Genomic DNA, 125,332 nt, shown 5'->3' with positions numbered 1-125,332 from the left:
ACCGTTTTAGGGTCATCCAATATATCACACTGAAGCCAGAAGTGACCTGGAAATGTCACCAAAGAAAGCAGAAGGCGAAGGGTGTGTAAAGAAGTTCCATAAGTGTTCTTTTATGAGCAAAGGTGGCAGGTGGCACTGTGATCTAAACCGCTGAGCCTGCCGATCAGAAGGTCAGCGGTTCGAATCCCTGCTACGGAGTGAGCTCCCATTGCTCTGTCCCAGCTCCTGCCAACCTAGCAGTTCAAAAGCACGCCAGTGTAAGTAGATAAATAGGTACCACTCTAGCGGGAAGGTAAACGGCATTTCCGTGCGCTCTGGTTTCCGTCATGGTGTTCCGTTGCGCCAGAAGCGGTTTAGTCACACTGGCCAAATGACCCAGAAAGCTGAAAGTGAGATGAGCGCCGCAACTCCATAGTTGTCTTTGACTGGACTTAAACATCCAGGGGTCCTTTAAAGGTAAAGGTACCCCTGACCATTAGGTCCAGTCGCAGACGACTCTGGGGTTGTGCGCTCATCTCGGTCTATAGGCCGAGGGAGCCAGCGTTTGTCCACAGACAGCTTCCGGGTTATGTGGCCAGTATGACTAAGCCGCTTCTGGCGAACCAGAGCAGCAAACGGAAATGCTGTTTACCTTCCTGCTGGAGTGGTACCTATTTATCTACTTGCACTTTGGCGTGCTTTCAGACTGCTAGGTGGGCAGGAGCTGGCCCTAGGCTCTGTGGTTTAGACCACAATGCCACCCATGTCCCTTAGGGGTCCTTTACCTTTACCTTTATATGAGCCTATGTGGCACTGTGGGTTAAACGACAGAATGGATGTAGGGTCAGTGCATATTGATGCATGGGAAAGAAGGGTGAATTTGCAAAGCACTAAGATAAATGGGAAGGGACGCGGGTGGCGCTGTGGGTTAAACCACAGAGCATAGGACTTGCTGATCAGAAGGTTGGTGGTTGAAATCCCCGTGACGGGGTGAGCTCCCATTGCTTGTCCCTGTTCCTGCCAACCTAGCAGTTTGAAAGCACGTCAAAGTGCAAGTAGATAAATAGGTACTGCTCCGGTGGGAAGGTAAACGGCGTTTCTGTGCTCTGCTCTGGTTCGCCAGAAGCGGCTTAGTCATGCGGTCACATGACCCAGAAGCTGTACACCGGCTCCCTCGGCCAATAAAGCGAGATGAGCGCCGCAACCCCAGAGTCGGTCACGACTGGACCTAATGGTCAGGGGTCCCTTTACCTTTACCTTTATGAAGCCAGTACTTCCTACTGCCCATTCTGAGGGTGTGGCATGACCATTTTCTGATTCAGATGACTCCACTGTAGAAGACCCAGGAAGGTCTGGACTCCCCCATTCTGTCGCAGATAAGGGGTGGCACGGAGGGAGAAAGAAAACAGGGTGGCGGACAAAAAATGTAGCACCAAACACTTTTGGGCTCTAATTCTTTCCTACATCCTCTACGGTCCCCCAACTCACTTTCCCCAGAGGAAATGTGGCTTTAACCTAAAGGGCCCCTGCCCTTGTTCTGATTCTTGAGGGGAGTCCCCAAAATGTCTGAAATGTCGCAAAGCCAGGGACAATCTGGTAAGTGGTACAGAGTTTGGGCTGGACAATTTAACATCTGGATAAGACTTCAAGGCTCAGTGTAACTTTGGGTATGTGGGTGGGTGTGACCGTGAGGCTGTCTGAGTGCAGGTGTGTATGTGAGAGAGAAATAATCCACCCAAAACTCAGTAGAGTGGTACCTCGGGTTACATACACTTCAGGTTACACACACTTCAGTTACAGACTCCACTAACCCAGAAATAGTACCTCAGGTTAAGAACTTTGCTTCAGGATGAGAACAGAAATCGTGCTCCGGCGGCGCGGTGGCAGTGGGAGGCCCCACTAGCTAAAGTGGTGCTTCAGGTTAAGAACAGTTTCAGGTTAAGAACGGACCTCCGGAACAGATTAAGTACTTAACCCGAGGTACCACTGTACCCAGTTTTTAATTATTTTAAAAAAATAGTGCCTCCAAATGGTTTCTATAAATGACGGCAACCAAGTTTCCCCCTCCTTCTAAATCCGGAGCTGTGTTTAGTGTCCTGGGGCCTTTATCTTTTAATCCTAATATTTAACAAGGCTATTTTTGTCTCATGAGGTCTTTTAAAATAACAACAACAGCAAAATAAGGATCTGGCGAAGGGATGAAGCGAGCGAGGAAATGCGAAGCAACATGTTGAGGCCTTATTGAGAGGCACTGCCTGTTTTATACACAGAGAAAAGAGTCACAAGGATCAAAAATAGTAACATGAAACCTTAATGGGAAAGGAAGAGCTCTGTCTTTGCTCTGGAATGCTTATAAAGGGGGAAGCCCGAAATTATCCATTTCAAATCTTTAATCAAGCACTAAAACATTCACAGAATTCTGGATAAGTCTGTTATGGGTCTAGAGAGTTCTATTTCATACACACTCACCACGAATTATGATATTTTATAATGCCACCCAGAAAGATTTCCTTTTAACTGGAGTGCACCCGTCTATGTATAGCTCTGCCAGCCTGTAGATGCAAATGGGCACCTCTCTTGAATGCCAACATTCCTGGGGAGCCAGCCTAAATTTCCTGAATGTCTTGGAAGGAGAGAGTCTATGCTTTTGGAGAGGCTGCACAGAAAGGCACCTTGGCAGTTTGTTGGCTGGGAGACAATCTCTTGCTTCCCCGGGGGGAGGATCAAAACCTTCACCAGATACTTGGTCTGCAAAAGACAAGGAACTGAAAATGCAAGAGCTACTGATAGAGTGAGTGGCACCCAGGTTTAGAGACACGGGAGAAATTTGAATGCTTATATTAGGGGAAAGTGTGACAGGATGGCGTTCTGCACTACATGTGAGGGCAGCAGCAGGCTAACTGTGGGCACAGGGATTACCTGGCACAATGTCTGTTATGTACTGAAGTTCTCACCCTGGGCCAGCAGGGGGATACTGTAGATAGTTTTCACTCAGGTCCACATATGCAAATAAGGGATTGAAAGTGATGTTCAGTGATTGGATACAGTTGCGTTGTACTGGAGCTCTATATAAGCAGGCTAGCTGAACCCTTCAGTTCAGTTCTGTTCTGGCCTGTGAATAAACAAGAGCTGTTTGAAGAATCGCTGTGTCATCTGATACGTCCACCCACAACTTAACAATGTCTGTCCTCTGGCACGTTGTTGCCATAACCCTGCCTGCCAGTATCTGCCACCTGAGGCAGCTGTCTCGCTCTGCCTAACAGTAGTGCCGGCCCCGATGCTCCGAGGTCAGGCAGCCTGATTTATTTGTTACTAACCACTGAATATCACAAAAATACAAGCAGTGTAGAAGTACAGTGGTGCCTCTGGTTACGAACTTAATTCGTCCCGGAGGTCCATTCTTAACCTGAAATCATTCTTAACCTGAGGTACCACTTTAGCTAATGGGGCCTCCCGCTGCCACCATGCAATTTCTGTTCTCATCCTGAGGTAATATACACATATAAAAAAGTTTTGAAAAATACATTGAATTTGGCATAGCTCGCTATCACCATCTAGCGTCATATTTGTATATTGCACTTTACAACACATGTAAAACGTTTTATTTGCAGTCCATAGAAAACGTATATGCAGTGTATTTATCTCCATCCATCAACATGTTTTTCTCCCTCTGGGGAATTTCTTTAAGAAATCTATCCCTAGGAGAATTCTATAGGGAGAAATATGACTTATACGTCCAGGTTTTCCAGACATATCCAAGATACATCTGTCGGAAATAGTGTCCGGGTAGAATTTCTGGAAATCGTGAAAATGTCCAGGAATACCTGGACATATGACAACCAATTTGGAATGTTGGAAGTGTTGATTTTTTGGCGAATTTCCTTAAAAATAGCTCAAAAACTTCAAATTTTTGGAGATTTTTTTTTCAAAACCCCACACATAATGAACAATATTTTTCGCTCCTCCCTGGCCCCAGGTACACAAATGATTGTTTACATGCGTGGGTGTAGGAGAATTTCAATTCAGTTCACATTTAAAGATGAATCTGTCAGATTTGCATTCCCTGCAGGAATGTGAAGAACTGAATTTAAGATTGGAAAAATGAGAAATCGAGGGAAAGTAAACTGTCACGCCCTTCCATCCCTATGAAACAGGCTGTGAGCATAGTGTGAAATCGCAAAGCTGTAAATAGATTCCTCAGCACGTTAATTGGTGATTCAAATAAGTTATCTGGAAGACCATAATCTCAGTGCACAAAATTGATAAAAAGTGGTGCTTTTCTTAATGAAGAAGAGGGAGGCGGAGGCGGAGGCGGAGGCGGAGGCGGAGGCGAAGAAGAAGAAGAAGAAGAAGAAGAAGAAGAAGAAGAAGAAGAAGAAGAAGAATTTATTATTTATACCCCACCCATCTGGCTGGGTTTCCCCAGCCACTCTGGGTGGCTTCCACCAAATATTAAAAACAATACAGCATCAGACATTAAAAACTTCCCTAAACAGGGCCACCTGCAGTTGTCTTTTAAAAGTAAAATAGGTGTTTATTGCCTTGATATCTGCTGGGAGGGTATTCCACAGGGCAGGTGCCACTACCGAGAAGGCCCTACCAAGGAGGAGGAGGGGGGAGGAGGATGGCTTCTCGACTGTGGGCTCATGGCAGATAGGAAGCGCTGCTGGTCTCCTGTCACCCCTAAGGAGGAAATGGCAGGGACTGCCCTCTGGCAGGGGTGCCAACCTGAATAAAATATGGGGGGGGGGACCCAGGTAAGCCCTGTCCCACCTAATCAATCACAAGACATGGAGCTCACATGCCTTTGGAATGGCAATGCCCATCAACTTGGGGGTGCCCCCTCAAATATTTTATTGGGGGGCTGAAGGGACCTCGGCTCGTAGGAGTTGGCTCTTATGCCCTCTGGTGTCTCTTGGGCTCTGCACCCACCCAGTATAATTCAGAGTGGTCCCTTTCCCTCTGCGATGGCCTTTGATTTCCACTGCAACTGACATGTTAGGTTGATTTGACTCCCCGCTTCTTGTTCCCGATGTAGATCTTCACTCAACTCTTTCTTCCCTGGTGGGGAGCTGCCATTTTGTGGTTCACCTCAGGTGCCCAAATGTATTGGGCTGGCCTTGTTCCTCCTATGTTAAGGGCTTGAAAAATACACTGAATGTGTGATGTTTGGGGGCAACTGAGTGGCTTGTAAACCGAGCACGTGTGTTATGCAGTTGTGCTTCAAATTAACCTAATGCAAAGATTTTAAAGTGGTTTACCCAGTTTGCCCTCCATAATGCAAGCGACAAACAATTATCTTGGGATTTCCTCTGCAACAGTTAAAAAAAGCAAAACCCTGATGCATCTTCTTTTCTCCAAAAGCTCTGCCGGAACAGCCAGAATGTTCGATAATAAAATTGAAAAATTATTATGATTGTTTAAAATAATCCTAATATGTTTCTTTATTAGAATGGGCATGGTCAAAGATGGGGGGCAGTGAGTAAAGGAAGGTACTTCAAAATATAAAGCCAGCTATACATGTAGTGGATTTTATATTCCTGCTCAGAGCAGCAGTTGGATGTCTATATTGTCTTGCGAAATTTTCCTTTGCAGGTGTGGTGAAATTCTTGGAAGTGGCTCCGATGATATATGGGTTCAGTATGTAGTGTTACATTGCACTGATAGACTGATTTGTTTTGATGTTGTCATAGATGTTGGTCTCCATGGATGGGGCTAAAAATTGTGCCTCCAGGCGCCGAAGCAAGTCTGTATGTTCTCCTCAGGCCAAGGAAACATTTTTAAAGGGCTGTCAGCTGTGAAGAGAGCAGGCCCCATCCCACCCCCACCCCAACATCACTAGCGTGTGAAGCTGGAATTCATAGAAATTTCTCTCAGGTAACTCACCTGGGACGAAAGGCCAGGAAAGGCAACGGGTGGATGTCTCTGAAGGGGTAAAAGCCAAGTATGGGGGATGGACACGACAGAGGTGTATAAAATGATGCATAGCGATGTACTAAACGATGGGTAGGCAAACTAAGGACCGGGGGCTGGATCCGGCCCAATCGCCTTCTGAATTATACGCATTTTAAAAGGGCATAGGATGATGGGAGTCGTATTGCAGCAATATCTGCAAGGGGACATTTTTTCCATCTTTCTCCTCCGCTGAAAATGCTCACACTCTGAATTCCATTTCCTCCTTCCTCTCACACTGCTACAACACCACTATATTATAAAATATAAAATTTAAAACCACCACATATATATACACACACACACACACAATTTATAGACTGCTTGATTGTAAGAAGTAGAAAACAACCCTCCAAGCAGTTTACAAAAACAATTGACAATAAAGCTGGCAGCAGAAGAGTTAAAAACAGCTATTGAAAGCATTCAAAAAATAATTAAAATCAGTGATAAGTTAAAAACAGATTAAAAACACATGTCGATATTCTACATATCTGGGCAGGCTTGCCTAAACAAAAATGTTTTAAGCAGGTGCTGGGGAAAAAGTACAGCAAAGCATTATGTTCCACAGATTGAAGCTGTCGAGTTGGACACGTGTGAAGTAAGGTGGTCTCGTAAGTAAAGTAGTTCAGGGCTAGCAGCCATTGATAGCTTTACCCTCCCCGAATTTGCCTAACCCCTTCTAAAGCCGTCCATATTGGTGGCCATTGTGACATCTTGCGGGAGCAGATTCCACCATTTAACAGCACGCTGAGTGAAGTATACTCTGAGTCGAATGTGAATTTCATGCTCTTTATTCAGCTCATAGTAGCAATAAATGAAACGTTCCCCAAAACGTCTAGCTATATATACATTAATTACACAATGGGCCCCGCGTGATTGGCTAACTCCGGGCTGCTTCTGTAGGCCAATCAGGTTGCAGATTCAATTCCTCCAGAAGCCTGATTGGCTGCTCCTGCAGGCCAATCAGGTCACTGATTCACTTCATCCAGGAGCCGGATTGGCTGCTCCTGCAGGCCAATCAGGTAGCTGATTCACTTCCACCTGGAGCTGGATTGGGTGGCTCCTGCAGACCAATCAGACTGCTGCATTCTGGATCCTATTGTTCTAGGATTCAGCTCAGTACATAACACTGCGATAAAAGCACCCTTCCTTTTGCCTGCCCTGAATCTTCCATCATCCAATTTTGTTGCGGACGACCGCAGTGTCGTGAGGAAGAGATGAAAACTTATCTCTATTCATTAGAACCACACTATGCTTCATTTAGTACAGGGGTCAGCAAACGTTTTCAGCAGGGGGCCGATCCACTGTCCCTCAGACCTTGTAGGGGGCCGGACTATATTGGGGGGTGAACGAATTCCTATGCCCCACAAATAACCCAGAGACGCATTTTAAATAAAAGGACACATTCTACTCATGTAAAAACACGCTGATTCCCGGACCTCCAACACCTTTGCAGCAAAATCTGGCACACAATCTTCCGGGATGCCTTCTTCCCATTTTTTCTCACATGAGAACAGCGGCCATTTTCAAAACCGTGATTTCATGCCATGATTCCCCCCACCCCGCCAAAAAAGTGCTTTTTGGGGCACGGTGCCCAGAAACACGTGTTTGGGGGCCCCGCGTGATATCACAGCCCTCCAAAAAGTGCTTTTGGGGGAAGGGATAACAGCGCAAAATCACACGATATTGCATCCAAAATGGCCACCGTTCTCTCACAAGAAAAAATGGGATGTTCTGGTTTTTCCACAGTGTCTGTTGACCTTCATGCCAAGGAAACTGGGCGCTAGGTTAAGTCTTTTGTTACTGGAGATGGGCTTGCACACAGCACTAGTCTTGTTAGCTTTTAAAGTGCCACAAGGGTTCATTAATGTTGTTTGCTACCACAGGCTAATGTAGCTGCCCCTCTGGAATTTGATATGCATTGAATTTCAGCATGAAGCAGCTCTTAACATTTAATTTCTGGCTTTCTGAATGTCCACTTTTAAGGCAGCAAGGTTTAAATGGAAAGCTGAGCAGTAAGTAGTTTCTCTCTCTCTCTCCGAGTTGCTTAATGATGGCAATTCAAAGAACAAGCAACGTATCTCCTATTACACCCTAGGTTGCCATATGAGTGTTTTTACCATATGTACATATTACATCATGTGAATGTACAACAGGCTCCTCTGTTTGAGCTGATGGAAAAATCAGGAGGTCATTTTATATCACACAATACCCAAAGGCTGGGTGGTCTTCCAAAGCCGGAGGATTTGTCGCTATCAAAAGTATTTGTGGGGAGCTTTACAGTTTGTAAATCTGAGCTGCTACCCTACAAATGCTTTAGTAGTGTGTGTGTTTTCCTGTTGTGGGAATACAAGGGGGCTATTCAAGGTTGCTAAATTAAGCAGATCCGAAAATCTGTACAACCGCCTTTAGGCTGAGCTTCTCAGATGTTCTCCTGCAAGTATATCAGTTCAAATGCTTTTCTAAATATAAAATAAACAGTAACTCCATAAAATGAATAGGAACATACAAAGCTCCCTTGTAACAAATAAGTTTATGGGAATAGGTTTCTGGGGGAGAAACCTGATTTCTAGTATTTCTAAACTTCTCTCTCAAATTTTCTCTGGACCATGCATTACCATATTTTTCGCTCTGTAGGACGCACCGGACCATAGGAAGCACTGGACCATAGGAGGGGGAGAACAGGGGGAAAAAATTTCTTGTTCTGCCCCTCTAAAACAAGGTGCGCTCAAGGTGCATTCAAGAGCAGGTCGGGGAACAGCGCAAAGGCTGTGCGCTGCCTTGCCGCTGCCCCCCGAGCTTGTGGGGCTGGCGGTGGGGGGAAGCGCTGCTTTCCCCCACCGCCAGCCTCAAAGATCCTTGAAGCCTTTGGAGCGCAGCTGCACTCCAAAGGCTTGAGGCTTCGGGGACATCCTTTGTAGCCTCCGCAGGGCAGCGGGGTGAAGGCACCCCGCTGCCCTGCGGAGGCTTTGCGCAGCCATCCCGAAGCTAGAACAGCGAGACGGAGAGCTGCGCAGCGCCCAGTCTCCCTGTTTTGGCTTCGGGGACAGCCTTTCAAGCCTCCGCAGGGCAGTGGGGTGAAGGCTTTGTGCAGCCATCCCGAAGCTAGAACAGCTTTGGGCTGCAGGCTGCTATCCGCAAGCCTTCGGAACCCGGCGGGCACTCCCGCCGCGCTCCAAAGGCTTGCGGATAGCTTCCTGAAGCCTTGAGAGTGAGAAGGGTCGGTGCGCACCAACCCCTCTCGCTCTCCAGGCTTCAACAAAAGCCTGCATTCGCTCCATAGGACGCACACACATTTCCCCTTCATTTTTGGAGGGGGAAAAGCGTGTCCTATAGAGCAGTGTTTCCCAACCTTTTTTGGGCAAAGGCACACTTGTTTCATGAAAAAAATCTCGAGGCACACCACCATTAGAAAATGTTTAAAAAATTAACTCTGTGCCTATATTGACTATATATAAAGTAACTCTCTTTAATAGGAATCAAATAAACACAAATAAAGTATTTTATAATTACTTTATTATGAAATAGTAAGTAAACAGAAATATGAAAAATTATAAAATACTTTATTCAGTGAACCTGTGAGGGCCCGCCCTTTGCGGCAGCCGATTGGCTGCCGCCGTGGGCAGTGAATATTAATGATGTATCATTTTTGTGCTTCATGCTGTGGCCACAGACATGTGATCTGATGGTGAATTTGGGGTGACCCAATGCAAAGATCCTGAGGATCCATGTGGATCCATGCTTTTAAACCACATTTTAAGTGGGGAGGGAAGGAAAAACACAGAACGGACAAGGAGCACGAGAGGGGTGTGCAGAGAAGCAGCTGGCTAAGAATGCAGGAGAGGGGTATAACGGGGAGGGAGGAAAGGAAGGCAAAAGTTTTCCCTCACCTACTCACCCAAGCCAGCCAGCTCGCACGCTCTCTCTCTCTCTCTCTCTCTCTCTCTCTCTCTCCCTCCCCCTCCTGCCTGCTTGCCTGGAGGGGAGGGGCTTTCCCTGCTCTTTGTTCCGTTTGAGCAAGCACAGCAAGGAAACAGAGGCGGGTGGGCAGTAAGACCCTGAGGCAAGTGCGGCTTGTGCTTGCTCAGCAGCTTCTTCACGGTGCTCCGCGGAACGGTGTTCTTCATCCCGGCGGCGGCGGCTCCCTCTCTTTCCTCTCAAGCAGAGCGGCCTTCCTGCTCCAGCCGCGCCTGCGCCTGAGGAGTTTCGAATCTGCCGCCGCGCGCAGGGTGACGTCACGGCCGCCGCCGGGCCAATCCGCCTGCTCGGCCCCGCCTCCCTTCTTCTCGCCTCCCTCACGAGAGGAAGCGCCTCCCTCGCGCACGGTGGATGCAGCCTGAGCAGAGTCCCCTCTCGCTTAGAGCAGTGTTTCCCAAGCGGCACACGAGGCCGCGGAACACCGGTTGGGAAACACTGCTATAGAGCAAAAACACGGTATTTGATAAATATCTAACCTGCCCCAACCCCACAGTCCTGTACCTTATTCTGGTGTCCATACCATCAGTGTTTAGCTCTTTCTCACGTGCGTGCTATAGCTCAGTGGAAGAGCATCTTTCTTGCATACAGAAGATCCTGAGCTGACATTTCCAGGTAAGACTGTGAATGTCCCTGCCTAAAACCCTGGAGAGTTACTACCAGTCCATGTAGAAAATACTGAGCTAGATGATCTGACTCAGGGTGGATCTACACACAGCAAAAATAACGCTATAAATGAGTCAGAAATTAAATCATTATAACAAAAAAACCCGCTATGTAAAAATCACGTAGAAATTGTTTTGCTCTCTGGCACCATCTGGTGTTGCATGTTTTCAACACATTCAAAACCTTTTTTGACTAATGTAGCTGAGTCCTCAGTATAAGGCAGCATGAGAAGCATATTAGCTCATTTTGTCTGACAGTTTATTGATCCAATAATCTCCCATCCACTTTCAAACAGATCATCAGACCTTCATCCAGGGCGCTCACCCTGTGGAACGCCCTCCCATCAGATATCAAATAGATAAACAACTACTTGACTTTCAGAAGACTATTGTTATTACAGTCAAACCTCTTCTTACGTCCGCCTCTGCTCACGTCCATTTTACTCAATGTCCGCAGCAAACCCGGAAGTAACTGGCGGGCTTGCCGCTGTTCGCACATGCGCAGGAGCGGCGATCGCCATTCGCACATGCGCGGAAGCGGGCAATCGCCACCTGCACCTGCACACAACAGCGCCTCTCCCAGCAACCCGTTTCAACTTCCGGATGGGCCTCTGGAACCGATTGTGGCCATGAGTAGAGGTTCCACTATATTATTATTAGTGCGGAATCAGCCCTAAAAGGTGTGGGTTTTTTCTTTTTGTTCCTTGCTTGCTGATTTTCAGTGGTTGCTGTTGCCATGCTTCATATTTAAATATCAAAAAAGAAAACATTTTCTTATCCTGACTCAATAATCCCACCCAGCAGAGTGAAGTCACATGCATTTTTGCATGGCAGGTAGAATTTATGAACTCTCAAGCAGGTCTTCTGAATGGCATTTGCGTTTGGCAAGTTACTTGAGTGGCGGCTCCGGCTCGGTTTATCCTGGAACTGAAAAGCTAAAACCCTTTCCCATGCCTCTATTCCAAGTCTGATGAAAAAAAAAGTTATGGGAACAATCCTGATGTTTTCATTTGGTTTTTCGTCCTACGCTGTTGGACTTACTAACAGGATTAGACTTACCACCGGAAGAGTTCAGTGTTCTGCTACCCCAAAGCCTTAAGTTCTGCACTTAGCAGGAATAATAATAATAATAATAATAATAATAATAATAATAATAAATTTTATTTATACCCCGCCCTCCCCAGCCAAGGCGAGGCTCAGGGAGGCTAACAAGCAATAATAAAAACAAGCTGAATGAATACAACTTAAAAACAAGATTAAAACACAACATTAAAATATTGAAACATTAAAATATTAAAATGTAGCCTCATCGCAGGAGGAGAAAGGAAAAGAAAAAAGAAAGAGGGGGAGGGAATCAAACTGGCTCCAAGCCAAAGGCCAGGTGGAACAACTCTGTCTTACAGGCCCTGCAGAAAGAAATCAGATCCTGCAGGGCCCTGGTCTCATGAGGCAGAGCGTTCCACCAGACCGCAGCCAGAGTTGAAAAGGCCCTGGCCCTGATTGAGGCTAATCTAACTTCCTTAGGGCCTGGGACCACTAGGGTGTTGCTATTTATGGATCTTAAGGTCCTCCGCGGGGCATACCGGGAGAGGCGGTCCCGTAGGTACGAGGTCCTAGGCCGTGAAGGGCTTTAAAAGTCAAATGCAGCACCTTAAATCTGATCCTGTACTCCATCGGGAGCCAGTGCAGCTGGAAAAGCACTGGGTGAATATGCTCCCATGGCAGGGACCCCGTGAGGAGCCTCGCTGCAGCATTCTGTACCTGCTGGAGTTTCTGGGACAGCTTCAAGGGCAGCCCCGCGTAGAGCAAATTACAGTAGTCAAGCCTGGAGGTGACCGTCGCATGGATCACTGATACAGATGGGCCTACTCAAAGTGTTGATTCTTGTTCTGCTTGACTTACCGTATTCCCCAGTTCTTAGCAACCCTGCCTGTGAGAAAAGTGGAGAATGTGGGATGTAACATCACAAAAGCAGTCAAATACTACATTTCCTGTTTGCCTAGAGTGGACACACAGGTGAATGTTGCTCCAGCCAGGAGGACTTCCTGTCACACCTGGTCTGAAGCATCCTCCCCCTGCGTCTGACCAGGTAGATGGGCATGACCCTGAGAGACTCCATAAAAGGACTTGTCACACAGCCATCTTCCCTTCTCCTTCGCTTTATTCCATCTTGATGCTTTTGCTGTCTGCTGGCCCTTAGCCAGTAGCACATGGGCTCAATCCCCATACAGGACGAACCCACACTCTCTTCTGTAACTACAAGCTAAAGCCTGCCTTCAGGATCATACTGTGAACTGAATGTAAGTAAACTTCTTATTACTTTCAAGAAAAGACTATTGTGTCTTTCTTCTTTTTAAAGGGGGAACAAAGGGAATTTACCAGGATCAATCCAATCTGGACAATCCAGACTGGATAGCTTAACTCAAGAGATTCTAACAAATCTACCAACTTCCTGCAATATACAAGGGAATGCTACCAGCTCACTGGTGCTGTGAGGAAGGATACTATTTAATCAATATATCCTCTCCTACTATCCACAACATTCCCACAGAGAAGGTGTTGCTGCAGAAGATCATAAGGTGGGGAAAGGTGCACCCCTATGCGCCATTGGGAATGAGGAAGAAATTCAGTTTGGTTTGCTTTTTAAAGACCCTCCAAGTGTCCCAGTCCTGGAATTATAGAAGTCATCCTTGCTTCTGATTAGATCCTGGAATATCCCTATTTTTTATACCCCATTCATAATTTTGTAATTGAACCCAGCAGTCACGTGACAGCAGTCACGAAATTAAGAGATGCCTGCTTCTTGGGAGAAAAGCAATGACAAACCTAGACAGCCTCTTAAAAAGCAGAGACATCACCTTGCCAACAAAGGTCCATATAGTTAAAGATATGGTTTTCCCAGTAGTGATGTATGGAAGTGAGAGCTGGACCATAAAGAAGACTGATCGCCAAAGAATTGATGTTTTGAATTATGGTGCTGGAGGAGACTCTTGAGAATCCCATGGACTGCAAGAAGATCAAACCGGTCCATTCTGAAGGAAATCAGCCCTGAGTGCTCACTGGAAGGACAGATCCTGAAGCTGAGGGTCCAGTACTTTGGCCACCTCGTGAGAAGAGAAGACTCCCTGGAAAAGACCCTGATGTTGGGAAAGATGGAGGGCACAAGGAGAAGGGGACGACAGAGGACGAGATGGTTGGACAGTGTTCTCAAAGCTACCAGCATGAGTTTGACAAAACTGCAGGAGGCAGTTGAAGACAGGAGTGCCTGGCTGCTCTGGTCCATGGGGTCACGAAGAGTCGGACACGACTAAACGACTAAACAACAACAACAACAATTGAACCCAGTTCATTTACTCCTGTTTTTTCATCTTTATTTTGACTTTATCATTGAAAGCTCCTTGTGTTGTACTTCTTATTTGGTTGTTGATATCTGGCTTGTTTGTTTGTTTTCTTTTCTTGTGTATTGTCTGTTTTTGTTTGTTAAGAAAAATTTAAAAATTAAACAGTAATATATAAGCTGTCTTTGGAAGGAAGTTATCTTTTTTCTTTTTTTTCTTTTTTTGAGCCCTGTTAAAATCATGATCTGCCAAGCCTAGTCATAGAACAGCTATGTGGCAAAAGAATTTGAATTCTCCTTCTGCATCTGAAAGCTTTATGCAAGATGACATCTCTGGATTGTTGAAACTCTTCCTCGGTTCAAAATCCTTCTAAACTAACCTTCCCACCCCTCCCCAATTAAAAACTTCTGGGTGGTTTGCATTTTCCAGCTGCTGCTATCTGTGGCAACATATAAATCAGAGAGAAAAGGGAAACCCTTCAGCTCTCTTTCCTAATTCTCTTTCCTTGGAAGTTTGGTTTACACAGGATGAAAAGAAATATTCTTGGCAATGTGGGTGGGGCTGAACAGTTCCAGGAAGAAAATGGGCCACCCAATTGATCTGGGGTTGGCAACAGTTCGGGTGAGCAGTATCTCCTGCGTAAAGGCGTCAGGTGTTGTGGCTAAAATTTAGCGGGAAATCATTTACTCAGTCCAGATCTCCCCCTAACCTCAGATGGCTGGAACGTGGCTCTTGTTAACCAAAAGAGGGAGGGTGTTATGTACTGAAGTTCTCACCCTGGTCCAGCAGGGGGATACTGTAGATAGTTATGCAAATAAGGGATTGAAAGTGATGTTCAGTGATTGGATAGTTTTAGAAAGTTGCTACAGTTACGTTGTACAGGAACTCTATATAAGCAGGCTGGCTGAACCCTTCAGTTCAGTTCTGGCCTGTGAATAAACAAGAGCTGTTTGAAGAATCACTGTGTCATCTGATATGTTCACCCACAACTTAACAGAGGACAAAAGCTTAAGTCATCTGGGGTGGTATCAAACTAACTCATACTGTCTGCGCAAGAAAAACCACTTGCACTGTTAAGTTGTGGGTGAACGTATCAGACAACACAGCGATTCTTCAAACAGCTCTTGTTTATTCACAGGCCAGAACAGAACTGAACTGAAGGGTTCAGCCAGCCTGCTTATATAGAGCTCCACTACAACGCAACAGTAACAACTTTCTGTAACTATCCAATCACTGAACGTCACTTTCCATTCCTTATTTGCATATGTGGACCTGAGTGAAAACTATCTACAGTATCCCCCTGCTGGCCCAGGGTGAGAACTTCCGTACATAACATGCACAACAGGACTCAACGCTTTCTCTCCCACACCTTTGCCAAACTTGCCCCAGAGGGATGTGGGAGCCCCCAGAATGACTTTAGGGGGAACGCAGAGGAGGAGAGGAGGGAAAGTCCCATTGCACAAGTAGAAATCAATGTGCTGACACAATGTGTTAGTTTGGCTTTAGATTTAGAGAGTAAGATTAATTCATGGAGGAGAGGACTATTCATGGCTTCTGGCCACAATGGCTATGTGCTGCCTCTGCTGTTATAGGTATCCATGCTTCTGAATACCAGTTGCCACAGGAGGGTACAGTGTTGCTCTTGTGCTCAAATCCTGCTTTCGGGCTTCCCAAAGGTATCTGAGTGGCCGCTGACAGCACAGGATGGAGTAGATGAGCCATTGGCCTGATCCAGGAAGTTCTTCTAATGTGAATGTGGGAATCCTTGTTCCAGAAGTGCACTTGCAGCTAAATTTGTTCAGGGTGGGGGGCAAGCTTTAAAATATATATATACAGTGGAACCTCGAGTTGCGGAAGTAAGAAATTTAATAAATAATAAATTTTATTTATACCCTGCCCTCCCCGGCCAGAGCCAGGCTCAGGGCAGTTAACAACAATAAAATCATAGTAAAAATATAATGGGGGGGGGGACAAAAACAAAACAAACAAAACAAAACCAATTTAAAATACAGTGGTACCTTGGGTTACATATGCTTCAGGTTACATTCGTCTCAGGTTACAGACTCCACTAACCCAGAAATAGTACCTCAGCTTAAGAACTTTGCTTCAGGATGAGAACAGAAATCGTGCTCTGGCAGCACGGTGGCAGCTGGAGGCCCCATTAGCGAAAGTGGTGCTTCAGGTTAAGAACAGTTTCAGGTTAAGAACGGACTTCCAGTTCTTAACCCGAGGTACCACTTTACAGGTTAAAATGCAATTTAAAATGAAGCCTCATTTTAAAAGTAGCCAATAAATCAAGAAGAGGGAAACATAAGGGTCAGTCTGAGTCCAAACCAAAGGCCAGGCAGAACAGCTCTGTCTTGCAGGCCCTGCAGAAAGATGTCAAGTCCCGCAGGACCCTAGTCGCTTGTGACAGAGCCTTCCACCAAGTTGGGGCCAGTACTGAAAAGGCCCTGGCCCTAGTTGAGACCAATCTAACCACCTTGCGACCTGGGACCTCCAAAATGTTGTCACTTGTGGACCTTAAGGTCCTCCGTGGGGCATACCAGGACTAACTGGTATCCCGGAGGCATGTCTGCAACTTGAAGCGTTCGCCTCCAGAAGCATCGTGTCTGCGCAAGCGTGCGGCGCGATTTAGTGCTTCTGTGCATGCACGAGTGGTGAAACCCGGAAGTAACCGTTCTGGTAATTCCGAGTTGCCACGGGATGCAACTTCAAAAGACGTAACCTGAAGCGGATGCAACATGAGGTATGACTGTGTATATGCTGTAATAACTTTTGATGTAATGATATAACAAGGTTTTGCCCATTGTCCCTGCACCTCCATAAAAGAACGTGGAGGACCGGAAAAGTTTAATAAAAGTTGAGTATGCGGTTAACCAGCTAATTGGTGCCACCTAATGGTAGAGAAAGGGTATCTGTCGAGAAAGAGAGCAGGTTTGCCCAATTTGAAAGCCTTTTGTTTTCAGTACTTCTTGCTTTTGAAGTCAGAGATTATCAGGGCCCCATCAGGTGTCCCCAGGAGGCAGTCACCAACTTAAATGGCTTTAAAAGATTAGACAAATTCGTGAGGGACAAAACTAGCAATGGCTGCTAGCCACTATGGCAAATGAAGAAAGTGGGATGACGTAAAGGTAAAGGGACCCCTGGCCATGAGGTCCAGTCGTGGCCGATTCTGGGGTTGCAGCGCTCATCTCGCTTTACTGGCCGAGGGAGCTGGCATACAGCTTCCAGGTCATGTGGCCAGCATGACTAAGCCGCTTCTGGGGAACCAGAGCAGTGCACGGAAACTTTCCCGCCGGAGCGGTGCCTATTTATCTACTTGCACTTGACGTGCTTTCGAACTGCTAGGTTGGCAGGAGCAGGGACCGAGCAGCGGGAGCTCACCTTGTCATGGGGACTCGAACCACCGACCTTCTGATCAGCAGGCTCTGTGGTTTAATCCACAGCGCCACCCGCTCTGACTACAATGACTACAAAATTTACGTAATCACTTATGTAAATTATGTAATTAAGTAATAAATTAAGTAGTTTATTTAAGTAATTAAGTAAATTAAGGAATTTTCGCCACAGTAGGTGGTGAGACGAATAACATAGGTTTTTTGCAGAATACAACCTGCAGTGGAATGGAAATAGGGCTGCATGTGACAAATACAGGGTGAATCAGGAGACATTGCTTTCTCACATACTTACTACTATCATTAACTCATTGTTTTCTGGCTTCTGTTCATCCAGCCCTTCTGCATTCAGTCCTTGTACTCAGACACTTGGTACTCCCAGACTAAATCGCACCCAAATAATAGCGACAAGGACATAACAGCAAATTCAGGTTGTGCTGTTAAAGCTCTTGCACAACAAACCCGCTTTCCTTACACACACACCAAAACAAAATAGGGCTTTTGGCAATAAGGAAAGTGACTAAGAAACGCACTGGAAAGTGTGGGATAATGGTTGCTTAATACACTATCACATAATTTCTCCCAGAAACAAATCAGAATGTAATGTGCAGTAAATAGCAAACATTGTCTAACCTCCCCATAAACTTTGCACAGGCAAATCAGAATGAATGCCCAAGAAACAGATTGTCTGGGAGCAGTCATTGTTTTTATACAGTGTTTTTGAGATCTCAATTAGTGCACAAGACGGCTGAATGAAGTTAATAAACAGAGAGGCCACCTATGTGCAGAGATAATTTTTTCCCTCCCCAGGCTAGTTCTAATTAAACCAAAAAACACAGCAGATGAGACTGACATGACCTCTTCGATCTTCCATAAACCAGAGAGCAATTAAAGCAGATTCCCTATCAATAGAAAGTGAATTATTGATCATCAAATGTCACTCACCCAGTGCATGGTAGATGCTCACCAGCTTGGACTCAAAATTACCTTCCACAATATGATCTCAGAATGTGATGCCTTCATCCTGTTGCCCTGATGCAGAGCAGACTTGGAACGGTCCTTTAGCCCAGAATGCATCAGCCAGGTTAATAGCTGGCATTTGCCCATTTTCACTACCATGGATGGTTACGCTCTCTTCCAGGGATGAGGGACCCGTGTCCCTCCAGGTGTTGTTAGACTCCAACTCCCATCAACCCCAGCCACCCTGCAAAGAGGTCAGGGACGGTGGGAATTGTAGTCCAGTAACTTGTGGAAGACTACAGGTTGTCCATTACTGTTCGATACGTCAGCTTTGCATTTATTCCCTCTCTTCTCTGTTCTCTCTGTGTATGAACCAACTACCGTAATGATGGCACTTCACCCATCTTATCAAATGGACACTAGTTCACAAAAACTTGTGCTGCAATAGATCTGTTAATATTCGGCGGGGAGCACAACACACTTTTTCATATTTTCATATTTCATATTTACACACACACACACACATATATATATATACACACACACACATACATACCGAATCTGACTTCCGTGACGCTCCAAAAATGACACCACTGCTCTGTCGATTGCTTGCGAAATATATGTAAGCCGCAAGCAATAATGAAAATGAAAATGAAATAGCTTCCAGCTATTTTTGCATTGTTATAGAAATAGTTATTTCAGACTAGCTCCAGATAGGAAGTGAAGTTAATTTTGTAAGTTGGAGGTGGGGGGTCAGTCTGAAAGACACTGCAGATTCCTTCTAAACCTATTCCTTCCACCCCCATCGTTCTGCCCAGACACTGAGGTCCAGTGCCGAAGGCTTTCTGGTGGTTCCCTTGCTGTGAGAAGCCAAGTTACAGTGAACCAGGCAGAGGGCCTTCTCGGTAGTGGTGCCCGCCCTGTGGAACACCCTCCCATCAGATGTCAAAGAGAACAACAACCAGACTCTTAGAAGACATCTGAAGGCAGCCCTGTTTAGGGAAACTTTTAACGTTTGATGGATTACTGTATTTTAATATTCTGTTGGAAGCCGCCCAGAGTGGCTGTGGAAACCCAGCCAGATGAGTGGGGTATAAATAATTAATAATAATAAAAATAATAATTGGAGCACACGGAAACGCCGTTTACCTTCCTGCGAGAGCGGTACCTATTTATCTACTTGTACTTTGAGGTGCTTTCGAACTGTTAGGTTGGCAGGAGCAGGGACCGAGCAATGGGAGCTCACCCCGTCACAGGGATTCGAATCGCCAACCTTCTGATCGGCAAGCCCTAGTCTCTGTGGTTTAACCCACAGCGCCACCCGCGTCCCATTGCTCAGGCTGTATATATGTGTAAATAAAGCCACATATCCTCAAAGATACCACAGCCACTTACCTTCATTTTAAAGTTACAGATAGGTAGCCGTGTTGGTCTGCCATAGTCAAAACAAAATACATTTTTTTTCCTTCCAGTAGCACCTTAAAGACCAACTAAGTTAGTTCTTGGTATGAGCTTTCGTGTGCATGCACACTTCTGTGTGCATGCACACGAAAGCTCATACCAAGAACTAACTTAGTTGGTCTTTAAGGTGCTACTGGAAGGGGGGGGGAATTATTTTGTCTTCATTTTAAAGTAACCACACCTCAGTAAGCTAGTCACCCATTGAGTCTATCGCTGTTTCGAGACTGAAGTTGCGGGCAACTGTATAATGCACATCAGCTAGTACTGTACTAATTTAATCATGTGTGAAGTCCAATACTGGCACAATTGTTGCTTTGAGCTCACATTATTCTGCTGTCTGAGCATGAATGAACAATCATCTCTGCTCTCCAACAAGAGAGCTATATAACTTTATACTTCATGGAATACTTAATATCCTTTTAAAAAATAATAATAAGACTTGCCCATAATGTATCATACCTTAAACACACACAAGCATAATTAAAAACATTTTTGCTTTCCATAGTACACCATAAAGTTGGTATATAATACTCAGAGCTATTAAGTCTGTCTCTTCTTTTAGGGTTGCCAGTTTTTCAGCCGATTACTGTAGCTCTGTAGCTTCAATTGAAGTCGGACATTTAGTGTCACCAATCCCATGCTGAGGAATACGCTTCTAGCAAAGGTTCAACAGACATCCTTGATTTTAAGTTTCATGTGCCCCTTTCATGTTGACAGGTCTCTTCAGTTGTTGCTGTTTTTTCCCCAAGATGCACCAGTCATTATTATTTTTGTTGTTTTTAAGGTATATGATTTTTTTTGTACAGTCGTACCTTGGGTCTTGAATGCCTTGGCTCCCAAACAAATCGGCTCCTGAACGATTGAAACCCAGAAGTGAGTGTTCTGGTTTTTGAAAGATTTTCGGGAGCCGAATGTCCTGCAGCCAATCAGAAGCCACGCTTTGGTTTCTGAATGTTTTGGAAGTTGAATGGACTTCCAGAATGGATTCCATTCAACTCCCAAGGTACGACCGTACATGCAAATTTTATATAGAAAATAATAAATTATATTTTAAATTTCCAGAGTTTACTTTATATAAAGGAGCTTGATAACTTTCAACAGCTTAACATGAGCTTATGATAATAAATTTCACTCAGTTTTGTACTAATTACCCTTCTTTTAGCTATTCTATTTATGTTATATTACATTATTTGTACATTTGCTCTTGAACAATATTTCCCCTTGAAATGACTTGAACAAACAAAGTTCTTCCCTGTCCTTTTTTGCCTTAGTGGTGTTACCTCAGTACTTTGGTTGGTTTTACTAATCTCTAAAAATCAACACTGGGTAGTTCTCAGTGGCCTGTTTCCTGAATTGCTTGCAGAGAGATTCGATGATGTTGGCTATTTAATAAGCATTAATTCTGATTTGTTTGCAGGGATGTTAGATGACGTGTCAAAGCAAGTGCTTATCCCACACATTCCGGTACACATTCCTAACCACGAAAGTGTGATATTTGCGGGGGGGGGGGGATGGGTTTGTTGAACAAGACCTCCTTATCAACTCCCCTGTTCAATGGGCAGGAGTTTCAACAATGTGCTTCTCCGCAAGCCATAGGGCTGTGCCAACAAGACACAGAGTCGAATTATATTTGGAACAACACAAAGTGTCTTTGCCACACCTAAATAGCAACAGTTGCAGGTGTTGTTTTGCATCTTCAAAGAAGAGAGAATGACTCTGCTTATATGCAGATACCGGTTTATTAAGTCTGAACAAGTACAGTGGTACCTCGGGTTAAGAACTTAAGGTAATTCATTCTGGACATCTGTTCTTAACCTGAAACTGTTCTTAACCTGAAGCACCACTTTAGCTAATGGGGCCTGCCGCTGCCACCGCACGATTTCTGTTCTCATCCTGAAGCAAAGTTCTTAACCCGAGGTAATATTTCTGGGTTAACGGAGTCTGTAACCTGAAATGTATGTAACCTGAGGTACCACTGTAGTTGGAAGGCTTCATCTAGAAAGCCAAATGAAACCTTAGTCACGCAGGCATGTCCAAAGTCTGTTTCGGGGGCCTAATCCGGTCCACCAGTCGGTTTAATCTGGCCTCTGTGCAGTTTATTTCCTGGGGTAAAAATCTTTTAAAAACCTCAACAACTTCAACCCTAAAAAAAGCTCAACAACTTCAACCTTTTAAAAAGCACAACAACTTTGGTCTGGGGTAAAATCCTTAAAAAAGGTCATCAACTTTGGTCGGCCCTCACGGCCCTTCACTTCATCAAATCTGGCCCTCTTTGAAAAAAGTTTGGACACCACTTAGTGGCACAAACTCCATTGAGATATCTGTGCTGCCTGGATGTCACTACATCCCTTCTCTGCTCCACAAACTTTTGTGCCTGTGTCTGTGTCCAGCCTTGGGAGGCAAGATCCGCAGAGGCAGCAGATCCCAATGTAAATCTTTATCCTCTCTTTGTTCCTGATGTAGATCTTTACTCACCAGTGGCGTAGTGTGGGGGGTGCAGGGGGGGCCGGCCGCACCGGGCGCAACATCTGGGGGTTAGGGTTAGGGTTAGGGGCGCAAATCCACGGGTTAGGGGGCGCAAATTACTTGCCTTGCCCCGGGTGCTGACAACCCACGCTACGCCACTGTTACTCACCCCTTCCCTGGCAGGGAGGGAGGGAGAGGCGCCATCTTGTGTTTTCCCCCAGGCACCAAAATATATTGGCCTGGCCCTAATTGTTTGTATATTTAGCAGGCTACAGAGTTATCAGGAGGCCCAAAGCTCCAATGCTGTTTAAGCCTTTCTTCCCATATGGAGCAGTCTAAATCCAGGGAAATCCTTCATTGCTTATGCAGACATCCTCAGAGCCTGGAGATATGCAGTCGTGTGGCCATAGAATTGACCATAGGAGAAATGACCGCTAGGAGGACTGCAGAGATAATAATAATAATAATAATAATAATAATAATAATAATTTATTATTTGTACCCTGCCCATCTGGCTGGGTTTCCCAGCCACTCCAACGAAGACCAAAAATACACTAAAATGTCACGCATTAAAAACTTCCCTGAACAGGGCTGCCTTCAGATGTCTTCTGAATGTCAGGTAGTTGTTTATCTCTTTGACATCTGATGGGAGGGTGTTCCACAGGGTGGGCGCCACTACCAAGAAGGCCCTCTCCCTGGTTCCCTGTAGCTTTGCTTCTCGCAATGAGGGAACCGCCAGAAGGCCCTTGGCGCTGAACCTCAGCGTCCAGGCAGAACGATGGGGGTGGAGACGCTCCTTCAGGTATACTGAAGAAACTCCTTGGTTTATCTACAGCAGCACAACTGGGCACCTTCATATATCCCAGCTGCAAAAGAATATATATTTTTTATATTCTGCTGGAAGCCACCCAGAGTAGCTGGGGAAACCTAGCCAGTTGGGCAGGGTATAAATAATAATTACTATTCTTAGTATTAAAACGTGTCTCTCCCACATTGGTCTCTACAGCCACAGCAGGCGCTGCAACTGTCCAGTAGCTTGACCTCACCCCAAAGGCACCAGCCTCCATTGTCTCCCAACACAGATGGATACCAGCACAGTTTAGAGATGCAGAACTAGATAATTCCAACATTTCCCAAACTTAGGTGCCCAGCTGTTTCTGGACTACAACTATCAGGAATAGTGATCGGGGTGATGGGAATTGTAGTCCAAAAAGCAGCCAGAAACCCAACTGATTTACACACACACAAAAAGTTTCAATAAAGTTTGTAATTCAAAACCAAAAAAGAACTACAGCACCCACAATTCTTTGCGGGAAAGAACGCGCATCGAACCTCTGCTCCGCCGCGCCCCTTGCCAGGAACAAGAGAGCGAGAAAACGCCGCCGGCGCTCTAAGTCTCCTCTTATTGGCCCAGCCGCGGCATCGGGCCGGCCACTGAGAGGCGAGCTCCGGCGCGTGCGCAGTGTCGCCGGCTTCTCCCTGGCTTTCGGGGGAATCGAAATCGAACCTCAACACAGCTCCGTTCTCATTGGTCCGCCCCTTTGCTCCGCCCCTTTGCCCGCCGTTTTTGTCGCGGGGAGCCAATCGGCTTGCGCTTTAGTGCGAAGTGAGTGCGGGGTCGGAGGTCGCGCTTTGCCGGGCGACTGTGGTGTCATGGCGGCCGCCAGCGCAGTCTGCCTTTCGTGGCTGAGGCGGAGGGCGAGCGCTTGCCGGGGTAGCGGCGCCATGGGGCCCTGGCTGAGGGGTCCGGGCTGCCTCCGCCTGGCGCGGCTGGCTCGGGCTCGAGGCCTGTGGAGCTCTGCTGGAGGCCCCAAAGCGGTGTCTGTGGACGTGGGGGGCAGGTAAGGGGTAGGGAGGCAACGGTGACTGGTTCCCCTGCACATAAAAAGCGGTGTGTGATCCTCTTCCTTTCCTCCAGGGCTTGAAACCTACCAGGTTTCAGCCTTGGAATCCGTTCCCAAAGCCGCGCCTGACTCCTGGGGGTGTTTGATGTTGCCTCTGGCCACGTGCAGAGTGCCTTTGCCCTCACCGCCTTGCATAGTGAAGAATCACAGAATGGCAGGGTTAGAAGAGGCTAGGATAGGTTGTAACAGTCTGCCTGCAGTTGGGAATTTATTTATTTTTGTAATCGTTTTTATTAATTTTCCATTTTTCCAGTATTGTATCATAACAAATAATTCACTACTTCAAGAGTTTCCCTTCCTCCCTCGGACTTCCCTCAACCTCCTTCTCTGGTTTATTTTAACATAGTATTATTTCCTGCATATTTTCATTCCATTTGTTTTTAGCATTTGCTCTTATGTTGCTGTTTAGTCGTTTAGTTGTGTCTGACTCTTCGTGACCCCATGGACCAGAGCACGCCAGGCACTCCTGTCCTCCACTGCCTCCCGCAGTTTGGTCAAACTCATGTTGGTAGCTTCAAGAACACTATCCCACCATCTCGTCCTCTGTCGTCCCCTTCTCCTTGTGCCCTCAATCTTTCCCAGCATCAGGGTATTTTCCAGGGAGTCTTCTCTTCTCATGAGGTGGCCAAAGCACTGGAGCCTCAGCTTCAGGATCTGTCCTTCCAGGGAGCACTCAGGGCTGATTTCCCTAAGAATGGAGAGGTTTGATCTTCTTGCAGTCCATGGGACTCTCAAGAGTCTCCTCCAGCACCATAATTCAAAAGCATCCATTCTTTGGCGATCAGCCTTCTTCATGGTCCAGCTCTCACTTCCATACATCACTACTGGGAAAACCATGGCTTTAACTATACGGACCTTTGTTGGCAAGAGGGTGACTTAGTCCAAACGAATCTCAACGTGCAGTCAGTCCCCCCCCCCCCATCCAATTTGAAACCATACCGGACACCGCTTAGCTTTGCAAACGTGCTTGTGGTTTTGTTACTGCTGCACCACACCACTATACTTTTCCATTTCTTTTCCAGAGAAGGAGCAGCCTTGAGTTTGATGCAGTTTAATGTTTGTCCGCATAGCTCTTTTGCCACGTTTCATGTTATCCGCTCCCAGTGATCACTTTGCGATGTGGGGAGGGGAAAGATGAAATTTTTAAAAAAGCAAGGTGGAAGCAGGAACATGTTCCCACGTTGCTGTCACTTCTGAGCAGGTGCGGTAAAAATCATCAGTCCTGACTTAAAACGTATAAATTGGCATCCAAACAAGGTTGATGATAAGACATGTGTTCAAAGGTCGAAAGCGCTTTTCTTAATTGTTAACGTGAGCTGGTAATGTTTATTTCAGTTTTGCTGTTATATCTTCAAGATATATATGTATATAAATATGAGGAAAACTTGTGCAGACTCTTCCCTCACAGCTGACCAGCTTCAGTTTTATAGTAAAATGAAAGTTTCTCTAAACATGTGTGGGGTACCTTTTTCCATACCTGCTAACTATAGCATTGTGAAATGCCTACGGGCATTTGCAGGATCTGTTTGCCTGTCAGCTGAGTAATGCAGCCCCTTGCCACACAGATTTAAGAGAAATATAAATTTTCACATAATGAAGCTTTTCTTTAATTTCCTTTCTTCAGAAAATTAGAAATCTCTTCTGGAAAATTAGCCCGATTCGCTGACGGATGTGCTGTAGTACAGGTAGAAAATTATTCAGTAACCATATACCATTGAAATATGTTTCAGTTGTTTGATACATTTTGCCCATCTTTCCAGAAATATAACAAATATAAAAAGAGATTGATATCTCATTGCTCTGTACTGAAGAAATGTGCCTAATATCTTTCTCCCCCTCTTTAAAAAAAAATTAAGCTAGGTGATACATCAGTGATGGTGACAGCGGTCAGTAAAACGAAGCCTTCTCCATCTCAGTTCATGCCTTTGGTGGTGAGTAGCACTGAAGTATTTAACATAATGCATAAAGTTATACTAGTTTGTTATAATGCAAATATCTTGCAAAGAACCAAGTTAAAACATTTCTAGACAAAAGCCTATAAAGTTATTTCATTGTTCTGGGTGAATCAGATAAACTGGATTGGTATCTTGTGATTTTCTAAAGTGTCCTGTGCTTAATAAAATAAAAGGGAACAATAATATTGTCTCTTCTGTAAGGTTGACTATCGACAAAAAGCTGCTGCAGCAGGAAGAATTCCTACCAATTATCTGAGAAGAGAACTGAGCTCTACCGATAAAGAAATTCTTACAAGCAGAGTAATAGGTATGCACTATAAGTCTGAGCTGTGTTCTATTATAACTATTCCAGTAATTTCTTGGAAATTTGAAAAGGGGGACTTTGTTTTTAAAGGCTTTCCCCATGATGCAGTAGTTCCTTAATATATTTAGGGGAAATTGTGCCTTAAGTGCTACTTACCTTGGGATGACATAAACCTGATCCTAAACATTCTAACCTGGATGCAAATCTCATTGATTTCAGTGGACTGGCTTCCAAGGTAATTGAGCCTTGCATGCATTTCTTCCATGGAAACCAATGATACTGATTTCTTGCCTGGATACGATCTTCATGTTTGCCTGGATCCCAGGAGATGGTCTTTGGAAGGCAGTCCTGCTTTGCATCAGGGGATTGTCTTAACTGGTTTTATGTCCCTATCTGCTGCAATATGAATAGCTTGTGAAAACAATTAGAGAGAGAGAGAGGACCTTAAATATTTAATACTGTTTTACAGATCGGTCCATTAGACCACTCTTTCCAGCAGGCTACTATTATGATACACAGGTAAGTTACTTTGATCACTTCTTACTTCTAGCCTAGTTCCTAGTGTGGTGTTAGTGCGATACCACTATTAAATAGCTGCTTTGTACAGTGGTGCCTCGCAAGACGAAAAGAATCCGTTCCGCGAGTCTCTTCATCTTGCGGTTTTTTCGTCTTGCGAAGCAACCCTATTAGCGGATTAGCGCTATTAGCGGCTATTAGCGGCTTACCGGCTTAGAAAACGAGGGGGGGAGCGAAAAAAATCGCAAGACTCGCAAGACATTTTCGTCTTGCGAAGCAAGCCCATAGGGAAATTCGTCTTGCGAAGCGCCTCGAAAAACGGAAAACCCTTTCGTCTAGCGGGTTTTTCGTCTTGCGAGGCATTCTTCTTGCGGGGCACCACTGTATGTTGCTACTAAAGAAATGTGGGAAATATCACTCTGGGTTGGACCGAGCGTTCTTTTGAGTGGAACTTCATTCATGAGATCCTCCTGCTGGAGGAAGAGAGGAAGGCAATCTTTGCCAGTTCCTCTGGCCCCGTGGAAAACTCCGTAACTCTCAAGCAGTGGGGGAAGGGTGTTAGGGGCTGCATGAGGTAGGAAATGTCACTCGCCTTACCTTGCTTCCTCCAACAGAAGACTTTGCTGGGTCTCAGTGTTTTCCATGAATGGAAGGAGCCCTTCTGTACATGGAAGGGATGCTGTGGATCCAGTTAGCCTCCCTGTGAGAGGCGGCAGTGTTGAAATAGTCAGTTGTGTTCTCTTTCTACAGTATATTAGAAAATAATTAATGAGAAACATAGGGGACCCAAAAGGTATTTATTAAATGAAATATCTTAAAACTTTGGCTCTGGAAAAACCCCTCTCCTAAATTTTTTAACAAGGCAAAAATGAATAACATCACTATTGGACAACATAACGTTAACAATCCAAAAAGCAAGCAGCAATAATAATAAATAATCAGTAGGGCATTAAGGGAAATCAACCCCACAGTACGTTGGGTAAACCTGACAGATAAGAACCTCTGTTTGTTTTTTAAATGAACAGTTTTTCATGGGGGAATTAAAAGAACATAAAAATGGTCTTCCTGACACATCTTTGTTGGGAGGGCAAATCCAAAACAGGAACCCCAATGTCATTCAGAGTGTGTGTGGAAGCACACATGTAAGGCGATAGTCCTTACCTAAATGTTACTGATGGTCTTTATATTTGTAGAGAAATTCATTTATTCAACTTCCATAGGTGCACAGTCTATAACGGGTAATACCCAGCTAGGTTGTACTCTATGAGTAGACCACATTTAAGTATTTCAACTCCATTGATTTAATTTGTTCTGCTCTGAATATGACTAACTTTGATTGTCACCCAACACCTTGAATAATATTAGCCTTCTTTGCATGCTGCTTCGGTATGGGGTGTTACCATGTCTGTTTGGAGTGTGACTGAGCTTCCCTGCCCCTGAGGATTTGTCTCCTTCCTTAAGCAGCTGTACTTTGCCTTGAGCTTTCTGAAAAGAAATCTAAACGTGCAACTTCTGGGCAACCGCGTGCCCAGTTGCGGGTAGAAGCTTACCTGTTGGACTTTGTTGTTGTTTAGTCGTGTCTGACTCTTCGTGACCCCATGGACCAGAGCACGCCAGGCACTTCTGTCTTCCACTGCCTCCCGTAGTTTGGTGAAACTCATGCTGGTAGCTTCGAGGACACTGTCCAACCATCTCGTCCTCTGTCGTCCCCTTTTCCTTGTGCCCTCCATCTTTCCCAACATCAGGGTCTTTTCCAGGGAGTCTTCTTTTCTCACGAGGTGGCCAAAATATTGGAGCCTCAGCTTCAGGATCTGTCCTTCCAGTGAGCACTCAGGGTTGATTTCCTTAAGAATGGATAGGTTTGATCTTCTTGCAGTCCACGGGACTCTCAAGAGTCTCCTCCAGCACCAGAATTCAAAAGCATCAATTCTTCGGCGATCAGCCTTCTTTGTGGTCCAGCTCTCACTTCCATACATCACTACTGGGAAAACCATAGCTTTAACTATACGGACCTTTGTTGGACTTTAGATAACCACAAAGAATCCATCGTTGGGAAATGCCTCATTGGGGACTGAGCTAAAGACATAGCCGCACTTCAGAGTAATCCTGGTGCCTCCATATACATGAACAGGGCTTCTACATGAAATCATGCATTAACTTTTCTTTTGATTTCCCCAGATCCTTTGTAATCTTTTGGCTGTGGATGGTGTCAATGATCCTGCGGTGCTGGCCATCAATGGAGGTAAATGTTGTTTTTTGTAAACAAGAATAGTTAGTCTTAGCAAAACGGTATAAGGAGTTTTCAAGTAATGCATCTCAATTACTTTTAGCTTCCGCAGCCCTTGCTTTGTCGGATATTCCATGGAACGGTCCCATTGGTGAGTAAAGATACATTAACTTAAATTTAGCATCTGTTTGAAAACGCATGGCACAAGTTTATGAGAAATGAAAGCAAACCTCACCAGTTTGAAGCTGTAAAGTTTTTTTTTTTAAAAAAAGCTTTAAAAATCCAGGCATCATGAAGGCTAGAAATCTTTAGAGGCTAGATTACATTGTGTCCCCCGTCCCCCCTCCTAGGATAGATATTAAGTAGTCATTGATACATTGATACATTTGAATACATCACGGTCACAACCCGAGCGTCCACTGTATAGAAGAATGGGGAAATAAAACTTGTAATGAATCATAAGAGCCAGTTCCTAGGGGCCAAGGTCCCTTCACACACAGACACACTCAGTAAAATATTTGAGGGGGCCAGCCGCCCCGCCCCCCCCCGGTTGATGAGCATTGCCATTCAAATGGTGTGCTTGTATGTGTCTTGTGATCGATTATGTGGGGTAGGCTTACCTCCCCCCCCCCCATATTATCAAAGTTTGCACCCGGTAATGAATATTTGAAACTTCTGTTGCGTTTGCAAAGTAAAGGAAGGATTGGACCCTGATTAAAAATAAGACACGAGGCTTTGACCAGCAAGGCTCTCGGAGAAAAGTGCGTAAACCACACCCATCACCAGGCCATTTTATTAGCAAAAGAATCTTTTACACAGTGCTCGTAAGAACCAATCATATTTCCTCTGAGCATTTCATCAAACCCCACGTGGGGAAAAAGTTACACTACAACACTAATTAGCATGCATATATTTTGGGGTAAATATGTTGAGAACTACAAAGGGGTAGTAAATAAGTTGAGAACTACAAAGGGGTAGTAAATAAGTTGAGGACTACAAAGGGGTGCATCTGGCGACCCCAAGGTAATAAGCAATACATATAATAAGAAGGATGGCCAGGAGGACAACAAACACTATCACCTTCATGTGAGAGCTGTTTCCTGGCCCTAAGATTAACATCTTAAGATTATATATAAGAAAACTACATCAAAGTTACTTGCCCACTATCTTTATGGCACAGGATGCCTGCCTGGCGAAGCAACTGCTGTGTACTGCTGTGTACGTGACGTGAGGAGAGAGAAATGGGCAGTAGAGTCAAAAGGGCCAGAGATGCAGAGGTGTAGATTGATCAAAAATCATATCAAAATAGTTTAAACTCAGTCAATGCAATGCTTTCATTGCTGACACAGATGGCTTACTCTATATCTGTTATAATTCCTCATAGCAATCCCACCTGATCACTACATCTCTGGATATTTGCACTCTTACAACTTCTCAAGAGATGTTCTTCCTCTGAGCTGGTTTATTAACGTTATATCTAGATTAGTCTTGCTTCGGTCTTGTAAGAGCATCCTTGTAGCTGCAAGATTGGCCAGTTCCAAAGTAGTCAGTCTTTATTGTTGCATAGCTATTGGCAATTATAGCTTCATTTAAAAACAAGTAACAGACAGACATTAGCTACAAATAATATAAACCTGATTCACTTGTACAGCAAAACGTCCATTCATATAAATAGACAGATCACATATGAGCAGGGTCCCTTAAGGACTTGAATAGGACTTGAATACCTCCCATAATCCTGTCTTCCCTTTTTTCTCCAGTCACTCTGGACTCAGATCCAGTTCAGTACTTTCTAAGGAGCAAGTGTGGTGTAGTGAGAGCCAGTGTGGTGTAGTGGTTAAGAGCGGTAGTCTCGTAATCTGGGGAACCAGGTTCGCATCTCCGCTCCTCCACATGCAGCTGCTGGGTGACCTTGGGCCAGTCACACTTCTCTGAAGTCTCTCAGCCCCACTCACCTCACAGAGTGTTTGTTGTGGGGGAGGAAGGGAAAGGAGAATGTTAGCCGCTTTGAGACTCCTTAGGGTAGTGATAAAGCGGGATATCAAATCCAAACTCTTCTTCTTCTTCTATAATAAAGTATTATTGTGGCCAGATTTTTCAGGGCCCACTTCATTCTGTCTTGCACACCTCTCATGGCTATCTGGTTGGTTCCTTTGGGCTCTTTCTTGTCCTTTTGGGGTTTTTTGGCAGATCTGTGCCAGCAGTGAATTAACATTCAGTCTGTGCAACCTGTGCAGTGATTTGCTCCTGTCCTTCAGCACAGTGGAGTTCTGCTTCTTCTTTTTTAATATAATTTTTTATTAGTTTTTTTTAACATTTCATTTTCAACAGTAATTAAACATACTTTTACATCTTATTCAAATTTTTGACTTCCATCAATCCTGTCTGAAAATTTTCCAATCTAATCTCTCAGTATGCATTTCTTATCTTCCCTATTACATTTCAAACTCATAACCAATATCTCTATCTTTTTCTACTTTGTAACACTTCGTATATTTCTCCTTACAAAACTTCTTGTAGTCCTACTTGCGTAACTTGTTGATTACAGTTGCTCTTCAATTAATTCATATACTTCTTCCAATCTTCTGTAAATCTCTGGTCCCGCAGGTTTCGAATCCTTCCTGTCATTTTGTCCAATTCTGCATAGTCCATTAATTTCGTCTGCCCCGTGGAGTTCTGCTTCGTCTTTACTTGAACAGCTGTCCAACCTCTCCTTGCTCTATCAAAAATTGCTTTAGGAACTCGTTGCAGTTTGCTGTGCAGCAAGGGAGGTTGCCCCCTGGGAAATAGTTCCTCAGTTCACCATGAGCTATGTACTACGCAGAGCAGAGTTTGCCTGCTGTCAAAGCACAGACAGACCAAGTTGTATTGTACTTGTTTGAACAGGGCTAAATCCTCATCAGTTGTGTCCAGTACAGGCAAACTAAGGGTAGGCAGCTCTCTTAGCAGTGCAGCTGCTGAACCCACCCGGGAAAAATGGCAGACGAAGGTGATGGGCTATATGGAACTAGCTGAGATGACTGGCAGAATCCGAGACCAAGGAGAAGAGTCGGTGGAAGAAGATTGGAAAAAAATTTAAAGTTTATCTTCAGAAATATTGTAAAATTAAGGAATGTTAGAAAGATGCTGGAATAGAATTATCTGGTTTTAGCAGAAAAGATATAAAGGATTAAGTAAAAATAATTTGGTGAAAGGAGAGAATGTAAAATCACAATATATTAAGATAAATTATTAAGATAAAAACAAAGCTGGAAAGGATTTGCTGAAATATCTAACTGAATTAGAATACAAAAATGGGAGGTGTGAGGAGGTCAAGGAAGTAATGAATGAAAGCAAGTGATGTAAAGGTTGGATCTGTTTTTTTTTCTTTTTTCAATTGTTTGTATTTTTTCTGTACTTTCTTTTTTTCTTTTTATCTTTTCTCTTTGTAATTTTTAAAATGTGAATAAATACCATTTTTTTAAAAAAAGCAGTGCAGCTGCTGAAATACTTGTGTGTCACAGCAAAATCTCTTGAATTAATCAATTGTCAAGCCCTAAGCAGTTCTCCCAAACCGCATTAGCTTTTCCGTGTTAAAAGCACATCTGAAAAGTAACCTCACAAGCTAGTGTTGCCTTAGTTGCAAAAAGCTAACTGACGGAATATCTTAATTTATGGAGTATCTTCTCAGGTGCTGTGAGGGTAGGACTGATTGACGGCGAAGTTGTTGTGAATCCCACACGGAAAGAAATGTCTTCCAGCACCTTGGATTTAGTGGTCTCTGGAGCCCCTCGTAGCCAAATTGGTAAGTGATTCAAATGGATTATTTACTAGTAAAATGGCCAGAGTATAGTATGAAGCCATTTTATGCTATTTTAAAGCCAAGCAGGTGTCAGCCTTGTGATTATTGTTATTACTGGTATCCCATTTATTTATATTCCACCTTTTTCCCTAAAAGGGACTTAAGGCAGCTTACAGCTAAAAAAATTAAGGACTGGTTTTTTTCCAGCTGTACTTAGATGTTAGTAAGAACAGGGAAAAAATCAGTACAGTGGTACCTCGAGTTACAAATGCCTCAGGTTACAAACTCCGCTAGCCTGGAAGAGTTACCTCGAGTTGAGAACTTTGCCCCAGGATGAGAACGGAAATTGTGTGCTGTCGGTGCAGCGGCAGCAAGAGGCCCCATTAGCGAAAGCACGCCTCTAGTTAAGAACAGTTTCAGGTTAAGAATGGACCTCCGGAATGAGTTAATTTCATAACTAGAGGTACCACTGTACTTAAAAATAACAAAACATTAATAGAATATCACAGCACCAGCCCTTTCCTTAAAAACAGTCGGTTCCCAAGAGGCTGCTGGAATGAGAAAGTCTTCACCTGCCATCATTATGACAACAAGGAGGGAGCCAGCCTAACCTCTCTAGGAAGGGAGGTCCAAAGCCTGGGAGCAGCCATCGAGAAGCCCCTCTCCTGCATCCTTGCCAAACCTGCTTGTGAGAGTGGCAGCACCGAGAGAAGGCTTAGATGGAAGGCTCATTTGAAAACCAGTGTGCGCCACTCTCCAAGGGCTGGTTCACATACGCATATTCATCACTCGATGACTAGCATGTGTGTGTGAGTCAGCAACCACAGATCAAAACACTGCAGTTAGACTTCATGTATCCCTTTAGATAACTTCAGGTGCAATAATTCCTGGTTCTTGCATTGAACATTGAGGGGCTGAGAGATGTGTTGAAGGACTTTGATGTGTATGAACCAGTTCTAAACTTAAGTGGTTTCCTGATTCCTCGGTTTTGAGGTCATTCACTCAATTTATTAATGGGGCTGAAACTTTGTAGGTAGGGTGTCTTTCTTTGAATCAATGGTGCAACCACACTTGGAAAACCGTGCGCATTTCTGATTGCCTCACCTCAAAAAGGACATTGTAGAGTTGGAAAAAGGTAACCAAAATGATCAACGGAATGGAGTAACTCCCCTATGACGAAAGGTTACAAGATTTGAGGCTTCTTAGTTCAGAAAAAGGATGAGTAAGAGGAAGCATGATAGAAGTATAAATTTACACATGGTATGGAGAAAATGAATAGAGAAATGTTTTTCTCCCTCACAGAGCTAGAACTTGGCAACACCTAATGAAGCTGGGTGTTGGAAGATTCAGGATAGACAAAAGAAAATACTACTTCACACAGCACATGGTTAAATTATAACATTTGCTCCTGGGAGAAGCAGTGTTTAGGGCTTGACAATATCTGGTTTTCAACATCGTGATATATCACCAGCAAAGCATCGTGATATACTGATATATCATGATGGTTGAAATAAGGATGGAACTATGTAGAGGCTTCACGTTTTTCCCTGCATCGTGATTTTTGCCAGTGATTCGCTGCCCTCTGCAGGAGTCGGGAGAGCTGAGCTGGCAGAATTAACAGGGAATGCTGGAATCGAGAGAAGCATTGCCTGGCTTCAAAGTTTCCCCCACATTGTGGGTTTTTTGCACAGCACATACACACACGATTCAAGATGCATTGCCAGATCAAGAATTATGAAACCGGATTTGGTATCACAATATGGACGTCAAACCGGTTTTGGACAATATATTAATATATTGCCCAGCCCTAGCAGTGACTGCCACCAACCTGGATGACATTATTATTATTATTATTATTTATGCCCCGCCCTCCCCAGCCAGAGCCTGGCTCAGGGCAGCTAACACCAATAAACCACAGCAAAAACATAATAGGGGAAAAAGAAAAAGAAAAAAACCCAATTTAAAATACAGGCTAAAATTTAAAATACAGCCTCATTTTAAAAGTAGCCGATAAATCAAGACCATAAGGGGAGGGAAACATAAGGGTCAGTGAGTCCAAACCAAAGGCCAGGCGGAACAGCTCTGTCTTGCAGGCCCTGCAGAAAGATGTCAAGTCCCACAGGGCCCTAGTCTCTTGGGACAGAGCGTTCCACCAAGTCGGGGCTAGTACTGAAAAGGCCCTGGCCCTAGTTGAGACCAATCTAACTACCTTGCGACCTGGGACCTCCAAAATGTTGTCATTTGTGGACCTTAAGGTCCTCCGCAGGGCATACCAGGATTAGACATGGAAGATAAGGTTACAATGGCTATGATCTGTCTCCACTGTGGTTGCCAGTTGCTGGAAAGCTCAGGAGGGGAGACTGCTGTTGGGCTGAGTTCCTGCTTTCAGGCTTTCCACAGGCATCTGGTTGGCCCCTGTGAGAACAGGACGCTGGACTAGATGGGCCACTGGTCTGATCCAACAGGCTGTTGCATTCAAACGACTGTATGTGATGTCTCATGGCTTACTGTTTCTACTTCATCAGGATCAATGTCATAATGAAATTACCTGCGTTGCGAGAATGCAGGTTAAGTTGTTAGCTTCTGTTTTCAAAATCCACACTGGCCATTTGGGTTTCTCTGTGATATTGGTTGATAGTATCAGTCAAAGAAGACAGCTGTGACTGACTTTCCCATCTCTGAATTTGAATAAATAGTGATGTTGGAAGCTGCTGCCGAGAACATATTGCAGCAGGACTTTTGCCATGCTATCAAAGTGGGCGTGAAGCACACCCAGCAAATAATTCAAGGCATACAGCAGCTGGCAAAGGAACAGGGCGTTGCCAAGAGAACCGTGCAAAAGCTATTCACTGCTCCTGAGCAGATCGTGGAATGTGCAAAGCAGTAAGTACACAAAAGGTTTTCTGGGCTACGTGGGCTGCAACTGCAGATCTAGTAGCTGAATTTAGGGTTTCCTTATTTTAAAAATCTAAACTACACCTACGTAAATTTTCATCCACCCTCAAAACACAACAAAAGCTGCTATGATGTGGAAAGAAAAGGATAGATTATAACTGTTCCGCGCATATGCTAAATAAAAGCCCAGCTCTTGATCACTTTCTCTTCCGTTTGGTACCCTTTACTAATTATATTTGTGTTAGTAATTGCCTTTCTTTACTGATCCTCATTTGTGTGTAGGAGCCTAAATAGTGCTGGTAAAAATAGGCTTGCTTAATCCTTGGTGAATGTGAAATTCCCTGAAATTCTGAAGCTGTGGAAGAAGAAACAGTTTGGTGGGGGATATGGAGGGATATGCAATATTTCATTTTTAGGACTGCCCCCTCCTCTGCAAGGACCCAGGGATGGACAACCTGTGACCCTCTGGGTGATGCTTTTTTCCAACCCCATCATTCCTGACCACTGGGCTTGCAGGCTATCCGTCTCTGCTTTTGGGAACGTAACAGACAGAGCAGAGCAAGGGATCTGAACAGAACGTTAAAACCTTTTCACTGTGTGCTTCCCACCATCCTTGTCCTTAGCTAGCACTGCTGATGAAACAGTGTCTCACAAAATACTGCTCAGCAATGACAGTGGTGCTTTTCATCTTGGGAAATTTTCAGTTTTGTAGCTGGCAGAATCTTTTGACCCATTTGCCCCTGTCCGGCCAGCGGCTGATGTTGCCTTCTGTCTCTGGAGAAGAAAACGCAACAGAGCTGGCCACCAGGATAACAAAGCACACAAATTTCCTTTTTTTTAAAAAAAGTGTTCTCCCAGCTACCCCCCAACTGCCACTGGGGCTTAAAGTGGGTTGTATTAAAAAATATCAGCATTAAGGGAAAGCAGCTTCTTAGTTCACCGTCTCTGTAAAGGCAGTTGGACTGTCTTTTATGAATTATGAATAATTCTTAACCCATGGTTTAGTTTAATTAAAGAAGAAGCCCTTTTTTTCTTTTTAAGGGAAAAAATCATTTGCGTCAAGCTGCGTACAGTCATACTTCGGGTTGAGTGTTTTTGGGTTTCGCTCTGCGGCGACCCAGAAGTAACGGAACGCATTACTTCCGGGTTTTGCCGCTCGCGCATGTGCAGACGCTCAAAATGACATCATGCGCAGATGCGGCAAATCGCGGCACATGCAAACGCAGATTGCGTTCGCTTCAGGATGCGAACAGGGTTCCGGAACGGATCCCGTTCGCAAGCTAAGGTACCACTGTATTTTACTTGGCACATGTGGTCCAATAACTGAAGAGAGCAAGAGGGGTGTTTTCATATGCATGCAGTCTGGAGCAGTGAGGTTCTCCCTGTGAATTGTAGGAAACCTGCTACTGAATCAGCTTGAACTTCCACCCTCTTCTTCACAACCACCCTGAGCAATATTTTGGGAATCTGCCTTGAACAGAGAGGCTGCGAAGTGCTGGAGTCTGTCCAACATCTTTGCATTAAAGTGAGGATTGAAGATAAATTGAGTAATGAATCCGAACACCCAAATACATGGCAGGGGTTGAAAAGGCATAAGGAGTAGAAACAAAAATCTGACCTACACTGAGTGAGGCTTTTTCTTCTTTAAAGCAATTGTACTTTTTAGACATATAAAGTGAAACATAGTCTCAGCCATGAGACACCTTATAGCCTGGCTTCCTCAACCTTGGCCCTCCAGATGTTTTGAGACTACAGTTCCCATCATCCCTGACCCCTGGTCCTGCTAGCTAGGGGTCATGGGAGTTGTAGGCCAAAAACATCTGGAGAGCTGAGGTTGAGGAAGCCTGCCTTATAACAGTCTTATCTTATGTTTTCTGGCGGGGTGTTCTTTCTTCTGTTGCTTCATGACAAATAGGCTTTATTTCATACCTGTCTGCAACAGCATTCAATCGTTCTTTCCACTGCAGATTGGAAAGCTAGTGCCCCAGTAAAAAGAATAAGCTGGAAATTCTCCTTGTAAATTTCACCTGTGCTGTAGAAAACCAGGTGCTGGCTTTAGACAAGTAATTCCCTCTCAGCCTCAACCTTCCCATCTTCAGTATGGGCACAACAGCTTTTGCCGAAATAATTACAGCACTGTTGCAATTTGGCTGCAGTTCCATTGTGTTCCGAGTGCCTAAGGCGACATGTTGGTAGCCTTCAGGGTCGCATCGCATGCTGACTTTGTGTATTGCATTAGGACTGTGTATTGTTCTAGATCTAACTGCCGCCCAGTCCTTGTGAGTGTTGTTGCTTATGCAGCCAAAACAGCAACAGCCATGTGTGAGAGGGGGAGGTATTATTGGACTGAGGTTTGCAGAAGTACAATAAAATATTTAGGGTGGAAAGAGACACACACACCCAAAACAGCCTAATAACAGCTAAACACCTTCATTGAGTGATTGACTGTTGGAATGGGGAGGGGATTTTACTGCCGCTTCTACCCCCACCCCCAACATTAACCTAAGATTGGGGGTTGCTCTGAAGAGGTGCCAGCCTTTGACTTACATTGTTCTATAAAATACCTTATGCCCTGACAGCATTACAGTGGTACCTCAGGTTACATACGCTTCAAGTTACAGACTCTGCTAACCTAGAAATAGTGCTTCAGGTTAAGAACTTTGCTTCAGGATAAGAACAGAAATCGTGCTCCGGCGGCGCAGCAGCAGCAGGAGGCCCCATTAGCTAAAGTGGTGCTTCAGGTTAAGAACAGTTTCAGGTTAAGAACGGACCTCTGGAACGAATTAAGTACCTAACCTGAGGTACCACTGTATTTAAATAAAACAAGAGCAGCGGTGTTGCAGTGGTCTGGTGCCCACAGTTCTGCTCTAGTTTTCTCTGTAGTGGTTCATAAGATGAAGCAGAAAGGGTAAACCTCCTCACTATTTAACTGATGGCAATTCTTCTTTTTGTTTGAGAGACCCCTAACATGTGGGACTCAGGTGGGCAAAATGTGTTGCAGTTACGCTTCTTTTCATCTTCTTGGCACAGCTGTTTGATTTTTGCGGTCTGCTTCAAGGCAGATTGGGATCCTTCTGGAGACAGAATAAATGAGGTACCAGAGAAGAACTGTCACTCGGGCCTTGGCCTGTCTGGCTAGGATTTATGTGTAGCACCTGTTATTTTCTCTGCTTGTCCTGTGTTGCTGCTTTAAATGTCATGGGGATCAACCAGGTTGGCATTCAGATACAGTGGTACCTCAGATTAAGCTCTTACTTAGTTCTGGAGGTCCGTTCTTAACATGAAACTGTACTTAACCTGGGGTACCACTTTAGCTAATGGGGCCTCCCGCTGCTGCCGTGCAATTTCTGTTCTCATCCTGAAGCAAAGTTCTTAACCCGAGGTACTATTTCTGGGTTAGCAGAGTCTGTAACCTGAAGCGTATGTAATCTGAAGCGCCTGTAACCCGAGGTACCACTGTATGATTTGGCTATAATTTTTCGTCTTTCTCTTTTCTCCCCCACCTTCCCATGCTTGAAGCCTTGCATCTGGAAAGATCACTGCTGTGTTTTCTGACTTCACGCATGATAAAGTGAGTACTTAAATGCATTTTGGTAAATTGCGCCTGAACCACTTCTCGGGTTTTTGTTGTTTGGCTTCAGCCGGTTTAAAGAGATGCACACACAACTCCTGTCTAGGTATTCTGCTCTGAATTTGTTCCTCTTGTTAGATGAAATGTAAACGACAATGCAAAGCACCCTTCTGCCCACTCACTTACTGTAGCCTCAATTGGCCTGCTCCCTTCTGCACCACAACGCCCTCCCATCCCGATCTAAAGAACAAGAAATGTATCTCCAGAAGCCTTCTGCTGCTTTATTCCTTTCTAAGTTTGAGGGCCAGCATAAAATGGTAACCGCCTGCATACGGTGGGAATTAAAAGTGTCCCCCATCGGTGGTGCCAGCATGGAGAAATTGCACGCATTGGGAGAATGCACTGGGTAAAAGCTTTTTCAGGTTCCCAGCTAGATCATATATAAGCAGAGTTTGGATGGTCATGTATGATTGAGTTGAGGTTCCTGCATTACCTGGTGTTGGGCCAGGTAACCCTCAGGGTCCCTTCCAGTGTTACAATTCTATGATTACATCTACTGAGTGGCGTGACTCTCTAGGGAAGTGTGTTTCTATGGCCTCTGTGTGCTGATGTACGTTAGCTCCCAAGCGTAGGATGTGCAAGAGATTCTATAGCTCATCTTAATGTGTCAATGGATATCTTGCATCCTAGATCTCAAGAGATGAAGCCATTAACAAAATCAGACTTGAAACAGAAGAGCAGCTGAAAGGTCAGACACACTCATAATTGACTATACTATGTTCTAAAATGTATTACTTTGCCAGGGTTTGTCTTACAGTTCTGCCTTCGGCAGTCAAACATTTTTTAATAGACTTGGGGATGCAGATATTGGCAGCAACCTGCTTCTTACTCCGATGGTGAAGCTGCGTCAGGACTGTGCCACTTCTGATTTGGCGGGGGGTGTCACATGACCAAATGCTTCTTAACATTCTCTGCAAATAGAAAACCAGCACATAATAATAATATAATTATATTATTATATTATGTAATCCAAACCCCCTTTGTGCCACTGTAATCCAAACCCCCTTTGTGCCAGTGTGTGTGTGTGTGTGTGTGTGTGTGTGTGTGTGTGTGTGTTATGCGGACGTGTCCCTGCCCATGGGCTCATGCCAGCTTCACTCCACAGGTGCAGAGCTCACCATTCTGCCCACCAAACATGCAGGTGGACAGTGGTGTCACCAGCAGGATCCCTGTAGGTGAGGGGCGGCATTTCAGGAAAGGGGCTGAGCCCCACTACTGCCTCATGACAGCACTGAGGATAATCCGTGTGTCGGCTCCAGACTGGTGCAGCTCTTTGTCTTCATCTTATGGCCCAGCCATTCTCTTAGTTGCTTTGAGCATCAAACCTGCCAATGCCAGTGTGGTGTAGTGGTTAAGAGTGGTAGACTCGTAATCTGGTGAACCATGTTCGATTCCCCATTACTCCACATGCAGCTGCTGGGTGACCTTGGGCTAGTCACACTTCTCTGAAGTCTCGGCCTCATTCACCTCACAGAGTGTTTGTTGTGGGGGAGGAGGGGAAAGGAGATTGTGAGCCGCTTTGAGACTCCTTAGGGTAGTGATAAAGCGGGATATAAAATCCAAAATCTTCTTCTTAACTGAAAATTTAAAGCAAGCTGTGACACCTACTGTCACAAATTCCTTTTACTTCCGTTCTAGTCATATAGTTGGGGAAAATAAGCATTGTGTTTTAGGTTTCGTTTCAATTTTCTTCTTTCTCTCTAGAAAAGTTCCCGGAAGCGGAGTGTTACGAAATCATGGAATCTTTTAACGTTGTCTTGAAGGAAGTTTTCAGAAATCTTGTTCTGAATGAATACAGGAGGTAAGCATGGTGTTTTCCGCATCGCTGTGTTTAAAACAGGTTCTTCCGCCGAATAAGGACACTGAAAGGCCAAAAGCAGCAGCATCTTTGCACCAGTTTGCAGTGGACTAGCGCACCTAGCAGCTTCCACCTTGTTCCTTTAAGGAATGGATGCTCACACACATAGAACTATCAGTATGCTCCTACTTTGTGGTACACAGCCTTGTTTTCTGCAATTCTGGTTCTAAACGCAGCATAAGGGGTCTCTATAGTACAGTGGTACCTCGGAAGACGAAAAACTCGCAAAACGAAAGGGTTTTTCGTTTTTTGAGTTGCTTCGCAAGACGGATTTCCCTATGGGGTTGCTTCGCAAGACGAAAACGTCTTGCAAGTTTGTTTCCTTTTTCTTAAAACCGTGCATTCACTTCGAGGAGCAACTCATAGCACACGGTGTGGTAGCCTTTTTTGAGGTTTTTGAAGACTTTGGTGATTTTTGAAGCTTTTCCAAAGTCCGTGCTTTGCAAGACGAAAAAATCGCAAAACGAAAAAACTCGCGGAACGAATTAATTTCGTCTTGCGAGGCACCACTGTATAGTGTATTTTAAAATGGGGTTTCAGAGTTTTTAGGGGTTTTGAATGTTTTATGTAGTTTTGTAGTAGTTTTATGTAGTTTTGTAGTAGTTTTATGTAGTTTTGTAGTAGTTTTACGTAGTTTTTCAATTTCATTGTTCTCCATGGGACAATGACAATAAAGATATTGTATATCATCGCTTTAAGCCCATAGTTAAGCTTAACTATGGTTTAAAGGTGAGCACACAACATGCTGGGAGCACAAGGCTAAAAATTGCAGGTCTAGGTAGGCAATTCCAGGAGCTAAGGCTCAGTGCTAAGCCCCCATACTTGCCCACTGAATTTAATATATCTGACTTCTGAGTAGGCCTAGTTAAGAATGTGCTGTAAACGAACCAAAAGTAACAGTAAGCCAGGAACAAAGCTTAGTTACAGCTTGTGGTTTGTTTGGAGGGAGACAAGCTACAAGCCCAAGTTTGGATGTAACGCTAGGCCTTGTCACGGTTTCACTCCCAGCAATGCAGCAGGAACAGGAGAGGAACAAATCGCCTGTGGTTTTAGTGCTGTGCACCAGTCTGCTTTACATTGTGGTTTAAATCGAAAGGCCTCAAATCATGGTTTTGTTTGAGTATGTTTAAAAGCAGTGTGTGACCGATGCCCAAACCTGCTCTCTTTGGGGCCTTATTTGACTGTGGCTTCAAATGTGTGCACACCAGGTTGGACTAGAGCCACAATCATCCTTTTCCCCCAGTTATATCCATAATAACACTTGCACTGGACTCCAAATATTCATGAATGTAGGCCAAATCTAGAGCCGAGGTGGGAGGAACCCGTGGAAACTGTCTGCTTTATTCCCGTAGATGTGATGGTCGAGACTTGACTTCACTTAGAAACATCACTTGCGAGGTGGACATGTTCAAAACCCTTCATGGATCAGCATTATTTCAGAGAGGCCAAACCCAGGTATTCACGGATCTCCCTTTACCCCCCCCCTTTTTCCATTTTTTATTTTACTCAAAAATAAAAATACTGTGGTTCAGCAACTAAAATGAAATTTACAAAATGGACTTAGATGGTGGTGTGGATAAGCTCCTCAAGACCATCCTGAAATAAACTTGATTCTTTATTTGAATAAGTGCAAAATCATTCCTAACTTTCTCCGAGCGTACTTATAAAATTAGAGCACACGTATGTTCTGCATTACTATTAAAAACCGCACTGTGTGGGGGATGTGTGAGTCAGTGAATGAAAAGGTTCCCCGTGGGCAAATTGCTTAAAATAACAGCATCTATGAATCAGACCTGCTGCTCTGCTTAAATTGAAGGGTGATAAATTCATATATATATATATATATATATATATATATATATATATATATATATATATATGTGAGAGAGAGAGAGAATCTAAGTTCGGCCTCATTGAAGGGCAGTATTTCAATATGAGTAGGAAAATGAGAGCACCCCTAATCAGTTTTTTAGAAAAAAGCGCTGCACGCATGCATATACACACACACACACACACACACTGCCCCTCAATGAGACCAGACTTAGATTCACAAAATGTTTAGGGCTATGCGTCCCCCAAGAAAACAGCACTGTATATGTGAGAGGTGTGTAGTGTGTGGGGGGGTAGTCCTCCTCCCCCCCCCCCCGCGTGTCAAAAAGAAAATCTGTTCATAAGAACTGTGTGTATATTTTACTGCAAGTTCTTCTAACAAATATCAGTTTAAAAGTTGTCGCACCTGTGAACTGCATTAGTGACTCGCCCAGCTGTAATCAGTATCTGGTGGGAGGGCTAGAGTAGCAAATGTGCCCTCTAGATTGGTTCATAATTAGCAGAACTTGTAACCAAGAAGGCTGAAACTTGAAGTTGTTCTCTGTAAATCCAAAACAGCGCAGTGCAGACCGTGCATGTCAATTATTCCCCTTCTGATATCATTGTGAGTTTGTGCCCAGAGCAATACTTACCGTATTTTTTGCTCTATAAGACTCGCTTTTTCCCTCCTAAAAAGTAAGGGGAAATGTGTGTGCGTCTTATGGAGCGAATGCAGGCTGCACAGCTATCCCAGAAGCCAGAACAGCAAGAGGGATTGCTGCTTTCACTGCATAGCAATCCCTCTTGCTGTTCTGGCCTCCGAGATTCAGAATATTTTTTTTTCTTGCTTTCCTCCTCCAAAAACTAGGTGCGTCTTGTGGTCTGGTGTGTCTTATAGAGCGAAAAATACGGTACCTTATCTGGGTTTTTATGTGTCTTGCTTTTGAATCATTGCACTTCCTTATTTGTTGAGAACTTAATTCCTCTGCCGTAAACCACAGTATTTTCAGTAGACCTTTGTTTTCTAGGTCCTCTGCACAGTTACATTTGACTCACTGGAATCGAGTGTAAAATCTGACGTTATCACAACAGCTTTAAGGTACATATACCACCATCCCTTCTCCTTTCAAACCCCAACTTGACTTTGGCATGTTAATTGCACCATGTGACTCTTTAGGACCTTGTGTTCATAATCTTCAAGTAAATCAGAAGGGGCCATAGCTCAGTGGTTAGAGCTCCATGCTTTGCATGAAGAAGATCCCTGGTTCAATCCTGGCATCTCCATTTAAAAAGGATCAGGTGGCAGACAGTGGTGAAGACCTCTCCCTACCTGAGAGCTTGGGGCAGACTGCTGCCAGAGTCGATAAACTGGACTGTACAGTGGTGCCTCGCAAGACGAAATTAATTCGTTCCGCGAGTCTCTTCGTCTTGCGGTTTTTTCGTCTTGCAAAGCACGCCTATTAGCGGATTAGCGCTATTAGCGGCTAAGCGGCTATTAGCGGCTTAGAAAAAGGGGGGAGGGAAAAAACTCGCAAGACGTTTTCGTCTTGCGAAGCAAGCCCATAGGGAAATTTGTCTTGCGAAGCGCCTCGAAAAACGGAAAACCCTTTCGTCCAGCGAGTTTTTCGTCTTGCGAGGCGTTCGTCTTGCGGGGCACCACTGTATGGGCAAATCTGATGGGAGGTAATGCAGCTTCCGCCATTCATATGAAATCACCTTTTCTTTGAAGGCAATCTCTCTAAGCGTTATTGAAAATGGGTATATACAGCCCCTTCAGCGAAATCAGGACTGGCCACATGCAAAAAAGAATATCAAAATAACGTAGCTAAGTTGTTGAAAGTAATCCTGAGACAGTACAGTGCAAAAGTAGTTATTAAAAGCTTTCCTAAGAAGAAAGTTGCTGTGTTTTTGCTTTTTGTTTTGTTTTGTTTTGTTTTGTTTTGTTTTGTTTTGTTTTGTTTTGTTTTGTTTTGTTTTGTTTTGTTTTGTTTTGTTTCTGTGGGGACAAAAATTTTATTGGATCAGGCAACTCGAATGTGAGTTGGTTATTTCATAGGGGATAGTTCTAACTGGTTAAGGACAAATCCTAATCAGTGGAGCAGATGTACTGAGAAATGGCAGAATATATTAAAACACGGACTTTGCTTTAACAATAAGCAGGAATCTAACAAAGGCTGCCTCATCTGTTATTTACAGTAGTACCTCGGGTTAAGTACTTAATTTGTTCCGGAGGTCCGTTCTTAACCTGAAACTGTTCTTAACCTGAAGCACCACTTTAGCTAATGGGGCCTCCTTCTGCCGCCGCACTGCTGGAGCACGGTTTCTGTTCTCATCCTGAAGCAAAGTTCTTAACCTGAATCGCTATTTCTGGGTTAGCGGAGTCTGTAACCTGAAGCGTATGTAACCCGAGGTACCACTGTATTCAGTATCAGAAAAACACTTCTAGCATGGTTTTGCTCATATAGGCGGCAACCATCTTAGCCGTGTCCAACTGACATGTGATCAAAGACAGAACAGGTTTGGAACACCCGCGAGAAATGGTCGCTGCCTGTATGCAAATGATTACTCAGATAAAAATTATTTAAACTGTTGTTGGTCTGCTGCTCACCCAACTTTGCATTGAAGCATAAGCTGGGCTCAGATGCACTTTGTTTTAACGATAGAGTAGCTTACTGTACTCTGATATTGTTCTCTGAGCTCTGGTAGAGGCAGGCACGGCCTTCCTGGGAAAATAACTTCCCCTAGTATTTAAGGTATTACAGAAACCTACCCCTCGTTTGTACCCATCCCCTTCCGGAGAGGGACAAATTACTTGCAGCTCATTTCGTTCTTTGTAACACTTGTTTCTGTTTTTAGTGGAATAAAGGAGAAGAACTTCATGCTCCACTACGAGGTATGAGAACTCACTTCAGCTTCATAAAAAGCCTTGCGAGTTGAACGTTTTGGCTCCTGAACGCTGCAAACCCGGAAGTGAGTGTTCCGGTTTGTGAATGTTCCTTGGAACCTGAACATCTGACGTGGCTTCCGATTGGCTGCAGGAGCTTCCTGCAGACAATTGGAAGCTGTACCTTGGTTTCTGAATGTTTTGGAAGCCAAATGGACTCCAGGAACGGATTCCGTTCAACTTCTGAGGTAACAATATAATAACAGTAGCAGTGGGATCAGTCTGATCCAGGAATACAGAACCAGATAGGTGATTGCTGAAAATGCTCTGCATCCATAGCTGCTTGCACAAAGGAACCTGGTCCATTGGAATTTTCGATTTCCCACCCTCTCTTATTAAGAGGACAATTTGTAAATCATCCCTTAGGTTATCCAAATTATATTGACAGCGAAACTTTTGAGTACTGAAGCTACAGAGATTATTGTGAAAGATGGCTGAACTTAAGCATTAAGACCTTTCTGCAGTTTTAAGACATGTTGGAGAGTTTCAATTAGGTTTTGAAAGAAACCTCTTTCATACTTTGAAACAGAAGATCCTGAAAAGTGTCTAAACCTTAAAGTTAGGTACTAATTCAAACTTCCATTTGTACAGTTGTATAGCAACTGTAAGTAAAACTACTTTAACTGATAAAATGTCTGGAGGTATCACTTCAAATTATAGTGCAAGTATTCACTCTGATCTACTTAAGATTGTTGCTTTCATTAAAAGGTAAAGGTACCCCTGCCCGTACAGGCCAGTCGTGTCCGACTCTAGGGTTGTGCGCTCATCTCACTGAAGAGGCTGAGGGCCAGCGCTGTCCGGAGACACTTCCAGGTCACGTGGCCAGCGTGATGAAGCTGCTCTGGCAAGCCAGCACCAGCGCAGCACATGGAAACACCGTTTACCTTCCCGCTATAAAGCAGTACCTATTTATCTACTTGCACTTAGGGGTGCTTTCGAACTGCTAGGTGAGCAGGAGCTGGGACCAAAAGACAGGAGCTCACCCCGCCGCGGGGATTCGAACCGCCGACCATACGATCGGCAAGTCCTAGGCACTGAGGTTTTACCCACAGCGCCACCCACGTCCCTGTTGCTTTCATTAGGAGTGCCTAACTCCGCATAGGATAAGCCAGATAGTTTATTTTTTAAAGGTGATAATGTTTTCGTGACGACTGTGAAAGTGTACAACTTAAAATATGCGGCTGAAGATTATTCCAAAGGGCAGCATATTAATAACTCTGCAAATGACTCATTGCATGAGCATATTTTTATCCTTTTGGGTGAATTCCATGGATGTTTGCCTTGAAATGAATGCTGACAATCAGAAAAGCATTATACTGACTTTCTCCCCCTCTTGATATATTAAAATTTTGCAGTTTCCTCCATACGCAACTAACGAGATTGGCAAAATTACTGGCATGAATAGAAGAGAGCTTGGCCATGGTGAGTAAGAACAGAAGAAGCTGAATATTTAGACTGAAACTGAATTACTCCTTGTAATTCACAACATAATTTTTTACTTATAGGTGCACTTGCAGAGAAGGCTTTGAAGCCTGTGATTCCCAGTGAATTCCCTTTCACAATAAGGGTTACTTCAGAAGTACTGGAGTCAAATGGTATTTGATCTTTATTATTTAACTATTGCTCAGAATGTGTGGGTGGAATTCAACTTAGCGCTAAGCAGATCGTTCCATCGCGCAAGCAGAAATGCTTGCACTGATAAAACTATCTCCACTCACCCCACACCTATGATTTGAAATCTGGCAGGGCCCTTATCACAAGGCTAATGGGAAGGGCAAAGGATGAGGTCCACCCCGGTTACTTTTTGAGATTTCCCCCCTTTTTAGAAGGTGCAAGGGGTCATGAATTGGCTAATGGGCTTTGGCCTAATATTTGTGGATTACATTAGGGAAACCGCTACTCTTTCCCCCAAGGACGCGGGTGGCGCTGTGGGTTAAACCACAGAGCCTAGGACTTGCCGATCAGAAGGTCAGCGGTTCGAATCCCCGCGATGGGGTGAGCTCCCATTGCTCAGTCCCTGCTCCTGCCAACCTAGCATTTCGAAAACACATCAAAGTGCAAGTAGATAAATAGGGACCGCTCCGGCGGGAAAGTAAACGGCATTTCCGTGCGCTGCTCTGGTTTGCCAGAAGCGGCTTAGTCATGCTGGCCACATGACCCGGAAGCTGTACGTCGGCTCCCTTGGCCAATAAAGCGAGATGAGTGCCGCAACCCCAGAGTCAGTCATGACTGGACCTAATGGTCAGGGGTGCCTTTACCTTTACCTTACTCTTTCCCCCATAATTTGAGCACATGTCTTTAGACTATTTACTGTTGCAGATGTTAGCTGAAATTTCTGAACCGCAACAAAACAGTGCAAAAACCGAGTGCTTCTTGTATCTGGAAAGAAAACCCCCTAACCCAGGGAGAAATATAAATCATATGGTGGCAAACGGTTCTCCATTTCTTTTGTGTTGCTAAGAAACTTATTTATATGCAGATCATTTATTTTAGTGGCTACTCAAAAATGGTTGATAGCATAACCTTGTGGTTTCTGTTTCCAGGATCATCGTCAATGGCTTCTGCTTGTGGGGGGAGTTTGGCACTGATGGATGCAGGTATTCCACAAAGAAGAATTCATATTTTGGGACATGTTTATGCATAGGTTAATGGAAGTGGCACCAAAACTCTGAAATGCTATATTCTCTTTTGTTGTTAGGAGTCCCAATATCATCTCCTGTCGCAGGTGTTGCTGTTGGTTTGGTTTCCAGGGCTAATTCTGAAAAAAATGGAGACATTGAGGATTATCGCTTGCTAACAGACATTCTGGTAAGAGTTCTTAATTGAGTCTGTTTCTCAGTATTCAAAAGATCTGGACTCTAGCTTAAAACTCAGATCTATAACATGTGTAAATTATAGGTAATTGTGCACAAATTGGCAATAACACGTGGCTTGGAGGCTTGGCTATGAATCTGGAAGTCCTCATTTTGAACCTCTCCTCTGTTATGAATTCAGACAAACTACCATCTCTTCTCCTTAATCCCTTCCATCTGCAATATGAGATAATAATACAGGATTGCTTTACAGGATTACAGGGTTCCCTATATCAGGCATCAGCAATCTCAACCTTCCAGATGTTTTGGGACTACAATTCCCATCATCCCTGACCACTGGTCCTGTTAGCTAGGAATGATGGGAGTTGTAGTCCCAAAACATCTGGAGGGCCGAGTTTGGGGGTGCCTGCTTTGGATAGTACAAAATGATTATAAAAGTTCCCTTTGTTTACTATTAGTTCACGTTGGAGAATGCATAGCGTTTACATGCACAACAGCCACCTTAACACTTCATTAGTAGCCACAATGCTAAAATGGGGAATAATAATTTGATGGCCTATTGTAACCACAGTACCTGATTTGACATTAATGTTTTTATTGTGAGGGTCTGTGTATGGGAAAGCATTGTTGGCTATTGTCCCCAGATGCAGGACAAGAGGGGGTGTGGAGTTTGGAACTGACAGGGTTAAAACTCCGTGGTGTCCTGTATCTGGGAGGAGCTTGACGCAGAGAAGTGACCGCTGCTGCTACTCTGCTCTCCTGCCAGGTCAGAGCTTCTAAGCTTCGGAGACACAGAGGCTGCGCAGGGAAGCCTGGCTGGACGCAGGATTTATATTCACCCGAATATTTATCACATTGACTGCCAGATGTTCAAAATCTGCTGTCCGTGCAAAAAATCTTCCACATCTGCAACAGAACTCACCTTCATCACAGCATCGCATTAGATCAGTAGTTTTCAACCAGTGTGCCGTGGCACCCTGGGGTGCCTTGAATTATGGTCAGGGGTGCCGTGGGCAACACTGGCCTCTGTCCTTCCCTCCCTCCCTCCTCTGATGCCCTCTCATGTCTCTGCCCCCAAAAGGCTTGCACAGCTGTTTGTTGCAGCAGGCCTGGATACAAGCTCCCCAGGCGAATGGTGCCTCTGTGGCTGGACAGGGGTGCTGGTTGCCGGGAGCTGAGGCAGCTCAGAGGCCAGTGGTGGATGCAGTGTCTGCCCAGAGGACTCCCAAGGAGAGGGCAGAGGAGAGGAGGCTGAGTGAACACTCCACAAGGGAGGGTGTTTGGAAAAGGGTGAGAGGCTGCCAGCTCAGCAGGCAAGGGGTGACATAACTGGGCTCCTGAGCCCCACAGAGGTGCAGCAGAATGAATGTAGTTGGTCAAGGGACCCATGGACCCAAAAAGGTTGAAGACCTCTGCATTAGACGTATGCATGAATTGGTATACAGTAATTGTGTCTGCTTACCTGAAATCTGAGAGAAAAGCGATGACAAACCTAGACAGCATCCTAAAAAGCAGAGACATCACATTGCCAACAAAGGTCCGTATACTTAAAGCCATGGTTTTCCCAATAATGATGTATGGAAGTGAGAGCTGGACCATAAAGAAGGCTGATCACCGAAGAATTGATGCTTTTGAATTCTGGTGCTGGAGGAGACTCTTGAGAGTCCCATGGACTGCAAGAAGATCAAACCTATCCATTGTTAAGGAAATCAGCCCTGAGTGCTCACTGGAAGGACAGATCGTGAAGCTGAGGCTCTAATACTTTGGCCACCTCATGAGAAGAGAAGACTCCCTGGAAAAGACCCTGATGTTGGGAAAGATAGAGGGCAGAAAGAGAAGGAGACGACAGAGGACGAGATGGTTGGACAGTGTTCTCGAAGCTACCAGCATGAGTCTGACCAAACTGCGGGAGGCAGTGGAAGACAGGAGTGCCTGGCGTGTTCTGATCCATGGGGTCACGAAGAGTCGGACACGACTAAACAACAACACCTGAAATCTTGGAAATCATAGTTCTTTTGATGGAGCTAGTGTTCTCTTATAGAATTCTTACCACTTTCATTGGCTTAAAATAAGCTTAAGCTTGTAGTGCAGTTGTATTCAAACGCTTATACAAAATACCCCTACTTTGTTATCTGATTTTTTCCAAGGAAACCATGAAACTATAATTAGGGGACTTCTGCTAAAGGTTCCTCAGACAAGGACCGACTGTGAAAATATGTTGCAAGTATAGGTTTTGTGGTTGCAGCCAAAATGTAAGAATTGTTTTAACCTATTGTGGTAGAATTTGCATCCCTCTATTATGTTCAGGGCTGGGGTATTCGTTTTTTGGGTCTGTGAGTAGAACCTCTGTGGTCTTGGAAAGACATTTGGAATGTATTTATTTTCTGCAGGGAATAGAGGATTATCATGGTGATATGGACTTCAAAATGACTGGAACGAATAAAGGAATTACTGCCTTACAGGTATCCTCCTCCAATCCTCTTAATTTGAAATAAACCTCTATTCCAGAAAAAAACGATGCTGTTGATAGTGATTTTAACTTTTTCACTTGTGTATCATTAGGCTGATATCAAGCTGCCAGGGATACCCCTAAAAATTGTGATGGAAGCGATTCAGCAAGCCACAGGTGAGTGTAGAGCCCATGGCGTTTGATTTTCACTACCGTTTTGATAATTTTCCATGAAATGGACAATCAGCCCTGTTAGAACAGGATAGGCTATACAGTACAGTGGTACCTCAGGTTACGAACTTTATTCGTTCCAGAGGTCCATTCTTAACTCGAAACCGTTCTTAACCTGAGGCGTACTTTTGTTAATGGGGCCTCCCGCTGCTGCCGCGCTGCAGGCAGCGCACGATTTCCATTCTCATCCTGGGGCAGAGTTCACAACCCGGAGCAGCTACTTCCAGGTTAGCGAAGTTCGCAACCCGAAGCGTTTGTAACCCGAGGTACCATTGTAAATCCTTATCAGTGCCCACCTTAATATCTCTGACTCAGCTATTATATTTAGGTGGTGGTCTTTGAGGTTAAGCCTTCTAAATACAGTGGTACCTCGGGTTACAGACGCTTCAGCTTACAGACTCCGCTAACCCAGAAATAGTACTTCGGGTTAAGAACTTTGCTTCAGGATGAGAACAGAAATCGTGCGATGGCGGCGTGGCGGCAGCAGGAGACCCCATTAGCTAAAGTGGTGCTTCAGGTTAAGAACAGTTTCAGGTTAAGAACGGACCTCCGGAACGAATTAAGTACTTAACCCAAGGGACTACTGTAAAAACCTATTGAAAGCTTCTGTAACAGCATGCATTCTGTCCCTACATACCAGGGGCAGAATCTCAGGTCCACAAACATGCTTTTGCCTGATTTGAAAGTCAGGTGCATCTTGCTTGCCTGGGTGAAGGATAAGCACATGCCTACTGCACAGAGGTAACAGTCACATTCGTTGCTCTGTCTGCTTTTGCCTCTGGCCCTGGCATGCGGTCTAAGGGGCTGCCCATGATGCCATGGGGGCGGTTGCCCACCTTTGCTGTGTCGCTATGTAGTATCCCATGAACAGTCCTTTTTTTGTGTGTTCCCTACAATTGGTAGCCTTACTGGTAGTGCTGTCATCCTCTGTGTTGCCATAGTGTTTCTCAAACCTTGAGCACCCAGCTATTGTTGGACTACAACTCCCATCGTCCCTAGCTAGCAGGGATGATGGGAGTTGTAGTCCAGCAACAGCTGGGGAGCCAAGGGTGAGAAGCACTGCATAGCATGTGAGAAGGGCTTCTGTGATGGCCCTTCTCCTCCGAGGTGACCTCCCCTCTGAGTGTACCTTGAACCATTTACTGTAATGCAGACTTCCTCAAACTCGGCCCTCCAGATGTTTTGAGACTACAATACCCATCATCCCTGACAACTGGTCTTGCTAGGTAGGGATCATGGGAGTTGTAGGCCAAAAACATCCAGAGGGTTGAGTTTGAGTGAGCCTGTTGTAATGCTTTTCAGCAATTCATCAAGATGGGCCTCTTCACCTAGGTCTATGGTTGTGTGGACGTATTGCCACCTTTGCTTTGATACTGGTCATTTTTGTGTTTTTCTTCAGCGATTTTCATATTTTTGCAACCTGCCCTAGGCCCATTTGGTGAAGTACACATTGCACTATGAGCACAAATAATAAATGAACAAATCGCTACAGTGGTGCCTCGCAAGACGAAATTAATCCGTTCCGCGAGTCTCTTCGTCCAGCGGTTTTTTCATCTTGCGAAGCAAGCCCATTGACGGCTTAGCAGATTAGTGCTATTAGCGGCTTTTAGCGGCTTAGAAAAAGGGGGGGAAGGGAAAAAAACCCGCAGGAACTCGCAAGACATTTTCATCTTGCGAAGCAAGCCCATAGGGAAATTCGTTTTGCGAAGCATCTCCAAAACGGAAAACCCTTTCGTCTAACGGGTTTTCCGTCTTGCGAGGCATTCGTCTTGCGGGGCACCACTGTATTCTGGTTTTGGCCCTGATTTCGCCTTTTGAGGATGCCTGGTTAAAATTGTTGGTGTAACAAGCAATCATTGTTAGACATAGCAAGTTCAGTGGTGTGATAAGAATAATTCTGATGTGTGAATTTTTTTAAAAAAATCATTTCATTGGTAAAATGTATGGCTTCTTATGTGCCAGGTAAATTGGTTGTCTCTTTTTCCATTGTTTAAAAGTTAGAAGTCTGGTTCATGATATGAGGGAAAAAATATTTCATATTAAAGGGACAGCGTATTTGAGAGGTTATTAACCTAATATGCATTATTCAGAATGCTTCTATATGAAATAAAATGTGGCATTAATGGTTATTGAACCAAAGACTTGAAGACGAAAGATATGCACTGGGCATATATTTGTTTGGAGCCAAGGTACTCCTTGGACACAATCTAAAAAATAAAAATATGATAATACTGAGATCCTCATCCTTCATGTTAAGTTTTGTAAAAGAGCTTTTAACTTATGGGTCACTTCATTTTAAACTGGGGTGGGGAATCTGTGGCCCTCCAGATGGTTCTGGACTTTGTCCGTTGTCCCTCACCATGCCCATGCTGTCTGGGGCTGATGAGAGCTAGAGTCCAAGAATATGTGGAGGGCCACATGTTAACTATCCCTGTTCTAAGCAAAATGACTGATTAGTTTTTTAATGTGCACGCTGCGAGACCTCAGTTTGGTGTCCTAATGAAGAGTTAGGTAAAGGGTCCCCTGACCATTAGGTCCAGTCGTGGCTGACTCTGGGGTTGCGGCGCTCATCTCGCTTTATTGGCCCAGGGAGCCGGCGTACAGCTTCCAGGTCATGTGGCCAGCATGTCTAAGCAGCTTCTGGCGAACCAGAGCAGCGCACGGAAGCGCCGTTTACCTTCCCGCTGGAGCGCTGCCTATTTATCTACTTGCACTTTGACGTGCTTTCGGACTGCTAGGTTGACAGGAGAATGAAGAGTTATCTTGCATCTAATAAACAAAACCTACCATTGACTGTTAGACAGCGAGCCCAGCTTTAATATTTTCCTTTTCATGTTATCGTTCTCATTTCTTAAAGGAATGCATCTGAAGGCAGCCCTGTTTAGGGAAGTTTTTAATGTCTGATGTTTTATTGTATTTTTAATATTCTGTTGGAAGGCACCCAGAGTGGCTGAGGAAACCCAGCCAGATGGGTGGGGTATAAATAATATTATTATTATGCAGAATAGCCTCAAAAAAACCAAGAATGTCTTTAAGTTGCAGCCACCATGACTAATTAGCATATAAAGGAGACTTTCTAAACTTTGGGTTCTGAGATGTTGAACTACAACTCCCATCTTCCATAGTCAGCAGGGGCAGCAATCAGGACTGATGGGAGTGGTAGACCAACAACATCTGGGAATCCAAATTTGAGAAAGGCTGGCGTAAAGGTTTAGATAGTTGATTTACCAATTAGAAATAATTAAACGTTGCAAACTTAACTCCATATGGGGCAGCTTTCACTAGCCTGTTGCCTCCAGAGGTTCTGGATTGCTTTGATACCCTTTGGCTTACAGCTTAGCCATATTTCTTCCCAGTCAAACTGTTGTTTATAGGCTGTGAACTCTGCCCACCCAGTGTGATTTCTGTTTCTGAAGAAGAAAGCTGGCTTGCTCTCATTTTTCTCAGGAAAGCAATTTTGATTTCTTTGCATCTGCTAACTTGCTTGCAGAAAAGCCGTGTGTTAGAGAAAGCGTTCCATGTGACATAAACAAATGTGACCAATTCCAAGCAAGGCGTTCATTGAAATAAATTTGAGGGTGGGGGGGCGGTTTCTACCTAAGTAACATATGGTGGCCCATTATTTAGATGAACTTGTGATTGCACTGGGTGATGTGTTTTTGTATTCCAAGAATCCGCTTCAGAAGTCACACACGCACGGTCAACACGATACAGTGGTACCTCGGGTTAAGTACTTAATTTGTTCCGGAGGTCCATTCTTAACCTGAAACTGTTCTTAACCTGAAGCACCGCTTTAGCTAATGGGGCCTCCAGCTGCCACTGCGCCACCGGAGCACGATTTCTGTTCTCATCCTGAAGCAAAGTTCTTAACCCGAGGTACTATTTCTGGGTTAGCGGAGTCTGTAACCTGAAGCGTATGTAACCCGAGGTACCACTGTACCAGCAAAAGCTTACACCAATGGAATAAGGATTCATTATTGCACAGTGATTTAAGTGCTCTGTAGTGTAATGTGCTTCACCTGGGGGAGGGAGATGTAGGGTTTTTTAAAACGCGCTGGAAATAATGCACAGAGATAGACAGAAGATCTGCTGCCCTAAGTGCCTTTATGAAGCATAAAACTGGAAACAATTCTGCTCTTTTATTGAACAATGCATCTCCCCAAAAGTGCCTCAAACCCTCGCTGTGCTGCTGCGTGCAAAAGTTTTGCTTGATTAGTCATGTTAGAAGCATTAGGGAAGAAAGGAAGGTTTCCTTGCAACAAAATAGAGGTCTTTTTAAAATGAAAGCATTTAACATGTGTGTTCTATATTTAAACTAGAAGGGGTTTTTGTGTGTGTTTTTCTCCCTTAGTGGCAAAGAGAGAAATATTGCAAATTATGAACAAAACGATTGCAAAACCTAGAGCAAGCAGAAAAGAGAACGGACCACTTGTAGGTAATAGCATTTGTAATTAACTGTACATGTTCTGAGAGGTGGGTTGGGGAGTGCAGTTGGACGACCAAAGTTCTCGCAGGTGTGCAAACCATGCTTTATAAGAACAGTGGTTGGTGGTCAAGGATACAGCCCATAGTTGTCAGCCTATGCAGGCATTACTTTTTAGATTAGAACCTTTCTTTCAAGTTAATTCCTAATTCAGTATAGGCTTAAAGGTAAAGGGGACCCCTGACCATTAGGTCCAGTCACGGACGACTCTGGGGTTGTGGCGCTCACCTCGCTTTATTGGCTGAGGGAGCTGGCGTACAGCTTCCGGGTCATATGGCCAGCATGACTAAGCCGCTTCTGACGAACCAGAGCAGCGCACGGAAACACCGTTTACCTTCCCGCCGGAGCGATACCTATTTATCTACTTGCACTTTGACGTGCTTTCGAACTGCTCGGTTGGCAGGAGCAGGGACCGAGCAACGGGAGCTCACCCCATTATGGGGATTCGAACCGCCAACCTTCTGATCGGCAAGTCCTAGGCTCTGTGGTTTAACCCACAGCGCCACCCGCGTCCCGCTCAGTGTAGGCTTGGGTTTCTTAAATGTCTATTTCACTTCCCACTACAAAAGTCCTGAAAGGAGCTACAATGAAAGGAGAAATTCCATAACAAAAGTCACATAAGCATGTTAAAAATATGTTCAGGATACAGTACTATTAAAGGCTTCATTCCTATCATAACCACACCAAAAACTGGACAAAACTTCCAATTATGTAATTCTATTTGAAACAACTTTTGCTGGGATTAAATTTCATTGTTTTTTTTGGGGGGGGGAATCTGCCTTGATTTTTTATAGTTGATAAGTATGGCACTTCTTCCTTGTGTGTTTTGTTATGCCACATCTAAAATAGGCTAAATAATACTGGTTTGTAAACATCAACTTGGCTGGTTATATCTGGCAAGTAAGAATCAGCTCCAGGTGATCAGACAGGGAGTCAACATTTGTAAATTTGGGGGAAATTTTGTTTATGCTTCATTTCAGACTGCTCGTATGGCAAAGCCCCCACCCCTCCCATTTTTTGTGAACTAATGAATTTTAACTTACAAGGCTACCATAAAGCGATGGCATCTTTTGAGCTGAAAAGTTATGTCTTTAAGATAATTAGATCCTGAATTCCCTCCTATTCATGCAAGGGCTTTTGATCTAACAGAGGATCCTGCTGGCAGAAAGAAAAAAGGTAGCTTTTCCTGATTCCTCCTGCATTCTCATATACACTCCAAATTTTTTGTGGGGCAGAAGGGAGTTGCATGGGAAATCAGAGGAGGTCAGCTCCCCTCATCTACTGGTAGGATTGTCCCATGGATGGAAGTTTTATTCCCATTGGAGAAAATGAGTTCCAGAATGATGCCACAATATTTTAAGTCTCTAAAAATATTAACGTTTACGTACAGCCAGGAAAAAAAGGTAGTGTGGGTGTGGAAAGCCCTTGATCCTAGTATTGCAACAAATTTCTCACTTAAACTCTTTGCATTTCAGAAAATGTTCAGGTGCCATTATCAAAAAGGGCAAGATTTGTTGGCCCTGGAGGTTATAATTTAAAAAAACTTCAAGCTGAAACTGGTGAGTCTTCGTTGCTTTTTGATGTGTACTTCTGCCAGTTTATTAAATTATCCTGTCCTCCTTCCCCAAAGACTAAAAGCAGGGATACAAATAAAGTTTTTCATTTTCTGGTGGCCGTGTGCTTTCTCTTAGTGCAAATGGAATGTAGATGAGAATCATAGAATTGTAGAGTTGGAAGGGACCACGAGGGTCTTCTAATCCAACCCCCTGTGATGGCAGGAATCTCAGCTAAAGCATCCCTGACAGATGACCATCCAGCCTTTGCTTAAATCCCCCAAGGAAGGAGAGTCCACAACCTCTCAAGGGAGTCCATTCTGCTGTCAAAAAGCTCTTGTTGTTGAGTCGTTTAGTCGTGTCCGACTCTTCGTGACCCCATGGACTAGAGCACGCCAGGCACTCCTGTCTTCCGCTGCCTCCCGCAGTTTGGTCAGACTCATGTAGCTTCGAGTACACTGTCCAACCATCTCGTCCTCTGTCGTCCCCTTCTCCTTGTGCCCTCCATCTTTCCCAACATCAGGGTCTTTTCCAGGGAGTCTTCTCTTCTCATGAGGTGGCCAAAGTATTGGAGCCTCAGCTTCACTATCTGTCCTTCCAGTGAGCACTCAGGGCTGATTTTCTTCAGAATGGAGAGGTTTGATCTTCTTGCAGTCCATGGGACTCTCAAGAGTCTCCTCCAGCACCAGAATTCAAAAGCATCAATTCTTCAGCGATCAGCCTTCTTTATGGTCCAACTCTCACTTCCATACATCACTACTGGGGAAACCATGGCTTTAACTATACGGAACTTTGTTGGCAAGGTGATGTCTCTGCTTTTCAAGATGCTGTCTAGGTTTGCCATCGCCTTTCTCCCAAGGAGCAGGCGTCTTTTAATTTCGTGACTGCTCTTACCAATATTAAAATTTGTATTACTGCTTAGCTAGGATCACCTTTCTTGAAACTTGAAGCCATTGGTTTAGGTCCTACCCTCCGGTGCAGGAGAAAACAAGCTTGCTCCATCTTCAACGTGACAGCCCTTTAGGTATTTGAAGGTGGCTATCGTATCTCCTCTCAGTCTCCTCTTTCCAGGGTAAACATACCTGTAGACCAGGGGTCAGCAAACTTTTTCAGCAGGGGGCCGGTCCACTGTCCCTCAGACCTTGGGGCGGGGGCAGACTATATTTTGAAAAAGAAAAAAAAGAACAAATTCCTATGCCCCACAAATAACCCAGAGATGCATTTTGAATAAAAGGACACATTCTGCTCATGTAAAAACATGCTGATTCCTGGACCGTCCGCGGGCCAGATTTAGAAGGCAATTGGGCCGGATCCGGCCCCGGGCCTTAGTTTGCCTACCCATGCTGTAGACTCTTTCCCTGTCTCATGAAAACTTTCCTTACTTTGCACTTCCTGCCGTTAACCTTAACAACAGCCAATACCTTCCAGAGTTTCCTTCAGCTAGTTGGCTTCAGTTTCTTGCGGGAGATCCGGATGGCATTGGCATCCTTCATTATAGTGAACAACGTGGAGAAGAATTCATTCATGGCAGAGATGAGCAAGAAGGTGCGTTGGGACCTACTGGCAAATCTCTTTGCAGTAGATTAGCACGGAGATTTCTGACACCCAGCAGCAGCAAGATTACTTTCCCACTGACATGTAGGCAGCAAGCAAGAGTGGAAATTTCTGTCCATAAGGATTGTGAGTTCAGCTCCGTTGTGGAACGGAAAACAAATTCCTAGGCTCAGAATCTGCTCACTTGTCTCAGGAATCTGCAGAGTAGATCCAGCAAGTCTGAAATCTGCCTTCTCCTTCCTCTTGATCCTACGTTGACGATTTGGGTGTTACATTTTCGCCCCTTGATTCCTACACATCTATAGCACCTGTGTGTTGAGTCACTTAACAATTCCTGTACAAAACCACCCAATCTTTTTTCTTTGTTTTACAGCAGTGTTGATTTTATGCACATTTTTATCCTGCAGGGGTAACCGTTAGCCAAATAGACGAAGAGACCTTTTCTGTATTTGCTCCAACGCCGTCTGCTATGCATGAAGCACGAGAATTTATTACCGAAATCTGCAAAGATGATGTAAGTGCATATTTTAAGGACTTTGATATATTGTTCATGTATCAAGATCCGTCTCTTAATATAGGTACGGCTGCTTTTCTTGTTGCCTTAAGCCAATTAGATAGGGTGTGCTAAAACATATATCTAAGATATGATGGCCATGATGCATAGTTATTAGAAATGGCTTGTTGGTGCCCAGTACGAACTTTGCATTTTTCATCGAGCAGCAGGTCCTGTGCTGAATCACACACACATCCTTTTAATTCCAGATTCCTTGGTTTTGCCGAACTAGTTATTCATCTCTTTCTGGTTTGTTTCTTGTAGCAGGACTATCAGTTGGAATTCGGAGCTATTTATACAGCCACAATAACAGAACTGAGGTAAGAGAAACTAATCAGGTTATAATATTAGGCTAGTCATTGCCTCTTAGTCCAGCCTACCTCACAGGGTTGTTTTGAGGATTAAACATGGAGGAAGGAGAACAATGTACATTACCTTGAGCTTGTGTTTTTTATATAAGCAACTATTCAGTTGCTTAGCTTGAGTATATTTTATACATGCCTACAAACATCAAGAACACAAATCTGGTGGTGAATACTAATATTTTTCTTCATTTGAAGGATTACCATATTTTCTTGTGTATAAGACACCTCCTATTTTGGGGGACTCCAAATTAAGAAAACACCCCTCAGCACTACCCATGTATAAGACGAGACCCAATTTTAAACCTAATTTTTGGGTAAAACACCTAGTCTTATACGCGGAAAAATACGGTATGTTTTAAAATAGGACAGTATAAAGTTAAATACAAGTGCAGTGATTTGTAAACGTCTCGATGCAGCTTCTGTTTAGTTTGATACCTCCCTCGTCTCATAACTGACCTGATTCTGCACCCTATCCAGCCGTTTAATTATATTTTTATAATTAAATATAATTCCAGTGAATCTGGAATTGCACAACGACTGTTACCCATATATAAAAGCAGCTGTGTGCAACAGACATGAGGGAGTGCATTGTTCCACAACTCCCTCCCAGACCCTTAAATCAGTATACAGATGACACCCAGCTCCACCTCTCATTTAAATCAGAACCAGTGAAGGTGGTGAATGTCCTGTGTGAGTGCCTGGAGGTGGCTGGAGGATGGATAGCAGCTAACAGATTGAGGTTGAATCCTGACAAGACAGAAGTACTGTTTTGGGGGGACAGGGGGCAGGCAGGTGTGGGGGACTCCCTGGTCCTGAATGGGGTAACTGAAGGACCAGGTGCACAGTCTGGGAGTCATTTTGGACTCACAGCTGTCCATGGAAGCACAGGTTAAGTCTTTGTCCAGGGCAGCTGTCTACCAGCTCCATCTGGTATGCAGGCTGACACCCTACCTGCCCGCAGACTGTCTTGCCAGAGTGGTGCATGCTCTGGTTATCTCCTGCTTGGACTATTGCAATGCGCTCTATGTGGGGCTACCTTTGAAGGTGACCCGGAAACTGCAATTAATCCAGAATGCGGCAGCTAGACTGGTGACTGGGAGTGGCCGCCGGGACCATATAACACCAGTCTTGAGAGATCTGCATTGGCTCCCAGTGTGTTTCCAAGCACAATTCAAAGTGTTGGTGCTGACCTTTAATACCCCTAAACAGCCTCGGTCCTGTATACCTGAAGGAGCGTCTCCACCCCCATCGGTCTGCCCGGACACTTGTGATCCAACGCCAAGGGCCTTCTGGTGGTTCCCTCAATGAGAGAAGCCAAGTTACAGGGAACCAGACAAAGGGCCTTCTCGGTAGTGGCACCCGCCCTGTGGAACGCCCTCCCATCAGATGCGAAGGAAATAAGCAGCTATCTTATCTTTAAAAGACATCTGAAGGCAGCGCTGTTTAGGGAAGTTTTTAATATTTAATGCTGTATTGTTTTAATACTTCATTGGGAGCCGCCCAGAGTGGCTGGGGAAACAGCCATATGCGGAGTATAAATAATTATTATTATTATTATTAAATGTGATTTAATGCTGACCCCCTACCCACGTTCTCACCAGCCTTATTGCATAAGAATGGAGATTAAAATGTCCACAAAACTATTGAGATAAGGACTGCAAAGCATTTTTTTGTACACTTCAGAAAAGGTTAGAGAATAAGTAAAGAAAACAAGCCTGCAAAAAATAAGGCGGTTCTCTTATCCTGCCAATAATAGAGGAATGTGTGGAACAGGCTTAGCTTCATCTAAGTAAGGATATATTGTGCAACACAAGCCCTCCCATCACATTCTGTTGATGTAAAGCAAGTTCTAATCTTTTTTTAATGCAGAGATATTGGGGTGATGGTAAAATTGTACCCAAACATGACTCCCGTTCTACTTCACAACTCTCAGCTGGATCAAAGAAAGGTATTTATTTTTTCCTTCAGTAGTGGCTGAGTTGTGCTTTGGTGCTTTTGCTATTTCCTGTGCCATTACTGTGGAGATGTGGTGCTCAAGAAGCTATGCTAGTAGGTCAAGAAGTCTGCCTTTTGGCCATATTTATGAGAAGAGTCATTTGAGGCAGGAGCAACCTAACTAGTAAGTGTACAGCCAATATCTAGCCATGACCACCTGCTGATGCAGTGGAACTTTTCAGTTCTTTTCTTTCCACCACCATCCCAGACCACCCCCACCCCCCGCCCCAAATCTGCTCCAAATGGTCCTCTAGAGTGCGTGGGGGACTGCAGAGGGGAGGAGATGATGGAGAAGCCCAATTGTGTGAATGGACACCTCCATGTGCTATCTTCCATCTCACCCATTATCTTTAAGGTTTGGCCCCATTGATCTGTGCTATTACTGTCACATGAATGGGTCGTTCTGACCATGGTGGCCACTTAGAGAATTTTGCAGTTACAGTGGTACCTCGGGTTACAGACGCTTCAGGTTACAGACGCTTCAGGTTACAGACTCCGCCATCCCAGAAATAGTACCTCGGGTTAAGAACTTTACTTCAGGGTGAGAACAAAAATCATTCTCTGGCGGCGCAGCAGCAGCCAGATGCCCCATTAGCTAAAGTGGTGCTTCAGGTTAAGAACGGACCTCCAGAACTAATTAAGTACATAACCAGAGGTACCACTGTACATGTTAACATCAAGCAAATGGAAGATGGAAAGGTAAAAAAATAATAATTCATGCCCCAGGAGAGTAGGATTTTCTGGCAAATAATTGGATAAAAATAATGATATTGACTCTCTGTTCTAGATTAAACACCCTAGTGCTCTTGGATTAGAAGTTGGCCAAGAAATCCAGGTAAACTTTAAACCAATATATGAACATCCTCTAGGTGTTTTTCAATTGTCTAAGAAGGTTAATGTGTATGTAAACTCAATGGACACCATCCGTAAACGGTTCCTTTTGCGCAACTAGCATTTCATTAGGTTGTACTTAATAGATCGCTGCTATGCTATATGATTTCTGCTGTAAATATACTGTCCTTATAATGCACGTGTGGGGGCAAAGTGGGGTTGTTTGGGATGAGAATGCGTGCCTGTTCAGGTGTCCACCAATCCTCTTGCCAGGGGTAAATTCTCCTGGCTCTCTGGCATGTAAAGCACAGAAGCACAGATTCCCCTCCCCAGAGCTCCCATTCGCACTCTGCTTCAGACAAGGTGAGAAAACAGCAGGGATCTCTTCCCAGAAGTGGGACAAATGTTCTTGTTCTCCATACATCAGTGCAAATTAGAGAAGACCCCTCCCTTCCTTTCTCCTAACTCTTCTGTGCTTGCCAGAGGAGGGAAGTGGGTCACTGGTGACTATAAATAGTAGCTGGCTAGTAAACTGACTCAATATTGGGGGGGAATCCTGCGGCGAGTTTTCTCTTTTCATTTTTCATACCCCTCTGGCTTGTCAGTAGGTCTGTCCTTCTGCATTTCCACTTGGGACAGGGTCTGCCTGAGTGGAAGGCCTGTTTCTGAGATGCACCATTTCCAACTGGGAGAGGGCCTTGTTCTTATTAAATGATCCTCCGCACATAGAAAACTGGTCTGTTGGGGGAGAATCAAAGAATTCTAGAGTTGGAAGGGCACCATGAGGATCATCTGGTTCAACCCCCTAAGCTAGAACTGTTGTCTGTGCACAGTGTGTTTGTATGTAGGAACATCCTGTTAGGTGAAGCCCCACTTGAAAGCAGGACTATGGGAGAAGGGGGGTTGATAGGTATATATTCTTGTCTCATACAATCCCACAGGTCCATGTACATACTGTATGTACAAGACAACTTTTTATCCCTGGAAAATCACCCCAAAAGTCAGAGGTCGTCTTATACGCCGGGTATACGTGTTGGGAAGGGACGCGGGTGGCGCTGTGGGTTAAACCACAAAGCCTAGGACTTCCCAATCAGAAGGTCGGCGGTTCGAATCCCTGCGATGGGGTGAGCTCCCGTTGCTCGGTCCCTGCTCCTGCCAACCTAGCAGTTCGAAAGCACCCCTAAGTGCAAGTAGATAAATAGGTACCGCTCTGGCAGAGAGGTAAACGGCGTTTCTGTGCGCTGTTCTGGTTCGCCAGAAGCGGCTTAGTCATGCTGGCCACATGACGCGGAAGCTGTACGCTGGCTCCCTCGGCCAATAAAGCGAGATGAGCGCCGCAACCCCAGAGTCGGTCACAACTGGACCTAACGGTCAGGCGTCCCTTTACCTTTTTACAGTCTGAGCATAGGATGGAGGACTCACAGTATTAACACTCCCAACAGACCTCACTTCCCCAGAGTCGGCCACAACTGGACCTAATGGTCAGGGGTCCCTTTACCTTTACCTTATACACGTTGGGAAGGAGGAGAGGGAGCCAGTGAGCAGAGGCGCCCCTTCTGCTGTCGCTCCTCCTCCCTCCCACAGAAGGGGACACCGAAAGTCCTTCCGAGCACGACACTTACTCACCAGCCCTCCAAACACATCGCCTCGGGCTGCTGCTGCTGCGACGGCAGAGGCAGCGGAGGGGTGTGCGCTCTGCTCCTGGCAGCGCTCACACTCTATAACTCTGAAACTCTAAAATTGAGCAGCAAAAGTTGGGGGTTGTCTTATACGCCCAGTCACCTAATACACCGGAATCTACGGTACTTCGCAAAGGCTCGGTTTGGACATCATGCTAAACCAAAGTGTGGCATAGTGTGAATGGGCAAAGGTGTAGGTTCTTGGATTGGAGATTCTAGCTTCTTAGCTCCTCCTGGTTGTTTTTCTTCAAGCCATGGTTTGGCTTAATGTGTTGTCTGAACCCAGGCTGTTTCCACACAAACCAAAGGTTGTAACCAAGGTTCGTAATGTGGTTCAAAGCTCAGGGTGAACGAGGCCAAAGTCAACACTCTCCATGGTCCAAAACAGAAATTTTAAAAAATGGGACCATTTATTCACTTTATTCACTTGTGATGGTACACCCACTTGTGATGGTACACCCACAAAAGTCTTCCTGCACAAGTTATTCCCTGTTTTCTGAAATTGCTTAGTGCGGTAGTAGGGAATCCTCAAATGTTATTAGTAGAAAAGAAAGGGAAGCTTTTTCACTATTGAGGGTCCCATTTCTAAAAATCACTTGAGTACCTCTTATGGGTTATTATTAATACTGTCTGCCTATATTGTAAAAGCAAATAGTTAAAAAGAGGGTTTAAAAAAAACAATTAAGGTGTTTTAACTTTTATACTGAAGTGTCAAATCCCCTTACAGACTATCAATCCCATTTCTTCCCCATGAACAGGTGAAATATTTTGGGCGTGACCCTACTGACGGCAGAATGAGGCTTTCGAGGAAAGTGCTTCAGTCTCCAGCTACAACAGTGGTTAAAACACTCGGTGACAAGAGCAATATAGTCGTGGGAGGTGCCATTCCAGAGCCTGCTAGTTCAACATCGTAGCAACTTTTATTCAGAAGTGTAGAAATCTTTCTGGACTTATCAATGCTGTGACCCTCTGACAAGAGACTAAATTGTTGTGAAATGACAGGTTCTTATCATGCAGGTTTGTATACCACACAGAGAAATATTTTAAATTTTGTATAAAGATCAGTGGATATCAGTTCATTTTCTGTCGTTTGATTCTTTTTCTTTTCCCCTCGTAGACTTTTTTCCTTTTGAAAAACATGCCCATAGCAACACCTCTATAAATTATGTAAAACTTGAAACAACACTTCCAAGTAGCTGGACTGTTTCCAGACAATAAGAAAAGAAAACTGCCTATTACTTAACACCTTTTGTTGCTCAAGAGGTGTGTTGAAGATACATATGTATGTGCACACACTCAGCTGTCTTCTGTACTGTATATTGTTCGGCTTGCAAGAATGTCTTTAAAAAATCCAAACAGCTCATTCTCTTGCATAACAGAAAATGACCTCTGTGATCTATTTAACTCTGCGGTAGGCTTTGCTTTGAAACCCTTTCAGTACAATTTTATGTGCATCTTTCCCATTAGAAACTAGTGACGATGGGACTGACTGCTATAAAATGGAGCAAACTGCGTAAAACAACTTTGCAGGCGAACATTTTAACAAATGCGTATTTATAACTGAACAAGAGCAGTCTGGCAAATTTAGTGCGACTTTGAAAAATGGCAGGCTGATCCCATTATGAACATTTTTTAAAAGACATTTTCAGGAGAGCTCATCAAAGACAGTGTGGCTTTTTTGTCTTTTGGTCATGCTGAATGTGTAACATTCATATATTTCACACTGGAATCAGGTCCTCAAGCTACCAGTTGAAAGATACAGGTGGTTAGGCAGGAACAACCTTTGGGATGTGTAAAGACTAGTGGAGAGAGGGTGGCCTGTGGGCTGCCAACGTCTGTTCAGGAAAAACAAGAGGAAAACTGAAATGGATGCTTAAAATGCAAATCTGATACATTTATTGAAGCTCTGGAAGCATTGCTGCAAATCTCTTGTGGTATTATATTAGAAATAGTGAGCCTGCCGTTGTGTACAATAGCACAAGGGGAAAAGTAGGCAGAACATCCTTCTCCTCTTGGCCTCAGAATAAAAAAGACACACTAATTGTATGTACAGGGATGCACATTGTTAAATGTGACAGTCTACCTTCCTGGGAGGAGATGTAAGTGTGAAGAACAACATAGGATGAGCAAAACAAAACTTCTTTAACCAGAAAGAAACCTTGCAATATGTATGGATTTACCATGCTCTTTTCATAAAATGCTAAGCTCCCAAGTGTGTTGTACTTTGAAATTATTGTTGCATATTGGGAGCTGCACTTCCCAGTAGAAGCGATAACCTAAATGTCAAAATGAACCAACAGCTAGAAGGAATATTGGGTGCTCTCCAGTGTTAAAACCATACTGAGAGTGCAGCTGTTGGCATCCGTCTGTCTTGAGAGACAATGGAGTGTGCCTCTGGGGGGTGAAATAAAGCTATTGCATTAACAGCAGTGCTGTGACCTCCCTGGGGCACAAGGCTGCCCAGATGACAAGACCCCCTCTCAGCCTCATGGATAATAGTCCAAAGGAAAGGAGAGCAATCAATTTGGCACCAGCTTGGCTGCAGGAGCTGCTGGAAGGAGGTGTACAAGGCGCCTTCCAACTGTTTCAGATCTCCACTCCGGATTTGTGTAGGGTTTGGTCCTCAGCCTTTTTTTCTCCTGAGGATATCCTGCAAGGCAGCGGAGGTTTAGGATCTGAGTTTTCCTTCTCCTAGGTGGGCTGCCTTCCCAGGTTGATGAGCCCCATCTGCCCCTCACTCCCCACTACGGCAAGCGTGCGGAAACTGCCTTCTTGACCACTGGACCCACTCTTGGTCTCATCCACTCAATCCACAAGAGCATGTCTTCACATGCTGCTGTTGTTGTTTAGTCGTTTAGTCATGTCCGACTCTTCGTGACCCCATGGACCAGAGCACGCCAGGCAATCCTGTCTTCCACTGCCTCCCGCAGTTTGGTCAAACTCATGCTGGTAGCTTTGAGAACACTGTCCAACCATCTCGTCCTCTGTCGTCCCCTTCTCCTTGTGCCCTCCATCTTTCCCAACATCAGGGTCTTTTCCAGGGAGTCTTCTCTTCTCATGAGGTGGCCAAAGTATTGGAGCCTCCAGTGAGCACTCAGGGCTGATTTCCTTCAGAATGAAGAGGTTTGATCAATACTGGGAAAACCATGGCTTTAACTATACAGACCTTTGTTGGCAAGGTGATGTCTCTGCTTTTTAAGATGCTGTCTAGGTGAGCCCCTATCTCACTGAGGTTTTGAGACACATCAACTACTCTCCCCTGGTTTAGCCGGCTAGTCAAAGCCATTCCCAGGGTGTGGCCTCTGTCACATGCTGACTGCTTCTAGGAGCCACAAGTGAGAGCTGAATGCAGAGTGGGGACCAAAGGTAGACGTTTTTCCTATCAAATACATCCAGGCACAGACTAAGAACAAATTCTAGAGGGAATCACTGTGAAGCATCTTTTGTTTGCTGCTGCCAGAGAAGTCTGTTTAGCCTCTTCAACAGCCCAGTGTTGACTGTTAAGAAGAGCCTGGCTTGATCAGACCAAAGCCTCATCAAATCCTGTACTCAGGAGCCATGGGGAAGCCTGCAAGCAGCAGCAGTGGGGCCCAGAGCAAAGGTGTGTGATGGGAGGGTGTCCCAAAGAGTAGGTGCCATCAAACTAAATGGTGCCATTCCTGCGTCACATGGAACGGGCCTCCTGATGAGATTTGTAATGGTATTGTGACCAAACCTGAGCTCTTGCGATAGAGAAGGGACTAAAAATATGTTTAATGATGAATAAAACAAATATGGATGGAATATTGCTTCTCTGCTTTTTGATCAAGGCTGTTATCCCCCCCCCTCTGTGTTTGTGTGTACACTAGGAAGTAAATCCCACTGTGTTCTGTGGGACTTACTCGGAGTGCAGCCTGTACGAGTTTATTGTGCCATCAAGACTATGATTCCCTAGCGCTATAAACCCTTGACTGCCCTGAGAAGCACCTCTTGGTTGTTGCGTCTGTGCATTACGTTTAGCTGGCAAGGTCATGCAGAGGGTATTCTCAGCAGCCAGAGGCTTGCCTCAATGAGTGTGTCTTTCATAAGTGTTGTAGGACAACTCTCCCTGTTGCAGCTTGTTCTTGAAGCCTAAGGTTAAGGTGATCTCACATTTTATTTGCATAAGTAGATATGCAAATATGTGTCACAACAAGCCCCGAGTCTAAACAACAGTGACTGGTTTGTTGGTCTCTGCATAACCATTAGCTGCTCCAGTTTTAACCATTGAGACACGTCCTTCGTCCTGGAACTTAGTTGTAAGCACCTTGGGGAACAATAAAGGTGCTGAGGTGGAATTAACTTCTGAATTGTTTAGTATATAATTAGTCTAACACCCGGCATAGTATGAAGAGTTATGGACTATCCTTTAATGAAGGTGACATCATTTTGTGCATTTATCGTTCCAGGGGAAAAGGAAAAGAACTCCAATACTGCTATCCAAGTAGTGTTTTCTTATCTACAGTGTTCTTAGTGGTCTGTAACTTCACAGTTTTAGGCTTTTGTAAAATAGATATTGTGAGGACTGGGTTAGAGTTCCCACAACTCTTAATGTTTTGTTTGAAGTTCAGTAGTAATTGTAGTTTCAATGAGAGAAAGTGGGACTGACTTTTGTGAAATTATTCTCAATTGATTTGGAAATATTGTTATAACTCTGAGTCTCTAGCCAACTCAGTAATTTTAACTTAGAGTTTTTTGGGGGGAATAAGTGTTCTGTTACGGTCAAGACTGCTCCAATCACAGAAGCAAACTAGGCCACTGCTTGGTGTGCAAAACATATTGGAGAGTCTTCAGCTTATATACTCTTTGGAAAAGGCACACAGGAGCTCAGCAGTTCTTACACAGATTATCATTTATTGAGCTTCATTTTCAGCCCAGGGTTTAGACCCAGTTTTAAAGGGAAATAAGCAACTAGCATGGATTCAAAAATAGTATCCTAATCGATTATACTGCTTAGCATATCATAAAACACAACTGTATACAGCAGATCAGAATAGCTTTATAAATAAAAGCGAGAAAAGGAAGGTTCCATAAGTGTTACAAGGTGATGGATTGTACAGTTAGATAATGTCTTTTCCAAATGTTTAATTCATCCAAAAAATAAAAATAAAAAAGAGGTCCCAGGGCAGGTATTAGCCACTGCCAGGGGGCTGGAGTTTGTAGGTGCCAGCCATGTAAAGCCTGAATAACTAGAACTCATGTCCTCACAGGGACACAATAGATATTGACAACAGCCAGATGTTTGTTATTTTAAAGAGATTGTTCGTGTTTTTGTGAATGTTGTATCAGAACAGAGGTATCGTGAGCTTCATGGCTGAGTGGAGGGGGGAGGATTTGAACCCTTGGACTCCCAGGTTGTAGCCTGACACTCTAACCCAAGGATCTTCAATCTTTTCAGACCCAGTTTTAACCCAAACATGCATTTGGGGAATCTACTTCCCCATCATTTATCGTACGTTTGCATGGTGGTAGTGCTCCTGTTGCAGCCCATCTTGGATCAGGCTGTGACCCACCCATCAAAGGCCATGCTCTAACCACTACACCGTATTAGCCAGACCCTTTTCCTGCCACACCCCCCCCCCAATACTGGAGCCCCTTGGTATGTCCAACTCCCCATGCAAACTCCTCACCCTCACTATGTAACCAGCACCACAAATGTCAAGTGGATAAACACCTTTATGGCTTTGCAGTTCCAGTCTACGCACTATGTCGTAGTTGTTGATGTTGATGTTGTTGTATGTGTGTCCCCACTATACCATAGTTCTCTGGAACTAGGGCTAGTGCCCTAGGCAAGGCTAGCGACTTACAACCCCCAAACCTGACCGCTAACTTCGAATTTCAAAAGCGGGTGTCTTGTAGGAAAACGAAAAGCGAAAAACTTGAAACCGCTGAATTTAACTTAAATTGCAATAAGTAGTAATGCAGCAACCCTTGATTACCTTCCTCAAATGCAAAATAAAATGTTTTGGCGCACAACCTTGCGAATTGTGATGTTAAAATTTAAGTCTCGCTTTGTGTGCCTTTTCCTTTGCAAATTTTGTCACCAGTTCCTTCAGGTCAAAAGCGCTGGTACTTGGGCATGTTCAATTGATATAGTTGAAAAGCCAGCTACTCTCTTTTGCAACGTTGTTGAGTTTAAGGAGGTTTTTTTTTATAATCTTGAGCTTTGAGAAAACGGCACATGAAGTGAGTGTTTGCCCATGTGGAGGCAATAGACCTGAAGCCTTTCGCACTACTTACTGGTTTACGCAATTTAGGAAGATTTAACAGCAGCCGCGTTCAAAGATTTAAACATTCCAGTTGATAGATTGATTGAGCATCTGATTTAACTTTTTATTAGGGGACAGCGTCCCCCACACCTCTGGAAAAAGTGGCCTGTTTTGGCCTTTGGAGCAGCAATTTTAAGGAGAAAAGTTTGTGGGGTTTAAAGTTAAATTATTCAGGGGAGCAAACTCATCTGACAGAATGCCTGGTTTTGATTTAAAATTATTATTTTTTACCTTGTGGTGTATTTTATTGTTTAATGTATTTGCTGTTGTTATCGGCTTTGGCTACAAAAATAAATGATATTCATATATCCGTGATAACTGAGGGAAGTGCTTTCACCTCGGAGGCGATACCCGCCCATGCCTGCATCCCTTCTTTAATACATTTCAAATAACATTTAAATGGGGAAATGGTACGAAAAAGGTACAAAAAAGAAGGAAGGCGCAAAAACCTTCAAAGCTTTTAGAAAACGCAGCCCACTTTCGTCTCATTTGCAACAAAGAACATGCATGAACCTGTGGCATGACTGCTTTTCAAACCAGCAGCTATGAAATCAATGTATTATTTTGTTATTATTTATCTTTGTTAAATTTGTATGCCACCCTTCGTCCGCACATCTCAGGGTGGCTCATAAAAACACAAGATAAGAAACACCTGGACATAGTTGGAATGGTGGTTGTGTGTGGGGAACCTTAACTGATTGTTTCAGGTAGGTAGCCTTGTTAGTCTGACACAGTAGAAATTAAAAAAATTAAAAATTGTCCAGTAGCGCCATAGAGACCAACTAAGTTTGTTCTGGGTATAAGCTTTCCTGTGCATGCACACTTCTTCAGATTGTTTGTTCCTGTATTCAAATACTGGTGCATGTGTTACTTATTTAATTATAATTAAATTTAATTTAAATTTAATTTAAATTCCTGGGAAGGGCTGTGGACGTGTTTTTGTTTTTTTTTAATCTGCGCGGGCCTCAGACTCTCGCCACATGCGTCTCTCTGCACGTTTTTTTTCCACGAGTCTATGTGCCGTCAACTGCCAGAGAGGTCGAGAGAGGCGAAGGAACGCCGCCTTCCCGCGCTCAGCAGGAGCAGGCGCAACCGCGCAGGCGCAACCTCCTCCCCTCCCCATCACATCAACTCCTCCTCCTCCTCCTCCTCCTCAGCCCTTCCCTTCCAAACTACGCGAGCTCGAAGGCGTGCGCCCGCTCGCGTTCGCTTTCCTTCGCTTCTCGGCCGCCGTAGCCCCTGCTAGTGGAGCCCGTGCAGGCCTTCCGCCCCGCTCCTCCCCCCTCCCTCCCCGGCTCTGAGAGGAAGAGAAAGGCAGGGACGGGACAGGAGTCGGATTACAAGATGGCGGCCGCGCCGCGGTGGTAGTCGCTGCTGCTGCTGCTGCTGCTCGCCTGGTGACGCTGAGGGGGGGGGGGGGACTCGGAGGCGGAGGCAGAGGCGGCAGGCCCGGGCGCCATGAGAAGCGGCGAGTTAAAGGGCTCCTGAGCGGCGGCGCCCTCTTCTCCTTCCCCTCCCTTCCCTCTGCCGCCCCTTCCTCAGCCCCTCACAGTCCGGCCGGGCCGGGCCGCGCACCATGTCGGACACCCGGCGGCGGGTGAAGGTCTACACGCTCAACGAAGAGCGGCAATGGGACGACAGGGGCACCGGGCACGTCTCGTCCACCTACGTGGAGCGGCTCAAGGGGATGTCGCTGCTGGTGCGGGCCGAGTCGGACGGTGAGGAGGGGCAGGGATAATGGGGCGAGGCGGAGGCTGGGCTGCCTGGGACAATGGAGAGCGGCAGGAGGGGGGAGGCGGCGAGCTGGTCCTCAGGCCCCGAGAGGGCCCCCCCTCCTGGTTTCCCATCGGGACCCTGAGGAGCTCCCCCCCCCCACTTCGTCCTAAGGCTGATAGCTTAGGGGGCAGATGGCTCCCTGAAAGGGTGCTTCGGACGGAGCACCTCTTGTCTCTCACAACACAATCCTCCTTCCCTCTCACTTGAAGTCTCGGGAGCAAGTTATTCGTGTTTTTGTTCTCTCTTCCCCACCCCACAAAATATTAAGGGGGGGGGGAATAAAGGCTGACAGGCGTTGCTGATTACCTGCCTGCAACAATATCAATAGTTGCAATAATTGCAGGCGGGTTGGGCTAGATGACCCTTGGGGTCCCTTTGCCAACTCCACAGATCTGTGATTCTAGCCACTCTCTTCCCTCAGTTCTTGTCTCTTGCAGCCTGCCCTCCTTTACAGATCACAGTTCTCTTCTTTTCTCTCCCCCCTCTCTTTAGTACCCTCCCCATAAGGTTGAAGAAGTCATTAGTAATCCCATCCCCCCCCCATAGGTTAAACATTAGTTGTTTTCTGTCATAAGAAGAAAGGGGCTGAAAGGTTAAGGGGGGGGGGGAGGTGAGGCAGCTTCCCTACTTAGTCACCTTCGTTCGGGTGATTCTTACTAGTAGATGACCAGGCCATGGCTGTTTACAGGCCTGCAGTGGTATCAGAGTTACTCTTCCAAATACCACTAGTCTTTCCACTTCCATCTTCCTGTCCAGATGTGAAATTCCTTGCAGTTCTAGAAAGCTTGGCTCAAAAGCTTATCCCAATGAGATGACCCATTCAAAGGCACTTCATACTTGATAACGAAATTTATTACGTTGAACAGTCTTCTTCAGGTCCTTGTTCATCTGACAGTTTTACAGGGGGAAAAACCTAAACACTTCCTTAGGTGAAACTAGTGCCTACGATGGGGAAGGAGACCCCTCTTTTTTCTCTCGATTCCTGCCTCTTTTAAGGCTACCGGGCCCATTACTCTGACAGATGCCTAAATAATATGGAACATAGTTTCAAAAGGTTTTTTGTGTGCTAATACTTCAACTTTTAGAATAGCTCAGTTACTAGTTAGTAGCTATGAATTCGACATGTTTATTTCAAAGTGTATTGAGAACTGGGTTATAAGTATCCAAAGCACTACCTTAACATTGCCCCTTAGGATGGAATCTTTATAAGCCTCCCATTGAGATATATATATATATATATATATATATATATATGTATGTATGTATGTATGTTTTGGTGTGAAGGCCTCTTTTAAAAAAGTTTCCTTGTTGCAATATATTTGTTGCAAAGATTTAAACTCTTGTTGTAATAGGTTCTTTTTCTTTAAAGATCAGGAAAGCTGTTTTTAGAAAATGTATTGGCAACGTTGCTAACGAACAGGTGTTAATGTGCTAAATAAACCTTGTGAGGGCTGGAAAAGATTACTCGAGCGGTTGCCACGATACGTGACTGCTTAGACACACACATAATACAAAGTTTAGGGTTAAAGAGTTTAGTGTTATGAATATACCGCAACAGAATATCTTCTTCTTCTTTGGCGATCACTCCTAGTCGAGTAAGATTGAACAGAATATATGTCAGCCACCTCAAGAAGATAAGAATACATTATTTCATGAGTAAGAAAAATTATATGGTGTAGTTGTATTTGCTTTTAGTTGCCTCTCAAGGTATTAGAATGGACTTGCAGATGTGTATTTTGATTTTGTGTTTATCTCTGCTGTCTTTCATCATTGCTTGTATGAAACTGTTAGACTGGAGGGTGGTGCTCTGAAACATAGATTACTGATTTCTATAAAACTCATTTTACTTCACATAGGTTCCTAACTGTAATTCTTCTTTTTTCAGGTTCACTTTTGTTGGAATCGAAGATAAATCCAAACACTGCATATCAAAAACAGCAGGCATGTACTAGCTTTTTCCTATAAGTATCTACCGTGTTGCCATTGTACAGAAATCTCTTGTTTGCACAGAGTTGGCACACTACTTAATTGCTAGTGCATTCTATGACAGAAAGGAAGGAACCTGGGGGGACGGGACTTTAATAGCTAGATTACATGTTTCTTTGACCATTCTAGTGTTGGAATGATTAAGGAGTACTTAGTCTGTTATAAGATTATTGAAATGGCCGTGGCGTTCGGCCCGAGAGACCCTGACCCAACCCCCATTTCCCCCATATTGCAAATTAAGTTTATTATACTAATTTGGGGGGCAAGAGGGCATATCCCAGATACGTTTACTCTTTTGAGTTTAATTCCTTGCAAAGGCTTACTGATTAAAGTTACAGCCATAGAACAGTTTTGGATAATCTTCCCCATCTTCATAAAACTATGATTGCATCCTGTCTTATTATTTTGGTTAGCTACCTGACTTTACACAAGAGTTTTCCAACTGAGATGTATTAGGAACTTCAAGTTTAATGCAAAGCAAGAATGAAGCATTGAAGCCATCACATGAGATGAAGGCAAAGTGCTCAGTTTTGATACTTGTCCCCAGCTTCACAGCCCATGTTTCATGACGCCAAGAAATATTGTCTGAACTCAGCCATAAAACTGATTCCTAATTCTATTATTATTATTATTATTATTAATAATATTATTTACTATGTATGTGTGTATATATATATAGAGAGAGTGTGTGTGTGTGTGTGTGTAAAATCCCATAGTAGACTTCCCTTTGGTTTACAGAGTAACCTACACATGGTGAGTAAGAGCCTTATTCCATCAGTAACTTTCTAGAGAACATGGATAAAAAGTGTATTTTGAATTAGTATGATGTTAAAACAAAAAAACCCTTTCACAATGACTCGTCTGTAAGAATGTCACAAGGAATATGAGTGATAAATATTTTTGAGAATGTGGCCTGACATGATAGGCAGATGTTCCAAATCTCATTTAGGGCACTGCTACCATGGCTGGATCTGTCCCTCAATAAATAAGGTTAGGGGAAAGGTTCAAACTGGCTGGTGCAGAATTTCAGAAAATGTAACACTTTCTTTGGATCTTCAGGAAGCTACAAGAGGTTCAGCACTCAGTGTTGAGATATGAAATATGAGGATTTTGGAAAGGAACTGTGTAGGAAAAATTTTATACGCCCAGCAGTGAGGCTTGTGTCACTGAAGACAATTGTAGGTTTCAGATTTATAGTTGGATCCACAGAAGGTGACCTGACTTCTGTCCCTTTGGAAAATTTCACTTGACTTCATTAGAACTCTGCTGGCACAGGAACCGTTTTGCATGGAATAGAATGAAGGCTCAGGGCTGAAATAAGTAAATCTTGTCTATAAATAGGTTTAGCAAGGCTTGAACACAAATTCAAAAATACACAGGTTGCAGCCACTTGTTATCCTTTTCAATCATTCTACGTATATATAGAAACTCTTGCGTACATTTTAGTTCCAAGAACAAGAAGAATTTAGTAGTAAACATATAGTTTATTTTTACTCTAGTAAAGAGCCTCTCCTTTTTTACTCTGTCCTAGCTCTAATGCCAGCATATATGAAGCTGTTTTATGCAATGCAGTTGCAATATTAGTGTTGTATCCAAGTTGCCTCCGAAGATTTTTAACTAGTAGAAACAGGTCTGATGCAAGAGCCAGGAAGCAAATTTAATACCCACCCCACCAAAAGAAGCATTTGGGAAATATTGGTGGTATTTTGTTGTTCTATGTATTTTGGGAAAGGGTCCAAAATCCCAAATATGAGATTTGATGCATCATCATAGATGATTATATAAACGTCTTCATAGAAGCATAGCTGGGTTGCCAGTTCAAGCATTAACAGAAATTACTTTAATATTGGCTGTGGGTTTGCATTTCAAAAATGCCTGAAATAATAAAAGCCACAATATTGTTAACTAAGTTTCATTTGTCTTTTGTTTTGATTAAATTACATTGGTTGAGGGACCCTCCACAACAGATTTTGGGGGCCTCTAGGGGGCTGGAGGAGAGAATTAAAACAAGAAGTCCCGTTGCACAAATGATTTTTATTTGTACAAGTGGGCAGACTTCATTCTCAAAAATGTGGTTCAAAGTTGGTACTTGTTTCTTTAAGGTTGTTTAATAGCAGTCTTTTAATGTATGCTAGGCGTACTTTTGTACACTTTAAAAGTTATAAAAATTAAACGACAACAACAATCTATTACGGTCCAGAGACCCAACAAATCATTACAAAGCAATACACAATTCATATAGCCTACCTCCAGGTTAAACAAGCCTACCTCCAGTTTAACATTTTCCACTAATTTTAAAATGTTTTTTAGGAAAGGGGGTTTTCTTCATAGCTTTCCTGACCTATCCTGATCCTGTGAACAAAAGATGACAAGATAATAATTAACTTGCAAATCTCTCCGTAAAAATAGAAATCTATCTTTTTATGACTTTGAATTAATGCTGCTTCAGTGAGAGGGTGGTTTTAAGATTCTGTCCCTTTACAGTATGGCTTTCTGATCCTAAATACATCAGCTGTATGTGTTGAAAATAAGAGTTGTGTCTCAGGAATTAGTTAAGTGGTATATCATGCAAGCTTTTCAACTCCTGTTGTATCCTCATGAACATGATAAACAATGGTCTCTGCCTGCTTGAGAACTTGTATCTCTGAGAGAGCAAAATCAAGAGAGGTGAGGTGACTTCCCATTTTCTCTGATCAACTAGATATTCATTGCTAGTGTTGTGTGTCATGTCTTAATGCTGAAGGCTTCACAGTATAATATAATTTTCTATAAACAAAGAAATGCAAAATTCTATCAGGATCATCACGAATACTCATAATGTCAGAGAATCCCCCCCCCCGCCCCAATTTCAGGACATTGCAGTTCCCTACCTCTTGCTGTTCTCTTTCTAAAAGAATAAGAATATATTATTGTGACAATTAAGATAAATCATTATACTTCCTGGGTGAATTTTATTAGGTTCTGTGCATGCCTTTGATAGGAACATGGGAAGCTGCCTTATACTGAGTCAGGCCATTGGTCTGTCTGGCTTGGTATTGTCTACAATGATTGGCAGTGGCTTTCCGGGGTTTCAGGCAGGGAGTGTCTCAGCTGTATCTGGTGATGCTAGGGATTGAATCATAGATGTTCTTAAATACATAGCTAGCCTCTTGGCCTTTTATGCAGACACGCGTAACCAAAGAGCATTCAACTGCATTCACTGTAGATCACTGGTGATTTATATGGTAAATTATATTGTAAAAATAATGTCTGTATAATATATGATCAGTTGTAAATATTACTGTTTCTTTAAACTGGAGGGTTAATATTTCTAATTAAAAGCTGGGATGGGAAATTGTGAAAGGGCATATGAAGAGCAGTTCTAAAAAGGTAGCATTTTTTAAATAAAAAACCCCAGTATCCTGTTTCACCAAGTTGTTTTGTTGGATATATCAACCTAATTGTATGCCACTGTTGTACTTGTATGGAATCAAATAATCAGTATAGTCTTTCGTTTTGAAATAGGATACTTTGATTGTTTGGTCAGAAGCAGAGAATTATGATTTAGCCCTAAGTTTTCAAGAAAAAGCTGGCTGTGATGAAATCTGGGAGAAAATTTGCCAGGTAAGGTTAATCTTTTTAAAACTTACCACATTTTTATTCCAATCATATTATTTACAACTCCCACTTTGAACATGTTATGTTATTATTGCTTACATGTAACACAGTCATAGAATTTCATAGTACAGTGTTAGAACTTCATGGCATCAGGGCACAGGCTTATTTTACAGTTTCACCTGCTTGCTCCTTTCATGGGTGTTTTTCAATTGCCCCTTTTTATAGTAATATTTTAGGCTTCCTTGGCATTTTACATGGCAGCAAATGTGCCTGCAGTGCTACAAGTTCATGCTTCGGAGAAACAGTAATTCTAAGCTCCAAGACATGTACATGTGTGTGAAATAACATGTAACTGAAAACATGCTGCTGTGTGTCTACATGTTGTGTAAAATGCTTTATATGAATCTGTATAGGACTATAATGTGTAAGTTTCAACCAATTCCTAGGACTGAGCTTTAAACCAACTACTTGGGCTGCCTTGTCTCCTAGCAGAGTACTCCTGTGCCTGGAATTACAGCCACCATAGACTGCATGTGACTCTCCTGTATGACATCTACTGGGTTGGGATGTGAATAGAACTGTTGAACCTTTGCCAATGAGTCATGTTCAGAACAGTTGCTCATATGCACAGCTCTGGTGGGCCACAAGAAAGTTCTTTCCCCTTTTCGCACTATCAGCATCTGCCGCAGGAACAGAGCCTGAGTTTGCACAGCCCAAGAGCCACATTTCATTCCTGGTCAGTTTGCAGAAGCCTATTAATGTTATGTGATTTGACCAAATTATTTATTTCCTCTTCTCTGCCTCCGACAGTCACCAGTATGTTTCAGAATGAGTCAGCAATTGTTCATGTTTCCATTTTTAGGTTCAAGGTAAGGACCCTTCAGTGGAAGTCACACAGGATCTCATTGATGAATCTGAAGAAGAGCGCTTTGAGGAAATGCCAGAAACAAGTCATTTGATTGATCTCCCTACTTGTGAACTTAACAAACTCGAAGAGATTGCAGACCTAGTTACCTCAGTTCTCTCATCGCCCATCCGTAGAGAAAAACTAGCTTTGGCTTTGGAAAATGAAGGCTACATTAAAAAATTATTGCAGCTTTTCCAGCTTTGTGAAAACCTAGAAAATACTGAAGGCTTACATCATTTGTATGAAATTATCCGAGGAATTTTGTTCCTCAATAAAGCAACTCTTTTTGAGGTGATGTTTTCAGACGAGTGCATTATGGATGTTGTGGGATGCCTTGAGTATGACCCTGCATTAGCTCAGCCAAAAAGGCACAGAGAATTCTTGACCAAAACAGCAAAGTTTAAAGAGGTCATACCCATAACAGACTCTGAACTTAGGCAAAAGATTCATCAGACTTATAGGGTACAGTACATCCAGGACATCATCTTGCCAACACCATCAGTTTTTGAAGAAAATTTTCTTTCTACTCTCACATCTTTCATTTTCTTTAACAAAGTCGAGATTGTCAGTATGCTGCAGGTAAGTGAAACTAGACGTTTGGAAGGCTTGCATTTTGGAGATTTGACATACAAATGTGAGGTTAACCGTAGCATGCCTTTAATCCAGTGCTGTTTGTGGTACATGCTTTTAAACCTAATTTAGTAGTTCTGGTGCTTCCTCCTCACCCCCCTTGGCTAGCTTTGTTCTTTGCTGTAATGTCTCAGTTGTGTATTTCACAGTCTTCTTCATAAGCACAGTGCATTCCTTCTAAAGCAGATACATTACGTTCAGCTCATTCTGTTATGTGAGAGGTAGGTGCCTTTCAGCAGTGGCCTTATTCGTGGCAGATGGTTAACAGTTTTTTCCTGCTTATAAGCAGCTGTGTTGTGTGTTGTATTAAAAACGAAATGCAGTATAAATAGCAACTCTCACAAATGCTATCATTAGCCTTCTTACACTTACAAACTGTAATATTCGAATTGTAACATTATTTGATTAAAGTTTTATACAGGCTGCATGAAAAAGGCACAGCTTTTTAATTCTGTAAATGTTTTAGCTCTCTATAAAATTATGCAACAATCGTAAGGTTCTGAAGCTAAATCGAAAACAAACTCGATAATTTCTCTTGGCTGGCTTATGATTAATGTTTTTTGTTTCTGTGAATCCTCTAACAGAAAATATTTTTAAAATACGCAGGAAACAAATTAAGAATCTCCTGAGCATAACCTTGTTCATCCCAAGAAACTTTTTAAAAAGAGCTAAACCAAGGGTTTGACTATAGGGGACGTAGGAAGCTGTCTTATGTCCACCTAGCACAGTGTTGTCTATTGTGATTGGAAGAAACTCCAGCATTTCACATAGAGATATTTGTATCACCACCTACCTTAATTGAAGATACTAAGGACTGAGCCCAGGACCTGCTGCATGAAAATAATGGGCTTTCCCATTGATCTGTTCTGTAGTCTCTTCCCCATGAATAAAAAAGCAATCCTCCTTCTAGTTAACATTTTTTGTTGTTGGCATAATCTTATTTAGAATTTGCTGTTATAAGTCTCCTAGATTTAGGAAAACTTTTTGCATAATAGCTTAAAAATAGAGTTAAATGGTCTGACAAACGGGGAATGTCTGACAAATCCTCTGTTTAACCCCGTAGCTGCCAGAACTATTGTTTGAGAGCTCCGAGTTCATTTTTAGGTACTCCTAATTTTGTAGTACAAATAATGTATTTAAGAAAACATTTCACATGCCAGCATTTAAGAATATAGAACTTTGTCTTCCTACATAATCTTAGTTTGCAGTTTTTATATGTCAGATTGTGGGAGCCAAATGAAAACGAGTGAATTCCAGCTCTTCGGAGGCTGTAAACCTTGTCATTTTGCTCTTAAGCCCTTAAGTGGCAGCATATGGTAGTTCACAGACTTTTGGAAGATACGGTCAGAACAAATGTAGATTTAAATAATCTGACGTGGTTCTTAAAATAACGTGTTAGTTGCAATGTTTTATTGGCTGCCATACCACCTGCAGTGTGTCATCCATAGGCAATTGCTTGGGTTCAATTCATCTTCAGTCCAGTGAAAAGACAGAAGTTGACTAAATCTTTGCTAAATGATTACTTTGGTCATTGTCATTTTTTGTTGATAGCAAGGTGATTGAACTCATGCCCACTGTTGGGCATAACCTAACAGCAATGCAAGCCTAGAGTGCAACAAGATATACTGTACCCTGATAAATCTTTTAAACCTTTGATTATAAGACGTTGAGGAAAGCTTTCAGTTTTTCAGGTGATAAAATGTTAGGGAACACTTTAAAAAAGCTGTGGAACGGAGTGGAAATGCCCTTTTTAAAGACAATACTTCAGTCACTCAAAATGTGTGGTTTAAAGAGTTTATGCAAGGCAGTTCAGCATTAGAGGGGTAGTGAGGGGTAGTTCATATATTACAGACATAAACAATAGTCAGATCAAGATGTATTTCTGCACCTAGATAGTGAGTGTTACTGTCTTCATGAGATAGTGAAGTGCTGCATGCCTCCTCCTAAAAACATTTGACCTAGTTTAGAGACACTGAGTGGGATTCAGCTAATGAGCCAGCAGCAGACGCCCCATGCAAGGACTTCCACTTGCACCGTGGATCTTCCCCTTCCCCTTCTACTGCACATCTCCCATACCCCCCAGTTGGCTCTGGGGCAGTTGGGAGAACCTCTGGAACAGTGCACAGGGAGAGAAGAGGGGGATTTGTTCTGTCTGGCGAGCTGCAAGGTACTCCCAAAACAGCTGGAGACCAAAGTTTGGGAAACCCTGCTCAAGACTCTGAGCTATAGCCAACTAAAAAAATTGCACAAGCAAAAGAAATTCTGCTTCTGCAGTGGGACTCCCCCCCCCCCATGCACAACCTGCACTGACCCCAGATCTGCTTCAGGGGGTTGAGGGAACTCCCGCAATAGATTTAGGGGGCTTGGGGTATGGAAGAGAGGGGCAGCATTCTGTTGTGCAAGAAGAAATTATTGGGCTGGCAAAATATTTGCCTTTGCACTACATTGAATAACACACTATTGCTTGTAATGGAATTCCATGTAGATTGGCCCTTGCTCGGTTTTACAACTGTAGAAGTTCTTCTTTTGCTCAGGCGTAAACCCTTTATTTGAGTTGGCTTTTTATGGGTGGAGGCCAAACTGATAATGGATGGGGATTTTAATGGGTGGGCTTTTTCTAAGATTTTAAATAGATTTACGTTGTTCTTGATGCTTCAAGCTTGATTTTAAATATTCTGTAACTTGAGTACTTTGATATTGAGTAGGATAAACACCTAAATTGCTAATACGTCATAAACAATACAACTTCTTGGTATTTCCCCCTTTCCGCCTCCCTCTTGTCTTCCAAAAGCAGAACACATGGAGGAGATATTTTCAATACTTGCCAACAACTGTGTTTTGGAAACAGTTTCTTTTATTTTGGACCTTGGCTGCTGCTGCTGTGTCAACATGAAATTGGTGTACTTTTTGAGGTTTCTTGCTGCCTGCATATATCTAAGCATTCCAAATGAATAGATGTTGGACGACTCTTCTGATTGGTAGTGTTATGAGCAGTAGTAGGTAGAAGGGACCTGTATAATAAGCATGAGTGGCATCTTAATTACTTGATAACTGAGGTCCAAAGAGCTACTTCACTTCAGAAGACAGCCCAAGGCTTATGCATGCCCATGGGATTATTTTTAACTTCCTTGTTTGAATAGGAATATTTCAACCATGGCATATATATGTAACTATGCCATGTTGCAAACACCTTGAAAGCTGCTTCAGTGATTTATCTTACGCCGTGATTGAAAAACAGGCACACACACCGGTATGTGTAGTTTGTGAGACTTTTTGGATCTTCACTTATGCCCGTTAGCCATTTTGGAGGTTGTCCTCATAACCTCAAAGCTTCCCCCTACTTTCTGGGGGCAAGCAAATACAGACGAAACTCAGGTCATGTCCTGAGTAGGGAGATGTTTCGCTTGCCATAGACAGTACTGCAATCCTTATTAACTAGTGTTTTTTATATTTCCTTTCAGGGTCCTTATAAAGACTTAGCAAATAGAAACACTTAAGCTGTAACTTGCAGAGAAATGACTAGTTAATATTTGAGACTGTCCAGTACAGTTCCTTTTCCCCTGCAGCCATGCATTACACAAATGAAGAAATAACTATATGCCTAATTAATTGCTGACATACTTCTACCTTTTTTTACCTAAAGTAAAAGTGATATTCAGTACTTCGTAAGCTTTGATCATTGGACTCGTGTGTATCCAAATATCCAAGGGGAGGAGACAATTTGATGTAGGGATATGTCCCCATATATGTCATGAGCATGGCAGTTTGTGACACAGTCATTAACCTTTGGTTGAGGAGGGTTGCATAAGAAGCAGCTCACTAACTTACGGGTCCTGATTTTTTGTGTGCATTATGACAGTTTCATATAATGATGCGTTTCTAAGAGTTGGACTATCTCTAAAAATAGCATACAAACTCCAGTGTCAGAGAAGACTTTAATGAGATGGTGGGCCATTTTGGGAATAGGACAGTAGGAAGCAAAAAATGGCTATGACCTATTTATGTGTTACCCACCCACCTCCAGTTCTAAAAGTGTGTAACATCTGTGTTTCGGCTTAGCAAAGTTACATTGACTTATGAACCATTTCCAGATGGGTGGAAGCTTGTAAACACTAATAGATCTGTCTTGTTACTGTGTCTTCCTAGATTATTAGGAGAGAATTGGGGGTGGGGGGAGAGGCATTAATCTGTACTGTGTGTTTTTTTAATGACATGTTTTTAGCTGCTTAATTTAAAGGCTTGGGTTGCCCCTGCCTTGCACTATGCCTGCTTCTTCCTTCTCCTAGTTCACTAAATCTTTTATATAATCTTTTCACAGTCAAGCTCAACACATGCAGCACTTAATGCTAGAAAACTATCAAGAGGGTTATAATAATATGACTCACTGTTTTTGTTTTTGTTTTACATTTTTTAGGTCAGATACACCAATTGAGAATGAGTCTAGCATCATCACTGTTGAGTCTGCAACTTGCAAGGCTTAAGAAATTGTAAAAACAGTCCTAAATTTCTTGTTGGAACAAAAACACTGGCTGGATTGTTCTGTTGAAGTCACAAGTGCTTGACTTCTAAAACTCTTTAAATTTGGTGTGGAGCAGCAAATTAGCAGTGCCAGTTTGATACCTCAGACAATCCACAGGGCAGATATAAATGTGTAGGGCTTCTGGTGCACTTTTTTGCACCTCGGTTGGAGGTTATACAGATTGTATTGAAGCCTCGTACATTCAGATCATACACCTGGTTATAGGGGTGGGCAATAATGTGGGTGTAATTGGTCTCATTGGCTTTACTTCCCTCCATTGTTTCCCAAAGAAGCTTGGAGGGAGGAAAGAGACCTGAGTGAGAGGAGGAATCCTCTTCCCCCTGAAGAAGCTGGATGGAGAAGGAGATGCAGAGGTTTATCAGGGACGGGAAAAATTTGCTTTCATTCATTCATCAATTTCTTCTTACTAACTATAGTCATCTGCATTTTGAATTCATTGTATGGATACTTAAAAGAATCTTAAGCTAGGTTCCTATACTGATTGGGCACAAGTTGACCATTATGACTGATAGACTTGTCTTTGGTAAATTGAAACAATGCTGTTCATACATAATACTGCTCACTGCAGTGGGACTCTCTGGAGGGAAAAAGTGACTTGTAAATCTGTGGAATCTGCCTCCCTAGCTGTGAAAGCATAGGCAGTATAGCACAGGTGGACGCATTAGTTTAGTGGTACATGAAATAAGAGAGTAACTTGCAACAGTACAAAACCTGATTTTGCATTGCAGCTATAAAATAGAGAACTTTGTGTCATAACTATGTAAAAATTGCTGTATTGTACAGGAAGATGAAAAGTTTTTGTCTGAAGTTTTTGCACAATTAACTGACGAAGCTACAGATGATGACAAAAGGCGTGAACTGGTAAGTCCAGTTTGGATGCTTTTACCTTGGGAAATAGTGTGCTAATGCTGCTGCCTCTTTTGCTTGAAATATGTGTTCTTTGTGTTGAGTTAAAACTCAGATTCTGTTAATATCTGAAACTGTATAAATGTTTGCTTATTGGTTGTGTACTGGCACTTTCTGTATTGAAATGTTTCTTTCACCTCCTGCAGGTTAACTTCTTCAAGGAGTTTTGTGCATTTTCGCAGACTTTGCAGCCCCAGAACAGAGACACGTTTTTCAAAACGTTGGCAAAGTTAGGAATTCTTCCTGCTCTTGAAATAGTAATGGTGAGTTGAATGGTAAAGTATGGGCAAGCTTTGAGGTGTCTCGTTCGTTTGTCTTTACATTTTTGAGCTATTGCACTCTTTCAAATTGTTCATAGGTTGGCTGATTCTAATACTAGTCTCTGATGTATGTAGAGCCTTTGAGAAAGATACAGTTCATAGATATTTAAATGATTACTGAATTATTTAAATATACAGTGATCACTGAAGTGACAAATACGTGTGTATAAAAAACAGAGCACTAAGATTCAATGGCCATGTTTAGGTATCCAACAGACAGAGGGGAAAGGGTTTTTTCAAATTGGTATCCTTTAAATCACCTTGGATTGCACTCAGACTTTCTCTTCAACCAACAGAAGGGCTCTTCCATTTGTGGACGATCCAGCAGAGGGCCTTGCAGAGGTGTTTTACAGTTTTCCCTTATAAACCCTGGTGACACCTGCTATGCTGTTCCAGAGAGTTCTCCAAGCCTCTGGAGCAATTTCTCTGGAGGCTGCAGGGGGAAGGAAGATTCCAGAAAAATCACACACACCCCTTTTTCTGGTGGGAGTGTCCTTTGAGCAAAGATCCACTCACAGGAACTCTGGATCAGCACATCATCTTCACAAATAGCCACTAATCCTGCATATAGTTTAACTACTTGAATTTCAAGGCAACAAAGTTGGACTTCTTTTTTTTTTTTTTTGTAAGCGAAATGTCCAAATCTACACCCTTAGATTCACAGCCATAGACTCTTGAGGATGATAAAGAAAGCTTTTGTACCCCATGGCTTGTAGAAATAGAATTACTATCCTCTTGTATATTTGAAGTCGGAGTTTTACTGTATTGTAATAGCTTTGTATAGCATTACGAACTCCATAATACCTCTTTTTCACTGTTAATATGATTTTCATTTCAGGGCATGGACGATCTGCAAGTTAGATCTGCTGCTACAGATATATTTTCTTACCTGGTAGAATTCAGTCCATCCATGGTGCGGGAATTTGTAATGCAGGAAGCCCAGCAGAGTGACGATGTAAGAAAGATGCAGTATGCTTATATGATACGGCTGGCAATGGCCAGTCCTACCACTATGTTCCTTTTATTAAGTAAAAAATGTAGTGTTCTTCAATATTTCACACACACACACCCAGTCTAAGATCACAGACTTGTATAGTCATACCTCGTGTTGCATCCGCTTCATGTTGCGTCTTTTTGCATTACGTCCCGCGGCAACCCTGAAGGACCGGAATGGGTTACTTCCGGGTTTTGCTGCTCGCGCATGCACAGAAGCACTAAATTGTGCTTTGTGCATGTGCAGAAGCAGCAAATCGCAGTGCAAAGATCCAGCATTTCAAGTTGCGGGCATTTCACGTTACAGACGGGCCTCCGGAACAGATCCCGTCCGTAACACAAGGTACCACTGTATTCTGAACTATAATTTGGGCTGACATGAGAGCTTCCTGACCTGTTACACCTGACATGTTTGATTCATTTAGCAAACACAGGTTCGCTCTGAAAGAGTGTTCTCCAACAAGGGTTGCATCAGTCCTGGGCCACTGGGTTCCAATTTACTACTCCACTGTTGGTTGCTCATGGCAAGGCAGTGTTACTCCTTGTCATCTTTTGTCTCATAGGTGTCCCAGATTTATTTACTTTTTAATTACACACCCAGAGTTTGTATCGGGGGGTGGATACTCTGCTTTGGAGTTTGAACGTTTCTCTCTCTCTAAATTGTGAGCAACCACAAAACTCAAATAATAACACTGGTCAACAACAAATTTGTTGTCTGCGTTTTTTCAGTTGATTTAGGATGAATCTGATGCGCTGAATCCAAAAATCACATTGGTTTTGCTCAATCAGGTCAAGTTTTTGAGCTATGGCCACATGTCGCTTTTTTACGTTTTTGTTCACATGTACGCTTGTGTGGAGCATTTTAGAACAAGTTGGTGGGGGTAAAATGCCATGTTGAATAATTGTTTTGATTGGAAATTATTATTTTAATGACAAGAAGTATTCAGGTCCGATAGTTCTGGGTGATTATGTCGAAAAGGGATCAGTTTGAAGTCATAAAACCTTGAAATCTTCCATAAATTGGTGTGGCAAAGCATAAAGTTGGGGGATCAAAACTAAGTTAATGGGGCAGCCGCCCCACGAAGTATCCTGATCTTCGATCAGCACGTCGTCCTGTAGTTCATTGTGATGAAATTCCAGTGCCTATCTTTGGAGAACTTCCTGACATTAGTGATGAAGATGCCTCCAGTGTTGAAGGACAAGAAGAAGAAGTGGTTCTTGAAGATGATGCTCCACATCCATTTTCCCAAAAGGAGTTGAATGATCTAGTTCGCGACCTCAGCTTGTCAAAGGACTCTGCCGAACTGTTGGCATCCAGACTGAAGGAGAAAAACCTCCTCTCTGACAGTGCTCGCATCAGCTTCTTCCGCAACAGGCATCAAGAGCACCGCCGTTTTTTCTCGGAAGAGAAGGACTTGGTGTACTGTGCAGATATTGCGCAGCTTCTGCTCAAGCTTGGAGTGCCACAGTACAAACCCAAAGATTGGAGACTGTTCACTGACAGCAGCAAGCGATCACTGAAATGTGTTCTGCTACACAACGGCAACCAGTTTGCCTCTATACCCCTGGCTCACTCAAGTACACTGAAGGAGAACTATGAAGCGGTGAAGTATGTGCTGAAGAAAATTGGTTATGATCAGCATAAGTGGTTTATTTGTGTTGACCTGAAGATGGTGAACTTTTTGTTGGGACAACAGTCTGGCTTCACCAAGTACCCATGTTTTCTGTGCATGTGGGATAGTAGGGACCTTGCTCAGCATTACACGAAGAAGGACTGGCCTGTGCGGGAGGAATTGGTGCCTTGCAAAAAAAGGAACGTCATCAACAACCCTCTGGTGGACAGAGACAGAATACTCTTCCCACCGCTGCACATTAAGCTCGGCTTAATCAAGCAGTTCACCAAGGCTCTGGACAAGGATGGTGACTGCTTCACTTACTTGTGCCAGGCTTTTCCAGCATTGACCATGGAGAAGTTGAAAGCTGGCATCTTTGACGGTCCTCAGATCCGTCAGCTCATCAGAGATCCAGAGTTTGGAAACTCAATGAACGAAGTAGAACTGGAAGCGTGGAAGGCATTTGTTCTGGTAGTGAAGAACTTTCTTGGCAACAATAAGGCCAGAAACTACACAGAACTTGTCAACAACATGCTGACTGCTTTCAGAAACCTGGGCTGCAACATGAGCGTCAAGATGCACTACCTATTTTCACATATGGATCGGTTTCCTGAGAACCTGGGTTCAATGAGTGACGAGCAGGGGGAGAGATTCCATCAGGACATGAAAGAGATGGAGACCAGGTATCAGGGTTGCTGGGACGCAGTCATGATGGCTGACTACTGTTGGACTCTGAAGAGAGACCTCCCTGCCGCTGAGCATTCCAGGAGTTCCAAGAAACGGAAGTTCAAGCCCTGAAGTTTGAAAAATGGTGAAGCAACATGCAATTTACGTGTACTTACCTTTATCAATGCCCACCATTCAGTTTACAGTAAACCTGACCCAATGGAGAGAAACGGATGCCATTTCCTGATTCAGCAGTGCAAAAATACCCTAAATCGGTTGTAGAAATCTAGACAACATTCAAAAAGTAAAAAATTGTTGCCCAGTGTAATCAGAAGTAGTAATCTGGCTGCAAATCTCATAACAGAGGCAGCGGCTAGAGAAGGTGGGTCCTGGTACGCTTACACTTAACTTTTATAAAGCTCTCTTATGGAAGCTCTAGAAGAGTCACCAGGTAGTTTGAAGGCTTTTGGTGTATCAGAATCTAGGCAGGTCTTATTGGGCCTCCATAATTAGGTTTCTTTCCCATCTCCTCACTGTCTTCTTGTACACGTGCTGCTGGAAGAAACCACATGTAAGCAAACGTGTGTGAATTGTTGAGCAAAAATAGTGTGGCAGTCCCTGAAGGCAATAGATATCTGAGGTAGCAAATGGCCACTAGGCAATTAACCCTGCCTATTAACTTAAATTTGCAAAGGGTTCATTGTGAAAATCTGTTGTCTTTAACACACAGTCTTCAAAAACACTGCATAGCAGAAACATATCAAACGGTTAAAACGTTCAATAGGCTACATAGCAATAAAAATGACTTCATATGGGTGAAAAAATACCTAAGAACCACCATATTATAATTTTATTTTATTACAATTTATTACCCTTTCTTCAGTTTAAGGCTCCAGGACAGGCTACAACAATCAGAACACAATGTTAATATTGAAATGCAACATTACATAATATTATGTTTAAAACAACTAAAAATTACAGAAATAAGGTGGAGCCTAAAAAAATACATCACAAGTGAACTCTTCATGAGTTCCTTTGTTTAATCAAGAGGAAATAAACATCCTCATCAATAAAGGTGGGAAATTACACAAAGCTCAGTAATTGGTACCCTGAGAGATGGTAGCCAAAATCAAAAACTGTCATAGATTCCTATTATTACCCTTCCCCCGCAAAAGGAAAAAAATTCTATTTACCTTTGTTAAATTTCTGAAAGTGTGTCTAATTTGTCTCTGTTTGTTTCAGGACATTCTCCTCATAAACGTAGTCATTGAGCAAATGATCTGTGACACTGACCCCGAGCTTGGGGGCGCTGTTCAGTTAATGGGGCTCTTGCGTACTCTAATTGATCCTGAGAACATGTTGGCCACAGCTAATGTAAGAAAATGGAAAGGGGTAAAGAAACTTTACTGTCTAAGAAACACGTTGACTAAAATCTACTTGTCTTTCGGCACACTTTGTAACTTTGCAAAAATGTGCGTTAGCTTTGCATTTCTGGAAAATATACTTGGAAGCATGTTTTTTCTTTAAAATATATGTACGTATATGTTTCCACCACAAAACTGGAATGGTAATTTTACTTCATCTCAGATGTCGTCCCCCACAGCATGATGTCAGAACGTTTTATTTTAGACCATGTGCGTGACTTTTCATATGCGTGGAGATTCCAGTACATGTACACCGTTTTGTGTTCAGTTCAAACTTTGTCCACTCTTGGGTTGAATGATGAGTTCTCCTGTCATGTCTGCTGCCCAGGGGATTGAAAGGCATCAACACCATATATGGACTGGGTGACCTTTGAGCTCCCCATGGCAGGTGGGGCATGGTTAATACCATTGCCTGCAAACTAAGGTCTTACATAATTTGGGCTGGGTGCAAGTCTTTATATAGTAGAAAAAATATTTCAGTCTGGTGCAATGGGAAGAGTTGGGGATTTTAATTTAGAAGGACCAAGTTCACGCTGTCAATCTGAAGGTTACTAGCTAGGTAAGCTGCCATGGTGGCTTTGAGGTAAAACACAAAATGTGTTGCGATTTTCTTTTCCATTGTGACTGCACAATGGAATGATAGAAATAAAGCCAGTGCTCCGTAACTGTGTGAATGTTTATGCTGGTGCGTGCGTGCCGTATTGTCGTTTAAAGCATCTCAGTCCTGCCTTTCATTATATGAGTCTCAAGGTATCTTATAGCATATCTTAAAACTGCTGCTTATAAAACAATTTAAAGAGGAAGTAAAACACAGAGTTTAATTTCACAACAGCCGCAGCCTCCAGAGCCATTTAAAGTCATCAAGCCGCTAAAACTCAGGAATGTTAAACATATGGGAATGTGTCTTTTTTAAAAGGGGGGGGGGAGGAAATTATCTGGTGCTTGAAAAGCAACAGTTTGGATTCTATGTTAATTGGTGAAGAAAGGCAGTTGCATAACTTAGGTACCAGGGCAGAGAAGGGCCCTGCTCCACCTCATTAGGGTGAGGCCACCCTAATTTTACAGATTTTTTTAATTTATTGTATTCATACAATTTATATACCGCTTGATTGCAAAAAAAAAAAAACCCTCAAAGCTATTTAAAACATTCAAATAATAATAGTGGGAATGTGATGGCTTGCATCTCTTCTGGGTAGAAGATACCTTGAAGGCGCTGAATTCAGCATCATTGATTTCTCTTTGTTTGGTTGTTTGTTACTTGTCAGCTGCATGACTTTACATGCTGTTAGCATATTTGCTAATCTAGTTAGTATTTTCTGTTTCAGAAAACCGAGAAAAGTGAGTTTCTCAATTTTTTCTACAACCATTGTATGCATGTCCTCACTGCTCCACTTCTGGCAAACACATCAGAGGACAAAAGCGACAAAGGTAAGATCAGATATTTTGATTGTCTTTTCTGCCTTCTATCCACGTTTTCGTATTTCAGACTCATGCAGCTGTTTGCAAGACAAACTGTGTTTTTGTTGTGTGGATTAATTTACTCAAACCGAGACTTACATACTTTTATGCCCTGGTTGTATTGAGCTGTCCGAGGTTTGCAGAAAGCTTGCATGCTACCATTCTCCTCTAGCACAGTTACAAGGAGGAGATTGGACCTTTAGCTTCCTCTTTGCACTAACCGCATTTCCTCATTATGGGCAAACCTAAGCCAACTGTTGGGGAAGAAAGCCAGCTTCAAACTGAGGTTTAGGTCTTTGGCTTGTTTCCCTAAGCCAGCCTTCCCCAACCTTGTGTCCTTCAGATGTGTCAACTACCATCAGCATGGCCGTAGTCCAAAGCAACTTGAGGACACAGGGTTGGGGGAGGCTGTTCCTAAACATAGTTAGCCCTAGTCACAGTTCTCCATTCAGGTGAAATAAATACAGTGGTACCTTGGTTTACGAACTTAATCCGTACTGGAAGTCCGTTCTTAAACCAAAGCATTGTTCAACCAAGGCGTGCTTTCCCATAGCAGCGGGAGACTCAGTTTACAAATGGAACATGTTCTGCTTCCAAGGCAAACTTCACAAATCAAAACATCTACTTCCAGGTTTGCAGCGTTCTTAATCCAAGTTGTTCATAAACTAAGCTGTTCTTAAACCAAGGTACCACTGTAGTTGGAAACTAAAGCTAACACTTCTAGTGTCTTCAAGGCTGTGCCAGAGGAGCAAGCAAAGCTCACCCAGCCTTGTACCCCTTTTGCTAAGCTGGTTTAGCATTAACATCTGAATGCTGTGTTTGTGGTTAGTCCAAATGTAGTCGTATCTTGGTTCTCAAATGCCTTGTGACTCGAATGTTTTGGCTCCCAAATGCCACAAACCCGGAAGTGAGTGTTCTGGTTTGCAAACATTTTTTGGAAGCCAGATGTCCTCCGCAGCTTCCGAATGAGTGCAGGAAACTCCCGCAGCAATCAGAAGCCGCGCCTTGGTTTTCAAACGTTTTCTGAAGTCGAACGGACTTCGAGAACGGATTCTGTTCAAGAACCAAGGTATGTCTGTACTGTTGTAAAATTCCAGATTTTTATGGGTTCTTGTTTTCACTGACTGCTGAGTACTGGAAATTCTGGTCTTCAGGGGCTTCAGTTCTAGAAACAACCTTCTGTCGTTGGATTTTAGCTGCTGATATTGACTGCATTTTGTAAATTTTTAGACAAAAAGGTATTGCATTATGATGTACAGTGCTTCATTTTTGAGTTACGGTGGTACCTCGTGTTAAGTACTTAATTCATTCTGGAGATCCCTTCTTAACCTGAAACTGTTCTTAACCTGAAGCACCACTTTAGCTAATGGGGCCTCCCGCTGCCGCTGCGCCACCAGAGCACAATTTCTGTTCTCATCCTGAAGCAAAGTTCTTAACCTTAGGTACTATTTCTGGGTTAGCAGAGTCTGTAACCTGAAGCATCTATAACCTGAAGTGTATGTAACCCAAGGTACCACTGTACTCTAAAATAATTTCAGAAACCAAGGGATCTCTTGAGAAACTGTCTCATCGTTTTTGCCTAGCACACTGGCTCAGGTGTAGCTTCCTCCTTCTCTCAAGCCCATGAGGAAGAGAAGCTTCCAGTTTTAAAGCAACCACTGTTTCCCTTGGTATCCAAACATGAGGAGTTGTGATCTGAGAGCAAGATAGACTTGTTCTTACTTGCTGTAGTTTAAACAAATCTTTGTTTCCAGCATTGGGATGTCAAAGGGAACCGTGTTTAGTTTAAAACTGGAAGCTTCTCTTCATAGGCTCGGAAGGTGAAGAGAGGAAACACACAAACCCAAGGCTCATGCAGGCTTGGTCACACAGTGGGAAACCACAGTTTCCTGTTGTGTGTGAACCAGGCTGCTGATTTTTTTAGGCACAGTGGTTTCTTACAAAAATAAACCCATATCTTTAAAAGTCACTTAAGCAGTTCTGAGATTCAAAGGTTGCTGCAATGAAAGCAGAGTAGAATGGGATCGGTAACTTGTTTTTGTAGCTTTTTGCAAACCTCTCCATGCCGACTTGCATGTCTCCTATCTTTTACCACCAACTTTTAGTGGCTAACGCAGTACTATTTGCAGATGGAGTACATGTGTGCAACTCCAGTGGTGTTACAGACAAAACTAGGTGGGTTCTGATGCCTGACAACCCCCTCCAAAAAGAGTTTGGGTGGGCTTCTTGTGCTGCACATGCGAGTCAGAAGTTGTCCGACCTTGAAATAAAATGTATACCTCTTGTCTTGAAATATTTTCTGTTTGCCACAGCCATTAAGCAGGCAGCTTAACAGTGTTAAATCTTTTCACTTCTTTTAGATGTGGTAGTTGGAAGCAACAAGAGTAATACAATTTGCCCAGGTAGGTGGATGCATTTGTGATTTTTTTTTTCTTAAACCCCACCACCACCACCATCCTAATTTGAAATGAGGTGTACATATGGATGGATCCTTTCCTAGGAATCTTAGATTGACAACCTTTTCTTCCTCCTGGGGGAGTGGGGCATTCTAGAGACATCACCCTAAAAAATGGGGAAATCATGTTCCCAATTGACAGCAAGAAGGCTGCATTTCAGCCATCACTTCCACTGGTCTGCTAAAGCATGAAGGATTTGGAATGAGCCATGCGCTTGTGTGGTTCTCTCATGACTCTGGCAGAATAGCAAACATCTTGTTTTGTCAAACTGCAGTGCGGTGCGGATAGAGAGAGGTTTTTCTGTTTCTCTCATAATACTAGAACTAAAGTGCTTTAATGAAGCTGAGAGATACAGGACACTCAAAAGGAAGTACCTATTCACACAGCAAATAACTCAACTGTGGAGTTTACTACCACAAACTGTAGCGATGGCTGGTGATTTGGATGTCTTAAAATGGGATTAGCAAGTAGCCACGGTGGCTGTATTATCTTCAGTATTAGAGGTAGCATGCTTTGGAATTTCAGCACCTGGGGATCATGAGCGGGTGCTGTTGTATGTTTCACACAGGCATCTGGTTGGCCGTTGTGAAAACAGGATACTGGACTAGATGAGACTTTGATCTGATCCAACAAAGCTATTCTTTTATACGTTTATGTCTGAACTGGGAAACCAGGATTGCAAGTGTGTCCTTGGCTCCTTCCAATCCTCCACGATGTGGAGAGTTGAAGAATGTGACATACAAATGCGTTGCGTGAATGGTTGTGTGAAATCATCCACTTTGTGAATACAGCCACTCTGTGCACAGGCATTTCACAAATCTCTAAGCTTTTGGTGTGCCATGGCCACAGGCAAGACCAGCTACCAAGGGATTTTAGAGAACTTTCAGAAACACTCCTGGACATTTAAGGACAGGGGTCAGCAAACTTTTTCAGCAGGGGACCGGTCTACTGTCCCTCAGACCTTGTGGGGGGCCAGACTATATTTTGGGGGGAAAGGGGAGGAGAACGAATTCCTATGCCCCCAAATAACCCAGAGATGCATTTTAAATAAAAGGACACATTTTACTCATGTGAAAACACACTGATTCCTGGACCGTCCGTGGGCCAGATTGAGAAGGCGATTGGGCCGGATCTGGCCCCCAGGCCATAGTTTGCCTACCCATGTTTAAGGAGGTACATGCATCTTCTGTAGCAACAGCTGACTGATTTGATACAGTTACTGAGGATTTTTTCCGCAAGTTTGTTTGTTTGATTGTTTGTTTGTTATTACATTTTTATTAACTTTAGTAAACCTGAGCCTCCTTAAGTAATCAGAGAGGCTGGGCACAAAAGATTTTAAATAAAAACAATGCTAGACATAGGATCCCAGCTTGTGCTTAGAGAACTCTGCTCCATGACAAAGGTTTTTGATCTCAAGCTTGCTTGACATTAATGTCTGGCTTGGGGAAAGTCTTACTCCTAGGCGAACACTATTTTTGTCGTGACTTTGCATTTGCAGGATTCATTGTATCTAACTGGGGTTTGTTCCTTTGGCAGACAACTACCAAACAGCACAGCTGCTTGCCTTAATTTTGGAGCTGCTCACCTTTTGTGTGGAACACCACACATATCACATCAAGAACTATATTATGAACAAGGATTTGCTCAGAAGAGTGTTGGTCTTGATGAATTCAAAACACACCTTTTTGGCACTGTGTAAGTAGCAGGTCAAATTTCCTTTTCTAAGCTGGCTCCTAGACCAGCTTTCCTCAACTTGGTGCACCCCAGTTGTTGGACTCTTAGATTCCCATCAGCTCCAGTCAGCATGGTCAGCGTTGATGGGAGTTGTAGTCCAATATCATCTGGAGAACACCAGGTTTGGGAAGGCTGTCCTAGACGTCATAGTTTGCTGCTGGTCAGTAAACTGGACTACTCCTTTCAGCTGATGTAAACAGATGCTGGTAGTGTGAGAACCAGAAAGGACCCTTTAAAAATGCTTTTTAACATTGCAGGTGCTCTTCGTTTCATGAGGAGGATAATCGGCCTAAAGGATGAGTTTTATAACCGTTATATCACCAAAGGAAACCTGTTTGAGCCAGTCATAAACGCTCTTTTGGATAATGGAACTAGGTACAATCTGCTGAATTCAGCAGTCATTGAACTTTTTGAATTCATCAGAGTGGTAAGTTGTGCTTTCAATTCCAAGAAACCTTTCAGGCATGTGTGAGCTTTAGATGTTGCTACTGAACTCTGGAAATAACTTTTTTATGTGTTGTGGGCATCCATCTGTCTTGGGAGACTGTGGAGGAGTGAGCTTTTGGAGGTGAGGTCAAACTGTTGGCAGCTTGCAGTGCATGCTGTGGCTGTAGAGGCTGACACAGCATCTGGGACAGATGACGGCCGCTGGTTGTACTGCTACAGATGGACCATGGTTTTTCTTCGCTCTGCGTTCTTCCCAGCGGTCATTCCTCCTTTGGTCACTGCTATGGATACATGACCAAATGTCTGTCTCCAGGTGCTGTGGTCTTCTGCAAGGGATTCCCACACAAGAAGGTTGACGTCACCAGCCTTCATGTCATGTTTGCAGACATCTTGTAACATAGAGTTGATCTGCCAGTGGGCCTGGTGCCTGAAGTCAGCTCCCTGTAGACCAGGACCTTGGGGATCCTGCCATCTTCAAGGATGTGTTAAGTGTAAAACAAAACACACACAAACCCTGAGTCACAGCAATATAGGGGAACTGACCATTACTTCTAGAGTATCACATGGGAAGGACTGAATCTTGAGTCCATTCCCTATTCTCTCTCCCTCCCCTGCTGGCCTTTCCCAACGATGCCTCTTGAGCAGCTGTGTCCAGCCTTTCCTGTTCCAGAGGGTTTTCCTGGTTTGGCCACGTGTGTCTTGCAACTCACTACAGGGCAATTCAACACTCTGCATGGGGAGCATGGCAAGTGGTTTTGTTAAACCCTGCATGCGAGCCACAGACTTGTTCTCATATTTTGTTCAGACTCCTTAAAAGTATCTTGACAGGCCTGCATAAATGCCTTGGAGAAGCCACCCCCAGCCTGACACCTTCCAGATGTTTTGGACTCGCAGCTTCCCTCACCCCTGACCATTGGCCATGCTGGCTGGTGTTAGTGTAATCCAAAACTTTGGAAGGGCACCAAGTTGGGGAAGGCTGTCCTAGAGCTTTACTGGCTGTGCTATTCAGAACAAGAGTATGGGGCACTCTTCTGCTAGAAAAACTGTCTGCGTTAGCTGCAGAGAAACACTCGTGTGTGCCGTTGCTCAAAACGTTTTGACTTCTACACCTACCACCAGCTGCCAAAAGAGAGGAGCAGCTGAACAGGGTAGTTGACTCAAAATTCCCATAATGGAAGCCAGGTTTCTAGTGCGCTCTATGACTAGAACGCTCTCCTTCCTTCCCGGCTGTGCATCTTGATCTCCACAGTGATTTTCCAGGAATTCATATACAAAACACATCATAGAACACTTCACCCGTTTAAATGCAAAAGGAAGTTAATCAGGCTTGTAAAGCTAGTTTCATTTAGTGATTTTGAGACAGTGATTTTTTTTCCAGAGTATGTTAGTAATTTCAAGCTAAAAGGTGGTGTTCAACTGCGGTTTGCATAGATCAGACCCACTGAAATTAAAGCTCCTGAGTTCTACTCTGGGTAAAACGTAGTTGAGTCTTGCTGTTTCTGAGTGTCAGCAATGATCATAATGTTCACACTTCATTTTTTCCCCCAGCCTGTTATACAAACATCACAAGCAGGAAAAAGGGCAGCTTGAGGCAGTAGGGTGGCTAATTCAAAATCATTCTTCACACCCACAGAGATCCAAATAGAACTGATTTGAAAAATCTGTGTTAGAAATAGTATGGCTTCTGCCCCTACAGGCGTTGCAGCCGTGACTGGTGTGCCACGGTTGTGTCAATAGGCGGCAGAGAGGAACAGGCTATGTCTACGCTCAGTGTTCTGCAACCTGTGAGCACTCAGAATGATTAATAGCCTGACAGGTGTAGTAATGAAAATAAAGGAAATAGTATTGCTTATTTGAATTTAAATCTCAGTCTTCTCTCATAGGTGTATTGATTTAAAAAAGTCTTTTAACCCATTACTTGCTTCTCTTCAAATTTCTGGGAAATTGGGGGAGCTGTCGGTCTTACAGAAAGCCATGAGGCTGCTTCTTTTTTCTTCAGCCTATAAGGGATATCCCCAGGGTCTATAAAACACACAGTACAGCTTTCAAGCTTGGAAGAGCATCACTTATACTAAGAGTTCTGCCACAATCTTATCCCTGTGTGGCAGGAAGCAAACTGGCTGTCACATGGAGATGAATACAGTAGCCCCTTTAGTTTGATTCCATTTTTGTAAGTGCTGCACCAAAGGCTTGTGTGAATTAGTAGAGGAAAATAATTTGGAAGGGGGCAGGTGTTTTGACTCTTAACTCTTACCCACCCCCATTTCAGAATTGTATTTGTGTATACAGCCATAGTTTTCGTGGCTACAGAGTTCTCTGCATATCTTTGCCTTTTAGCTCAGGTAGCACACAAGCATATGAGTGAATCGTCTGGAATTCCTCCTTGTGTACTTTGTCAGAGGGTATTACTTCAGTAAAATATTCCTGAGGAGACAGGCTGCTCGATCACGAAACCCAAGTTTCAAGCTTAAATCACTTTTACCCTTTTGCAGTGAAGGGAAAAGTTAGCATTTAACTGCAGTGATGGGCTGAGATTGATATCTGTTTTCTTATCCAGCTTGGTAACGCTAGCTTTTGTTTTGTGTTAACGCAGGAAGATATCAAATCACTTACTGCACATATAGTTGAAAACTTTTATAAGGCACTTGAATCCATTGAATATGTTCAGACGTTTAAAGGACTGAAGACAAAATATGAGCAAGAGAAAGACAGACAAAGCCAGAAACTGAACAGGTATCCCTCTTGATCCTAAACGTCAAACTGAAAGCACCTTTGATTGGCCTTTCTAGAAGGTTTCATGAACTGTTCCTGCCTTGCTTGTCCTGTTAATGATACTGTCACATGTGCTGACCTTTCTTACAAAGAATGCACAGTATATAACAATAGAGTGTTTTACTTGGTCAGGACTTTTTGTATTTAGTACATTTCTCTCTCAGCTTTACAACTCCAAGACTTATGGATCTCAGCATTTTGTTTCTTGGTTTGCTTTGAAAAGCATGTTGCTTAATTTCAAAACAAAGGTGAGGAGAGTAGAATTAGGTCACAGGTATCTGGAAGGAAATTTTATGTTGCTTGGATCTCTGAGACTCTGACTTGGAAAGGCATCCTGAAAGCTGAAGGGCAGCAAATAAATTGCTTTAATGCATTAATACAATATATCCAGGGGTGAGGGGAAATCTCCCCCTTTAGGGAAGTTCTCATGCTGGGATTTTGTCATGGTGAGAGGAACAGAGATTAGTTGAGCCAACAAGTAGGCTGGTGCAGAGCAGCCCGTAATTCCTGAAGGTGTTAGAAGACCCTGAAAGACTAGTTGGCTGCTGTGGAAGTTCAGGTGGCCCACAATCCTATAAAAGCCTGCCCTAAGCTCCTTAGAAGGTACGCGGGTGGCGCTGTGGGTTAAACCACAGAGCCTAGGACTTGCTGATCAGAAGGTCGGCAGTTAGAATCCCCGTGACGGGGTGAGCTCCCGTTGCTCTGTCCCTGCTCCTGCCAACCTAGCAGTTCGAAAGCTCATCAGAGTGCAAGTAGATAAATAGGTACCACTCTGGCAGGAAGGTAAATGGTGTTTCCGTGCGCTGCTCTGGTTCTCCAGAAGCGGCTTAGTCATGCTGGCCACATGACCCGGAAGCTGTATGCCAGCTCCCTTGGCCAATAAAGCGAGATGAGCCGCCGCAACCCCAGAGTCGGCCACCTTTACCTTTATCTTTAAGCTCCTTGGAGGAAGACCGGGATGCCGGCATTAACTAACTACTCTCAGGGTTGTTTTCTGCTAACTTCTCCATACTGTACCAACCAAGCATGGTCTAGCTTTGTCATCTTATATAGGGGACCCCCCTGTTCCGCGCGTGTCAGATTTTGAGTGTTTTTGTGTGTGTATTTTACAGTGTCCCATCTATACTGCGTAGCAACAGGTTCCGTAGAGATGCTAGGACCTTGGAGGATGATGAGGAAATGTGGTTCAATGAAGATGAAGAGGAGGAGGGTGAAGCAGTTGTACCCCCTGTAGAAAAATCAAAGTCAGAGGACGATTTTCCAGATAGTTATGAGAAATTCATGGAAACAAAAAAAGGTATCCCCCCATTTTTGCCATGCTTCCCCCAGTTGGAAGTACCATTTGAAGTAGTAGTTCAGTTGAGCTGCTGTATGCATCTCAGCTTATATAGGTCATTTATCTTAATGACAATGCTAAACAATTTTTTTCCCCCAATAGCAAAAGAGAGTGAAGACAAAGAGAATCTCCCCAAAAGAACTTCAGCAGGTGGTTTCAAATTCACATTTTCCCACTCCGCCAGTGCAACTAATGGAGCAAATAGTACAAACAGTAAATCTGTAGCAGCTCAGACGTCGCCAGCAAGTTCAAATGGTTCTTCTTCTAAGAATGCCAATTTGACTGCAGCGGTCACAGCCACAAAGGTGAGCCAGCTGGTATCACGGATGATGGTGAGAAAGCCCCTTCAAATGTATAAACCTGTTCTTAAAGCCCAGACCTTCCTCACTGTACTTACCTACGAGGTAAAGCTTATGGGACATAGTGGGCTTCCCCAGTGTTGTCTTTTACAATACAGCATTGTTTTGGTCTGCAGTTCACTACAGCTTGACCCTGGCAGGAGTATAAATGTGACAAAACTTTGCTGATTAGGATGGGCATTTTGTTGAGAGCTGACATTGGGATTCATGCACCTGTGGCTCTTTAGTGTGGGGTGGTACTGTTAATACTGCTTTTGAATGTTAGTCAGTTGAAATGTCTGGTAGTCAGCCAGGGTAATACATTTAAAATACAGTATTAATCCAGTGACAGAATTATCCATGTCATGTTAAGGAACTCCAGTGGCATTTTTAGGGCTCAGATTGTTCCATAGAGGCCACAGAAATTCTGGCTTGTGTCAAAAATATATGAAAATCTGCTGGAAACCACAGGAGGGGAGAGTGTGCTTGCAGAAGCGAGATGCTGTGGAAAATGGGATGCGGGACTAGATGGTCCCACAGGGCTCTTCATATGCACTTAAATGGATCATTTCCACTAGTTTGAATGTCTTGACCAGGGACTGCATCTCATAATGCTGTTTTCCAGGTTACGTGGGACATTTGAGCAGCCAGCCCAATGGCTTTTGTTTGCAGGGCTTAATGCTTATTTGAACTCTTCCTACTTCAGGCATGCTTTGAGCACAGCAGATCTGAATTGCAAGAGGCATCAGTTTATCCTTTTGCCATTTAATAATGGTTTCTGATTATTACTCATGACAATTGGGGTCTGCATCTGCGGTCAGGCTCCATAACACATGAAAACAGCCAAAGGTCCACGTAGCTTAGCCTCTTGTTTACCACAGTAATCAGTCAGATGCTGCCAAAAAGCCAAATGCAGCAGTAGCCCTTCCTTGATGCTTGCCCAAACCATCTGGTTGTGAGAGAGTCATCACCTCAGCATGGAGATGCCATGTAACTATCATGGTTAATAGCCATTGATAAGGTCTCATCTTGCAGCAGCATATTCCATAAGATAGAAACATACCATTGTTGTCTTTAAGGACTTTCCCCCTATCTGCATGCGGAGTAATACCTAATCCTCCCTCTCTGAAATTATGGCAGATATATACATGGGGTTTACATGTCTTCATATATGAAATGCAATCTTTGCTCTTGTCAGAGCCAGTGGCTAGCTACATCAGGCAACCCCAAGTGATGCTGGCAGCTAGGGGGGGAGTCATTCTGCAACAAGATTGTTCTCAAGAATTCTTTTCAATCTGAGCCTTTTCTTTGCCTTCAACAGGGAAGTTTAGTCGGCCTTGTGGATTATCCAGATGATGAGGAAGAAGATGAAGAGGAGGAAACATCCCCAAGGAAAAGACCTCGTCTTGGCTCTTAAGAATACCGAAACAAACTCTAATTGAGGGTGCTCAAATGCTGTGACTGAACTAAATAGTCTGACAGAAAGCTTTCTCCCTGGAAAATACACGAGAATGCAAGGAGTAGCAAAAGAAACTCGACTAGAAGGGTTTAGTTCTGAGAACACCAGGCTTCCAAAGAACCTAATCTCTTTCTAGTCAGTGAGTCTGCCATTCGGGCTGTTAAAAATTAAACTGAAATGGTGGGTTACTAATCAGCGCCTGGATGACAGGTTGCCAGCAAAAAGAACATCTCGGGCTCTGTGAGGGGATGGGACAAGTAACTTTTTTGATATTGCAGGGTTTCCCCAAGCTAGAAGAAAATTGTAAGGCTTCAGTTGCAAACCTAGTAACATGACTTTGTAATGGTGCTGTCCATTGTGGGTTTTTTTAAGCAGTTGCCTCTTTTAAACGATTCTCTTTCCATAAAAAAAAAAGAATTCAAAAGTTGGGGACCACTACTTGCACAGTCAGCCAAAACACAGAGGGTATCACCACCCTGCTATGTAGTGCATGTTGAGTGGCAAATTGATTTCTTCCCCCTCCCCCACCTCTAGTTTTTGGGAGGAAAAAAGAAGCTTGGTTCAAAATTGAAGATGACTACAAGAAGCTGTTCAGGAAGGCTGGTACCCAAGGCTCATCAGCTTACAGTAAAATATATAGAAAACATCAATAAGCCCTAGTGCTTGGAAGCAGCATCTGAGTCGCAACTACCAGTAGCATCTTACGGGAAGCCAGGTCAAATGGAGTCGCTCCCTGCTAGCTTCAGCATTTTTTCCCCTTGAGAAATCTGCATTTCACATTTGCAAGAGTAAAAGAGAGAGAGTACTGTGAAATGCCGGAAGTTTTGGGGGCATAGTCATTTTTAACCAAGAATGATTGGGAGGTGGAGTCAACGCGCAGCACCTTGAACCTGGGAGTGGGGGGATAGTACAAAGGCTGCTTCTTAACACATTCCATGTATTTAAGCAAATTTCCAAAAAAAAAAAAAAAAGTACATTAGGTAAATTGATTGAGGCAACCATTTTGAGACCTTTTTTATTTTGAGAGCAAGTGAACTGTAAATATTTTAATGTTAGTTTGGCCATATATGATCTGAGATCATGCAGAAGAAAGAATTCCCCAAACTACAAATTGCATTAAGAGTGATAATGAACTTATGAAACCAGCAGCAATTCACCATATAGATCACTCTTGCAATGTGTTAGGGTCCATTTCTCCTGGAACAGTTACTGACACAGTTTCCCTGTTTTGGAGATTTTGTAGTTAATTTTAATTCTAGCTATTGTTTGCAAAAGATGGGCTGACTGTGTAGATATGAAGTATAGTTTTTCCATGAAACAGAAGTTTATTTTGTATTGAAAAAGAAAACCACTGTACTTGTTTTACACCATTTGTATACATGTGGTGATATTAATGCTGAACTGTAAAATTCAGGAATTAAAATGTGACCCTGTAATTCCATAATTATTGGTTTTGTTTGGTTTGTTGTAAATGGTAAGTTAATTCAGATTTTGAAATGTGGCCATTTTAAAGGATTTTAATGAGATAGTTATTTGTACAAATTAATCATTATATGCCACCAAACCAAATCTAGTGGGGAAAAATGAATGTTCCCAGATTTGATTTGGTGTGTTGCAATGACTGACAGTTAATATGGCCCGAAGGACATATCTCTGCCATCTGGGGGCTCCAGGCAACTAAAAATAGGGGCTTCCTTCTCACTTCAGCTGAAGACTCCTTTGTTTGAAGGGAAGTGGGTGGCAAAACATTTGGGCTGGTTCAGCAGTGTTACTATGTAGGCTTGATATGCTCACTTTGTATTCCTGGCAAGTCTGTCTCTTCTTCTCCCCCTGCCCCCAAACCCGCTAACAATTTTCTTCTTAAGCTCTATATGATGTGGGGACATCTGGCCTGTCTCCAAGCTTTTATTGAAAAAGGACCCAACACATTTGGTCTCTCATCTTCCATCCATTTTCAAAGACTGTTGAGAGCTTTAAGAACACATGCAGGCCCTGCCCCATGAGTCACTTCTATAGCAACAATCAGTGTTTTTTAAATAGTTTAATGACATGGAAAGTTAGGAGCGTTCGAATATTGGCTGACAAATACTGTGCAAGATGAAGCTCCTCCCTTTCAAGTTACACAATCTGCCTCAGGTGCTTTCTTCCCCCCTTCCACCTCCCTTCCCGCTTGTTATGGTGGGTTTCTTTTTGCCACAGGACAGCCCACATTTCAAATGCCTGGGGCCCTTCAACTGATTTTTTTCAAAGAAAAAGATTACATCTGCCAACATGTCTCAGTTAAATACTATTTTAATAAAAAGTTACATGAAATGTGGATGAGCTGTGTTTCTTACTGTGTTGGAAATTTGTAGATGGTAGCCTTCTGGTGCCGGAAGCGCTGGGAGAGTGATTGTTCTGAATAAAGCACAAATAATATTGAATGGGTTCACTTAAAATATATGAAAATATATTAGCTTATTCTGTTTCTTCAGCCTGCTTCAAACATTACACAGCAAATTTACAATGTGCCTACTTCTGCCCTGTAATTTGCAAGGTTGCCAAACTTCTGTCTCACAAGGCAATCTTGTGAGAAGGAAGGAACACTTGGAGCTCTATACAGTTGATTTTAAACTTCATGTTGATTTTAAACTTGACACTTCTACATTCATCTGTATATAAAATCAAAACAAGTTTAAACATTTTAATGTCAGTCTTACCAATGTACTTTTGACAAAAGAACCGACAAATATTAAACCAAGCAAAGGAGTTACAGTGCTCACATTCAGCAATACGTATTGGAATCGTAAGAATCTAAACTGCTGGATGCTTAATACTTTGGAATGACCAAGCCTACCTTTTTTAAAAAAAGGAAAATAAATCATTACTTTTATCTAAGTCTATTTTTAAAAAAACAAGAAAAAAGTTAATGTTTAATATAGAAAATCAAATTAATGCATACAATGTTTGTGAGCAAAGAATTCAGTTCATGGTTAAATATACTAAACAGTCATTCTTGTCCCCAACTCCTAGAAGCCGCTTCTCTGAACTATCGCTTATTAATAACTTCTTCTTTAAGTTTTGCTGCAAGGATTCTTTTCTTTAACAGCCTTTGCTCCTCTTCTTCTGTCATTCCCTAAAAATAAAAATGTGAAATTTTAAACTGCAATATCCTTTGCTAAGTTACACAGTACTATGCATTTCTATATAGACATACTTCCAATTTAATGTAACTTTGTCTCGGTTAAAGTGTGCATAAGATTTTAGCCCATCAAGTATGGAAGAATAATTTTGTATAACACATTGTAGGTTCAGCAGTTTGTAAGGCAAACATGTTACAGAGCTCTTTTCAGTGTGACATTTAAGAGAGAGAAACCTGTTTCACACTGGTAAGGAACAGATGCAGCAAGTGTACTTGCTTTAACTGTGCAAATGCACTCCTGACCAACGCAGAGACCTGGACATCCATGCTGGGGGCTGAATCTAGGAGCACACCCAAACTGTGACCCTGTACCTTCTGAATAGCTATTCCCTGTTCTGCCTTTCTGACTGACCAAGAGCACGTCTCTCTTGCCTAAATTAAGTTTCAATGTGTTCACCTTCATCCAGCCTCTTACTGAGGACAGACATGGGCTTAGATCCTTGGATGTTGGTGGAAAGAAATGCCTGGGTGTCATCAGCATACTGTTGACACATAACCCCAGAACGCCCAACAACCTCTCCCAACGTTTTCAAGTAAATGTTAAACAGCATGTGGGACAGAAGAGAACCCTGAGGGACCCCCAAGGCACCAAACAGGAGTCCCCTTCAACCACATTCTGGATTCGGCTCTCCAAAAAGGAGCAAGAGTCCATGTAAAACAGTGTCTCGAGTCCCATTCCAGTAAGGCAGCTCAGACGGATGCCATAGTCAACGGTATCAAAAGCCGCTGAGAGGTCCAGCAGAACCAAGAGGGACACGTGCCATAAGTGGGATAGTACTGCCCTAGCTAATAGTTGTCATCAGGATTGCTGCAAGAATGTGAAGCAGTCTGAACGCATGAACGTTCTCTCACTTCCCACAGTTTACAATGCAGTCCTGAGCATGTCTACTCTAAAGTAAGTCTCACTAAGTTTGATAGGGCTTACTCTAAAGTAACTGCATAGAGGAGTGTAGCATAGTTAATGACACTTTTATAGGCAAATTAAAAGTTCATGCTATTACATGTGTGCATGTGTTGGGCTATTCACACACACAGGTGTGAATCAGCTCACTGACCTTAGAGTGTACACTCTGGATCTAGTGGCACATTAAATAGAAGCAAGTGGTCCAGCTCTTTTATCCTTTTCGTGCATCAACTCTGTACTATGCAAGTATTACTGTAAGGATGTTTAGCATGTCTGTTTACCATCGTTGCTTTCTTAGCTCCCATTTCAACTGTTAGGAATTGTGGAAACAGGCTTGTGGTTGCATATCCTTAACTAGATGAGGAACTAAGCACAGACCTACTTTGAATACTGAGCAGTTGTGCTACGATGCAGCCCTGCCCTCTGCCTACCCCACTACTGAACAGTGCTATTCAAAGCATCAGTTTGGAACTGCACATAGCCCTGCATTTCTCCAATGCAGACTGGCTGGTTAGAACATTCTCTCCTCTTTTACCTCTTTAGAAGGTAACAGCTCTTCTTTCTGCTCTGTACTTTGTGGTGGTGGTGGTGGCAGCGGCATATTAGTTTTTGACTCCTTCTTCAAAGCCATCAATGCATCTCGTTTCTGCTTTAGATAGTCTTCACGCTCCCTGAGCTCTTGTGCTCCAAGTTCTGATAGTTTCTGATAAGTAGAATTTAAAAGGCAGACTTATTGCATAGTTTCTGTAATGTATTTTTATCCAATTAGAGATTTGTGAATGAAAGAATGCAAGCTTTGTTTTTTAAAGAGTGTTAGATTAATTGTTAAAACATATATAGTCCCAACAAAATGGAAAAACAAAAGAGATGAAGGACAAGCATGTTTGTTTACAATGTACCGTATTTTTCACTCTATAAGACGCACTTTTTCCCTCCTAAAAAGTAAGGGGAAGTATGTGTGCGTCTTTTGGAGCGAATGCAGGCTGCGCAGCTATCCCAGAAGCCAGAACAGTGAGAGGGATTGCTGCGCAGCAATCCCTCTTGCTGTTCTGGCTTTTGGGATAGCCATGCAAAGCCTCTTCAGGGCAGGGGGAGCATTCCTCCTGCTGCCCTGAAGAGGCTTTGCGTTGCTTTCGCTGAAGCCAGAACAGCAAGAGGGATCGCTGCGCATCAATCCCTCCTGCTGTTCTGGCTTCTGGGATTCAGAGTATTTTTTTTTCTTGTTTTCCTCCTCCAAAAACTAGGTGCGTCTTATGGTCTGGTGCGTTTTATAGAGCGAAAAATATGGTATTTATTACAAGTAATAATTTGATGCTACCCCGCTTCAAAAAAAGGATTCCACCAGGGGCCTTGAACTTTAATTGCTGCTGTGTTTTGGTAGCCTTTAAGCAAGTAGAAAGGGAGGTCTGGAGCAGGCAGAAAGAGAACATCAAGCACTCTGGATTGATTTCGTCTAAGCTAGAGAAGAATTGCTGCAGGTGGAGCTGTGGGTTAAACCACAGGGCCTAGGCCTTGCCGATCAGAAGGTCAGCAGTTCAAATCCCTGTGACAGGCTGAGCTCCCGTTGCTCGGTCCCTGCTGCTGCCAACCTAGCAGTTCAAAAGCACAAAGTGCAAGTAGATAAATAGGTACCGCACCGGTGGGAAGGTAAACGGTGTTTCCGTGCGCTACTCTGGGGTTCACCAGAAGCAGCTAAGTCATGCTGGTCACATGACCCAGAAGCTGTACGCCAGCTCCCTCGGCCAATAAAGCGAGATGAGCGCCGCAACCCCAGAGTCATCCACAACTGGACCGAATGGTAAGGTATCCCTTTACCTTAGAGAAGAATTGAGGGAGCAGGTACCATTCGTTTTCTAATGTGGAAGACTGCTAAGAACTATGGTAGCATCACTAGTGACATGCAAGCCACAATATTTTTTGCAGTGAGTGTACACTTTCACCGGTTTTGCACATTATGCAGAGCAGACTAAGGCTTGCTACCAGGTGTACAGTCAATTGGGAGTCACAGTTGGTCCTTGCTGCCTGATAAGTGTACCTGATGAGTAAGCATGCTTGAACACACTTACACTTTACATGTGTAATGTACACCTAAAAAGAAAAAGTAGTACTTTCTTTTCTAAATTCTCCAAGGCATATAAAGGCTCACCTGGAAGGGATTTCATAATGAGCTTCTTTCAAATTAATACAAGAGGGAAAATGTATATACCAAAGTTGTTCCCTAATCTAGTCTGATACATTGGCAGACCTATCTTTAGTCAGAATATACTACTAAAGATAATATATGTGAAAGGAGCAAGGAGACTGCAGGATATATTACATTTTCAAGACCTTCTGCAAAGATGCCATAAACACAGGAATGCATGGCTGCTGGACTCAGATTTCCAGAAGTGACATTCTCTTTTAATAAAAAAGATATAAAACTGACATATGAACAACAGATGCCTTCTTAATTCAACTCAGCTGAACTGTTTAACTATGTCTGCCCTATCCTGCCACGTGACCAACAACAGACCACATCATCAACACTCTTCTTACTCTCTTAAAAAGAGAATGAACAATGAAATTTAAATTCAATCTCTGAGCACATTTATTCTAAATCTAGTTACAACTACATATTTTTTTCCTACAAACTTTAAGGTCAGTTTGTAGCATGTGCCCTTTAAAAAGTGTTGGGGGAGACAGTGTCTCATTAACATTTATGCTGACACATACCTTGTTGTGTATGGAATTGTGTTTCATAATAAATCAAATTTCCTTAGAATGTCTGAATACTGCTGAAGTGTGCTGAAAGTCAAATATCTGTATCTAAAAAACTAAAATCCTCCTCCTCCATAGAAGTCTATAGTTATCCATCCTACTCATTCCTTGTGATTGTGCTATTCATTTTTGCTTTGTACACAGAGTTCCTTTTCCTTCTCGTATTCTACTGACTTCCTGGTATCTGGCTTCTCCCATTAGCACATTTAAACTCCTGACAAAACTCAACATTTCATTCTGACATTCTAACTGATTTTGCATATTGATTCCATTCTCCTTAGCTTCTATCTTCCTAAGATTGTAACTCTGGAAAGATATTTTTCTTGTTTTCATTTTATATACGGCACCTAGTTCTTGTGATGTTCAGTAAATGATATTCCAATGGTTCAAGCCAGCATTTCTCAACAGGGTGCCCCCCAGATGATTTGAACTACAACTCCCATCATACCTGAACACTAGGCACCAAGGTGGGGAACCCTGGATCACACTTTCTAAATATTTATACACAACTATACCATACAAAAAGTAATCCAAAATGACATACTAGCTACTAAATAATATTAGTTATCTTAAATGAAGTGAGCATTCAGCTTACACGTCCTTCAGTCCCCACTTGCTTTGCTACACATTCAGAGCCATTCCCTATGGTTTTCTTCCGACTCTCTTCCTTCAGTTTGGCAGAGGGCAGTTCCCGGGTAGGTAAGTGTTTGTGTTTTGCCTCTCGACCTAAATTTACATTGAAAGGAACTAATCCATCATACATTCATCATACTAATACAAATCAAAGGTAATGGATCTTTGTACCTTGATGGATTTTAACCAAAGAGCAAGAATTTTAAAAACAATCCTTCATTTCCTAAAGGCTTCCCAAATACTAATATTTTATGGATTGTATTCCAACTAAGTCCACTACATTAAATGAGGCTACTCTAATTTAACCATTTCCATTAACTTCACTAGGTCTTCTGAGCAGAAAGAACACACAAAATAAACACTGTGAAGTGCTTTATCCATCAGAAACAAAATACCAGGTTTTATTCAGTGTTCACTGTGTTTTTCATCTCCTTCAGTTCTGAATGTTTGAGGTCTGTTCTCTGGTTTATCACATCAAGTGGGACTGAGCCTTAACAGGAAAGCAGGAGGAAGGTCTTCTGTTGAGACTTAGACATTTCCTGTCTGAGCTGCAGGGAGAGCTGCATGGCCTGCTTGAAGACCTCTTGGCATCCATGAAGCAATACCATTTACAGTAAGAGTAACTGTTTCTTCTCCCCATCCCAATTTCCTCTGGGTTTTGCTCATGCTTAGAGTCTGAACAATTGCTATACCAGGTTTCCAAAGAGCCTCTGCTTTCATTTTCCAAACATACAACACAAAGTTCAACTGAAGCATCAAAATTCTTCCCTCCCAGCATTCCCATTTAAATGTCAATTCCCATTTATTTATAATATTTTATGACCACCCAATCCAAAGTCCTGAGTGGTTCACACCAAGTTATGCTGTATATTTTTTCATCTCTGTATTTTAGATACCTGCAGATAATCATACCTGATGAATGTTTTGTAGTATGGTCAGCAGGCTCTTTAGTTCCTGCACTTTCACTCAGATGTCCTGGAGATTTGTGTGCACCATCAGATGATCTCTGTTTCTCATGTGACTATGTATTTAAGGGGGGGGAGAGAGATAATAGAACAGTATCAAGTAATGCACTCAAGACACTAAAAACAAGTACAGCCAAAGCCGCATATAGCTTTTCGCAGTCTTAGAGCTACTAAAACATGGTTTTTGACAAATGCTATTTATTTAACAAAATTATGCTCTCACAAATTAATTAGGCAAGTGAGCTTGATCTCAATTAAAACATGGGAAGTTGTGTGTGTTCTGCTATGGATATACTTTAACCCAACTTTAAAAACATCCTTATGATCTTCTCTACTCACATATGGGAAATTTAAGCTCCCCGCTTCAGTCTCCCCAATCACACATATCCAAAAGACCTCTAAGAGAGTGAGGAGTCTAGAAGCCACCACATAAGGCACTATTGCTGCTGTTAAGACAAAATAACTGCCGCTTCCTCTGTGCTTAAGAACTGATTTTGGGGAGGGGGCGCTCATATTCATGCATAGGTATTGCTGGCATATAAGCACCAGGAACATGCTAAAAAACATGAATGGAGAAAACAGTAACACTCTATTAGTTGCTGTTGCAACCTCTAAAGCGCATTCAAAGTGAGGCACATACAAGACAGGCATTAATTCTATTCCAGATAAACACCCTTGAATGAGACACTAACTTTCCCAACCAATAGGACAAGGCTGTTCTCATGGCTCTTAATAGACATCCTGACAAATTGATCTCAGAATGCTGCGTGTCTTCCATATGGAATCTCTCTCCCCGCCCAGATGTTGTCTACCTTCATTAGGGCCTGTAGATGATTAGTTAATATTTTCTTCCACTGCAGCACCATCTATCACCTACTTTGTGATTCATTAAAAATAGTCTTTACTTCAGAATATTTTCTCACACCATCATCAGTCAGCTTCCTGAACGATTTGCTCGGTAGCGTGATAAAGGGACACTCATCATATCCATGTCATCAAGTTCACAAAAGAAAAAAGGGAAAGGAAATGAGAGTTGCAAAGAAAGCATATGTAACAGGGATATGCTGGTAATTTTATTAAGCCACCAAAGCCTGATGAGAAGCACATGTATTTGATGGAAGGCTGGATTTATAGAGCTGTAATTAAATAATAACATTACTACATTCACAGAGTAGATTAATTCAATTGAACTTCAGCATACCTCATTAGTTCTTTTCCTTTCTTGCTCCAGATCATATTCTTCCTTTGACTTTCTGCAAAACAGAATGAGGGAACACACAGTTCAACAGTTCAGTTATTTATCTGCTCACTCACAATGCAACAACAACGAGCAGCCTCTCCTGACAGTCAAAATGTGCCCAATTTTGGGGATCCCTCCTTTTCCCCTCAACCACTTGGGCCCCAGCCCATGAAATTCAGGAGGTTCTCCCAACTCTCAGAATAGGCACTTGGGAGGCACAATTTGTTAGAGAAACAAAACAAAAAGGGTCTTTTTACCTGAGTACCTCCCTTAATATTTTCATTTCCTCTTCTTCAATTTCAGTATATGCATCAGACCCATCCGTCAAACAATCAGGTAGCACACCTGTTTAAAAAAGAAACAAAGAAAGAGGAGTCAAGGAGGATGACATTCAGTTTTCCACAGATGAAGTACAAGCTGTTATCTGATTGTCAAAATGTGCACAGAAACTTGAACTTTTAGAAGTGATCATTTTTAGGTGATTTTCACCGGAATTATCTCCATATGTGTAAAATAAAAAAGACATTTGTTACAGAAACCTTGGAAGATTATTAAAGAGAGAGATTGGAAACTCAAGCATCTGTAGCAACATCTTGAACTCTGTTTGAATCCCATATAACAAACCTAACAGACAATTTTACAGTTGGATTAAAAGAAATATGAAACAGATCACAGAAAAAGGCATTTTAATTAATAGATATTGCTTCATACAAATTCAGTCAAGTAAGAGAACTATCCATCATTTAAGTCCTTCCCTGCCCCTCTTTTTCAAATGACTGAAAGCCCAGCTCCTTCAAGAATGGAGGAGAAAGGGAATTATGTACAGTAGATGCTTTTCAACTATCCCAAGCTGTCCTGTGGGATAACCAAGGTACAAATAACTTGGAAAAAGCAGAGTATGTAATTCAGCTCCCCTCTCATTTTGGGCTGCTCATTTGAGCATTGACTGCAGCAACAGGAATGAGGAGAACAAGAAAAACCCAGAAAGAGCTCACCTTCTGCCCAGTCTAGCCTATCTTCTTCCTCTGTTTATCTTCCTGCCTTCACACTTTCCCTTCTCTGCTCCTCATTGCCTTTTCAAAATATTTTTTCTTTCCGCCCTCTTAGCCTTCAGTATTTTGCCCCTTTAATGCTATTCTTTCAACTCCCTCGCTGTTGTGTCTCATGCCGCTTTTGACCACTTGCCCATGCCTCATTGAGCCCGCTGAAGCCCCCTGCCTCAGAAAAACCTGAAGCCACCCCTGGTCTCAGCAAATGAAGAGATGAAATGGGAAGACAAGTTTCTCATTGGCCGCTACTCACCATTTCTTTCCTGAATTATTCTTATGGCTTGCAGTTGCATTTCAATATTTTTCTGGACCATCATCTCTTTAAACAACCTGAAATCTTCAGCTGCCAATACTGGCTGCAAGATGGCCTGCGTGAGAAAAGATGTTTTATAATAATTTTTTAATAATAATAATAATAATAATAATAATTTATTTATACTCTGCTCATTTGTTAAAATCTTACAGTGCAAACAAATTTGCAATGTGATCAATTTTTTTAAACAGGCTCAAGTCCCACATTACTGCAATGGTCTAAATTTAGGGAGGAAAGTTCTGAAAAAGTTATTGTACCACCACCTACACGGCTTTATAGCTTTCCTCCTATACCACCTTAAAGGTAAAGGGACCCCTGACCATTAGGTCCAGTCGTGACCGACTCTGGGGTTGCGGCGCTCATCTTGCTTTATTGGCCGAGGAAGCCAGCGTACAGCTTCCAGGTCATGTGGCCAGCATGACTAAGCAGCTTCTGGCGAACCAGAGCAGCACATGGAAACGCCGTTTACCTTCCCGCCGGAGCGGTACCTATTTATCTACTTGCACTTTGATGTGCTTTCGAACTGCTAGGTTGGCAGGAGCAGGGACTGAACAACAAGAGCTCACCCCGTCGCAGGGATTTGAACCGCCGACCTTCTGATCAGCAAGTCCTGGGCTCAGTGGTTTAACCCACAGTGCCCCCTGTGTCCCTTACGTAGGAGTAAACCCCACAGAATCGATGAAAGTTACTTCTGATAAGATATTAAAACAGGACTGCATTGTCCTTTACCCAAGTAGTCCTACAAATCAAGACTATATATTACTGGAATACGGGAAATCATCTAGTCTCTCTCATGGGAAGGTATGCAAATACCTGTTCCCAGGAGGTTACAATAACGAACATTTATATCAGAACTAGGGAATCTCTGGCCCTCCAGGCCTCTCTATTCAGCCTCCCTCCAACTGGCAGCCTGTGGCACAGCCATAGCTTGCTCTTACTGCATCAATACTTGCTGTATGTGCTCATATGTGCCTGCAGAAACACTTAAATGTTTGCAACTGTCCTGGATAGTAAGAAGTATTTTTAATTAGTATAGTGTTTAATTGTGCTGCATGTTAATATCAATATAATGTGCAACACTGAGTAATGAGCGCATCCTGAGTCAGCAGGTAGTGCAACTACAAAACCAGAAACTGGCAATAACACGCCAGCACCCCTTGCACCTGATCCTATGGGCTTTTTCACCACTGCCATGGAACCAAACCACAGGTAACTTGCTAAGACACCTTCATCATTAGTATTCCACTAGTTCACTTTTTTCTCAGCTTCTGGATGGAAGTTGAGTGACAAGGGCTGCAGTATTAAACATATCGTTAAACATGAGTTCCGTTACCTTCAATGCTCATTCTTTTTAGCCCGTTGACTTTTAATTTGTGAGGTTTTATATATGCAAAGCATGCATTCTGTTAAACTGAAACATCACTGTGTGTGTTTGACACAGGAGGGTTTTCTTAAAAAAAACAAATGAAAATATATACAAAGGGAATACAATCACCTATCTCCAGGATTGTTTTTTAACTTTGCTAAAAGAAAATTTACCTGTGAGGTACGAGTCTTGGCAAGAGGAGACATACAAGCTTCCTGGAATTTGTCTTCATTGATTCCAACTTCTTTAAGGTAACTGTCTAACAGCTTTTCAACCTGCAAAAAATGGATGGCGGAAAAGATTATTCCACAATTCTCTATAGCCTTGAACCTTACCCCCTTCCTTTAAACTGGGATATAAATATTTATTTATTTATTTATTTATTTATTTATTTGTAATAAATAATGTAAGTCATTGTCATTGTACATAAGTTAGTTTACTTGGTTTGCTGCTGCCAAGTTTCCCTATTTCTCTTAATTTATATAGCAGCATATATGTGCATGATGTTTTACAAAATACAGGAGTACATTCCTGGAATTTGAGATTTGCAATCAATAAAGGGAAAACAACACTGGAACAGGAGAGAAAGGAAAGTGGAAGGAATTAGGGAAATAATATGTGATGATTTCAGTTGTTCTTGCTAAGGCTTAGCTACAATACAGAATAGGAACTATGGGGGTTGTGCCCAAAGGTTTAATGAAAAAGTGGGTTTTGAGGAGGAATCTGAATGAAGAAATATGGAAATGCAGAGGTGCTCTAGGGGGGCAGTTCAAGGCCTAAGGATCAATAATGCAGAAATAATGGAGGCCTTTGGAGAATACCCAGACAGTTAAGGAGTGGTGGTGCTGTATAAGCCATCATAGGCAGTATGTATTGGGTTGTAAGTGGAGAGAAGGAGGACAAGGCCAAAAAAGTACTCAGGTGGATAGTTATCACTGTGCATTACTAAGACACTATGGATGCTTCCAGATGAGGACTTAATATCACAAACAGGCTGTTCATATCATGGTTTATGTCTGCGTGATTGGCTTACTAGTTTTCCCACATTCCATTTCTTCAGTTACAGACATTAGTTGCTCTCAGCCATTTGCCACCCACTAGTGAGCCTGGCAGAATGTTCTCTTGTGCTGTCTTTTTCTTGTTGCTCCCCTCTGTCACTCCTGTCCAGCCCTCCACTACTTTTTTCTGTTTAGGTACATATGCAAGTACAACTGCTGCTAATATTCTTGCTGTGATGGGAACACAACAAATATAAATAATTCTAAGTGGTCTGAAACAGCAGGACTTGGATGTGCCAGGTTATGCCACAATTCAAGACAAAGTACAACAGGAGCTCACTCCTAACATCTTATTTTCAGGCTCAATCACAGGAGCAATGAGCCATAGTTTTATTCTTTAGAAAGAAAAGAATGGCTATAGAAATGATTGACTGAATGGGATGAAAGCAGGAAAAAAGATGCAGCCAATTGCTTTTGATTGCAGTCATACAACCACAGCAATATCAAGTTCTGGCTATAAAGGCTCAGCACAAAATAAAAGGATACAGTTTCTTCAATCTAGAGCATCTGCAACAAACTAGGGCAATGATAACTAAGCACAATGCAAAGACTCAAAGCTGGCAGAACAGTAGCTCTTTTACATTAAACCATTACTCAGCTAATTTTCAAAAAATGTAATACTCATAGGAATATATAAGTTGCCAGAAGTGGTGCACAAACCATTCCTGTTTCAATAGCACATTTTTCTTACAAAGTGAAAATGAAACAACCACTACTCACCAGAGCTTTATATTCCTGATGAATCTCAGTGTAAGACAGCTTGCTTTCTTCTTCTTCATCAAAAACTAAGGAGACAAGTTTTACTTTTTAAAAAATGTGAATTCTCAAAAAAAAAAAAAAAGTTTCCAAAATAATCTGCAACTAGAAACCTTTTCAAATGACATTCCTAGTATAGTGAAATTTATCTAAATAAAAAGGTAAGACCACCCATAACATTAGATGGCCAATCCAACAGGCAATTGTGTCTCACTTCCAGATTTTTTCCATCCTCCATGACACACACACCCCTCTGCTTTCTTCTCTTCTACTGGCATATAACACCTCTGTCCACTCAGCCCCTCACGTACTTTTTTTGCCTTAGTCTTACTTACACCTACGAGTGGTATGTATTAACCACAAGATTCCCTTTGGGCCCAAGTTCAGCATTTCTAAACACATTCCAACTCAGTCCAAGGTGCTTCATGGGCTGCCAATTCAGCTCAGGGTCCACCTAAGCCTTCCACATCCCCCACCTTTCCATTTGCAACTGGGAATTTTTTTTAAGGCCATAACCCCCCCCCAACAGACCTGGATGGAACTTGCAGGCATTCTCACCCCCTCCACAGTGAGGAAAGCCTGCCAAAACCAAAGAGTTTTGTGCTGAACACCTTTGAAAGTTTGATATCTGTAACTTTTTTCTATTGCTGTGGAACTGAAATGTGTGGGCAAGGTTGCTCAAATCTGAGGGCACAAATCAGATTTCCCATGAATAGCTGCAGTGGTTTTCCTGCAAGGGCAGCCAGCACAGTTTTAATCTAAGTAACAAAAGGAAATGCGTAATCTCCCCTGGTGTTTTGTGTCCAGATGTTCTGCAAACTGAGAGTAAGAAACATTTGAGCTAGGTTTCTTTAAAATTAATTTTCAGGTGGGAAGAACTAGAAGAGATTTGATTTCCAAGTACCATTATTCCTTCTGATTACAAGTGTGACCTGTCAGTCAAAGCAGAGCTTTCCCTCTTCCCACTCTGATATTTGATCTCCCTCTTCCAACCCACCCTGGCATTATGGCAAGCTTAGAGACATTACTGTCACTTTCAGCAAATGCTTGTCTACAACATTTTTTGAATGTCTGGATTGCTTATGCATCACACAGCATTCCAGGGCACCCCACTTTAAATGATGCTACCTTGTACAGATCCTACTTTGTTTCTGACAAGCCAAAAATCCCTCCACAGTAACAACTTTGCCTTGGGATTCAGTTGAATATGGACACCCCCTACTCCTAACCCCTCTACTTCCAGCAAATCCTATCTATTCTGAGCATCCTTAACAATGAAATCCATAAGTCTACCCTTCTTTTCAGCAATCCAGGTAGGATCTTGATGCACAATTTGGAAAATCCCAAATCATAAATTTCACTCAAAATTTACACAAACAAACTAGAACACTGTTTCAAGCAGCAGGCCTAGGCAACAATATACTTCAGTTTAACAACACCTGGTGTAAGATATCTGTCTGTATGGACAATAGAGTAATACAGTAATAATATAATCGTCTACAAAAAAAATCCAGAAGTGCTCTGATGAAAATTCAGCTAATTTCTCTGACACTCAGAATAAGCAAATCATTCCAAAAACAAAGTGGTTGTTAACGGAGGCCTAACAAAGTTTCAGTTTCATCTTGCCTGCAGGAAAGACATACAGTCATACCTTGGAAGTCGAACGGAATCCATTCTGGAAGTCCATTTGACTTCCAAAACGTTCAAAAACCAAATCGTGGCATCTGATTGGCTGCAGGAAACTCCTGCAGCCAATCAGAAGCCGTGGAAGCCCCATTGGACATTCGGGTTCCAAAAGAACATTCGCAAACCGGGAGCCAAAACATCCAAGTTCCAGGGCATTTGGGATCCAAGGTACAATTGTACTTCAAATGGAATAACTAAGAAGTATTTTGAGGCAGTTCAAAATGTTTCCAGCTAACAAAAAAAAACCCAAAAGAAGTAAATGCTTCCTTCTGTTCCCCACTGATCTTTAGTGAGCCATCTGCTAAACAGTTAATAATAATAATAATAATAATTTTTATTTATACCCCGCCCTCCCCAGCCAAGACCGGGCTCAGAGCGGCTTACAAGCAATAATAAAAACAAGTTAAATGATTACAACTTAAAAACAAAATTAAAAATACAACATTAAAATATTGAAACATTAAAATATTAAAATGTAGCCTCATCGCAGGAGGAGATGGAAAAGAAAAAAAGAAAGAGAGGGAGGGAATCAAATTGGCTCCAAGCCAAAGGCCAGGCGGAACAACTCTGTCTTACAGGCCCTGCGGAAAGAAATCAGATCCTGCAGGGCCCTGGTCTCATGAGGCAGAGCGTTCCACCAGACCGCAGCCAGAGTTGAAAAGGCCCTGGCTCTGGTTGAAGCCAATCTAACTTCCTTAGGGCCCGGGACCACTAGGGTGTTGCTATTTATGGACCTTGAGGCTCTCCGTGGGGCATACCGGGAGAGGCGGTCCCGTAGGTACGAGGGTCCTAGACCATGAAGGGCTTTAAAAGTCAAAAGCAGCACCTTAAATCTAATCCTGTACTCCACCGGGAGCCAGTGCAGCTTGAAAAGCACTGGGTGAATATGCTCCCATAGCAGAGACCCCGTGAGGAGCCTCGCTGCAGCATTCTGCACCCGCTGGAGTTTCTGGGACAGCTTCAAGGGCAGCCCCGCGTAGAGCGAATTACAGTAGTCAAGCCTGGAGGTGACCGTCGCATGGATCACTGTGGCCAGTTGTGAGGTTATAGAGCTCCCCTTTCCCCCTAAGAATCCAACAACAAAAATAAGATGACTAACTAGCAATTTTTTTAAACTACTACAATATATTTGCTTTAATATATGCTTTAAAGCATATTGTTGTTGCACTTGCAAACCTCATTCATTTCAGAAGGGTGTCCACTAACTGCATGCTATATATTTGGAATCAGCTGCTCCCTATTGAACTTAGACAAGGCTGAAAACTTACTTTAAGAGGGCTTTCTCTGAAGTTTGATGCGGCTATTTTACACTGTATACACAAATTGTATATTTTGATGTATTTAAGATCTGCTTTTAAATTGCTATGTATATTTTTACTGCTAATATATTATGTTTTCTGGCATACACAGCTTCAGAAACATTTCTTGGGAAGCTATTTAAACATTATAAAATAACTAAATTATCTATCAAATTGCATCTCATTGTATGTAGGTGAGTGACCCCAATACAGACTCAAGCTTAAACAATGTAGCTGCAGTATTTTTTTAATGGGGAGATCTTTCTGAAACTAAGAGCCAGCAACTCACAGTTTAACAAGTAAAGAATGAACAATCTTAAAAGCCTTTATTTTACAAAATAAATCAGCCCAATCCTGCTGTAGCCACGCATGCTTAAAAATGCCATGGACAGCTTCAGAACATGAATGGAAATGCCTACTCTACTGAAAGCAAGAAATGGCAGACATACATGCACATTCCAAACTCATGTTCTGTTAATACCCATACTCCTTGACTCCTTGATCCAGCAAAGCAATAAACACATGGACAACCTATTTGCATATGCAGATGTCTTAAACTGGATTTGTCCAAGTCTGTTTAAATTTGCTCTCCAAACAAAATACTTCAGGAAACTTTTAAAGGGCTGCATAAACACTTCTTTTAAATAAAAATAATAAAATCCTGGATTCCAAACATTCCCTTTCTTGCCCACTTCACAAAATTCACATCCTCTAGTCTAGCTAGTATCTGCCTCCAGCTTTTCTAGGAATGTTCCAACCAGAACAGAGCCAACAACAGTAAGCTATCTCCCACCAAAAGAATTAGGAGTCATAAAAAGTATCTGCCTCAGCAAAATGCAATAGTGACTCAGTGCAAAAGCTATTAAAAACTGTAAGGTACATGGATAGAGAAGCTCAAAATGAAAAGGTTCTGGGAGATTTGACAGTTCTGTAATTCTGATGTCATATAACCACCTTCATAGCAACTTCACTGAATTCTGTGTAATTCTCTACTTAAGGGATTTTAGGACATACACCAGAAATCTACAAAATAACCAATATGTGCACAATCCAGTCCAAAATAAAGGCGCCCCCCTTTTTTTACACCCCAACAGAAACGTTACTCGGGGTTTTTTGTTCCAACGGGTTTGACACTTGCACTTAATTTTGCTTTTGGAGGGGGTACAACCGCAAGCGTGCTACAACGATGGGAATTTTATTTTTACGTCTCAGCATATAGCCAATGGCCATCCCAATGAAGTATGAGCACGAATCACAAACTACAAAGCGAAAGATTGTTACCTGCATCAGGCCAGGACAAAAATCTACAATGTCCAGAATTTAAAACAAAACAAATTCCTTCCAGTAGCACCTTAAAGACCAACTAAGTCAGTTCTTGGTATGAGCTTTCGTGTGCATGCACACCGTGTATCTGAAGAAGTGTGCATGCACACGAAAGCTCATACCAAGAACTGACTTAGTTGGTCTTTAAGGTGCTACTGGAAGGAATTTGTTTTGTTTTGACTATGGCAGACCAACACGGCTACCTATCTGTAACCAGAATTTAAAAGAAACATCCCTCTTCTGGTCAGCATCCCTAGAGGGTTTTGCACTTGCACTACCCGGAAAAGGATGTCACTTTGACGCGCTTTGGAGGGATTTCGTTTCTAAGCGCCCTTGCGAACTGAATCAGCCCCAAAGAAATAATAATAATAACGACGATCATTCCCGCAGCCTCCCCTGGTCCCTTAAGTGCCACTGGGCCTCTTTACATACATTTCTGAGGGGACGGGGGGGGGACACACAAAAACAGGTTTTTTTAAAAAACCGGGGAGGGCGAAGACTGCAGGGAGATTCCCCTCAGGGGAGTGGGGGAGAAAGGTTGTGAGGGAAGGATACGCTTATTCTTATTTCCTTATATCCCGCCTTTCCTCCCATAAATTAATGGGAGGTGGCTCTCTACCCGCCCGCCCTCAGAGCCGCCCTCTCCCCCCCGCCCCCGGTCGCTTCTCACCCTCGCATTTGTGCTCCACGAACTCCAGGATGGGGGTGGACCAGGCGGGGCTGCGGAGGAAGCCGGCGATGCTGTCTACCACCCACTCCACCTCCGCCTCCGCCTCCCCCTCGGCCGCCATCTCATCTCCCCTCCCCTCTCTCCCTCACAGGCTCCCTCACGAACCGCGGGTGCGCGCCCGCCCGCCCGCCCGCGCGCGCGGCCTTCGATAAGGCGGGCGGGAAAAGAAGGCGAAGGGGAAAAAGGCGGGCGGGCGGGCGGGAGGGAGAAAGAAAGAACCGCAAGGGCCTCCCTCACGCAAGGCGGCGGTTGGGCGCGCGGAGGGGGGGGGCGCGTTCGGTTCCCGTCACTATGGCAACCGCCGTCACGGAACGAGCAGCGGGGAAGGAAGCGCGAGCGCACGTATTGTTACGCACGCGCGCGGCCGCGCTACCCTGCCCTCCTAAGGAGCGATCCAGTCACGCGCTCTCGCGCTCGCTCGCTTTCTCCGGCCGCGTCGCGACGCGAAGGCGCATGCGCGTCGCGTTCGGAGTGGGGCTTCGCGTCCCCGTTATGTGTAAATCGAAAAACGTCAGTGTCCAACCGCCCGCTGCGGGGCGCGCGAGGTTCGCGAGCTCGCGGCAAACATTGGGGAGGGGGGGAAGCCTGCCCCTATTGCTTCGTGTATATATGTGTGTTGCTGATATATAAAGGAAATTAGGAAATAAAGCCCCCTAAGCGGTACCTTCCCATCCTCGCAATGACTTTACGCGGCAAATATTGATTTATGGAACCAGCGCACACAAAAACCACACCCCTCAAATTATGGGAATACATACAGTACATCAGTCAGGGCATGGACGAATTGGGGAAACCAGTCAGTCAGTCAGTTTTATTGCACATAGCCAAAGGCTGCCGCAATGTACACAGAATCATTCAGCAATTAAAAGAGAATATGCCTGATTAATACAAAAAACTAAACACATTTAAATTATCAAGACGTTACCTAAGCTAAACAGAGCTATAAAAATACCTTCATATACAGGTTAAGGCATTAAACAATTTATAGGCTAAAATCATCACATGGCCACTAATATATTAAAAGATAATGTTAATTGATACACTGTGCAATTACCCGTATTTTTCGCTCTATAACACGCACCCGACCATAACACGCACGTAGTTTTTAGAGGAGGAAAATCCGTAGGCATGCCACCCGTAGGCATTCCCTCCATAACATGCACAGACATTTCCCCTTACTTTCTAGGAGGAAAAAAGTGAGTGTTATGGTGCAAAAAAATACGGTATATTCAGAATTTGGTGATAAAGATAGAATATAGCTTGATGTAGACAGGGTCAAATAAATTCATCTCCTTTACAGTTGGTGGCTATCTTGGCTATATAATTTGCTCTAATTTTCTTAGCAGCAGTTGCAAAGAGTGCTACACATACTTATCTTTGTGAGGAGATATAAAATCATGTCAGAGGGGTTCTGGCCAGGGGACCTTGTCATTATAGGTGCTAAAAATCATTCTCTTGCTTCACTATATAAGGGGCAGCACAAGATATAATGCATAAGGTGCTCTACTTCAGGACATCCCCTAAAAAAAAAAAAACCACACAAAAACCACACCCCTCAAATTATGGGAATACAGTACATCAGTCAGGGCATGGACGAATTAGGGAAATCTGGCTTCTGCCGAGGCCCCTTCTCGTCCTCTCTCAATTGCGGGGATGGAGGGGGGTTATAGCAAAAGGTGCACCATAGAAAAAAGGTGTCTTGCGTGGCACCTGGAAGACTCATTTTTATAGTGGCATGCACATAGGTTGTCTAAAGGGTACCCGGGTTATCCTTGGAGGGATGATGATGATAATGCTCTGCCTTTTCCTCTCAAGGTGTCATACAGATAAAAATAAGGACAGCTAAAAACATAGGAAAAAACAGCATTAAAAAAAAAAACGTTTGTTTTTTAAATTGACAATATTCAAACATAACAGGACAGACACAATACGTTTGTGGGTAACTCACTCTGCATTTTCCTGAGGGGAGCTCTACAAAAAAAGCTTTATGCCACAATGAACCTGATAAACTTTTGAACCGCCACACAACTCTGCTTAATATATAACAGAAAGGCAGGTAAGACACCTGTGAAGGAAATATTCATGGGCTGGAGCAACAGCAACAACAAAAAATGTTTTTATAAAATGCCACGAGAACCAGTAGGGCCATTATCCATATGAAGGAGAGTTTTTTCTCTTTTCCCCATCCATTTCCCCTTTTCCTCCAGTGGGCTTTTGCCCCCTCTTATCAGTATTAATGGCCACAAAGGGCCTATCCAAGTTAATGTGTTTTGTCTATTAATTTAGGACGAACTCAGCAAGAATGATGCTGTCATATTTCCACAGCTTATACACACAGCTATCAATTGTTGTTTTGGTGAGTGAGGATGCAGTTGGAGCTCATTTGGTTTTTAATACGTTTTTGTCTTTTTCCGTTGCTGGAATACTTTGTTGGCCTCTATACGTTGAATTAAAAAAAATTAAGAAAAAGAGCTTTTAATTTCACCATGGAGGGAGGCAAGGCATTTGAGGTACCAAGCTGCCTCAAGATAAATTGAATTAATTCAGGAGGCAGTCGTGCCCCAGTAGGTTAAAGGCCAGAAGCCTGGTTACAGAGGAAGCTTTCAGCTGTTGACTAAAACTACACACACACACACACATATATATATATCTATATATATATATAGATGGTGCCAGGTGAGCCTCGCTGGGGGAAGCATTCCAGAAATGGGGAGCCAGCACAGAGAAGGACTGTTCTCATGTGCTCAAACTTCTTTTGGAAGGGGCACACAAAGAATTGTCTTTTTGTCATCACATCAAGGACATGTTAATTCTGATAGGCATTTAATTTAACCCATTAATTTATGTTGTCTTTATTGGGATACCGATGCCTTGGAGTGTAGATTGGATTGATCTTTATTACGGCCATTGGCCCGTTACACGACAGTTTCCCATACCAACATATTATACTTAAACCTCCAAATTTAAAATCGCCAAAACTTACAAAAGACAAACAGGAACCGAAGCAAAACAAAAACAGAGACCACCATCATACATTACAATAAATTTGTCACCTATACATCGCCCTCTGCTCATAAATTAATCAAGGATATCAATGGTGATATCGCCTAAAACATAGGTCATGGTTTAAAACAATGTTGATATCACCTAAAACATAGATCATGGTTTAAAGGGGTTATCCGAGCCACACAGGAGACCGTTTCTCTTCTTTAGGGATAGGACGCTGATCAAGAATCTGGCAACCATGAGTGATCTTAGGGGGTCATCATCAATTAGTAGATATCTCAGTTTGGCTTCAATCGTATCATCGGCAATTCCCTTAAGATATTGAGCAAGAAACTTGCTCCTGGCCGGTAAGTGAAAAGCACAGTCAAAAATTATGTGATGCAACGATTCCGGTGCCCCACAATTACAATCACATAAGAGCGATATCTGTCCATTGGAGAATCTATTTCTCAGCACGTTCGATGGGAAGGTGTTGAATCTTGCCTTTACAAAGGCATATCTATGAGCTGAGGAAGTTAAGGAATTCAAATAGTTTGGGAGCCTTAAGAGGGGTAATAAACCAAGATTTAGAGGTGAGCAGGTACCATTGCCCAAGACCATATTCTGCTGCAAGTCCATCTCCTCTAGCTTACAGGTTACTCTTCTTTTAGCTGGGACTATGTCCTGCTCTAGTAATTTGGATGGGGAGATTCCCATTGCCGTAATTTTCAGCTGTAAATTTTTTACCCATGGGCTCTGGAAATCATCTCTCCACATACATTGTATCAAGTACAAGTTTGGGAGATTGTGCCATAGAGATAACCAGTGACAAAGTATGTGCTTCCACAGAGCATTTTCCAGGGATACAATATTAAGTTCTATGTGTAACGCTGTATTACTTACACAGTTGGGCAGTTTC

General features: G+C 43.1%; 3 protein-coding genes and 1 long non-coding RNA gene across 8 annotated transcripts in view; 3 read left to right on the top strand and 1 right to left on the bottom strand.

Moving 5' to 3' along the window:
- Positions 1–23,825: 23,825 nt before the first annotated feature.
- PNPT1 (polyribonucleotide nucleotidyltransferase 1) lies at positions 23,826–65,603 on the top strand. 2 transcript variants are annotated; one of them, XM_081854649.1, is made up of 28 exons: positions 23,826–24,035; positions 25,723–25,783; positions 25,955–26,029; positions 26,255–26,360; positions 26,827–26,876; positions 29,052–29,115; positions 29,204–29,251; positions 32,771–32,884; positions 35,578–35,764; positions 39,296–39,347; positions 40,038–40,095; positions 41,112–41,208; positions 42,618–42,720; positions 44,103–44,173; positions 45,931–45,967; positions 47,374–47,440; positions 47,524–47,613; positions 48,562–48,615; positions 48,717–48,826; positions 51,222–51,293; positions 51,394–51,457; positions 55,863–55,946; positions 57,470–57,553; positions 59,509–59,615; positions 59,919–59,974; positions 61,889–61,967; positions 62,802–62,849; positions 65,283–65,603. In XM_081854649.1, the coding sequence occupies exons 1-28, from the start codon at positions 23,848–23,850 to the stop codon at positions 65,436–65,438; spliced, it is 2,382 nt and encodes a 793-aa protein (XP_081710775.1). In that variant the 5' UTR covers positions 23,826–23,847; the 3' UTR covers positions 65,439–65,603. The 2 variants fall into 2 exon arrangements, with proteins under 2 accessions (XP_081710775.1, XP_081710776.1); XM_081854650.1 differs by having other exon boundaries at positions 23,902–24,035; positions 25,959–26,029.
- A 6,483-nt stretch (positions 65,604–72,086) lies between these two features.
- Positions 72,087–103,613, top strand: PPP4R3B (protein phosphatase 4 regulatory subunit 3B). Of its 2 annotated transcripts, none has more exons than XM_081854634.1 (16): positions 72,087–72,529; positions 74,473–74,528; positions 78,078–78,176; positions 79,033–79,656; positions 85,031–85,108; positions 85,300–85,416; positions 86,312–86,428; positions 89,988–90,137; positions 91,495–91,597; positions 93,988–94,029; positions 95,620–95,778; positions 96,075–96,244; positions 98,858–98,997; positions 100,149–100,333; positions 100,475–100,677; positions 102,032–103,613. In XM_081854634.1, exons 1-16 carry the CDS (start codon positions 72,388–72,390, stop codon positions 102,125–102,127), a joined length of 2,481 nt encoding a protein of 826 aa, XP_081710760.1. In that variant the 5' UTR covers positions 72,087–72,387; the 3' UTR covers positions 102,128–103,613. The 2 variants fall into 2 exon arrangements, with proteins under 2 accessions (XP_081710760.1, XP_081710761.1); XM_081854635.1 differs by having other exon boundaries at positions 72,090–72,529; positions 89,988–90,119.
- An 830-nt stretch (positions 103,614–104,443) lies between these two features.
- On the bottom strand, positions 104,444–121,663 carry CFAP36 (cilia and flagella associated protein 36). 2 transcript variants are annotated; one of them, XR_014154564.1, is made up of 11 exons: positions 121,369–121,663; positions 116,356–116,420; positions 114,751–114,852; positions 113,152–113,266; positions 112,107–112,194; positions 111,811–111,862; positions 110,557–110,665; positions 109,607–109,737; positions 106,790–106,957; positions 105,111–105,284; positions 104,444–104,566 (listed from the first exon to the last, which is right to left on the bottom strand). XR_014154564.1 is itself a non-coding variant. In XM_081854959.1 (10 exons), exons 1-10 carry the CDS (start codon positions 121,487–121,489, stop codon positions 105,198–105,200), a joined length of 1,038 nt encoding a protein of 345 aa, XP_081711085.1. In that variant the 5' UTR covers positions 121,490–121,663; the 3' UTR covers positions 104,444–105,197. The 2 variants fall into 2 exon arrangements, 1 of the variants encoding a protein (XP_081711085.1); XM_081854959.1 differs by having other exon boundaries at positions 104,444–105,284.
- Positions 121,664–123,490: 1,827 nt separating this feature from the next.
- LOC309338069 overlaps positions 123,491–125,332 on the top strand; it is a 26,635-nt gene continuing 24,793 nt past the window's right edge. For both annotated transcript variants that reach the window (XR_014154663.1, XR_014154664.1), the window contains exon 1: positions 123,491–123,784. This is a non-coding gene — a long non-coding RNA (uncharacterized lncRNA). The remainder of the gene's footprint in view (positions 123,785–125,332) is intronic.

The sequence above is a fragment of the Podarcis erhardii genome (genome assembly GCF_964252035.2).
Source record: "Podarcis erhardii genome assembly, chromosome: 3".
In the NCBI taxonomy this organism is placed as follows: Eukaryota; Metazoa; Chordata; class Lepidosauria; order Squamata; family Lacertidae; genus Podarcis; species Podarcis erhardii.
This window is presented reverse-complemented; position numbering and strand designations above follow the sequence as displayed.

What these genes read in the sequence shown, in the direction of transcription:
- PNPT1 (XM_081854649.1), top strand. Translation starts at nt 23,848, where the DNA reads ATGGCGGCCGCCAGCGCAGTCTGCCTTTCGTGGCTGAGGCGGAGGGCG. An exon ending in CTGACTTCACGCATGATAAA is followed by an intron (nt 39,348 to 40,037) that starts GTGAGTACTTAA and finishes CTTGCATCCTAG; the next exon opens with ATCTCAAGAGATGAAGCCAT. An exon ending in TAGAAGAGAGCTTGGCCATG is followed by an intron (nt 47,441 to 47,523) that starts GTGAGTAAGAAC and finishes TTTTACTTATAG; the next exon opens with GTGCACTTGCAGAGAAGGCT.
- PPP4R3B (XM_081854634.1), top strand. Translation starts at nt 72,388, where the DNA reads ATGTCGGACACCCGGCGGCGGGTGAAGGTCTACACGCTCAACGAAGAG. An exon ending in ATTCATGGAAACAAAAAAAG is followed by an intron (nt 100,334 to 100,474) that starts GTATCCCCCCAT and finishes TTCCCCCAATAG; the next exon opens with CAAAAGAGAGTGAAGACAAA. An exon ending in CAGCGGTCACAGCCACAAAG is followed by an intron (nt 100,678 to 102,031) that starts GTGAGCCAGCTG and finishes TGCCTTCAACAG; the next exon opens with GGAAGTTTAGTCGGCCTTGT.
- CFAP36 (XM_081854959.1), bottom strand. Translation starts at nt 121,489, where the DNA reads ATGGCGGCCGAGGGGGAGGCGGAGGCGGAGGTGGAGTGGGTGGTAGAC. An exon ending in CGTGGAGCACAAATGCGAGG is followed by an intron (nt 116,421 to 121,368) that starts GTGAGAAGCGAC and finishes TTGTCTCCTTAG; the next exon opens with TTTTTGATGAAGAAGAAGAA. An exon ending in AAGTGGGGACTGAAGGACGT is followed by an intron (nt 106,958 to 109,606) that starts GTAAGCTGAATG and finishes TCTACTTATCAG; the next exon opens with AAACTATCAGAACTTGGAGC.